General features: G+C 35.5%; 2 long non-coding RNA genes across 2 annotated transcripts; one reads left to right on the top strand and one right to left on the bottom strand.

The window, feature by feature from the left end:
• Positions 1-4,689: 4,689 nt before the first annotated feature.
• Positions 4,690-40,964, top strand: LOC107521307. Its single transcript, XR_004953906.1, has 4 exons — positions 4,690-7,809; positions 31,577-31,753; positions 34,857-34,916; positions 37,783-40,964. It is a non-coding gene; the product is annotated as an uncharacterized LOC107521307 (long non-coding RNA).
• Positions 40,965-46,927: 5,963 nt separating this feature from the next.
• Positions 46,928-88,583, bottom strand: LOC118610704. Its single transcript, XR_004953907.1, has 3 exons — positions 88,451-88,583; positions 83,551-83,709; positions 46,928-47,007 (listed from the first exon to the last, which is right to left on the bottom strand). It is a non-coding gene; the product is annotated as an uncharacterized LOC118610704 (long non-coding RNA).
• Positions 88,584-107,990: the final 19,407 nt, after the last annotated feature.

The raw sequence follows: 107,990 nt of genomic DNA, 5'->3' as shown, positions 1-107,990 counted from the left end.
TCGATCTGTAAAGTAGATAATAAAGTAGAGACGCCAGGGCATGAGGTAACTTCTTATTTCACGTAGCTAATCCTAGAAACTCACATTTCAAACAAAGTGCTACAATCAGGAATAATTAGATTAAATTATTTGAGGAAAATCTACAAAACATAATTTAGGTAACTGAAGTCATTATTGATAGAGATATCCCACAAATGGAATTTTAAAAGTCTTCATATGTGGATGAGTTTTCACACATGAAAAAAAAATTACATCTCTTGGAAAATTTTGCGATCTAATTTTTAACACTCTGGTTTGGCCCTATACATAAGAACTCTATGATTCTACCATCTACTACTTGGTGTATATTTTTAATTATTTATTTTATTTATGACTGAATCTCAGTTTATTCTTTGTCTCCAGATACTTTCACACTGGTATGTGTATGAAAGATTGGGTAAGAAAAGATGCAATTAATTTTAGTCCAACTGATTATTTACTAATGCTTTAAAAAAAAAAAGACAGCTGGTTATATAATTTATCAGCCTATGCAATCTATGTACTTATTGAAATATGAATTGATTTATGTTCTCTGTCTAAACTTTGCTTTTGTTTTAATGGATTAATTATAATATGAGTTTTGGTCAATTTGATGTAATCCAAAATAGAAAAACAAACAAACTAATGATGCCTAATTTCGTTAAGGCATTCACTGGAGTATAAAATTTCCTTTCCACCTATGGGGTCTAGAAGAATGTATCTGTTAGCACAGCTGTATATATGATACCTTATAATACCACAGCTAGATTAAAAATGAAGGAAATATATTCAGCATTCCTGAAAAAAAAAAGAATCTTCAATTAATTATATTTCTCAGTTAATAAAGTTATTATGTAGATAGAATACATAATAAAGTAGTGCTATTATGTAATATCCACCTTATAGGATTAAAGGTTAACTTTATTTTAATAAAGTTTGTTTTAGTTAGTATTAAGGACTAAATTAGATCTCCTCCAAAATTCATTTGTTGAAGCCCTAACCCCCTATTATGATTTTCACCTTTACAAATAACCCTTAACTTTAATTTTATTATGAATGTTCATTAGAACATTTTTAGAAAACATAGGACAAGAATAAAAAGTAAAACATTTTTTATTCTACCATGTAAAAATAATTACTGAGAATATTTTGATATATGTCTATCAATATAGCCTGTAATAAAAAGTTGGAAGGATTAACTATATACACTAGTTTGTTTCTTAGATTTTAAATTTTAATATGTGGATATTTCTGAGTCCTTAAGTAGATGTTATATGCACGTGTGTGCATGCGCACACACACACACCCCCCAAAATTTTCAAAAACTCTAGCATCAAATCCTACTGCCTGAACTAGCATAATTAATTCAACCAATCTACTATTATTGAATAGATTTTCAAATGTCCTCTGTGATAAATTGACAGCTATTTAAAAAAATTAACATATGAGTCTTCTCGCTTCTTGTAAAGCCTTCTGCTACCTTCTTCAGAGAAAGATACTTCACTGTTTAGGTGAGTTCCAAGCTTGGCTTTTGGTTGTGCTGATCCAGGAAAGGACATGGATGAAGTAGAGGACTGTGTAAGTCTAACAGGCTACATTAATTCATATGAGGAAGAGACACACAAGAAAAAAAAAAAAAACTGAGCTGAAAAGATGAGTAAACAGGCAAGAGAGAAGAAATGGCCATAGCTCAATTTTAGAAAAAAATTTTGGAGAATTTTAAAGCAGAATTAAATATTGGAAGTGGCTGGCATCCTGTAATGAGTGAAATTTTAGAGAAGATAAATGGGAGAAGAGGGTTTTTGGAAATTTTACTGTTGTAAGGATAGAATTACCCATTCAAAAGTCTTTTGAAGAAATAGTAAAACTTTGATTTTTAAACATTTTTTGAATATCGAATACTGTTTTCTTTAAAATTAAAAGTGATAAAAACTATCATTTCATCTGTAAACAATAGAAGATATGCATATTTGCGGCTCGATCATTGAATACACCTATAATTTATTACTAAAATGCTTGATGAAAAGGATATGCAAAATTTAAAGGGTATATTTTCAGACTGCTGTCTAAGAATGATTTCTTTATATTCCTTCTCACACTTTAGAAGTGCTATGTCCTTGTTTTCTTACCATCTCTTCAACTTTGTCAATATGATAAACAATGATATAAAATTATTATTTTACTTGCATTTTTATGAAATGTTTTTACATTATATATGTATCTCTAGTTCACTCTCTATTAAATATTAGATAATATTTCATAAAATTTATATTTTCCAAGTATAAGATTTATAGTACAGTGTTTTTACTTTTAAGTGAAATGCAAAGCTGATGTGTTGCATGAAAAAATCTGTTTCAGGTAATGGTTCAAATGTAACTTTTCAAAACTACAAAAACTTGTAGTTAGAACTCCCGGGAAATACTTTTTTTAGTTATTATTCTTTCTTAGAATAGAGATTATTTCTCTCAACAGGGTCAAGGTTCAGATTCAATCTTAAGTGTAATCTTTAAAATTTTTTTCATTAGATAGACATTGTCTGGCAGGTTCTAAGACCATTTTCATAGAAAACTGATGATAAGACAAACTCATTTATATTTTTACTTTTTCTTATCTCCTCTGTAGTTTCAGTGTTTGAAATCCCCTACCTTCAACTTAAGCCTTAAGCTTCTGCCTAACCTCTTGATCCCATTATTTTTTTGGCTCTCTCCTGTATCTTTGTATTTTCTACTCAATAGTTCCTTCTGTTCAGTGTATAAGAATAATAAAATCCTTCCTATATAAATGAAACTTCTTTTGCCTACACATCTGCCTCTCATTAAACTATTTTTTCTTATTTTTTCTTCTTGTTCAAACTTCTTGAATCCATTTTTTAACAGTTCTCAACTCATAGACATTTATACATAATTGTAACTTATTTGCATTTACTTAAATTGCTCCTGCTGTGGTCACAATTAATTGCCTATTTACAAATTTAACGGGTTATTTTCCATCTTTATCTTACCTGACCAAGCTACTACTTTAACTCTTGACTTCTTTAATTTCTGTATCTGCTTGTCATTTAGAACACTTTTTCTCATCTCCTTTAATGTGTCTAATGCTATCTTTGTAGGCCCTTTATGGCAGCTTTTCCTTTGCTGCTTTGTTTCAAGGTTGCTGTTAAATTCTTCTTGACAATTTGATCACTTTGCCTACTTTCCTAATAGAATTTTATAATCTTCCTTTTGTTCTCCTTTTTCTTCTTTTGCTAATAGTTTAAGGATGTTTTCTCACCATCCTTTGGGCTCCATTATTTCTGATGAGAAGTCAGAATTAGTTTACACAATTCAATCATTGTTTCTTTGTATGCAATGTCTTATTTTTCTCTATTGACTTTCAAGATTTTCTCTGTAGATTTGATTTTTAAAAAGTTTATGATGTGCCTTCTTTGTATTGTTTCTGCTTGGGCTTTGCTGAAATATCTGAATCTGTAAATTTAAGTCTTTCATCAAATTTGGATAAATTGTAGACACGTTTTCTCCAAATATTTAAGCTCCTTTTCTATTTCTTTCTGGATTGCAATTACACACAGTTGTACCTTTTTCTATGGCCTCATGGGTCCTTGAGACTGTTTATGTTTTAAATCTATTTTTCTCTCTATTATTCAGGTTGGATTATTTCTTTGAATTTATCTTCAAGTCTACTGACTCTTCTGGCATCTCCAATCTATTGTTAAATATATCTAGTGGGTTTTTAAAAAAATTTTGTTATAATTTCTATTTGGTTATTTCTTATGTTTTCTATTTATTTCCTGAGATTCCTCGCTTTTTCAATCATTACAGGCATATTTTCCTTTATAATTTTAGCATTGTAATAGTTAATAGCTGCTTTGTTTGCTAATAATTCTTGTTTACTAATTATAACATCTAGATCTCTTGGGGGCCCATCAGTATTGATTGTATTTTCTTAAGTGCAAGTCAAATGAATCATAGTTCTTTTTTTTTTCTTTTTTTTTTTGTAGATTTAGTAATTTTAGAGTTTTTCTGGAATTATGAAATTAATTTGTAATGATTCTGGATTCAGTTATGCTCCTCTGAAGGAATTTGTTATTGTTTTTTAGGGTGGTAGGTGATTTTGCTGAATATCAACTGTAAGCTATTTCGCAGGGGTGATAAAGAGGTGAAATCTCAACTCAGTATTATTTATTTTAGCTCAACCACATGGAATCTGTTCTTTGCATATGTGGTTCAGAGGTCAGCCAGATATTTTAATACAGTTGGTTTCAAAATTTGGGTCATCTTTTTTTTTTTTCTTTCAGGTACCTTCCCTCCATATTCGAGTTGCTGTGGTTACCCTGAACTCTATCCTCTTCAAACCAGTAAAACTAAATTTTCTATACATGCTTCAGCCACCTAATATGGCACTGACTGTAGCCTGCCTTATGCTATAAATTATTAACTGGGAAACTTATCAAGTGCAGTTTTCTGTATGTAATTGTTGATCCCCTCTAGTACATGCCTGCTTTTAGCCACTGTCCACTGCCTCCTATAATTAAAAAAAATACATAATATATATGTATACATACATACATATATAATACAATATAAATAACATATAGCATATATAATAATTATATATAATATAAATAACATATTTCTAAATTTATAGGCATTTGCAGGTGGTTTGGAGTGAGAAGAAATATTTGGCTACTGTTGAATTCTGGAAGCCATCACAATATTATCTTACCTACTCTTACACTTTTACATCCCCCACCCTGCCACCCCCATGGACACCACCTGCCTAACATTCAAAACAGATCATTATTTCCCTGACAAACTTGTCCCTTTGTCTGTTTGTCATCTCAAGTTATAAAATCTATCAAGTAACCAATCAGGCAAAACATAGCTTTTCCTCTATCTTCCCCACACAAAATCCTATTATTTCCTGACTATATTCAATATGTTTATTTTTTGTTCACAGTAAATAGTGCTTTGTATAGGCCCTTATTATTTAATCGTGATATTCTTTATCATAAAAATTAATGTATTTTCATCATCTAATAAATTTTGAACTCTGTACTGTTTTGTAAAGCCTTCCTTGATCAATCTCAGCTTGCTTTTCCAGTTATTCTTCTGTCTCTCCATCCCTTTTTGTACCAAGTTACTTTTATTCTCTTAAAATCCAACATATTTTATATCTCTGTTCTTATCAGAAAGTGTTTCCTTGGAAGTAAAGTCTATTTCATTCCTTTGTCCTTAATTTTCTTAATTTTGCCTTGTTTTAAGAGTTAGTTTACCCTCATCTTGAGGTATTATCTAGAATGGGCTATGTGCTCATTTTGTGTATTTTTAAATGATATTTTTCTTTTCTCTGACAATCTATCTATACTGTGATTAAGCCCTCGGCTCATTTTCTATTTCGCCAGTGATTGGAAGTAACTTTTGTGTATGAAACTTTGTCTTATTTATTTTTGTATTCACAACATCTCACATAGCAACTTATTATATATATATAATATAATATATAATTTTGGTATTAAGAAAGTGATTTTTGAACTGAACCGAATGCCATATCTTTATTTCTCATCTACTATAAGAAATATAAGAACTGGGCTGCTCTAATTTTTTTTTAAAAACTTTAAACATCAATAAGAATTTTTACCATTCTTTCTTATTACATTAAAAGAGGGGGAAATCTCTAATTCTTAGCTCTAGGTTTATATATTTGGTGTAAAGGGATATATCTTATAGGTCTCCTTGGTCAAATACAAACTCACATTCAAATAAGAAAGTTCTTTTTATTTTGGTTTGCATCTTTGTTAACTTTATAAAAAAAACCCTATTTAATGAACCATGAACTGACTTCAAATAGCATAGCATTAACCAATGCAGAAGAGGAATAAGAAGAAAGAGTTAAACTGTGGCGAGAAAAATAGGAGCCTCAAAAAGACAAAGATGGACAAAAGTAGGCTTTAGAATCCACTGTTCTTGATCAAATATGCAATAAGTTTACTGATTCCATGTCACAGAGCAGAGTTGTACTCCATGCCTGGGTTCCACACAGCCCTGATAGTGCTTTATCTTGTAAATGGAGGAGACCCTCGGAAAAATATCGTAAAGTAAAACAACATGGTATAAGATTATGAGAATTTAATGAAGGTTCCTTTGACAATTCTAGCCCACAAACTCTTCTATACATAAAACGCATGTCTATTTTTCCGCATCAATTATTATACACATAAACTGTAATTCATTGTAAATTATTTATTATAATTTTGTTTTTCTTGATTGAATTGTAAATGCTCTTAAGACAGAGTGTATAACTTGCACTATTTGTTTAACTCCATGTGTCTAATACATTGGTTATGCTCCAAATATATACCTGATAATTTTAAAATTTTGCCTCAATGAACATTCCCGAGAAGTCAATGAGCCATCAGTGCATATGTACCATACCCATCTCAGGAGTCCTCACCTACCTCACCAAGTTGGGGAAATAGCTACACAGGGCTAATGGCACTTTTTTTCTTATTGCGTAATTTATGGCACTGCAGGACTGAGAGACAAAATGTATTTTCTCTCTTATATTTAGATCATATGCCTCTAAACCCTAGATTCTTTGTATGCAGAGACTGTGACTCTTTAATATTTTACCCCCAGTGCTTGGCACATAGTAGGTGCTTAAGACATGTTTGAATGAAATAACCAGAAAGAAAAATCTAGGTCACTGACCGTTAAGGAAAATCTCGACAATGTTACGAAAAGAACAGACTCTGTGGTAGGAATTCAAATCAGTCAACACAGGCAGGTACAGACCAAATTTTAGATAAGTTAAAACCAGGAACAATTCCCCTTTTGTGGGAATTTAATTTTAGTTAGGTCTAAGGAGTTTCAGATCACACCTGTTAATTGATGTTGGAACTTGACAAAGTGAAAAAGGAGTGGATTTCAATGATACAACAATGAAAAGGATCCCTCTAGCTTATCTTTTTGGTATGAGTCATTCCTTTCCTTGTCTTCTTTCTGTTTTTAAATATTTCCAGGTAGCAAGAAGAAGCACAGTCAGCACAATTTCTCAATGTTGTAACTGGACCATTATAACACCAACCACAGTCACTTATAGAGTACACTTTCAGGGCACTCTGTGAGATGAACCAGACCTGGCAGCTTTGGCTGTTATAAATGGCTGTGGTATGATATATTTGCAAATATATAACCATTGAGGTAAGCCTTCTGTCTGGGAGAAACTGAGATAAGAGTCTGGTGTTTAAATTATAGCACATTGTGAATAAATAGCCAATGCAGATATTAGTATTGTGACAAAATCAGGGATTTGTTCGAGTTATTGAATATGACATTCATTTTCTTACTGCTAGGTGAAGGCGGCAGAAAAGAATGTTTTTGCTAAATTGGGTCTATCACTTTAAAATTTACCCTAATCAGCCAATGCATAAAGAGAGGAATATTGGATTTTTACAAAAGAGATCCCTTAAAATAAAAGGATTGTAGGTTGTAACGTTCAGAAGCCAGAGAATTCAACTACTCTCATTTGTTCTTCAGGTTTTCCTTAAATTGGCTTACAGATTTATCTACAATTCATTGCACATGGATATTTTTGTCACTGCATATTTTACAACAGCTGTGATCCTGATGGGGATTTAGTCAACCAAAGGCCCCTCTGCATGCAAGCGGTCACCAGGCAGCTAATAGTTTGAGGGCTGAACGACAGTAAAGTGAGCAGAACCATGCAGCTGCAGACCAAATGTAGGATAATAACTAGCAGTTGGCCATTATGGGGTTAACTGCTGGTGTTCTGGTAAGTGTAAAAAAATGTTGAGGTCCTGCTCAAAAATCCAGCCAAAATTTGAACATTTCCATTGGGCCAAAGTAAAAAGTGCCTCTGCTTCTTTTTAAAGCTGGTGATTATTTTTAGGACACCAATCTTGTTACAGTGTCTAACACATATATTATTTATAATTTTTTTTTTTATAATTATGTTGTACTTTTCCAACATGCTTTTAATTTAAATAAGAGATCCTTGCAGAATATCAGCTTCTTAGTCTCTGGGGCTTCAGCCACTAGTGCTTGTGCCTTTATAATTTCCAGACTTGTTACATTTACTCTGGGAAGAATTTTTACCTACATTTGTTGAGTTAAAGAGTCATCCATTCTGTTGTTTTAAACAAATGAAATTGTATCACTGCAATGTCAGTCCAAACATGTGTAATTAACATGGAAAATATGTCTGAGCCATATTGGTCAAGATAGATGACTTCCTCGCATGACTTATAAACAGTTAGAGGCATAAAGCCAGGATGTCAAAACCAAGTTGTGTACCACAAAGGTTTATCTGGGAGGACTTTCAAATTACAAAGGAAAAAGAAAGGCAAAAATCAGCCTGCCATATTTTTTTAACAAGGAGCGCAGCTTTCTGCTATCTGTATAAAAATAAGCCTTCTGTCCTCCTTTTTGACATGTGTTACTCACACTGCAGAGGTCGAAACGGACACCTCATTCTTCTGGACATGTTCATCAAACAATATAATGATGCGTGTCAGAGCTTTCAAGTTATTCTGGCTGGAAATAGGTCTCTAATCTCCTTTTAAATTTTAATGGTGACTGTGTGCAGAATTCTCTGGAATTCTTTGATTAGTGGCCTAGACGCTAAAAAAAAAAAAAAAAGAGTTCCAACTCTATCCTCTATGTTTTCTGAGTCTGCTGAAAGCCCCCAGGCTCTGACTTTTTCTACTGTTGTTTTCCCAGGCAGTTATCCAATAATGCTACCAGCAAGGTAGTAGACCTGTAGCCCATAGGAACAAAGTGGACTTACCTGCAAATGCTTGGTTCCTGTGCTGGGTAAAATGAGCTAAACCTGAGTCTACCTGAAGATGCGTTGTGTCTTTAAGTATTTTCCAATCCTGGTTTTATGTTATCAGTGGCACCAATTAAAAATTTGATGTGCCAAGAACCTCTCAGGAAAGCCTACCTGCAACTGAATGACAGCCAAGGAGGTCTGGCTACTGAGGCACCATAACTTAGGTTAAAGAAAACTCAGTTTCACTATAGCCAGACCTCCCATTTCAGTAAGTGTAATGAACTGTAGAAGTTAGCAGACTTTAAAATTAATGACATTGGAAATTCCTTCTCTGAGAAATCCCTTGGTTCCATTCTGGTTTTACGCTAAAAAAAGATCTTGATCACTTGGTTTATGAAAGCTTGCTGTTAATGAAGTAAACTCATGTATCTTCTAATAGTAAAGGTCTTAAGATATGTGACTCATTTTTTAATTATCAAGCAGCTTAGGCTCTGCATGATTTTTGCATACAAGAGTGAAAATAAGAACAAGCGAGAGAGAGAGAGACAGAGAGACAGAAAGAGAGAGAGAGAGAGAGAGAGAGAGAGAGAGACAGAGACAGAGAGAAAGAGAGAGAGAGCGAGCACGCAGAGATAGATCTAGGAATATTTTGTTATACTATTTTAAAGGGAAAATTAATTGTTCTATCTCCTGAGGTTACCTGAAGCACGGTGCTCATTAAATAAAACTGCTGCCGAGGTCAGTTTCACTGTGGCATACAGGAAAGTTTTAGATGAACTTTTGATACCTGTCAGGGGAGGGGGGACTAACGTTCTGCCAACTACACACACTCACAGGCAGAGAAGGTAAATGTCCTACAACACATGGGCTCCCCAGGAGTTGAACAGAACTGGGAAGGCTTCACTTGTTCTTGGGAACATGGTAAAGCAATGAAAGCAGAAACGTATCTCTACTGTTCCATCTTTCTTGGCGTTGGTCGTCAGCATTCTAGAAATCCTTCTCTACCCTTCTTCCAGACCTTCATTCCACACCTCTGATAAGATCTGATAAGTCAGGCAGGACAGACTTGAATTTGAATGAATCATGGAAAAGGGACAGATTCTTTTCTGTTTTTACCCTGCTGGGTACCTCACAGGGATTCAAGGATGGACACCTCTATAACAGGATGGCTTCTGCAGTTACATCTAAGGGAAAGCCTATCTTTAGATGTCAGTTGCTGTCCTTTATGTGAAAATGGGCTAGTGTCCCCAGAGTCTTAGAGTCCACTGGCCAGACCCAAGCAGCTGGGTAGTTCTGCCCTGGATATTTAAGCTTAGCTGAACTTTGAATACTGTGGCTTAGCAGTTCTTTTTATGTGGATTGAAGGTCTAATAGAAGAGTATAAAATGTATTGGGTATCTTTAGAAAGGGAGGTAAGGAACATATCAAAACAGGAAGAAGGGTTCTATCTTATAGCCATAAACCTCATTTTTTTTTAAAGTACATGGCCTGATGCTATCATTAATGTAAGCAATGGCAAACAAATCAGAAAGTATAGTCCAGGAGATTCATTTTTGATCTTACAAAGTTGAAGACATAAGGTAGCAATTTACTGTAAAATACATTATCAGCCAAAGCTAACCTGGAAATGTTTTATACTCATGGTGTATACCTGTGGGCATATGGTTACATATGCATACAACAAGGGGTGAATCTGTCACCCTGAATATATTCAATATCTTGTGAAATGCTGGGCACTGGAAGTAGGTACCTGCAGCAACCACAGTATATGCTATAAGCATTTCGACTATCAAAATATTTGACACTTGGCAGGTACATTTAAGAATGACAACTCTTGGCAAGTTCATCTTATCCTTGCTCATGAATAATAAAGAGAAAAGAATATTTTCAGTCTGAGAGAAATAAGCAACAGGTGCTGAAGGCCCTGTGATGAAATTTAACAGGAGGGAGTATATTAAATAATGTGAAATAAGCAAACATAATTATAACGTGTTTATAATGAAAATGATAGCTCCTAATTCATTCTGGTCTAGACTGGTTCATATATCCCGGGGCCAACACACTAGGAGAGATTACGCCCTTTAAAAATAACAAAATGAGTAAATTTTTTAACAGTGTACTCATTTTGGGGATTCTAAACTTTAAGGGCAATATTTTCAGACGTGGAGCTTAAAGGGTCATCTCATATGTTCAGGGCTGTGGAGCCTCCAGTATGTCCTTATCTAGGGTCTGTTTATCCTTTCTTTAGTCTGAGGAAAGGAATCCAGTAAATAGTACTTTATTCTCATCTTTTATACATTCTGGCTCTTGTGAGTGATTATTTAGTGCATCAAGCCTGGTTTTCACCATGCATTTAAGATCTCTAATGTCAAGAGCAGTTATTCCCAACTGAGTCCTGTACTAGAAGCGAACAGTGATGGTGGTATGCTCCAAAGTTCACACATAATTGTCTCACTATAGTATCTTGCATCTAGTTCTTTGTTTGCAATATAACTAAGAATACAAGAGAACAATCTTGATAACTGTAGTAACATTGACTAAAATATTTAGGCTCTGAAGTCAGATATGTCAGATGCAGAATTCTTTCTAAATCCTTCATGTGTGGCTTTGACCTGATTAATTAAATTTCTTAAGCCTGTTTCTCTGTAAAGTGAAGATAATAAAAGTATTTACTTCACAGGCTCTTTTGAGGGTTAACTTAAATAATTCATTTACCTTAGTAAAATGTCACATTGTGATTATTTGGAAAATGTAAGTCACTTTTATTTGTTTCTAGAGTGGATTCCATTGAAAATAAAAGAGTAGGGGGATGGGTTAGTGAGAAAGATCATTTGGTATCCAGACTTCCCTAGATAAAATTTCCAGGATACACCTTCCATCTTTTGTTATGATCCAAGGTTTTGCTACTCTTGAGTGTGGTTGGTGGCTCGACAGCATCAGCATGGTCTGATTCAGAATCTGTGTTTTAATGAGATCCCAGGTGATTTGTGTGCACTTTAAACTTTGAGAGGCCCTGAGCTGTGTGCTAAGGCCCTTACATTTTGTTTCAGGTTTTCCTGATCCTTCACTGAATAATGTCGATCATTATATGTCTTTATTTTTGTTAGCCCAAATATTTGTTTTTTAAATTTCTGGATCTCTGTACAAGTTCTTGAGAATAAGTGATACTTTACTGATCCACATTATTTTAATGTTTTCTAATACACACTAGACCAAAATAGCCAATTTGTACCATCTCCCTTGCTTTCTTTCATTTTGAAACACTTAGCTACTCTCATTATCTGATGCCTGGATATTGATTTGCCTGTTTCTAGAGAAACTACCAAGATAGGTTTTACATTTCCCTCTTCCAATTTTGAAGTTGAAATATTATCTATATTAGGTTTTATGGCAGAAATGTAAGAAAAGAGATATGAGTCATTGAACGATCCTATAAATTATTTTCTTTTGTCTTCATTAACTCATGAGAAATTTAATCCTGCCTTAAGGAAAAAGTTTAGTAAAAAAAAAAAAAATTCAAGACAAATTTTGATCATGTACAATATGAGACTGCATTCAGTAAATTGGAATTAATTAATTCAAATTAATCATTACAAGAACATTTAGGTAAATATTTGCCAAGAAAAAAAGGTGATTACAAGTTTTCCCTAAACTTAGTTTTTTTCTCTCTTTTAAATAACAATTTAGGGTTACATATTGTATTTTGCCTTTTTAACTTTAAGACTATTATGATTTCAATTAATAGGGGTATTTTTCATACTGATATTTTTCACTTGCAATATGAGTGCTATCTCATAACAAAGACAGCTCAAGAATGTGTGTTAACAAATTCAAACACTAAATGAATTTTACAGTCCTCTGCGCTGTTCATTCTCACCTCATGAATTCAGAAGTGCTTATGAATTTGAAAGATTGCTGCTGGTGGATGATCTCATCTTCCACACTTATATAGTCTCTGGTTACATTTTCTCTCCTATAAATGGCTCCCCCTATACTTGGAGCCGCAGTGCCAAACTTTCTTGACAGACATAAATTACTGCTACCTCTCCCTTTCTCTCTCTCACTCTCTCTTTTTTTTTTTTTCATTTATATTTTATACTGTATGACAAACTGAAACACTAAGTAATGGATGGTGTTAAGGGATGGTGACTATTGTGTTTTCTTCCTACTTGGGGCATTCTGTATATCTTAGCTACTGAATTGAATGATACTAGAGATCAATCAAACAAGAGGATTTTAATTGTGTGTGTGTGGGGGGGGGAAGGAAGCTTTGGTTTTATACAGGCAGCTGCAAATTAGACTTTAATTGCTAACTGATTAATGTCAGGCAGATATGTAGTCAGGCAAATACGTAGCCAGGCAAAATATGAAAAGTATAGAAAAGTTAAAGTAGTAATGTATATATTTTCTCTTATATAGAGCATAGAAGCATTCACTAAGCTGATATTCCTGTTATAAACTCACTCAACTTTCATGGAAAAATATATTTTTTCCACTTTGGCAAAAGAAAGATGACCATGTCATGCCAGCCATAATACCTAATCTGTTTTAATAGGGAAGACAACAAAGCAAATATCTCTCTTCTACTTGGTTCATTTTTAATTTACAGGTTTTAAAACTATTTACCAACAACCTTCCTCCCTCCCTCCCTCCCTCTCTCCCTCTCTCCCTCCCTCCCTCCCTCCCTCCCTCTCTCCCTCCCTCCCTCCCTCTCTCCCTTCCTTCCTTCCTTCCTTCCTGTTTTCCCCCAAATAACCTTAACATTTCTCTCAAGGGGAACATCAGTTTTCTCCTCACTGTTCATGTGGTATATACTTCCTGAAAGTTTTCTTTTTACCCGTAAAGATAGAGGCTGTCTTATGTTCTGAATCTGACTGGATGCCAGTTTAAATATATATATATTTCAAAAGCGCCAATAATGGTAAGACTCTATCATTTCTTTCCTAAAATTTTTCCCCAAAGTTGGCCCTACATATTGGAAGGAAATGAACATTTACTGAGTGTCTACAACGTGCCAGAAATTTTCTGTACACGATTTCTTTTAATCCTCATAATAACACTGTGTGAGGACTGTTATTTTCTCTAATTCACAGTTTAACAACTGAAATTCAGACATTCAGAAACTTGCCCAACATCACAGAGCTACTGAGTCTGTGTTATGCTGGAGTGTGAATAGAGCCTTCCCCACTTTGTTCCACACCAGTGCCCTCTTAATTTTGCAAATGAGACCCATGAGGTGCAAAATGGTATAAATTGGTGTCTGCGGTTGGATTGGATAATAGGTCCTCTGACTCAGTCCATCCTCCTGTGCCATTGGGAATACAAAGATGAGGAAAATAACCCATGAAATGGGCCCTAAAATTCATAAAAATTCATATTAAAAACAAAGCTGTAATAAAATGTATCATATTTATTTTTTGAGGAATGGAATCTACAAAAATATTTCGAGTCTTTACTGAAAAAAAAAATCTGTGATTACTTATGTTTCTGTCTCTTTAATGCTATGAGTTTATCAGACCTCAGAGATGATGACTGTTATTTGTAAGGAATTTAGGATATGGTTGTAGGCAAAACAGTTTTTCCTACCTCCATGGAACTGAAGCATAGGTCAGATTATGCTGGACCCAACTCCAAATCTATAGCATGGATTTTCTATTTTCTGATGCTTGAGGCAGACTGTCCTAATAAATTTGTGCAATCGTCCGAGTAAACCTTATTTTACTCATATTTCTCTCTCTCTCTTCTCCCTTCCGACTCCAGAACTGTGTCATAGTAGGGATTTGCATCACATGAATATTTTTGCATATTTAGGTTAGTCTTTTCTTCCTCCCTCCAGAGTTTACATAGAACAAGAACTCCAGAATAGTGATAGATGTTTTACATAGCTGTTACTATTCTTACGGATGAAAATACAAGATTTAGTAGGTGAGAGTTAGACTGGGGAAAAGGATTGAAAAAGAAATCATCCCAATATTGCGTTAAGATTTCTTGTACGTATTGCTTCTGGAGATTGTAAACAAACAAACGAAAAATCTGAAGATCTCTCAGCCCCTGTAAACCCGCCTTAGAAGTGTGCAGAAAAAGGTTTTTATATCCCATACACTCAGGCTAGCTTGAATTACTCAAATATACTTTGTGTATTCCCTTCTCTTAATCTTTTTGTAAAATGTTCCCTCTGAAATAACTGTTTTTGCCTCCTCTCCTTCTAACAGTCAAGCTTCCATCCATCTCTCAATATTGGGTTTAAATACTACCTACTTCATTCAGCTCTCATGAACTGAGTATCAGGAAGTCCCTTCTGTGAGTGACTATAGCAGTTGGATCATAGGTCTTTTGTAGCGCTTACCACTAAATGTACTAAATTTGCAATATTTTATTATCACCTTATTTATAAGGTACATAATTGTTCCTATCACAAAATGTAACCCTCCTGTTATTTCTTACACTTGGCTTCCAGGATGCCATGCTTTCTCAATTTTCTTCCTCTCTCAAAGGCCATTTCTTGGTCTCCTGGTGTTTTTTTGTTTTTTTGTTTTTTGTTTTTTTTTGTTTTTGGTTTTTGGCTCTTCAGTCTGGACTCTTGATTATGTAGTAAAGCTCAGTTTTTGGACTTGATTGATATATTCTCTCCCTAGGTGATCTTATAGAATTTTATGACTTTAAATATCATCTATATGCCGATGACTTCACTCCCAAATATACGTCCACCCTGCATCTCCACCCACAAATTCAGATGGTTATCTCCACCTGCATGCTTAATCTTTTTCACTTGCATCTTCACTTGGTATTTCAAATTAAACGTATCCACAACAGAAATCCCAATTTCCCCCATGAAATCTGCCTTATGTCCTATCTTCCCTTTTATAGTAAATGACAACCAATACCTTAGAATCACTGATTCATCTCTTCTTTTTAATATGTCCAATCTTTCAATAAATCTTGCTTCTACTATCTTCAAAAACATATTTGGAATCTGACCACTTCTCAACATTCCATATCTATGATCTCAGTCTAAACCATAATCACCTCTCATATGGAGTACTCAATCGCTTGCTAACTGGCTTCTCTGTTTCTACACTCACATCCTTCAGAGGTATATATATTCAACAGAGCAACCAGACTGATTTAGGTTTTAGGTTAAAACTTAAATCAGATGCTGTCTCCTCTTGTTCAACCCCTCCCCAAATTCCCATCTCATTCACGATAGAAACCAAAAAGTCCTTATAATGGCTGACAAAGACATGTATAATTTGACCCTCTGTTAACTATGAGCTCATTTCTTATTACTTCCTGCCTCAGGCATCCATTTTTGGCATTGTCGACCTTCTGTATTTTCTTCAAGAATGTCCAGTCTTCTTTCACCTCGAGGCTTTTGCTGCTCCGTGTTGAGAAAGGTCTTCCCCCAAAGGCCTACATTACTTGTACCTTCACGTCTTTCGGTCTTTCTTCAGATTTCCCCATTATTTCCCCAAATATACAGTTTCCTTGTCATCCTGTTTAAAAGTCAAATCATTCCTCCCTTCTCTGCTTGTTCTTGTTTTTGCTTCTGTTTTGCTTTGTTTCAATAGCCTATATTTCACAGCCTAGATTCTGCAAGAGAGCCTGACTCAGAATGAATGCTCAATAAATATTTTCAGATTTGTTGAATTTCTTGGTGCTTTCTTTGCACATAGTAGGTGCTCACTATTTTTAAAATTTATTCAACAATGTAAAGCTCCAAATTATACTTTATACCAGAATAGGGAACACAGATTTTTTCCATCGCATAATTTTTTCATAGTTAACAAGAATTGAAAGTGGTTGTTTATCAGAAACAGGTGTGTTTCATCTGTGTATAGTTAAACGCTAGGTTTCAAAGAATGGAAAATTTTGGTCGTCCACAGCAGAAGGGACTATTGAACCAACAATAAGGACACTGAGCCAATGGCCAAGTTTAAAGAGTTAGTGCCACATAACTAGGAAAATGCTTGTTCAAATGCTCTAAGTGCACCTTTGATCATGTTTAATTAAAGAAATTATAAAACGCACTTTTCACTTAAAGTCGTCTTACTCCAACCACAATTAGGCAATCTTTTTTTCAAGTATAGGAGCCAAGAAAGATAAGGCATGGTGGCTTTCTACTCTAAGCCCCGTAAATAATTCTCTACCCCTGAAATGAAGCAGTTAACAATAAGACTATTTTTTTTAATGAAAAGGAAAAAAAATTTAAGAGTCATTCATACCATAAAAGGTATTCTGTCTTGATTCAGCTTTATTCTTTATTATTTTACCTTTCATATTTACCCTTTCCTCTCATTGAGAACCCTATGGCATGAAATTTCATTTCAAAGATTTAAAATAGGATACAGATTCCTAGGTAGGCTTCAGAGCAATTGCACAGAGCAATCTATCATGGGTTCTGTGACTCTCTTATACACCGCGCATCATTTCCCTGGGATCCAGTTATGTTTGCCCTCAAACTGGCCCAGTGCCCCTGCACGATGCTCCTTACCAGTGCTCCTTACCCAGGAATAACAGTATAACTGAAATAGATACCTCTTAAATTAGAAGAGTCAGTCAATTCTAATCCAATAAAAATGATTGGCAATTCTCAGAGGTTGCTGACTTTAGGATCTCGAGATAGAAATTCTTATCTTCATTGTCAGATACTTTTCTGCAATAAGCTCCAGACACAATTTTGAACTGCCTGAACAACTTTCAGCACCTTCAATGTAAGCACATAGTGGATTTACTGACAAAAGCATGCCGTGCATGTTATTTTTTTTTAAAATCAGTAGATTGGCAAAAATATCCTGGATATTTAAGCATAGCCTCCTTTGTCTCTTCCCCTTAACCCTGCCAGACCTCCCTAAGATATATGCCAAAGAGAACCTCCCATCCTCCTGTGTCTGTGATGAATGATTTGGGAACAGTCCAAGCAGTAAGGGAGGGATTTAGCCCAGTTTCCTTGACTCTAGCCCCATTTATTTATGAGAAGGTTGTGAGAAGATTTTCAGGGAAAGTAAAATATTCCATCGTGTGGCTTTTCATTTAGACCTGTGCTTAGAAATAATCATTGCTGTCATTGCTTCAGTGTTCAGAGGGGAAAAAAGACTCCTGCAACTACATAGTTCAAAAAGAGAAGAAAAATGCAATAAAGGAAAAACCACGAGTTGTTTAGTTTGATACTTTCTTTCTAGCACCTTATTTTATTCTTAAATCCTGTGCTCAAAAAACTTAACTTTTAAAAAAATTCCATCAACCTTAATTTCTTCTTTTCTGTTCTTACCTCTCCGGGTGTAGGGGTGTGCGTGCGTGTGTGTGTGTGTGTGTGTGTGTGTGTGTGTGTGAGAGAGAGAGAGAGAGAGAGAGAGAGAGAGAGAGAGAGAGAGAGAGAAATTTGTAATACCCACTGTACTTAATAAATCCTCAGAATAACCCTCAAAGGTACCTGCCTGTAATTTGCCCATTTAGAAAATGATGAAACCAAGACTCAGATAGTTTAATAATGTTTATAGGGAAACAAAACTAATGGGGGGGGGAGGGGAGAGCCCAAATTCAACCTTAGATATCTCTGACTGCAAAGCTTTCTAGTGAATCACTGTGTCTCCCTGCCTCTATATATAGAGGAAGAATTTTTGCCATTTGCCATTGGCACAGTGTAGTTCTGTAACAGGCATCCCACATACCAGGTTCACCCCACATTCCGTGGCCAACACACTTTCTTCATAGGTTTCTATTCTCTTTATTGTGAGAAGAGTCCTTCTGGACAAGGAAATAATTTCTTTCCACGTTAAATAATCATGGCGCTACTGGTTTAAACAGAAGAGGAAGCAGGACATTAAAGACTTACTTAGATAGCTATCTTCAATAGTTCTCTTGCTTTTTTATTTTAATTTTTAGTTTTCAGGAATAACACAAATGAAAGAAAAGAGAAATCATTTACCTATTTTTTTCTAATATTATGACAATTTTCAAACATAAAGAAAGTTTGAAAGTTTTACACAGTGAATACCTGTATACTCAGCACCTAGATTCTATACTTTTCTGGCTTTTTTACCTGTCTATCCATTAACTTTTCTATCCATCCATCTCTCCTATTTTTTCTGATGCATTTTAAAGTTTATTTTAGATATCCATACTCTTCACCTCTAAACACTTATTATGTATCTCATCAAATAGAATAACATATTTATTGACTATTTTGTAAGGTAAATTTTATGTAAGGTGAAATGCACAAAACATATAATTTGATGATTTTTGATGAGTATATACATCTGTGGAACTAAACCTCTTTCAAGGTATAGAATACTACTATGTCAAGTCAAACATAATATTTTCCCTCCCACTGCCCACAGAGACAATTATCGTTCCAGTTTTTATGTCATAGCTTAATTTTACCCCCTTTAGACTTCATGGTCATTCAAATGGATCACATAGTATCCACTAATTTGTGTAAGACTTCTTTTACTTGGTTTAATGATTTTCAGATTTATCTCATGTTGTTGTAGTGATTTCATTATTTCTGAGCAATATCCCAGTGTATGAACATACTGCAGATTGTTTTTCCATTCTTCTGCTGATGAAAACATGGGTTAGTTTTCAGTTTTGGCTTTTAGCGATAAAGCTGCTGTGAATATTCGTGTACAAGTCTTTTTGGTGTGCACATTTTCATTTCCCTCAGGTAACTACTTAAGAGCAGAATTGCTGGATTACAGGGTAGGTGTTTCTTTGGTTTCATAAAAGAACTGCCACATTGCCAGATCTTTTCCCAAAGTGGTTGCACCATTTACATCCTCATCAACAAGGTATGAATATTCTGGTGGCTCCACAAGCTCTCCAATATTTGGTGTTTTCTGTCTTTTAAATTTTAGGTTTTCCAGTATACATCTCATTGTGGTTTTAATTTGTATTTTTCTGCTAATTCATGACATTAATCACTTTTTAATGTGTTTATCGACTATTTGATTATCTTCCTTTATAAACTGTTCAGTATTTTTGCCCATTTTAAAGAACTGAACTGTTTTTCTTTTTCCTTGCCTTATTTTGAAAACTGACAATATGGATCCAAGTGAAATCACTGTGATATTTAATTAGTTGTCTGGAAAACTCAGTCATATAAAATCATCCAAATTGTAGAAGCGATTATGGACAAGTCAGATAAAGGGCTATTAGGTGTGGTCTAAAATTTTAAAGAGGAAAATATGGTATGATTTTTATTGCAATTACTCCAGGGCCAATGAGAGCCTACCCTACCTGGAGCAGACCGTGACAGGACAAATTGGACCGCTCAGGCTATCTTCGATTTTCAGTTTAACTCTCGGAAATTGTAAGATAATCATCTGATTTGGTTAATGCTTTTCTAAACTTGTCCTTCAAACCTCCCACTCTTTCTCCACTATTCATGATTTCCTTGTGAAACTCAAGTGGCTATCTCACTCATTACCCTCCACATTAATAATTTTATAATATCTATGGCCAACTGCTAAACTTAACAATGGAGGATCAACTTGAGGAGCAGAGGGGTGATAAAAGCATTCCCCTTATTATCATAAAGTTGGAAAATTATGACCATATGCATGGACTGAGCCAGAAGGACAGAGAATTCCCTTTGTCTCCTTATTATTCACCCATTGTGCTGTTCTGAGTTCTTTTAGTGGTCAAAGGGTGACAGAAGCAATACATCAGGCTTTTGCTGTAAAATGTTATCTAAAGACAAAAAGTGGACCTGTAGGACAGATAGAATTCTACACTGAGCCATGGGATTTATGATAAAATTCTATAACCAAATAAAAAATGTCTGTGACTACATTTATGTGAAGCAACGGTGCCATTCTTTGGTTGGTTTAGGTAATCACAGGTGCACATTCTTAGTCGTACTAGAGATATATCCCAGTAGACATTTCAGGATCTGTTTTGAATTTAAAGTGGAAGTTCCAAGACGGATTTGGCAATTCTTTTCAAATTCTCTCTCTTTTTTTTTTTTTCAGAGGAAAATACACATTGTGGAAAAACACTGGAAAAATATAGAATGTGGTTCAAAAATAGTGCAGTACATATATATATACAAAAACATACTCTTTTGGTTTTGATATATTATTTTTTTGTGACACCTCTGGATATACATTGGCCCCCATGAAGGGAAACATTTCAATAAATAAATTCCATGAACATGAAGCAAGCTTAGCAATGAGTACAAATGGCAAATAAAGCAAGACTGAAGATCAGAGGGACCCAAATTCCAACTCAATATTAGATAAGTTACACTATGACAAAGCGGTTGCTATAATATTTTTAAATATGCAAGTTGAAATCAGCTAGTAGTGTTTGTAAGAGAAATATTAAGGTGTTTTAGTCAGAACTGAGAAATTATAATTTTTTCTCATCTCTTCAACTGCTTCTCCATTGCTGCCAATTTGATACCATCATCTAAAGCAGGCAATGAACTTGTGCTGTCTTTTATTGACTTTTCCACCTCTTCAGAGTAGGAAAGAAATAAAGTTTCTTGAACATTTCTGTGTTTTTCTCAAAAGTAGGATAGCACATGCTAAATTGTAAATATTAGCCAGAAATATATGCAAATGAGAAACTGAACAATCTTATGGGAAACCAGTTATTTATCCTTTCTCCTTGCTTTCACTCGTTTCCCCTTTCCCTCTGGCCCGTTGGGATGAGTGTATCAAGAGAACTTCAGCTTACACCTCTTTTGGAGCATGACTCGGCCAATGAGGTCTAAAGTCTGGTTGGCATGCATGTACTGAGGCAGCTTCCTGGTTCAGTGACTGTTTGGTAACAGAACTTTCCAGCATGTGGCCCTAGCAATGAGTTGCTGATTTACAAGATATTCTTTCAGCCCTGGAAGGTCCAGGTAGGGCCCAGGGTGGCTGACATTCTGGTTTAGTAGCCTCTCGCTATGAGCAACATTGAAATGCTCCACGGATGATGGCTCCAAAACAACTTGTCCGAAGGAAGGCCCACTGATAGCTGCAGCCCTCTGACAATCTAAACAGTTTTTCTCCATGGCTAAGGAATGTTCTGTATACTCCTGGACATCTATATAGTCATGGACATCTATCCAGGACTCAGGGTCAGATTGTGCTAGTTAAGTGACCCTACCACATTGTAGCCCAGTTCAGTCTCCAATATCCAAAGCCCGTGGCACACAGCCTGCAGGGATAGAGAAGTTCTGCATGGAGTCTCAATTGCCTACCCGAGAGTGGCAGACTCAATCTCTGTCTTTACATATGTGAGATACGTATATTAGCTTTTGACATTTGTGCTCTCTCGGTAACATTTAAGCTCGTTATGTGTTGTTTGCTCTAACAATTCTGAGTCCTAGTTTGAAATATCTTTATGAAAAAGTTCAATTGAATTAAAAATCAATTTACCCTCAGAAATGCCAACATTAATTACATTTGTCAGTGAAAGACATGGATGAGTTCTTCAAATGTAAATAGTTTAAACATGAAAGTTAACTCAAATTTCTCATTAGAAATTTGAAAAGATTCACTTGCAAGTATGATACAATTCAACATGTAATATTTTCCCTAATGCTTTGTCTTTGTAATGATATAATGTCAAGAAAATGCTTTTTTTCTTCTAAAAAGATATTTATAGACACTCTTAAATCTGTTCCAGTTTCTCCCAGTGAGCCATACAAATATCAAGGTTTTTTTTGTTTGTTTTTGTATGTCATGACAAAAAAAAGCATGGAGAAGCCCCACAGTGAGGTATATGGTTGCTAGTTTTCCTGTTACAGGTATCAGCTACTGATAACTTACAGACCAGGGCTGTTAATCTTTCTCCCATTACTAATCAACTAAAGTTTCCTCTTTCATGTGAAATTATAAAACACAAAGGAGTTGATATATACTGACTTGTACTCTATAATGAACAATATGAGGTTCAAAAAGTAATTACATATCAAGAGCAATTATAAGTGATATGCAGACCCTGTGTTCTAGTATCATCGAGCACCTGCTCCTCCCAGACGTGGCTGGGAGAACAGACATCTGCATTTCTCTGTTGCAGATAGGCCTCTGATTTGTCTTATCTGCTCTTCTGTTCCATACTCATGCCTTCCCTATTTGATCCGATACTGATTGCAGAAAGTCTTCAGACAGTCTTTTTGAATTCTTTAAATTTTTTAAAATAAACTTTCTTAATTTATACAAAACACAGAGCCATGCATGTATGCTAGTTGAAAAAATAATAATAAGCAAAAATGTGTAGAAGAGAACAGACTTCTAAATCCCTCCCCAATCTCGCACTTTTTGCTTCAGTAACCTCTCTCTCTACCATCTCAATATACAGAACTTCCAACTCAGCCATTCAAATTTCATCAATTATAAGTTTTTGGCCAATGGATATATAACCCTACCTTGTGCCACAAAGATTAGAAACCACTTTTAAAATAGAATTGTAGGAGCAATTCAAGTGTTTCACTGAGTTCTATACTTAGCTCATAAACTGATTTTTTAAAAAAAATTATACTTCACCAATTTCAAGGGAATACGGATGGGAGAAACAAAAATTTTGATGGAAGTTTGGGGGGAGGGGAGGTTAGAGTGTCATTTATCGGAATACCTTTACCAAAAGGTTGAGCTACTATATCATAGGGACTGGAAGGCTGACTGCCTGTCAGAATTTCTCTGGGACTTGATGGAGGTAGAGTCAAATCGCTTTCATTTCTATCCACCTCCACTGCCACCACTCTAATCCAAACCATTATCACCCCTCACTTGGACAACTCAGTGTTGACCTCACTGATCTTACTTCAGTTCTTTCTCAAGATCATCTGTTCTTCTCAAATAGCCAGTTAAAACATATTGTTGTTCTCCTTACTCTGACTCACAGCTTCATATCATTTGCTCTTCTCATTTACTATTCTCTTCCCTGCTCACTACGATCCAACCGAGCTTGTTTCTTGCTCTTCATCAACCACGCTTTCATATACTTCGGACTTTTATACTGGTTATTCTTCCCATCTATGATATCTTTTCCATCTATCCTGATCTTTATAAGTCTGACTTTTCCACACTGATCATATCCCAGCTCAAACATCACTCACCTGAGAGTGTTTCCTGACCATTCTACCTCGAGCGGCACCCCATTCAGAAACCCTCTCAGGCTTCTGTTGTATGCTTAATAGCACAATTGCACTTTGTATTTCTTTATTTTTCTCAATGTGCCTACTTATGTGCATTTCTCATAAAGATAGGGATGCTATCTCTCTTATTTCATCACTGTATTTTCAATATTAGAGCAAAGAATGACACTAATTGATGAATAAGTCTTACAAAATAAAAATAAAGTATTCTTACAAAAGAATTACAGTGGATTACATAAGAACCTAGACTTTCTTTCAATTTCAAGCACATCAGGTTATTATCAAGTATAAAAAATGCAAGTATAACCAAACATCTCTCTTGTGTAACTATCTACTTCATCTGCTTTTTCTTCTCTTCCACCTGCCAGGGACCAGGGGTATTTTTGCTTCAATGCAAATCTAGCTGGGCAGCACTTTAGCCAAATCTTTGTTATAAAATGTCGCAAAGTTCAAATATTTTTTGTTCTGGGACTACTTTGACTAGAATAAAAATGTCCATTTAATCAGCACCCCTGATATCCAGCAAAGGAGCAAGAGGAGAGCAATCTGATTAAAGTGACATGCGAATGACCCAGAGACTTCACCCTTCATGGGCATTTCACATTTTTCACAGGAAACTTATTGATACAGGTATTTTCCTTAACAGGAAAAAAAATCTTTGGAGGAGTAATTTTGAGTACCCCTGACTCCCACATTCTGAATCTTGGGCTAGAAGGATTTAGGAAAGATTGCCAACATCTTGCTTAAAGCATACCAACCTATATTAATCCCTAATGAAAGTATCATGCATGATTCACTTTCTTTTAAACTAGTCAGATCTGCCTCACCAACATGCCCTTTCCGTAAGTATTATATGGGTAGCTTTGGTTTGTAAAACACATATACCGTATTAAATAATCGGTCCACCAAAAGCAATAATGGATGTATATTAACATTTTGTTCACGTGCATTTTACTTGTGCAACCTTGGCGTGTTCGTATCAAAATTCCACTGGCAGTGTTTTGCTTTTGATCTGTGAGCTATTAGAAGCCCTGTTACTACAGATGAAAGGAGTTAGAAAGTTCTATATCATAATGCAGTGTGATCAGTAATTCACAGAGCAGGTAATTTGCAATGACTTGCCAAGCCTTTGATTGTACCGGGTTTATGGCTATTAGCAGTTTCCCCTTTCAAATTTGTATGGTTCCATACTTCCTTTTTGACCTCTTTTTCATCATTTATGGTCCAATTTGGTAGTGAAAAAACATAACTGCTTGCTTAGCGCACGGCTGTCATTCAAACCCCAGTGACTTACTGAGCACTTTGACATTTGCGATGATGAAAAAAACATTAAGCAGGTGTACAGAACACTAACCAGGTTCCTGCAACAATGCTTTATGGGATTCACAACGTACCTCTGGGCTATAAACCGATTCAGACTTGATTTTCTCTATCAGTTTAATCTCAGTGTTCAAGCTCCCATGCAAAGAAGGAGGCACAGTTTTCACTAAAATTGAAGTTAAATAAAATCCTTAATAATAATGTTAATGTAGGACCTCATAGGAACAATTGGAAGGGCAGAGACTGCTTGCCACTAAAATAATATGAAAGCAGGGCTCACACGTCTACTTTGAAGTCATGCAATTAGGAGTACTACTTGATACTGGACTATATAAAATTTAAGCCCTATAAAATGTCTTTAGCAATGAAAACTTACAGCTAAATGGCATGCTTTAGCCCCTTAGCTGTCTGAATTGTATGTACACCATGCGAAGGAAACATATTATTTTGTGGAGGATTTTCTTTGCATATTTAAAATTGGTCATCTGTTGTACAGGTGTGCAGCACATCTTGGTGTGGCTCATTCTGCCCTCATGTGCAGTTTGTCTGGGAGATGTGGAAACCTGCAAAACTCGACACAGACCAGGTCCCCAATTAGTGTGTTTGGGGAAGCATTCAAAGTCAGGACTGCTGAGCACGGGGAACAAGTGGTAATTCCCCAAACTCAGTACTGCTCAGACATCTCAGAACAATCATTCACGCCCAGAATCATTTTCAGTTTAATGTGGCAAAAATATCTGAAGCACATACAGACTCACACACACCTGACAACAAAAGGAAGAATGTTGTCAAGGTCATTCACTTACTGTCATCTTTGTGGTATGAAAAGAAAATACGTTTTTCAAAAATTCAGACCAGAAAGGCATTGCACTTTGACTTTCCGGATGTTTAATTTAAGAAATCATTTAAAAAAATTCTAAACCTAGCACAGAAAGTTTCTAATTGTTTTATATTTGTAAGTGGGGAATTCTGATAGAGAACATAAAAGCTGTGTCCATGTGCATATAATGCAGAAATACCTTATTGCCCTGGAAGCTCCTGTAAGAGTAATAATAGTCATAACTGGGAAAACATGACAGCAGCCACATGCTTACTTGTGGAGGAAGAAGACTATTCACGTAGAATAAACGCATTCAAACACCAACGATGATAAGAGCAATCCACTCATGAATAGTGACTCATGTATACAGAGCATTTTGCACAGATTATTGCATGTGTCATTTTAGCCACAGTTGGGCACGAAGAAGACAGAAACATGAGTTGCTCTTTCGAATCTAAAGTAGTTGGAGCGATAATGTTCCCAAGGATATTGACAGCTTCACTTGTCCTTACCATCTTGCTATTTTATTGTGACATTTTTATCTTCTCTCTATACATACCCATTTCCTAGTCAATACAATGGCCATGAGCACTTACCATATACCTTCTTCCTAGCCAAATGTGTTAGTCAAAGAACAGTGACGTGATTGGGCCTAAGACGGGAGGTTCAATTAAAAAACTAGGCAATGGTGATCCTTTATGAGTTTTACAGAGATGGTAGGAAATTTTATATCTGCTGTGTCCCTCAGGCTGGTTGTAATTTCAGTGTAGAGTGGAAATGTTCCTGAGAAATTATTGATCTTGACTTTTACCAGGCCTGCAGTAAAGCAAAGGTAACAAATAATGTCATGCTTGAAGTTGGTGAAAAAATATTTGCAGTCATGGTTGTAAGCTGGGGCCAAACTTGGGAGCACTGAACCCAAACCCAAAAGCGCCCTGACTTTTTTCAGTCTCACATCATATTTTTATTTGTTTAGTTTAATGATGAGATTTTTAGGTTAGTTAACTAGTACTTCCTGCTAACCTGTTTTGATATTTTATCAGGTCTTACCTAAAAACACATGCTTGTTTTGAGTACATGTGCTGACAACTACTTAAATGCATCCCTCTTTATTTATTGCAACCTTTGCCTGTGCTTTCATCTTTTCAAAGATTTTGCATGATCCTTTGGTGTAAGTTATTTTGGGGAGGAAAAATGAATAAATTGATGAGGTATAACCTTCCAGGGGGGAAAAATATATAAGCATTTCATAAAATAGTGCAAATATAAACCAAACAGAGAACAGGCAATTTACTTATGTGCAGAAAACTAGTGCATTGTATCTATTTTTTCTTTCAAAGTTCATTAAACTGTGGCCATAATTATATATTTGCATTATAATGTGAGATCTGAATGAATTCTTTCCTAACGTGGAAATATCAAGGAAAATCGTTTCACTTTATGAAATTACACTTAGCAGGTTTATTTGTTCTCTCTCAACTTGAAACCCACAAGTTTTTATTAAGGCTATGGTTCATATTTCAAATAACAAGAAATCTTCAGGTCCCTCCCTTTCTTCCCCCTCAAAATAAATCTACAAAGCACCTGGATTTAGAAGAACAGCATAGATATATTGCCCATTAACTCTGAAACCTAGCAAACACTTCCATAATAAAAATAAACAGTGTGCACTGTAATCGATGAGGAGGCAACATCTCACATTGTTTATTGATTCATAAGGTTAAGATTAAAGTAGGATTCTTGCCTGTGTTTATCAACAGGCCTTTTTTTTTTTTTTTTTTTTTTTTTTAAGCAGTAAGTGAACCTGGAATCCCACAAACCAATCAATAAAGTTTAAAAGCTTCAGTGAATCTAACCCATAACAGGTCCTTGTTTGGAGAACATGCTCAAGAAACACATGTGCCTTTAAGAGGTCTTGAAAGACTTTACACCCATGGACCATTACCATTTCCAAACACCCTGCAGCATTACCAGCCCAACATATGCTGACTGTATATCACCGTGACCCTCTCACTAAAGCTCTTTTGACTGGAGTGCTTTTAATACCCACTTTCTCAGCTGAGCTCAGGAGTGATTTGTTTTACATGCCACATTAATCCTTTCCACATTTTCTGGATGAGGCAACCACAATTCCACTTGTGAGGTGTTTCTAAAACACAGTTATAGGAATAAAGCAGCAGGATCCCAGACTTGACAACTTCCCTCTAGGCAGCTGACAAAGTAGGCTATCGTGCCTCGGTTTAACTCTTCAAATGAACATTTGTGCCCAGCCACTAGGGTGGGCCAGGCTTCTAGGCCAGTAGGAGGCCCCATTTATTGAAAGCAATTTACTCTCAATTAAAACGCTGTAGGAATCTTCATAGACGTAATGCCTTATTGATAGTAATGCGTATTAGTAAAAGTAAAATGAAGAATAAATGGAAAAGAGCAGTAGAACCAAAAATATATAAAACATACCTCAGTAAAACCAAAGTTTATACATCACACCTTCGTAATTATGAGAAAAGAGATTTTTTTAAAAAAATAAATGGGCAATTAGTGTTCAAAGCAAGGTTTTTACTATGTGGTAATTTTACAGTTTTAACTTTAAAGGTAACTTCCCTCCCCCAATATATTCCAAGACCAATGAACTTCTGTTGCATGTATTTATGAACTCTTCTACATTTTTAATGTTTATTGAATATAAGTAATGTAGGTTTTCAAAATTTCAGGTTGTCAACAAGGCTAACTGATTGGACTAACCAATTGTTAAAAAAAAAAATGTTTTTACATGTCAGCACTTGGCTGATTTTATTAACTTGTTAGTATTACACTCTCAATTTTATGTGTTAAAATCTAACTGTACGAGCAACTTGAGGCCTAAAATTATGCCTTTATCCAATCCTAATTTATTGTTCTTTCCTCATAAATTTTATTTGCAGCTTCATTGGTCTGAAAAAGGCAATAAATCAAAGTGAAGTGAGTTTTACATAGTTTAGATTGAGTCCCTTATTTTCACTTGAAATTAATTCAATCTATTTCTTCCGGTGTCATTGTCGTGTGGCTCAAAGTATGCCTCAAAGCAAGAGATCACTTGAGTCAAATTTTTTTTTTTCTAATGTACAGGAAGGATATCAGTTACACATACTCAGGTGATAAATTATTTACATAAATTATGGAAAGATTGCTGTATATTTTATAAAATATTTAGAGTTCAGTAAATAAAAAAATACTCTCCTATTTATTTCTTGTCCTAGGTTATCTTTCTAAGATAATAAGAAACATGATTCTTATCATTTTTCTAAAGAAGCATTCTGGAGCAATGACATACAGAGGTTTTAGTGCCACCATTGAAACCCTACTTGCTAAACTGCCCCTTGCATAACATAGATGCTCGTTAAATATTCATAAAATAGATGATGGATTCAAGCACACCCCTTCACATTCTAAACAACAATCTACTAAATAATAATAATAAAAATAATCATAATACCCAACATTTATTTTAGCACTGGAATGCCCACCTACCAAAAATAGTTAGATATTTTCTAGTGTTCTTTAAAATAAAAAAATCTAATTGAGTGAGGAAAAAGATAATGATGATAATCTCACTCTGTCTTTTTTTCAGTACACACACATTCACATAGACACATACATACATGATACTTAGCAGAAACCCTAGTTTTAAAAAGTTATTATATACTCAAAGTAGAATTAATACTTAGGTCATTTGCAGAAGTTAGGCAATATTGTCTGTATATTGAAGATAAATTGTTTTAAATTTATAAATTGTTTTAAATTGTTTTAAATGTAAATTTTTAGAACTTTCAAAATTGAGTTTAAGTCAACTAGTCAGTTGATAGAGAAATGTAAGTCATTTAATCTATGATTTAAAGTTGATTTTTAAAAATGACTTTTAGCTTTCAGAACTCTTGTATCAATATCCAGAATTATCTCAAAATGACAGGATGCTTTCAATAAAAAAAAACTTGAGTATAAAGTTGACTGTCCTAGAATTTATTTCAAACAATCTGTTTTCAGTATCTTTAAAGAAAACCTTCTAGGTTACTTTCTCTAAATTTTTGTTTCTTTAACAGAATCTAGAATTCTTTGGCTAGCTTAGAATCATAAAAACTTTGTTTTTTACTCCGCTTGCTCATTTAAGTTTGGGTTCATATTTAGTTATATCCACTAAAATTGCCCATTCTTCTTTTGCCATTGGGCGTTTTTTCAATCTTAACAAAGCCAAGTCCATATTATAGGCCTGCTGGCCAACATTCCAGGTAAATGAATGGTTTTAAAGAAAAATGGTGCTATTTTTCAAAAGCCTGACATTTAAAAAATACAAGTCCAGAATTGAAGCCTTCAATAATTTTTCCATGCCTATATGCTACAAGAAGCAAATGGTTACACAAATGAATACATCTGGGATTATTTTCAAGCTGTTATTCCCCACCAGGGAAAATATTTAGAAATAAGACTATGTCTTTGTGCTAGAACTACAAAGAGGCCAGCCATCTTGATGCTTTTCCAGATTGTTTAATGATTTTCCTCATATTGTGTGGTGGCTTTACTGCCCTGTTTAGTATGCCTTCCCATTCACTGTTGGTAACCATTTATGTTGGGTATGTTCCAATTTCCAAATCTGTTTTGTGGCATTTATAGCTTGCAGCTAATAAGGCCATTTAGTATTTTTTAATATAAAGTATTAAAAAATAGACTTTGTCATGGAAAGCTAGAGGAAATGATTCAAAATTTTTTTAAAAAGAGCCTTATTAAAGGATGAAGTAACCTTGCCTTTAAACTGTTAAGTGAAGGTGACTATGATTGAGAGGTGGCATTCTGCTTCTAGAGTCTAGGAGATGAAGCATAAGACACATGCACACATGTGTGTATGTGTTTGTATGTTATATGTATATATATGTATTATATATGTACATATATAACACAGTAAACATGTTTATACACACACACACATATATATATAAAATAAATGCAAAAGGAATGGTAATCCATATATCTTACTTTGCAACCTCAAACTTTATAACCTAGAGCCTCCAAAAAATATATATCTATCCTGGTGTTATTTTCATTATTAGCTTGGGTTTCAGAGTTTTAAAGCTTTTAGAATTTTACTTTCCTGAGATTTCATATGAACAAATATTATTTAGAGTTTGAAAAATTCATAAATATATGTCTAGAAAACTAAAATCTCCAGAATTAACTCCAAATTAAACTATAAAAAATGAATATTATCATGAAGGTAGTCTTTTACTCAGCATATTAAGGAGTTTATGTTAATTATGCTTTTATTGCCTCTTTTCAATTCAGTCTAAATTAGGTATTTAAATATATTTCCTAATTTCAAATGCATTATATTCAGTTCATAAATTACTTTGATTTCTTATGTTTAAAATGTACCTTACCAAACTAAGACTTTTCATGTTTTTTTCTTTAACTCACAAATTAAAAGTGGTTAGAGAATGTAATTATCACCAAATTCTAAAATAAGATAATATCTTCTGAAACTATAATTAATTCTTTTTTTTTTTTTAACATAGCTTCAAGAATTTCAGTTTCAATGCCAGCCAGAATATTTTATGGAAATAAAGTTTTTGCAAGAAAATATAAGCTCTAATTATTTATGAGTGTACAAATAATAAGGCGGAGGATGGCTTGGATAATAATGATGGAGCTCATCCATTTCCACATTTGGGGTTCCGTGGAAGAGAAAAGAGGTAAGAATGAAAGACCTTGTCATTGATAACTATTTTTTATGTTATTGTGTAAGAAAAAACTATCAGTTTGAGGATATGGGCACTGATGAAAGTGTTGATAGAACATAGGTCTACAGAAAGATAAATTAATTTTTGTGAACATAATTTGGAAGTGTTCGTACCCTTTAATATCACCTGAATGAGTTGTAGGATGCATACAAATAGGCAATATTTAAGCTTTTTGATATTTATATTCTAGCAAAAATGACATCAAATAATAGGTATTTACATGCATTATATTAACTTTGATTTTTTACAAAAAACATATTTAATGTCACCAAGTTGTGCTTCATGTTAATAATTTGCATGAACATCTAAAAACATAAATGGTTTTGAACTATTAATAATATATACTTATTTTTCTGATTTTAAGAGTAGTTCATATCATTATTAGGCAAATATGATTATTATTAATTTACGAATACTGTATAGAATTTTAGGTCCTGTCCATAACTTCTTACTTTTGCTTAATAATTCATGAACTGCTTCCTATGCCAATACATAAAGATTTGTTCTGATATTTTAAATATTGCATTGTATTCCCATAATAAATAAATCATCATTTATTTAACCAATTCCCTATTGATAAAATATTTAGACTGCTTCTATATTTTAACTGTTAAAAACAATTCTTCAATGACCATTCTCTCACAAACAGTTTTATGTGCTTGGGCTTAAATAGTTATTGTGTAATTTAAAAAATATTATTATTGACTCAATGTGTATGCACATTGTTCAATTTATTGATGCTACCAAATGCTTTCCAAAAAACCTGTAATAATTTACATTGCCAACACAATTGTCAGAGAATTCCTGTTTTATAACTCCTACATGAACATAAGTATTATGATTTTTTTCTTTTTAAAAATAATACAAATAATACATGCTAATGTTAAAAACTTCTAGCAAAACAGAACTGTATAAATAAAATTAAAAGGCAATTTTTACTGTCCTGCTCTCCAATACTCTTTCACTGTCATCCTCCCGACTCTCACCCACCAGTCCTACTCCCCTCCCCACTATTATTACTTCTGTGCAATGTTTAGCTTATTTTCAGGTTTTCCCTATTACAAAAGTTACTCCATATTAACTTTAAATCTTTACCACTTGTGATTTATGAAGAATAGATACTTAGAATTGAAATTATGGACTCAAAGACTATGTATAATTGGAATTTTGATAAATACTGCCAAATTGCATTTAAAAATATTTACCAACCATCTGGTGATAATATTTCATTGTCTGTATTCACAATTTTTTTGAATTGTTGAGATGAAGAAGCTAATCATATATTTTTAGGTCAGTGAATATATTTGACTCTGAAATGTAAGTTTCAGTAAATTTGCTGAATTTTCTTTTGTGTTTTTCTTTGTTTACATTACAATTTATAGGATTTTTTTCAACTGTAATTATTACACATTTGGCTATATTTTTGTCTCTCCATACTGTTAAAGCTTTTCCTTTTTTCCTTATATATTTTAATTTTTATGTTTTAAAATTTATTAAGTGTTCTTCCTGTGGTTTTTGAATACAGCAGCATACTTAGAAAATCTCCACTTTAAAAATTAAAGATATTTACAAATGATTTATATATATATTTATTTCAATGTTTAATACTCTGAAGACCATTTGGGATTTATTTTGGTGAGAGTGAAGTAATTGTCTAGGTTATTTTCTAAGTTTTATTATTTTTTTCCAAATGATAAGCCAGTTGGCCAAATACTACTTGAATAATGTAGACTACGTAGAAACGCCAACTTATTATTTTCCCATATATATTTGCATATATTTTTAGATTCTCTATGTTGTGCCATTGATATGTTTGTTTCTGCATGAATATCAAATGTTTCTAATCACTTTAACTTTATAATAAAATCCAGTGCTATTCAGGACTAGGTCATACTCATTGGTTATATTTCAAAGAATTTTCTTAGCTTTACTCATGTTTAATTTGAAACCAAACAGAAACAAATGTCTGCTTTCATTTGGAATATATTAAATGTTCACATTAATTTAGGAAGGATTGATATTTTTAAATATTTAAAAATCTTCAGTAATACAATATATATCCAATTAAAGAATTAAAGAACTTTTTAATGTCTCTTAGGAGTTTTATCACTATATTCATGTAGTTATTAATTATTTCTTTTAAAGTTTACTTATAGGTGTGTTATATTTTTATTGATTTTATTTGTGACACTGTTGGTAGAGAAAAAGAATTTATTTTGCAAGTAGCTACCTTATTGAAATTTGCTACAATTTCTACTAATTTATGCAATAGTTACTTTGCTTTTCTAAAGAAACTATATAATCTACAAATAATGTTTTGTCTCATGCTTTTGTTTTGTAAATATATTTACTTATTCATTGACAACTTATAGAATAATTAAATAAAAGTGGTGCTAACAAATACCCTTATCTTAATCTTAACCCTGATGGTTAATTATGTGTGTCAGCTTTGATAAGCGATGCCCACATAGTTGGTAAAGTGTTATTTCTAGGTGCGTCTGTGAGTTTTTCTAGAAGAGAAAAACATTTTAATCAGTAGACTGAGTAAGGATCAGTCCTCATCAATAAGGGCAGACATTATCTAATCCACTGAAGGTCCAAATAGAATAAAAAGGCTGAATTGTGAATTCACTCTCTTCCTGAGCTGGGATGTCCAGTTTCTCCTGTACTTGGACATCAGAGCTTCTGGGCCTTAGGTCTTCGGACTCATGAGCCTAAACTACTGGCTCTCTTGGTTCTCAGGCCTGCAAACTCACTGAATTATGCTACCAGCTTTCCTGGTTCTCCAGCTTGCAGACAGAAGATTGTAGAACTTCTCAGTCTCCATAACTTCACGAGCCAATTCCTAGAATAAATCTTTTCATATATATCTATATATATTTCATTATTTCTGTTTCTCTAGAGAACCCTGACTAATATAATAGCTTCAATGCTAATTAAACATATTTTATTCTAAAGTATATTCTTATTAGTTTACAATAGAAAAAATATTTTAACGTTGTTAAAGAACTATTCATGTATTTCTGATTTAGTAGTGGATGTTGGATTTTTTCAGATGATTCTCCATTTATATTGAAATGGATGTGCCATCTGCATTGTTTAATCTACTAACATAGTAAGTTTTATTAATGATTTTCTAATATAAATACACTTACTTTCCATGACAGAGGCTTTTAAGATATTTTAAAATCAACATTACTGTTGGAATTTTATATGTATAATACATATTTTATTTTTATATGTCTTATTATACCAAAGGCCACAAAGAAAACAAGTGAGTTGGCATAGTGGTAGGGGCGATTGGCATCAATCTTTAAGGAATGGTAGGGCTTCTGCTACAAGAGGATCAGAAAATGTTAGCTTTATTCTGGGGTTATTCGGTGGGTCATCGTTTGGAGAGTAATTAATGCTCATTCTCTCCTCCACCCCTGTTTTAGATGCCCCTCACGCTGACTAGTTGCTCTCTTGGTGCAGGGTTGCTTTCTTTGTGAGGTGATCGAGACACTTATCCCTGTGGGATTTGAGGGTAGGAAATGTTATTCTGTGGTTTATGAGGTAGATCATTTGCAGAGAGTGAATCGTGTAGGCTTGAGAAGATATGAACGCCTACAACAAACTACTGAAATGGGAATCAGTATAAAGATTGCTCTAGCCAATGTCATGTTTGTATTGGGATTTATTAATTGAGTTAGGCCATTTCCTTTTTCCTGGTAATCATTGGTAGCTAAGGAAAAGTAACGAAGAACGTATCCGGTTGGAAAAAACCAGAGACGGACATTGACAATCTAAAAATTACAATTAAAAAGTACAACATAAAGTAATTCAAGGGGCAGGGAATTTGATGATGGTATTAGGACAAATCATGGAGTCAAGTTTTGGTAAGTAAGAATATGTATATGGATTGGCAATGAACGTGTAAGAGAAGAGATCAAGGAACTAAAAATCTAAGAAGTAGGTTGAGTTACATAAGGGATTGAGACTAATAAGAGAATAAAAAGTTGTCAGAAAATATATTTAAAAAAGGCAAAATAGAATATTTGCACAGCAGATAATGAACAACAGTGATGACAGAAAAATGACCTTAGCATTCTTAATAAAATATGTAATGTGACTTATCTATGTTGGCCCTCAATGATAAGGCAAGGAAAAGGTAAATTGCTTTGTTTTATAGATATTAGAAGTAATTTGGTTTAACTACTCGCGCGTGCATGTGTGTAAGTCTAAGTGAAGTAAATGGATTGGGAAAATAATGCATTTTTGTTTTGGTCTTCCATACATTTTTTAAAATTATTATTCAGATAAGGTGGGAAGGTCTTAATAATTAAGCATGCATCAGAGCTTCACTGACCAAGATAAATTTGTTTAACTATGGCAACAGCATTTCTCTTGCTAGAATACTTCAAATTTAGTTTCCTTAATCTGAAATAAACTCTTTGCTTTGGTCAAGGGAGATCAGTTACTTTCTTTAAAGTTTGTCTCCACATATGCTAGAAATGGTTACTGAAATAATTTGCATAATGTTCCTCAAAACTGTCAAATGACAGCTTAAAAAAGAATTGTTCATTACAAATTTCTAAGTAACCATGAGATAAAATGATGCAATCATTATATCAGGTCAATGTCATAAATTAAATGAGGTTATTGTGGAGAGTACCCTAAGGAAGTGTTTGGTCTCTCTTCCAGGTTACAAGTAAGCATTGTGGTTGTATACACTGATTTGTGTTCCCCCTATATAGACTCTCTTTTTTAAATTCAGGTATAATTGACATAGAACATTACATTAGTTTTAGGTGTACTACATAATGATTCAGTATTTGTATGTATTGTGAAATGATCATCACAATGTCTAGTTAACATCTGTTACCATACTAGTTAAAAATTTTTTTTTCATGCTATGAGAACTTTTAAGATTTACTCTCTTAGCAATTTTCAAATATGCAATACAGTATTAGTAACTATACTTGCTTTACATCACATTCCCATGACTTATTTTATAATTGTATGTTTGTACGTTATGACTCTTTATTCATCTCACCCACCCTTCCAACCCCCTACCTCTGGCAACAAGCAGTTTGCTCTCTGTATCTATGGTGGTCTCTGCTTTGACAGATTTTTAGCAAGCAGTATCTATCTACCTGTGATGACATTTCATCTGACGACATTATTTCTTAATTGTATCAATCTGAGTACGTCCTTATCACCAGAGAAATGTAATAGGCCAGTCTACGCACCCCCTTTGTATATATTCTCAAGAATACGTTCCAGGCTTTGAGGTTTTTGCTTTCTATTCTTAAATACATTGGCACTAAAGGCTGCTTAAACAAGTATCAACAAAGGTGCCTGCCTTCTTTGAAGTTATTTTCTGCGGAAATCACAGCCATTGACCAAATGATTTGGAAAGATTAAATTGTGCTTATTTTATGGCATTCTAAAACAGCAGGGTTAAATACTGGGCCAGCTGCCAGCCGCTCAGCACCCACACTTTCATGTTTGGCTGCCAGATACATCCACACGAATTATTCTGGAGCAGAAATGTGCAATGGCGCCGTTCTGGAGAGCAGAAATGACTTTTTGAGTTTTAATGCTTTGATGAATGGATAATTCAAATATTATCCATTTTTACATGCATACAAAATGCTTTTTTTGGTTAGATTGGATTTTGGTCACTGGAGGAAGTTTTTTCCTTTCTTTTGGAGGAAAGCCACCAGTTAAATTTCCTTTTTCTCTGTTCCAGAGGAATGTGAGATCCCTTTCTCTAACTCTATCAAAAATCAGAATGTGTACTTAGCCATTTTATTTCTAATAGAAGTGCTATGTGTGTGTGTGTGTGTGTGTGTGTGTGTGTGTATGTAAATATACACACACATACATTTAAAACTTATGTAACGTAATGTTCATATAGGAATGAAATGACTATATTTACGAACCTGTTTTCTTCTATGTTAATTCGCACAAAAAACATTTTCTTCTCTAAACTCCAGCATAGTCACCAGCCTGAGTCTTGGCAGTACATTCATTTCAGACATTGACGTCAGGGTGACGATTTTGCAGGCTGTGCAGATCGCCATGTGTGGGCCTGCAGAGAAGAACCAGAGCCTCGCACTCAAAGCCCACAGTCTACAGACACACAGGTAAAACTTCATTAATAATACGAAAGATTCAAAAATACAAAGAGCAACAAGAAGTCTAAAACAACTATCCGCTCTGGAAATAATTAACAGTTATAGGAAAGCAAAGCCAGGAGATTTTAGACAAGAGAAGCCACTGTCTCTAAAAAAGGCCGTGCGTGACTGGACTTAAGAGAATACTGGGGATTTTCTTAGACGTAGAAGGAGAGCAATATCACATCCTAGAGAAGCACTTGCCATAAATCTATAACTTGCATAGAGCACACCATGAGGGGTTGACTAGGTTGATTAATTTTTTTAAGAGATGTAAGAAGAAATCAGGTGAGAAAAGAAAGTTGGGTCTATAATTTGTAGATTAGAAATGCCACATTGAATAACACGTAATTAATGTTATCGATAATAGGGAAAGTATGAACACTATTGGGCAGGACCACACCAAGCTAAAACAGAAGATTCATGTGATGTCATACGGGATGAAATGAAGGGAAATCTGCATGTAGGCAGGAAGATTCCTCAAGAAAAGTGCTGGATGAAGTGCTGTGAGGTAACCAGGGCAACATAAATGCCAATGCGAAGAAATTAGTAGTCAACAGTAGGACCTGGTAACTGAGTCTATAGGGAGCAAAGCATCACCAGTTGACTGCCAGTGACAGAATTCAGCTTGCATCAAGAAATACTTCAGAAACATTGAGAATCAATAAATATAAGATGTACCACTACTCAGGACTTACATTGCCAGTGCAATTACCAATGCAGATAAGATGAGAGAGGATGCATTATTGGATTGGAGAGAGGCTGCAGAGGGGTCTTATGAGTGATGGAGTCAATTTTAGTTTGAGTTCAAAGGAAACTGAACAAAAATGGCTGGGGGAAAAATCATATCATGTGCTTCATTTCTTAGAATGGGTTGCATTGAAGGGACAAAACAAAATATTGTCCACATTTTGGTTCAGTTAGTATTAAAATTAAAAAAAAAATTCTGGCAAGCTATCATTTAAATTATTTTGTGGTAATTTTTTTTCTACATTAAATAACATTTATGCTCCCTACAAATCTCCCTGTCTCTTCATTCTAGGCAGATAGCTGATCTTTGTCATCCCTTTTCTTGAAGGTTTTTGTGGGGCAGAAAATAGAAGCTGCCTGTCGTAGGCTCCTCCTAAAATCAGTGAAGGTACAATGTTGTGGTTCTATGGGAGCATGGAAAAGGGTGTGCCTTAGAGAAGCACAAAAATACATTTTCTTTTTTTCTTTTTTTTCCTGTGACACAAGAGAGGGACAGAGATCAATAAGTCACACAAGCCTCTGGAACTCCACTGAGAACTAGGCTCCCAGATTCTCAGCTTTTTCAAAGATACCGAAAAAGGAGTATCAGGGCTCCTGAGAGCAACAAGACACCAGGCTGCCCAGTGGCAGCCAGGGACAACTGTCGACATGTGACCAGAGAGATTTCCCACTGAAACCTTTATACTATTCTGCATATGGGTGCCCCAGAAAAGCTGAGGCTGAATCTTCCACTAGCCTTGTAGGATGGGAACTCAGTCTTGAAATTAGTTCGATTAAATAAAAAATAGAAATGCAATATTTCTTATATTATGATTTCAAAGGATTTATTAATGAAAATTGGTAAGTTAAAGAATTAAAGATCCCAAATTGCAGATTTTTTTTTAGTTTTTTTCTTCTACCAATTCACAGATATAGTACATGTCTCCAAATATTCTTCAGTCGTGGAATTCATGCTACAGTACTCACTACATTAACTGGATGGTGGCATAGCTCTAAAGTATTTATCAGTGGTACCAACATTTTTTGATGTGTCAGTTCCCATTATCCTTTCACACTGTGAATGAGGTAGTTGAATTATGCAGAACAATTTCCTATAAGAAATTCTTGCTCAAGTTCCGAGGAGCACGGTCTTGCAGAAGAGATAAACGCATTTGGTATTGTATCTGAAGTCACATGAGATGCCAGCAACAGCAGTTCTCTTTCTGAGCAGAAAACGCTTGGTGAGGTAACATCCTTATCTTTAGGCCAAAGTATTTGAGATTCTTCCCTCCCAAATGGATGCCAATCATATACATTTAAAAACATTTTTGATGAACATGTGTTATATTTGGGCTAGACCATCTCAAATCATTTTTAAAGATCTCTGAAATATACGTTATTCTTTCAACCCTAACAAAACCATGGAAGATGATATTTTTCTTTTGTATAAAAATATTTTATTAATTTTTCTCTTCTTAAATTTAAGTAGACCTCATGGAATTGATTTCCCTGTTTTATAAATCATTCAGTGCCTCTTTCAATTATTCTACAGTATGACTAATAAAGTTTGTATTGCATTATAATTAAAATCTTAAACTGCACGGAGAAAATGTGAATGTGTCATGTGTGAAGTGATGTTGAAATTTTGCCATAAATGGTCTCGGTCAAGCCTGAAAAATTGTTATTATTATTTCTTTTTATTCATGTCTAAGTAATCCACATTTTTGATAACTTCAGTAAGCCTCGGGACTGTCAACATTTACCATTTACTTTTACTTTCCTCCAAATTATTTTTGACATTTTGGTTTCTATTTAACAAGTAAGTAAGCAAGCTTCCATTCTTGGAGATGTTATTTAATAGATACCATATGTACAAAGCCATAAGTAAACACCATTTACTGCAAAACAGGTTAATAACACAGTGCGAATATTGTTTCTATAATCCTATGTTATGCAAATAAGAGCAAACTATTCTTGTAGCAATTTATTTGAATTTACCAAAAACCAACAGAGGCTATTACACCTCAGGTGGGGATTAACACAAAGTTAAATTTGTACTAATCTCCCTTTGAGAAAGAAAGCATTAACAAGCGCTCTGCGGAGGCTTCTCATTTTACTATACGGCCAAATGCCACCAACAGGAGGGAATGCTTAGGAGACCATTTGAATTAACACGTTTGGAAAATTAGCGGAAATATTAACACATATGATGTTTAAAAAAAAGGGAAGGAAGGAAGGAAGGAAGGAAGGAAGGAAGGAAGGAAGGAAGGAAGGAAGGAAGGAAAAGAGGGAGGGAGGTTGGAGGGAAGAAAAAAGAAAGAAAGAACCATACATACAATTCTTACTTGAAGCCACACTTTTTTTTTTTCGGATTTTTTTTTTTTTTTTTTTTGGATTTTTCCACGATAGCTCCATTTCTGTAAATTCTATCCAGGCCCATAATCTAGATGTCGTTCTCTGCAATGACAGTGTGTTGGTATATCAATCAAAACATCTTCTGAGATTTGCGTGTTGCAGGTTTATAACCAAGTGCAATCACTTTCATTCAGAGAAGTTGAAATATACCTGTTGGGACTGATACAAAATAGGAGTGACATCTCTTTGGGGCTATTAACGCAAAAGGCGGCAAAGAAGGAAGCTGTTGCATGCCCCCGTTTAGTATGAAAAGATCCAGGATTTGGACAAGGAAGGGAGATTGTAAAGAGAACAAAGGAAAGGGTTTAATTATAGTTGTAAGAAGTAACAAGTACTAATTTGTGTTAAGAAGATATAGTTTTATCAGACCAAGAGGCCCGTGTTTCTTATAGTAACATTAAAAACTGGGAAAATTGTTACATGATAATAAGCCCCTGAAGAGAAATATTTTTTGTTGTTGTAGCCTCATTTCTTTATTATGTGATTTCAGACCACTGGTTTGTTCCCAGGAAGCTTTATAATTTGTTTGATTTATATCGTATACAACAGACATTAAGCACTGGTATATGGCAAGCACTACACTAGGCACTACGAATACTCATGCAGCTCCTGCCTTCAAGGATTTTATATCTGATACTTGATAGTGATTTAAATTTGACGAATCCCTTCACTTACACTTAACTGATGTAATATTCTATTTTTTTTTTTATGTACTCTTTGGGCAACATGACCTTCATTCATATTCATGGCAATGATTTTTTTTTAAAGGGGAGTGATTTATTACATACAAGGAATTATATTACAAATAACATAACAATGCCTATCTCAGTCAACTTGGGCTGCCAAACCAAAATACCATAAACTGGGGGGCTAACAGAAGTTTATTTTCTCATATTACTGGAGGTCGAAAGTCTGAGGATGGGGCACCTGAAGGGTAGGGTTCTTGTGAAAATTCTTTTCCTGGCCAGCAGATGACCACCTTATGACCATGTTCTAAGAGTGAGCAAGTTCTATGGTGTCTCTTCTTAAAAGGGCACCAATCCAATCACAGGATCCCCACCCTCACGTTCTCTTCTAGACATAACTGCCTCCAAAAGGCTCCATCTGCAAATACCACCACCATTGGGTTAAGGATCTCAACCCATGAATTTCAGGAGGACACAAGGCAATCCATACCATTGACTCATATGCCCCATTTGATAAATGTAGTGTTTTGCCATGTTTGTTTCAGAACTTTTTTAAAATAACCTTATCTTTTCATTTTGTTTACCTTTTCTGTTCAGATTTTAATTCTTTGCAACTTATTTATATATCTATAAATAATATTTACTATTGTAGTGTGCTTTTATGTGTTGTAAAATGGCACCATAGTTCATAACTCATTCTTTAATATGTTTTAACTCTTAGTGTTTTCGAGATTTCCTGATACATGTATGTGTATACGTATGTGTGTATAATATATATACACATATATAATATGATATGGTATACTGTTATATGACATAATATAGCAAGGAATCTTGAAAATCAGTGTGCAACATATAGTGCTGTTTCTCCTATATCCAGGCTTTAAGGGTCCAGGAATCTAGGGGTGAAAGATGAAGTGGCACCGCTCGCTATTACCCCTACTGACTGACTAGAAAAAGTTTTCCTTCCTGTCCTCATCATTTTATGTTTTGCTCATCTGGAGGCCTTAATTTCAAGGGGAGGGATGCTTCCATCAGGAGGTACAATATGATTTTATTGAACTGGAAGTGAAGACTGCCACCTGCCCATGTTGCGGTGCTCAGGCTTCTAAACCAACACACAAAGAAGGAAGCTGCTATACTGGCAGGGGTGCTATATCCTGACAACCAAGGAGAAATTGTACTGCTACTGCAAAATGGAGGTAAGAGAGAATATGTCTGGGATACAAAGCTCTGTTATGGCTTTGTATTCCAGACATCTCTTAGTACTACCATGGCCTGTGATTAAAGTCTTTAGCAAACTACAACAACCCAAAATCACTGTTTGTTTGTTTGTTTTTCCCCAGAGGGAAGCAAAGGATAAATGCCAGTAAATAAAGAACCCTGGCCCATGAAGGTATAACTAAAATAACCCATGATCAAAATGGTATCGTCTAGAAATTTGTTTTATCTGAAAAATCCATATGATTTTCCTTACAGTATATCTGTTTGGTTTAACATTTAAAAACTGTTAGGTAACTATTAAGAAAAAAATTAAAATACAAAAATTAACAACTGCCCTTAGTTATCTGATGCAATGCTATATCGTTGGCTCAGTCAATATCTGAAAATTGAGATGAATGCAAAGAGATTTGATCCCACTTTTTGAGATCACCACCTGCATGGTTCTACTTTTGTCTCATTATCACAGTATTTAAAAGAGTTACATTAACTGAAGTAGGTGTTTATAAATGTGTATATTTTATTCACTTTTTTTTTTAAGCTGCCAGAGAAATCAGGATACACTACCAGAAATATGCTGGCTTTGACAGAGAGAAAAGTTGTATAATTCGGAATTGGGAAGGCTTCAGTCTCAATCGCTTCCTATCTAAGTAGTCAATCACATCACCTGGCACAGCCTGGGCACTCAGAAAATGGATATTGTTGTGGTGGTGGTTTTTGTTTTGATTATCTTTAGTTTTGAACTGTGCATACCTTAATGATGCCTAATATCTTAGACCCAGAAGGAATGTGATACAACTTTGAAGCTAATGTCATTAGAAAAGCTGATATCTAACCTAAGATGTAAGTTGCCTGTATTTTCTAGGTATTTGCCCTTCCAAAATCACAGTTAAGAAAATTAAAGAGAAAAATAACAACCTGGTAGAGACTATTTATAACATGTCCATCAGACAAAGATTTGTATCAAGCATGTGTAGAGTTCTTACAAGTCAATTACAAAAAATAATAATAATAATAATAATAATAATATAAAAAAAATCAAAGACTAAACAAATAAACAGACACCACAAGAATAATGTAGATGATGAATAAACATATGAAAACATGTCCAATATTAGAGAAATTAAACTTAAATCCACAATGAGATACTATTACACACCTATTACAGTGGCTGAAATTAAATAGACTGGCTATAGCAAGTGTAATGAAAATATGGAACAGTTGGAACACTCATGCAGTGCTCAAAGGAATGCAGAATTGTATAATCACTTGGGAAAGCAGCTTGGCAATTCTTAAAAAGTTAAAAACACACTTTCCTATGATGTAATCATTTAATTCCTAGGTCTATGCCCAAGAGAAGAGAAAGCATATGTCCATACAGACACTTGTAATTAAATGTTCAAAACACCTTTATTTGTAATACAAAAAACTGGAAACTGAAATGTTCCTAAAAAGATGAACCGATAAACAATTGTAGTTATCATATGGTATAATACTATTCAGAAATAAACAGTAATTAACTATTGAGACACAGTGAGAAAAAAGTCTAAAAAGATGAGGAGGGTTTAAGGGCCCTCTGGGACAACATTAAGCATACCAACAATTGCATCATAGGGGTATCAGAAAGAGAAGAGAGAGAGAAGGGAATTGAAACCTATTTGAAGAGGTAATGACAGAAAACCTCCTTAACATAACAAAGGATATACACATATAAGCGCAGGAAGTGAGGTGTCCCAAACAAGATGAACCCTAAGAGGTCTTCACCAAGACACATTGCAATTAAAATGCCAAAGGTTAAAGACAAAGAAAGAATCTTAAAGGCAGCAGGAGAAAAGCAATTAATTACCTACAAGGGAGCTCTCATAAGACTGTCAGCTAATTTCTCAACAGAAACTTTTCAGACCTGAAGGGAGTGGCATGAAATATTCAAAGTGATGAAAATCAAGGACTTACAACCAAGATTATTCTACCCAGCAAAGCTATCATTTAGAATTGAAGGACAGATAAAAAGCTTCCCAGACAAGAGAAAGCTAAAGGAGTTCATCACCACCAAACAAGTATTACAAAAAATGTTAAAGAGATTTCTTTAAGAAGAAGAAAAAAAAAAGATAAAAAATATGAAAAATAAAATGGCAATAACTACATATCTATTATCAATTAGTTTAAATATAAATGGATTAAATGATCCAATCATAAGATATGGTAGGTGAATGGACAAGAAGAGATCCTTACACATGTTGTGTACATGGGACTCACTTCAGATTGAAAGTCACACACAGACTGAAAATAAAGGGATGGAAAAAGACATTTTATGAAAATGGAAACAAAACAAACAAAAAGGCTGGAGTAGCAATAATGAAACCAGCCTTTAAAAAAAAATGGCTATAACAAGAGGCAAAAAAAGGACCCACCACTTCCACTTCCAGGTATCTATTTGAAGAAACCCAAAACACTAATTCAAAAAGACATGTGCATCCATATGCTCACAGCAGCATTATTTACAATAGTCAAGAAATGGAAGCATCCTGAGCATCCATCAATCAATGAATGGATAAAGAAGTAGTACATGTATATAATGGAATATTATTCAGCCACAAAAAAGAATGAAATCTTGCCACCTGCAACAACATGGATGGACCTATTATACTAAGTGAAATAAATCAGAAAGAGAAAGACAAATACCACATGATTTCACCTATATGTAGACTCTAGAAAACAAAATAAACAAAACACAAACAAATTCACAGATTCAAAGCCATTCTGATGGTTACCAGATGGGAGGAGAGTTGGAGAGAAAGGTGAGAGGCAAGGTGAGAGGGAAGGGATTAAGAAGTACAAGTTGGTAGTTACAAAATACTCATGAGGTTGTAAATTATACCACAGTATAGTCAATAATATTGTAATAACTATACATGGTGTCAGATGGTTACTAGATTTATTAGGGTGATCTCTGTAAGTTTTATAATCACTATGTTGTTCACCTGAAACTAATATAATATTGTATGTCGACTGTAATTGAAAAATAAAATAAATATTTAAAAAAAGAAATAGTTGGGTAATCTAGCATTCATGGTTAGAGAGAGTGGCTATCAAGAAAAGTGCAATTAATTATGAAAATGTTGACATCTCTAAGAATGAAGCAGACAAACTCAAATGTGGTTACCACTTATAGTACTCAAAGAAAAATTGATATTCCAGCAAGTAACTCTTCATATTAGTGAATCCTGAGGATACGTATAATAAACTTATCTAAGCAAACTTAGAAACTTTCACACATCAACCTTAGTTTCAAATTTCGGCAATTTCTTTGATGTTAAGCAAATAATGAATGACTTGGCTTTGTTATTTGTAGTATTACACAAATGCGTTATAACGTTTTTTGATGATAATCATCTCACATACAATACTGATTGTTTTGTATGATTTTTAAAGCATGTTATATTTATATTTAAAAGAACACACTAATTACAACAATACAGTTTTAAGCAAAACTGGTGTGAGCAAATTTGCATATTGTTCTCCCTCTTATTTTTTCCTTTTAACACCTGCTCTTTGCTTTCAGATAAACAGGGTCCTCTTCAGATTTCCATCCTATGAAACCCCTCAACTCAATGAGTCTTACTCTACTTCCCCTCTGCTCACTCAGCACTTCTCAGAATTTATGGAGCAAGAAGAGAAAGGCTATTTCCAAGTTCAGAACTCTTTCTTTGAGTTAACTATTAACATTCAGTGTTTTTGCCAAATGCTTTCAGGTTTCCATAACTTCAAGTACATATTAGATGCATTTGTTGGCCCGTTTCTGGTTGTGGGGCCATGTGACTAGTGCTGGTCAGTGAGTTGTGAGAAGTGATGTGTGTCACTCTGGGGATCTGAACACACCTACCTGCGACTGCAAAGCCCTTTTAGGAATCCCCTTTTTTTTCAGAAATAATGACGAGAAAAGTCCTCGAATGACTTGAATAGCAGCCCTTTGCTCCAGTGATGGCATGCCAACCTAAGCAAGGAAAAAATTTTTATTAGTTTAAGCTTGCCTCTCCTGAGTGGTATAGTATCATATATTTTACATGATATCATAATGTCGCAATGGCATGCTAGTGGCCTTGTTATATAATCTTTGGTTTGGAATCAATATGAGTGACTCTAATGGTAGAATTTCTGCCACGAGAAAGGGAGCAAGAGATCCTATGCTTAGGAACAACTGGAGCAAATAAAACCCATACATGCACCTGAAAGCGTGTGATAATAAAAGCAGCTACAGATTCAGCCAACCTGCACAGTTAGTGATGGTTTAACTGAGGGATATTCTTGTGATTTTGTTTTTTGATTGAGAATGAAAATATAGGGTGTCGGCTAAAGATTATATCTGCCCCAAATCCTCTTTTATCCCATAGTATTTTCTTAATATTTTGATCATCACACATTACCTAAAAACAAAGAAAGTTGGTGGAAGCCATTGACTGCAGAATCCACTATTTAAAGCACAACATTGTGGGTTAGGGGGAGCTTTTCCTTCTCTCTATTTGATGAATGTAAAATGAAGAAGTCAGAGGTAGCTACTTTGTAATTATCAAAGGGCTTACAAATAAACCCCTAGCACTTATGTTGATATACCCACGCCTCCCTGAAAAAGCTTTCTAAAGCTTAAGTAAGAAAATGCATTGTAAGAGCGATGACAGCAGCCCACCAATAATTCTGTAAAATATGAGTAATAGTATTGGAACAAGAATAAAGATTTTAGATTTGGGGGGGGGGGGAGGGGAAGGAACACACACAAACACGACGACTGGTCTTTGGTTACAGACAAATCAGATCTAACTTTTTAATATGAAACTCGGTTACCTGCCAGAAGCTCAAAAACTTTATGAATAATTTTTCAAAGAGTCAAGTCTTTCCCTCAATGAAGCGAGATGTCAAATCGGCAGAGAATTAAAATATATTTATTAAAAAAAAAAACACAGAAGGGCATCTGATGTTTTACAGACATTCCAACACCTTTAAGAAATTTGAACTCACACCAAAGGGTCTGATAATCATTTGAGTCTCCATCTGTCCTGGAACACATGTGCACACACAATGCACATTGAATCACTCCAGTGGAAAAAAGAAAAACAAACCCTGGTCTTAAATTATAGAAGCCTTCTACCATTCTTTTTAACCACAGGTCTTTGGCAGTTTGAAACAGTGACTTAGGGTGATCTGGTCATAAAGCTTCCTTTGGAGCTGGAAGCCACAATGCTGAACGACAAGCAACTGCTGCTCCAGGGACACACTGATTATAAACGAAATAGCCCAGAAGAAATCTAAGACTGAGGGACAGTTCTGGAAGCAAACTAAGAAGGAGGCTTTGCCTGTTCTGATTTGTTTCAGATAGCTGCTTCTCGGTTTTAGAGTTTAATTATTTGCATCACGTTGTCAGCCCCTTGCCAGTATTTGGATGTGCTAAAATTTATATTCATATTTCTTTCTTGTAACTAGAAATAGTCATTGTTTTCAAATCCTCAATCTAAATAATACAATCTTCGAATATATATTCTGGCAGTAAAATAAGTGGAAATTTCAGATTTCGTTGGAGGGTAAATTCACTATTAGATCGTTTGGGGACCATGTCTGTTAAAAATATTAAATTCACTGCTACCATTTATTATAATTGTATCGGCCTTGGTATGTGCTTCCTGGTATGCATAATCTCATTTAATCTTTTTTGTTAACCTACTATTATTTATTATCACCCCCATTCTATAGATGAGAAAACTGAGTCTTAACAACATTGCTACTTGTCCAGGATCACACAGCTTGGAAACAGGCAGAAGATCAGATCCAAACTCAGTCCTAACTCTCAAAGACAGTTCTGTGTTGCTGTTTTAGATTTTTTTCTACATTCATAGCAATTTTAATTTCTCTTGAAAGGAGCATCTTCATATCTTTGCAAATGAAAATTAGCGCTCACATCAGGGTTTCCTTTAGAAGGAGATGCAGATGGCGGAGTGCTCGAGAGCTCGGGGCCTGGGGCCAGGACACCGTCTCAGCTGCGGCACCACGAGTGACTTGCATGCATCCTGCGCTTTTGTTTCTGTGCCATGCGGCCTCGTTGTAGAAATTAATTTTATGTTTATAAAGCCTTAGCTGTGTTCAGCAGATAGAATGCAAATGTAGATGTTATTATGAGGATGATTCCATATGTCTATGAATATTATATTCACATACTTGAATAAATAACCCACGGATAAGCTATCCCAGCTCAGCCACCCAAAGGACACAGAGAGTCCTTTACAGAGATTAAATAGCCTTACTGTGACTCAAAGAAGTCCCAGTCCAAAGCAGGTCGCAGTGAAAAAGCGATGGTGTGCCACCCTGACTCATAAACTTTTAACTCAAATGTTGCCTTCCCCCGAACCTCCAAAAAATCATGACACAGTTATCCCGTTCTAAACTTCATCTTTCATTTCAACAGCTCTTTGAGCCATCTCAGTTGATACAGTTCAAATTTCCTGCTGGCCAGGTAGCACTAATATCTGCATTTCCCTTTTATTCCCTCCACATCATCTCTGGGCTTTCTTCGCTGAGGAGGCACTTCCAGATTTGGGGTGAAAACTGAAACTGTAGCGCAGCAGTGGGGGCAGCAAAGCCAGGAGCAGGGCAGGACTCATTAATCAGGATCCAGAACTGCCACCGATGAGAACTCTGGGAAGTGGGGCGCATTCTTCCCCCAGGGCGAATGTGGAAGTGCTTGCCTCCTTTCTTCTTTTCTCTTTTCCTGTGGTGCCTCAAAAAATGTGCAAGCTCTGGCTCCTGGCCAATGGGGTGATTGCTTTGCTTAAGGAAAAGTGTAAAGTATTTTCACACTAAATGAAGAACTTCAGACATCTCCAGAATCTGTCCTCTGAGGGCTTGTTAGAGGACCTCTTCTTCTTTTGCAACACCACGCTTTTTGTCTCAGTGGCTCCTTTCAGAAGAATTATGGCCAGATGCATTTAAACAACTTTTTAAAAACTCTCAGGTCTCTCTTGTTTTTATTTAATTTCGTCTGTGTTCTAAATATTCAGAAACGTGTATATGTGTGTGTATATATATAACAAATATAATATACACATGATTTTGACTTGATTTTAACCGCCTCATCTACTTGTTAGGGATGACTGAAACATTAGCTTTGATTTTTGAACTCACAAAAATCACAAGATATTTACTGAGAAACTAGTTTTCTCTGAGTTTGTGATTTCTCATTCCAAGTTTTGTAAGACTCTTATGTATCTTCAGTCTTCACAAGGGATGTCAAGAAATCAGTTTAGGAGGAAATATCCAAATAAAAGTTAACTCTATCCCTGATATTAATCTAGGTACATATATGAATCTCGCCCTTTCATGTGGGGAATAAAAAATATTCTCTATAAGACTGAAGAAGATCCTAAGTTATAGGATGATAAGAGTTCCATTCACCGCTGTCTGCCCACTGACCAGCAGAACACCTCACACATGTGACGCTCGAAACATGCTGTCCAAAGGAATAAATGAACAAATCAAAAAGATAAAATACTCAGTCTTAAAACCAGTTTGAATTGGCTCTTTTGTCTCTTATTATTAGCACTTGAACTTGTTCTCTAGCATCATTTGTCATTTAACTCACCATCAACTGTGTACCATAACACCTTGTAGTAAAGAATAAAATGCAGCATTTCTCACTAATGTGGGAGACCAACATCGCATTTCTAGGTCTTTTTAGGCATAGTTAGTGCCTCTAAGAATGGCGCAGCATGGCCATTTAGTTCTACATGGCTCCCTGGCCTACCTGCAACCGTATCGGCAGCCATCTCAGAAATGTACCCAGTGACACGCTCAATTCCATACCTTCCATGTAACACAGGAAGAAGGATTGGTCTTATTATTGTTGGAAACCCCCACTTAATACTAAAAGAATGTTTGAGATTATTTCTTGCCTAATTACGTTGATTAATTCTTCTGGGATAATGTAAACTGATCATGTGCATTACTATGGACACTTTTCTCACTACAGAATAGAGGATGTAAGTAATGTCGTTCATATAAGTTAATTGACTGAGAGAGATTACTTGTTTTAGTCATATGGCAGGCCTTCTATGAGAATTTTGAGGGAAAACTTTAAACAGTGAAATTCAAAAATATTTATGTAAAACCCTATCTATCCTATCGATCGATCTATTTACCATCTCTCTAATCTATTTATGAGATGAGCAGCCAACGTTGAGAACTAGTGCTGTAACTGAAATCAATAGGTTCTTCCTTGAGGACACTAGTTCCCCAGGAGTCCTCATATTAGTGGCTCATTTTCCGTCTCATTCTCCTATCCCTGGGTCTGGTGATGCAGCAGGTGCTCTTGTTCCTCTTTGCCACTTCTAGGCAACCCTTTTCTCTTCCTTCTTCAATCCATTTACCTTTAAAGCTCGTACTGTGAGAGCTCATATTCCTCTTCCTTTTTGCACTCCTTACCTGACTTCCAGGTTGCTCTCCCTTTTTCCTTCAAGAGTTTAGTCCTTAGATAAACGTCACTCTCTCTTAAACTGCTCCTGTCTTTATTTTTGATGATTCCAAAATCCATATAGATGCTTCTTCATTTTAGCTTCTCAGTGCCTTAACCTCCTCTCCTCTAAAATGATCACCTTTGATCTACATAAGACAATCAGCACTAAGGTTATATTATGTAGTTTCTTTTTGCTAACAACTCTTAACTCCCCAAAATTTCAATTTTAGCACTTTGTCTCCATGGTCATTACCTTTGTCTTTCCAGTCCACATGTATTTATAACCCACGGGAGCCAAAATCAATCAATCATATACTTTTTCACTGTCCCCCTCATGAACTCCCTTCCTTATACACCCACCTTACATTCCATGACCTATCATTACAATTATTCTCCTCTCTCCTCTCCTCTCCCCTCCCCTCCGCTCCCCGATCCTCCCCTCCCCTCCTCTCCCCTCCCCTCCCCTCCTCTCCCTTCTCCTCTCCTCTTCTCTCTCTCTCTTTCCCCTTTAATTGCATCTGTCTTACAGAATTTCATTCATGGTTACATCTTTCTCTCTGTGTACCCTACATCTGTTCTATACAGTTGAATATGGCTAGAGAAAAACACAACCATAATGATTATCCTCCTTTAGATTTATGACCTCTAGTCTCGAGTGGGCTCTTAATGCTGCCTGGCAATCATATTATGTTTCCCTAGTCCATTCATTCTCCCACTCTCTCTGAAAAATATTTCCTAACTTTTCTTCTCTCCTCAAACTTCTAATACTTCCTCTCAAATCCTAACTCCCAGATGATGACCTTGCTTCCAGAGAAAACAGAAACAAACAAAAGAGAGCTTCCAAAGCCTCCTACCATAATAACTAAACACCTACTCGCATCTCTTCCTTTGACAACAGATGATTTAACAGTGTTTCTGGCTAAAGACAATTCCTCTACTTGTCAGGAGACTGCTTTCTTTCTCTCCTATTTCTAAACACTGTTCTCCCTCCTGTACCATCTTCCTCCACATTCTACTATTTATATCAACGGACAAACATGATCTTATTTCTCTCATCTGAAAAAAAAAAAAAAGATTTTATTAACCCTATCCTCAGTCAGCTACCTCTGAATTTCTCATTCTTTTTTACATAGAAACTTTAAAAATGTCTCAAACAGTGCCAAATCCTCCTCTCGCCATTTTTTCTTAAGCCCTTTCCAACTTTTGAACTCACTACTCTAATGAAATTGCTCTTATTGACTCCCCAATGACCTCCATATTGCTAAATCCAAGTCGGTTCTTGTTCAGCATCTCACCTGACCCATCATCAGATCTGACACAGTTGATCACTCTTTCCTCCTTGAAAGTTTCCTCATGTGGACTCCAGGACACTACATTGTTCAAGTTTTCTTTCTTCTCGCTGGCTGCTCTGTCTAGGTCCCTTTTGAGGATTTCTCTTAATCTCCCTTACCGTACATCACTGGAATGCCTCTGGGCTCAGTCTGCAGACTTTCCTCTTCTCTCCTTACACTCACTATTTTGTCAGTCTCAACTTTTTCATAATTTCAAAAATCATTTCTCCATTAAAAACTCCCAAATGAGTATCTCCACTTTGACCTCTTTTCTCAACTCAAAAATCTCTCCACTTAGGTATCTGGTCAACTTCTCAAATTTAGCAAGTCCAAAATCACACTCTCAACCTTCCCTCCAAATATACCCCTCATCATCAAGGCTTCTCCATATTAATAAATGACAACTCCACACTTCCATTTGCCCGGGCCCAAATCTCTGGAGTCAGTTTCTCTCATTTGCTTATTACCTGCTTTCAATCTGCCACCAACCAAGGCTCACTCTACATTTAAAATATATTTACAATCCAAACATTTTGCAGTCCATTAATTTCTATCAATGTTGTCCAAGTCGTCATCATTTTTTGAATGAATAATAAGAAACTTGTAGCTATTACCCCTATTTCTGCCATTATCAACCCAACGATTTATTATCAATATAGCTGACTTATAAAGCATACATTCAAAAGTGCCACGCTTCTCCAAAGACACTCCAATGACTTCTCGTATCATGCAGAGTAAAAGCCCAAGTCCTTGCACTGGTCTACATATCTGGTTCTGGTTACATGGCTGTGGTTCTCTTTGCTGGTTGCTCCATTCTGGTCATTTTGGCCAGTTTGCTCTTCTTCTCACGCTCTATGCATAATCTGCCTGCAAAGCTTTTGCACTATTTCCTCTACAGAACAATTTTTCTACCATAAATGCACATGGCTGGATTCCTATCTTTCTTGAAGTATAAATAGCCATACCAGTGAAGCATTTCCTGGCCACCATATTTAAAATTCCATTCCCTATTCCTCTTACTTCCTTTGTTTTTCTCTATACTACCTGTCAATACCTCGCTTGGTATATATTTTACTTGTTTTTTTTTTTATCAATTGCTGATCCCCTTTGGTAGAGTATGGGCTTCATTCTATTATATTAATGACTATAGTTCTAGGCATGCGATAAATATTCGTTGGATGAATAACTGAATAAATGAGCAAATGAACGAATGAATATAACAATGCTTTTAATTACCAGATGGCTAAAGACATTACTGAGATCTCAGGGAAAAAATGACTGCAAGAGCATAAAAGAAAAAAAAAATGTTTTAAATGTTTAAAAAAGATTCTGGTGAATAGAAACTTTTTATCTGAGAATTGTTAGTATATTCAAAGACCTAAAACATGAGTACAAATTGTGTAGGATTTTTCCTATATTTACAGCTACATGGCTTAACATGAGAATCATTTATTGTTAAGAACATTTGTTCTTCATAAGAGTATGATGGGATGTTGAAACAAAGCTCAATGCATCTTTAAATATTTAATAACTAAAAGCAATTTATATAGAACAGAAAACCTGCAAGACTCTGCTGGCAGTAACAGAAATAGAATAAGATAATCTAGAATGTTTTATTTAATGGGATTTTTCCTTTATCGGCTAAAATAGATAGCCTAACATTTAAGGCTAAAATGAAGTACCATATGGGTTATGGAAATCCGTTGCTCATGATGTAGATTTTTCACTTAGATTTTACATAGAATACTGGACAATTTCATTAGCCCTTACGAGAGTCCTTTTTACTATATAATCGGTTATTCGCACTTTATATGCTTGTAGGGTTTTTGTACCACATTGTTAATCAGTCTCCTGCCAGTAACTCTAGAGTTACTTTTGAAGATCTGATCTTCTTTCGTTCAGTGAGTGAAAAGCGCCGAGAGACAGCTTGAAGAATTCCAAACGCCGTCCAAAAAACAGACTGAATTAGCTGAGGGAGGAGAAGGGAAGTGGAAAAGAGCAGTCACATGAGTTCATGGGCCTGGCTTTTTATCATGCCTACTCTTGGGGCTGCATCAGTGGCCTTGCTTTCGTGCCAGGAGCAGTGCAAGTCATAATTAGAATATGGAATATTGCAAAGAAAGGGAGAAAGGCCCCATCTGTGCAGCTACTTTAACTACAAGCCCAGAACCTGTTTTACAGCTGAGACACAAAGACTGTATTAATACATGTGGTTAGTTCCTTCTCTGTACATACTGTAGATTCATTGTGTCTGCTTTTTCTAGGTGGAGCAAACACAGACATAAAATATTTTGTTCTCTTTTTGCTGTTACACTTCCTTTCTCACCAGATGCAGCAAAACCTTTCCTAAGCCGTTCTGTCTATACTGCTCTGCATGTTGACACCAATCAGCTTACAAGTGAGCGGGGCTGTCAGCACTGGATATTTTCTCCTCCATTGTCACTGGTCTAATGACATCCTCTGGTTTATGGGCTTTTCTCTCCAACACCACCATAAGCTAGAATAACTCACTCAGTCTGGGTGTTAGGGACCTCTCCTATAATTCATGCCAAGTAAAGGAAATCCCCAGACTTATGGACAAACAGTGTAGCATATGCACAGAGTACTGTGCAGTCTCCATGTGTAAACTTTGCATTTAATATAATGGAGTAAAGCATTTCGGTGTTCATGGCGCTTTTTTTTTTTTTTTTTTTTTTTGCAGATAAAGAAGTAATTAGGGATGAGAGATCCCAGTACAAAAGACCATTATTCCAAAAATCACTGTGAAAGTGAGAGTTTTATATATTTAGATGGATTTCAGAAGCAAGAATAGTAGGAGAGCTTAACAGACGATTGTTAATTATCATTTAAGCACAAGTGCTGACTGAGTCATAATAGTAATGAATGCCTTTGGGAATATTTTTTAAATAGTGATAATTTAACCAGACTTGGTATCAGGATTTGATAAAACGTATCAACATGAAAATGCTATATACATTTTTGTATTTTCAAAAGCCAGTGGGGCCTAGCGCATATTAGGTGTTCTAAAATGTGTTTTAAACATTTGAACTGAACTTCCAGGATTTTTATAACCATTTTGGGTTTTGTTTTGGCAACTAAAGCCAATTGAGAGCTGGATTCTGGTTGCTCTAAAGATAAATGCTTAGAACCAATGTTTTAGGCTTTGGTTCAGCGGTGCTTGCTTGTCTTTGAAACTTACCCCTCTATAGAATGTTTCTTTCTTAGAATGAGTGAGGCCATTAGAATCTGAGAATACTAAGCCTCAAGGCATATTGCTAGGGATGAAATGTCTCTAACATATTTGTTTTCATTTTTATCTTTTAAACTTAGATATTTGTTTAAACTCAGATATTTTAAGACTGGTACCATTCTCTTGGTACTGGTTAGTGAAGGGTTAAATGCAATGGAAACCTTGGGCCATGGCCTACCCTCACAATAATCACATAACAGTAGTTCTGCATGATCAATGTGGAAATCATCCTCTAAGAGTAGCATAATTAAATGAAAATAAAGCCAACTAACAACAAATGAGAACAAAAGCTGGGATAAAACATAATTAATGTTAAAACAAGTTTTGTTGAAAAATTTCTACACAGTCGTAAGCAGAAAGATCTGAGAAAAGGATCACTTAAATTATTATGTCCGCTGTGAATGCGAATTTTAAAAATTGCTTTCTTTACTTAATTTGGATTAGAAGTTTGGTTGATTTGAGCCTGAAGGTTGATCTTATATTTCTAGACTCTCTACCTGATTATTTATCTCTTCCAGTTCTTTTACAGTCATTTTACTATTTTAAGAGAATTTCTTCAAAGCTTAACTGTGTCATGCATGGAAATTATTTTGTGCTTGCTAAGGAGTCACTTAAGTTTGGTTCCTTAGGTAACATAAGTATCAAAATAAATAGTTATGAGGAGCTTATTATGTACAGGCATCATGCTAAGCGAGGTTCTTCATTTATACTAATAAATATATAATTTTAAATAAGTGATATCAATATTTTTCCTAAGGCTAATATGTCAAATACAAAAATAAGAAACTATTCTGCAAGCTGGCAGAATAGGAGTTCCCCTGCTCTTGCCCGCAGCAAGACTAATTTGGCAGCCGCCCACACACAAAAGTGGCTTTGTGGGAACTTTGGGATCCAGGTAGGAGACTGTGAAACAATAGTCACATGCAAGACTGAGAAGGGGCATTTTGAGAAGGCAAGCCCAGGCGCATGGGGCTGAGTGACCAACCATAGTCCTAAGAGCCAGAAATAGCCCTGACTTGAATATGGCCCCATTTGGACTTGGTCCCGACACAAGCACCATTCAGCAGGGAGTCAGCAGAAGTCACACCTACTTGTCTGCCTTAGGTAACAGGCCTGCTGACATTGGTGCTGAGTGTGGGCCTGTGACCTGACTTTAGTCCCTTTAAGCTACAGCCTGGAAGCAGTCCTGCCCACCCAGGGACCAGGAAGGAGACATACCCACCTGCCCACCCCAATGCAGGCCCACCAACCGCAGTCTCTAAGCAGACCCTGAAATGACCTCGTAATTCAGCCCCAGCCCCTCCCAGCTGTGGTCTGGGAGCAGTCCTGCCTGGCCAGGGACCTGGTGGGGGAAAAAAGCCTGTCTGTACCCCTGGAGGCAAGTCCTCTGTCCTTGATCCAACAGCAAATCTTGAAGCAGCTCTATAGTCCAGCTACAACCCCTCTCGGGCATGGTTTGAGATTGGCCCTGCCTGTCCGGATACCCAGAGGGTGGCATGCTCATTCACGACCCTGCAGGCAGGCCTGCCAACCTCAATCCAATTGCAGAGCCTGAAGCAGCTCTGTGGTACAGGCATAAAAACAGACATATAGACCAATGGAACAGAAAAGGGAGCCCAGAAATAAACCCATTCATGTGTGGTGCATCTTCGACAAGGGCACCAAGAACACACAATGGGGAAAGGATAATCTCTTCAATAAAGGGTATTTGGAAAACTCAATATCCACATGCAAAAGTATGAAATTGAACTCTTACACCAGACACATACAAGAAAAAATAAATTCAACTTGCAGCAAAAATATAAATGTTAAGACTTGAAACTAAACTCCTAAAAGAAAATATAGGGGAAAAGCTTTTGACATTGATCTCAACAGTGATTATTTTGATATTACACCAAAAGCATAGGCAATGAATGCAAAAATAAACAAGTGAGACGACATCAAACTGAAAAGTTTCTACACAGCATAGTAAACAATAAACAAAATGAAAATGTAACATATGCAATCAGAAATACCTTCACTCATATATCTGATAAAGTGTTAATATCCAAAACATGTAAGAAACTCATACAATTCTATAACAAAAAATAATTTTTAAAAAAATGAGCAAAAGACCTAAATAAACATTTTTCCAAAGAAATCATACCAATGGCCAGCAAGTATATGAAAAGGTGCTCACATCATTAATCATTAAGGAACTGCAAACCCAAACCACGATGTGCTACTACCTCACACTCGTTAGGACGGCTATCATTAAAAGGACAAGAGAAAAGTGTTGGTGAAGGTTTGGAGAAAAGAGAAATCTTTTACATTGTTGGTGGGAATGTAAATGTTATAGCTATTATGGAAAACAGCATGGAAGTTACTCAAAAAATTAAAAACAGAACTACCATATGAATTATCTGAAATAATCTCACTTCTCAGTAAGTATCTAAAAGAAATGAAATCAGTTCCTTGAAGAGATATCAGCCCTCTCGTGTTCATTGCAGCATTATTCACAATAGCCAAGATACGACAACAACATATATGTCCATCGAGAGATAAATGGATAAGGAAAGTTTAGTATATATTTACAATGAAATATTATTCAGCCACAAAACAGAAGGAAATCCATTTCCTTCTGTTTTGTGACAATGTAGATAAATCTGATAAGGTAGACACAGAAATATAAATACTGCATGATCTCATTTTTATGTGGAATCTAAAAAAGTTGAACATGTACAACCAGAGAGAAGAAAAGCAGTTACCAAGGGCTGGAGGATGGGGAGAGTGGGAGAGTTGGTAAAGGGTACAAATATTCAGTTATAAAATAAATAAGTTTGGGGATCTGATATTCAACACGGTGATTGTAGTTAATAATATTGTATTGTATACTTGAAAGAGAATAGAAATGTGAGGTGATGAATGTGTTAATATATTTGTGTTTCACAATGTTAAGTTTAATAATAAATCATCCTGCTGTATATCTTAAAAATATACATTTTTTTACTTATCCATTATGCCACAATAAAGCAGAAAAAACCTGAAACATCAAAAATCATTTATGAGTTAAACAAAAATAAAATTAAATATAATAAATAAAATAAAATAAATTAAATAATGAAATAAAATAACATATTACTTAACCTTATTGGGTTTAAGTTGATTTTTCATGCTTTAAAAAATTACCGTTGATCTGAATTTTTATGCATAAGCTTTTATTAAAAATAACAGTATAGTACTTAGCTGACACAACACACACACCTTCATTTATTATTTGATCAATAAATATCAAAGTCAGTGTCTGGAAAGATAATGAGCCAACGATCAATCATAAATTTCATTATAACCAAGTCGTTGTAGGGTACTTATATGACACAACCTAGAATCACATGAGCGACTTCAACCCACGTGCTTGCTACAAAATTTCTTTTTCAAGAGTACACTGGAAGCCGATATTTTCTAGCTTCCCTTAAGTTCGGTTGCAACCTGAAGTGGTTACTGTTGTTGCCCTGCCCATCCCTTCAGATCTCTTTAGCTGATCTGTGTGCCCATGCTTCAGCCTTGACATAACTCGCTGCTTAATGGCTGGCACTTTGATCTCCAGATATTTGCTTTGGGTTCTGGTGCTGTCTCATCTTCAAGATATGGAAATATCCAGGACTTATACAGTTCTTTTCATATCACCATATCTAATGGCACAGTCTGTCACTAATAACTGAAATTGCCTCCATTCCTGGCTTTGTTATCTTGTTTCTCTCATCCATTACTGATTTCTCCTGGGATTGCTTCCTAAATAAATCTTTGGCTTAGGGTCTGCTTCTCAGAGAAATCAACCTAAAGCCAGTTACTGAGTTCTGACAAATGAAACTATAAAAGGAAATGCATCACTTCTGATCTCAAATATTTAAGTCAATAGGTCCTTTCCATCTTGTTTATCCTTTGTCAGCAAATTTGTAGGCCATGTTTTGAAAGCATCCTGTATTGTTGAGTCACCCTTTGGTGGACCTTTGCTTTAGAGAACTTTTTACTCCTTTTAGACTTTGATGACTGATAAATAAACCTTTATTATATGAAGTCACTGATATACTAAGGCATTTTTTTTAATTACTGCAACATAGGCTAGCTATGATGACTAATCAAATATTGATATTTGATTCCCTCCAATGATTTGAAGAAGAGTGCTTGTGACTTGTACATCCTTATAAACTCTTAATCGCGTCAGCATAATTAATGCCCTGTATATATAGAACAGTAAGTGAAAGGCTGAGTGGTTGAATACTCAAATAAATAAATAATGAATGAATGAATGAATGAATGAAATCGAGTCATATACATATTTAAAGTAGCAGAAGTATTCCCACAATCCTGATAGAATGGCTTTATTTCCAATGTTAGAAATAACAGTTCACATAACTTAGCAAAGTCTGTTACTATATTAAAAAAAAAAACCCATAAAGTCTTGTATTTTAGAATAGTACCAATACCCAGGTTCTTAGAAATACACTGCCAATTTGAAATATTTGAGTTAAAAAGTCTTATGAGAAGCTGATTTGTATTTTGGATATTATGCTATTTTTTTGGCCTCTGATCTTGGGGAAGTGTTGGCATATGGCTCTAGTTCCTGCTCTTCAGATTTGCTTCCTGAATGGAGAAACCCTGGGCACTGATTTCCTTTGTTCAGGTGGTTAATTATGTTTCAGGGTGGTACTCACGGGGCAGAACACTTTTATAGCTAGTTGCTTCAATCTGGCCTGCTCTGCCAATCCTTGTTTCACTTGTGGTCAGTGAACCCAAACTCTGGAGAGGTTAGTTTCCCACCCAAACTGCCCACCCAAGCTGGGAACTTGAATTTAGCATTGGCTTTCCCTGTCAATTTCATCTTTTTCCATTTGCTTTTACCCTCCTCTGGTTCTCATCGCGTTGAACCCAGCATGGTTTTCCCTTAGTTAACTGCTGTGTTGTTCTAGGCATTAATATCATTGTCAGCACAGTTGTGTGAACAAGTTTTATTGGTTATTTTGGGCTTCTTTTGCCTGTAAGAAGACTAAGTCTATAACAGCAATCAAATGCCTTGGAGAATCGTTCATTTCATATTTGTCACTTGCCAGTTCCACTGAAGAGAATCTCAATTTCTTATTTATAATGTTTATCGCTTCTGAATTTAAAAATTACTAGAACATGAAGAAAGTATAGAAAATAAAGTACATTTCACCTATACCCCCATCACTCCAATATAAACACAGTTAAAATTTTTTATATATTTTTCAGACTTTTTTATTCCTTAGCATTTATGGATAGTTATATATACATAAACACATATGCACACATACCCAAAAACTATTTTTCAAAACCAGGATTGCAACACATAAGTAATTTTTAATTTAATATCACCTTTTAAAAATATCTGAAGTCTTTAATTATTGTTACATAATATGATTTCTCATGACAGAAATAACTTCTTCTGTGAATGAATCAACTTACACGTGAGCCATTTATTTTTTGATCCACGTATGGAATTTTCTCACTTGCTGCTATCATGGCTACTTCCAGATGAACTGTCCTCATATATCAATTTGTTCACATATTATTATTTACTTATGATTATTTTCTAAAATTGGGGTATCTGGGAAAAAATATATGAAAGCTTTTATGTCTCTTTTTTATCAATTTTATTTAATAACAAAACCAGTCCCCTTCAAATAGTATTTGGAAAATTTCCCTCAGCTACATGTTCTTCCTCACAGATCTGCCTGAGAGACTCTGCTGGTCCCACCGCAGGAAACAGTCCTGATAAGAAAGAATAACAAATGGTCCTTGGCAAAGTTGATGTTGCTGTTCTTCCTTTTTAACTTCATTTGGGAGGGTTGGCAGGTACTGTTTGGGTGAGGAATAGAACCTAAAAGTTTGCTGTAGAAAATCTTATGTATTGCTGCTTCTGCTCTAATCGAATATCCCAAAGTCATCACCATTCTTACAAAATTCACTGTTCTCTATCTCCAAGTATCAGGGATATTGTGACCAATCAGAGTATTGACTTTTATTTTTATATTTTATTTAGAGTTGACATTCAATATTATTTTCTATTAGTTTCAGATGTAAAGCATAGTGGTTAGACAGTTATATAATTTATGAAGTGACTGTCTGATTAGTCTAGTACCCACCTGGCACTATACATAATTATTACTATATCACAGACTATATTCCTTATGCAAAAAGTCCATATAAACCTCCCATTTATACTTGTGGGCAAAGAAAAGGGGGGGGGGTTCTATGGAAAGTAATCTCACAGGGTGATCTGATCATAAATTCTTAGCTGGGCAGATCATGGTGCGCCCCGGGCCTATAACTTCTTTAGTAAGAGGTTTATCTTGGCCTTAAGGAAGCCTTATCCACTGTTTTTGTGCATCTAGATTAACACACCCACTGAAATAAGCATAACCACCCTCAAGAGAGCACATAATCTTAAAAGCCAGTAATCCAATCCTCACCTTGCTTTCTCCCACCTTCCTGTAATCTTCCTTATGTTCCCTCCTTAATCTCAAATGCATAAAATAAAATGCAAAACTCATTCTGGGGAGCATCTGAGATCTTGCTTCCTGGCAACTCTCATCAGTTTTGGCAAAAATAAACATATAAAATCCTCTACAGGTTTGGATGTTTTTACCTTGACACACTTTTCATATTAGTAGAGGAGGGAGGAATAATTATGATAAAAATAAAACATCGCATTCTAAGTAAAATTTGTTCAAATTGGTTTAAAAACAGAATTTATTTAAAAAGCAAGAAGAGCAACTGAAAAATATGTTGAACTCAAGAATAACACAAATGAGGCCCTTCCTTCTTTGACACTACCAAATTTCCAACAATGTGCGTGAGTTCCACGCAATGGCATGGTACTCACACCTTGCATTTTGGATAATTTTCATCCATTAAGTCAACTCTTTCTACCCAAAAGGAGATCATAGTCTATATACTTTGAAAGATCACTGCCATGTTGTTTTTATATAATTTTAAAATTATATATATGTTAGAAGAAAAATACCTAGCCAAACATAACTCTGTTTCAATCAGAATAACTAGAATCTATGACAATTTACATATTGGAATTTAGTAAAAGATTTAAATAAATAAACATAAATTAATAATAAAAAGAGCATAGAATGTTATACTTATGCATTTTAATATCATGACATGTAGAAAATCATTATCTTTAATCTACACATATGTTCTCTGGAAGTGATGATGGTCTGTATTTTCTGTATTTTATTTATCGGTAATAACAAACATGAAAGCACAAAGTTTAAATTAATGTTTTCAAGTTTTAGTAATTAACTTAAACTTGCTAGATGAACATAACTTTTTTTTTGATTCAGTTTTGATGCTTAAAATGGCTACGTACAATAATTTAAACTGCTACAAATTTTAAACGGCTATAAAGTTGATTTAAATTCTGTTATCTCTTGCGACCATATCTGTAACCCTTTTATAGCCTACTAATTAGCCATGGCACATTGGTTGTAAAATGGTGTATTACTCCATGTTCCCTGGCTCAAACTGGTGTTCTCTTAGAATACTCTCTGCCTTCTAACATTTTGCAATTTAATAAAGATAATATGGAAAGCAGGCCGTAGAGGGTCTTAAAGGGAATTTACAAGTCTGTTACAACCCTTAATATAGTACTTCAGTCCCTTGTATGGCTTTTTTCCATTTACACCAGATTTTTACTTCAATTCAGAATTTTAAAAAAAAAAATTACAAACATTTATTGAGCATTTAGTATGTGCTAAAAAATTCATCTTTGTGCTTTGTTTATATACTAATTACTACAAACCCATATAAGATAGGTGGTATTATTATTCCACTTACACTGCAAGGAAACTAAAGACCAAGGTTGCAGAGCCAGGCAGTGTGGCTCAGCATTATTTATTCCCTGAACCACAGACTTTCACAATGCTGCCCTCCCGCTTGAAGCCTTCCACAAGATGAGAAACTAGCTCTCCCTGTGGATACGCATTCTTTTTTCATATGTCTCTTCTGTTTACACTTATTTTCCTTCATATTGAGCTAATATGTGATTCCTAATAATTACCCAAATCTGGCTTTCCCTATTAGTAATGGAAAATCATGCCTCATTGAAGAATGCTCCAGGGCTGTCCATGAGATAGTTGGAAGACAACTCATCAAACTGTAGTTGCTCTTCTTCAATTTTAGTATGCTTTCTGGAAATCTCTGAGTTCCTTCAACTCTCCAATGGTTCTACAGGTGTGAATCGTCTTCTTAAAGTATGAGACCATCATTTTAGCATAAAGTTTCTGGCATCCTTTGACTATCATAAAGCAAGAAGAAATATGTGCCCCTCCATTCAGATACCTAAATTTTTATTGATTAGCATTTTGGGGAGCCTCGTTACAATGTTGACACCAATTTTAGGTGGATAGGAAGGAAGGACCAGAATACGTAGGATCTCGTGATGTATAGGGATGATGTTTATTTTATCACTCCAGAGCAAGGAAATATTAGGAACTGCAAAGTTCCTCTTTTAAAGTTCTGTCCTTTAACCATTCTCCCTACGAATGAACCTACCCTTTCAAGTACTCTCTTTCAAACAGCAGCGACATACGGCATCAACTGTGCAAGTGAGAGAAATAGTGTGGCCTCGGTAGGAGGCAATCAGCCAAAACAAATTGGGGGAGAGATGAGAGATTGGGAGACTGAAGGCTCTTGTTTGAACTTGGAGTTGAATGAGACCTGCCTCGGACAAAACCAGCACATGAGACGAATTAAGGAAATAAAATATTTGGATATGCACTCTTGGAATAATAGAAGACTTCGAGGTCTGGCTTTTAACCAAGGCCTGGAATTGGTGGTTCTTTGGTCTAAATGAAACATTCAGTCATTACAAATTGAACGAATATGGTTAAGTCATGTTCAGAAGGAGAATTTGACTCATTCTTAAACTCCTAATTCACTGAAAAGAGTATACAATTTTCTAACAATGTGATTTTAATAACATTAGTGTGAGATTTTATTTTTTAACTTCCAAACCATTCTTAAGAATTAAACAGAATATTCATAAACAACCCACAAGGAAAATGCCCATGTTGGATCAGAAAATCTAGAATTGTATCCCTTCACTATTAAATATTTGATCTCTCTGCTTTAATTTCTTCCTATGTAAATTAATATTTTCACAGAATTAAAAGTAATTTTTCACAGGAAAATCATTTGTAACATTCAAGTATCAGTTATTATCATTAGTATTTATGACACTTCATATTTCTTAAAGATTCTTTTCTATGTATGAAGTTCTTCAATATTATACACAATTGTTAAATTGGGACTCTCCTGAAAATGTTCTTTATTCTTTTATTAGACATTGGTAGCTAACCACCAAACTCTTCCTGCTCTTCTTCCATAAGCAATAGAATTATAGTTGGTACAGTTCCCAGACCTCCTTACAGTTAGATGTGGCCAGATGTCTCAGTTTATGGGAGTGAAAGTCACACGTGCCACTTCTAGAACAATTTTTTAAGACCAGGCAGTGCTTCCTGAGTTTTTATTTCTACTGCCCATCAGTTCTAATTTGGACATGGTGATAACATATGAGGAGGCCACCTTAGAGGATGGAGAAAAAAATACAGATGAAACCTTGGTCTCTGCGTCACCTTGTGGAACAAAGCTGCTTGATACATTGGAAACTCCATCCTGCACTGTTTTGGGTAAAGAGATAAACTAGTTTTAAGACACTAAATCCTGGTGCCTGTTTGATACAATGGCTTAGTCGATCTTACTAGTAAGCAATAATGTCCATGATGTTTCAAGATATTTTCATGTTTCCTCTATGATTACAGAACACATATAGGGGAAAATAGGAAATGTCCTAAAAATAAAAGCTCTCAAATTGGCAGCATGGAATGAAATGCACTGGTAGCCTACTACTAGTTAAATGATCATGAAGTTTAATTTTTAATATTGAGATTTTGTACTTATAAAATAACTGCAAGAATAGTATACACAGTTCTGTAATCCTTCACCAACCTTTCTCTTATGTTAACATCTCACATAGCTGGAAAATATTAATTTATTTATTAACTTTGGTACAATAGTATTAACTAAAATACAGGCCTTATTCAAATTTTACCAGTTCTTTCATTAATATCCTTTTTTGTTGTTGTTCTAGATCTAATTTAGGGTCCCAAATTGCATTTAATTGTTAGACCTACTTAGGCTCCTCCAATCTGTGACAGTCTTCAGACTTTTCTTGTCTTTTACAACCTTGACACAGTTGAAGACTACTAATCAGTTATTTTGTAGAGGTTCCTTGACTTGGGTTTGACTAATGTTTTCTCATGATTACATTAGACTGAGTCTCTGAATTAATGAGAAGACTATCACAAAAATGATGTGGCCTTCTCAGTGTATTATATCTGGGAGTATATGAAGTTGATACATATGACCAGTGATATTAACCTTAATCACTTGGCTACGGTGGGATCTGCTAAGATTTTCTACTCTAACTTAGTATTTATGCTCTCTGTTTTAATTACTAAGTACTATGAAGAAATACTATGCAAATATCCTGTTTCAGCTTAAACTTTTGCCTACTCTTTTTAGCATCTATCTGTGGATCTTGCCTGTGGGAATTTATACTGTGATGTTCTAATGCTGGTTTTCTATTTTGTCTTAGTACTTTAAAATTTTTTAATTAAAATTCTTCTGTAAAAAAAGAGTCATCAATTTCTCCCCATTTATTTATGTATTAATTTATATTAGTATATACTTATAGATTTTTATTTTCAGGTTTTAATTCAAATACCACAGTAATTTATTTTGTTGTTCAAGCCATTCAAAATTTGTCCAGTAGGAGATCCTTCAGTTCATCTTCTATGCCCTTTTAATATGCTTACATCTTTGGTTATCTTTTTTTCTTTTTCCTACTCCTTTATTTCTGGCACTACCTAATGTTCCAAGCTCATCTTATATTTTCCTTCCTCAACACTGAAAATGATCATTTCTCCCAGGAGTCTTGGTAGCTTTTATGGGAACGTAGCATTTAGAAACCAGTATCTGGGCACAAGATGTGTTAATTTGCTAACAGGGTGTCACTGACGCTAGCCCTATTCAGTGGATAACGTTAAGAAATATATGTATATGTGCAAACTCATACATGCATATATATATACATAGCTATCTTTCTATTTACCTGCATATGTGTGTGTGTGTGTGTGCGCGTGCACGCGTATGCATGCATGCATGTATGTATGTATGTATGTATGTATAAAAGTAAGTCAATACTAATGTCATCCACACCAATCTAGCGCTGCAGGATTCATTCTAACCTTCCCCCTTTCCTTACTACAACTTCTTTCTTTGCTAGCCTGAGATCTGGCTCTTATTATCTACAAACTATTTACTTATTTGTTCAATATTAGTACACAAATAGTTTTAGAATTCTAATCCATAACCCTGAGAGAAATTTCTAGAACAGACTAGAACACATTGTTTCAGCTTCTTTGGTCCCCATCCTTTTTTATGTGATTAAGAGATTTATATAGAATGCCATTTCTCCGCCCTCCCTCCACCCCCACTCCCTGGCTAATTCATTGACTTTTTAAATTTAGACTTAGTAAAATTTACTTTTTATTACATGAGATTCTATGGCTCTCAACAAATGCATATTCATTCATTGCCCACCACAAGTCCATATATAACAGTTCTATCCTTAAAATTCCCTCCTACCGAGACCTTTATATCTTTGTCTCCTATTCCCCAACTTCTTTTTCACCACATAGGTTTTGTCTTTACATTGACATATAAATGAAATCATACAATATGGCCTTTTGGGTCTGTTGTCTTTCACTAAGCAAAATATATTTAAGATTCATCCATGTTGTCTAAATCTGTGGTTTGCTCATTTTTATTGCTAATACTCCATTGCAGGTATACGCTGCAGTTCCTTTCTACCTTAGACAGCTGAAGGACATACAAGTTGTTTCCAGTTCTAACGATTAGGAACAAAGCTGATATAAATACTCATGTTTTTGTGTTAATATAAATTTTCATTTATTCTAGGAAGATATCTAGGAGTGAGATTGCTTGGTCATATCATAGGTATATAACTTTTTTATAGGAAACTGCCAAACTCTTTCCCACTTTGGAAATGGTTAAGGCATTTTTTTAACGCTATCGAAAAGTATAAGAGTTTCAACTGCTCGGCATTACCGCCACTATTTGGCATTGCTAGTTGTTTTGATTTGAGATATTTCAATGGATCTATAATGATGCCTCATTGTGGTTTTAATTTGCATTTTCATAATGATTAATGAACTTGAACATCTTTTTATATGCTTATTTACCCTTCTTACACTTTGTTTTTTGAAATATTTGTTTGAATCTATTGCCTACTTAAAAATCTTTGGTTATTAGGTTTTTTTTTATTGTTGACTTTTAAGAGTTTTTTATGTATTTTGAAAATAATAGCTTCATCATATATATACTCTGCACACATTTTTCCCTATTTTTTTGCCTTTTAATTCTCTTAACTAGACATTTTTGCAGAGAGAAATTTTAATTTTAATAAAGTTTAATTTATCAATCTTTCCTTCTATACATTGTGCTTTGGTGTCCGATTCGTGAAACTTGAGTTACAATCCTTTTTGCCTGACCCAAGTTCACACATATTTCATTCTATGCTTTCTTTTAGAAGTTTTACAGATTTGCATTTAGTTGCATGATCCATTTTCAGAGGATTTGGTATAAAATGTGAGGTTTAGGTCAGATTTCATTATTCTGCATATAGGTGAAGGAATTTAAAGTTACCTTTAAATTCCAACAACGAAAGGTAAAACTAGCTATTAAGATGCTTTCAGTTTCAAGTGACAATTTGCTCCTTTATTAACTTCTGACTACTACCGTCCCACCCCCCCACCCCCATCCCCATAAAAAAAACTGCTTAAGGAAACAGGGTTTTTGTTGGCTTATGTAATCATAAATTGCAGAGATTTGTGGTTTTGGTGTAGCTGGATTCATGGCTCAGATAATGTCATAACTGTCTTTATATCTCAGTTTATCAATTATTTATCCTTCCATAGTATCCTCTTTCCCAAGAAGGAATCTTACACCTTATGGTGCCCAAAATTTTCATGGCACTTTCAAATCCAGTAAAGTTATTTTCTCTTTTCTAATAGTTCCAAGTGAAGTTCTGGAATTGAGTTTTACTAATCTGGCTTGGGTGACATGATTATCCTTGAACAAATCTCTGGTTAATGAGGCATAAATGACTTGATAAACTTGGATCACACACCCAATCTTGTATCTAGGAGCAGTGTCAGACACAGCTAACTGCATGGTTGGGGCTTGAGAAGGGGCAGCTCCCCAAGAAAAAGCATGACACTTATATTAGAAGAAGGAGGAGTGGAAGCTGGGCTGGTAAAAACAATCTGCGTTCAGTACAAAGGTCCCCAGCACAGTGAATCTGAGCCAGCACCTGAAATGGAAATAAGGGAGACTTGGATTGCTTCAGCTTTATCACCAAGGGGCTGTGAGAAGCAATCACTTGTCTCTTCCGTATAAGAAATGCGACAGATAGTGAAATAATCAGAGTTCTTTAACAGTATGTCCTTATGTAAATTATTGTAATTATAAACCTCTGAAATCTAGCATATGTAAATTAAAAAAATTAAAAAACTGTTATCCCAATTTTCACTGAAAACAAAGCTAATGGAATATTTAGATCAATGTTATTGATAAGTGGAAGATTAGAAGAGAAAGAGTAGCATGGCTTCGTGAGTCTAGGGCAGAGGGGATGCTAGTTGAAAAGTCTAAATGAAAGAGAAAATTGGAAATAATTATTGAATCAGAATTTTTAACTACTATAACCCCAAAAATTTTTCCTTGAGTTATCATAGGACTTAAAAAAATTATATCCTGCAGAATCTCACCTGATGAAGACATCACAAAGAGAGTGTTAAACTAAATTTGAAGTAAATTTTACTCTACATGGAAAGAAATGTCAAAAACAGGCCTAGGGAAGATGCTAGAACCCTCTGGGTTTTACATTCCTGAGTGAGGTTAGGAAGCTCCTAAAAAATTTCATCTAGGTTTCTTCATTGTTAGTACAGAAACAACCCATCAATATAAGCAAACTTGGTATGTACTGTGGGCAAAATGGTCATAGAATGATAGAATAAAGAACCTGAAAGAGATCTGGACACCTAACCATCTCCTTCATTTAATAACAGGCTTGTGATCATCTAAACTATAACAAAAAGTTTCTTGCCTAGCTCTCTGGGGTGTGTGATTTTTTTCCTCTCATTTTTTTACATAGCTTTTATCTCCATATTTGGTGTTTCCCAGACACAGTCTAAGCAATTCTTAAGCTTTATCACCTGGAAGGGTAAATGGATACTGAGAAGTCCTTGAAGCTTTTCTTAGCTAAGGGGATGATGTAGGGAGCCAGGGGAGAGCCCGGGGTCCTTTAGTTTACTCAGAGAATGCCACTCAGCAGGGGAGACCATAAACAGCTTTCATTCATTCATCTGGTAAATATTTATCAAACATCTGTGTCAGCTTCTGAGCTAAATGACCATATAAATAAAATAAAAGTATTTTCCTATACCTAGTGACCTTTATATTTAATTCATTTAAGAATATACTGTAGGGGGAAAAACAGAGATGTTTCTTTACAGGAATGTGTTAGTGTTTCTCAACACAGATATATACTCATGGCTAGAATGTGTTTTGATTAACACATACAACTATGATGTGTGTGTGTGTGTGTGTGTGTGTGTGTGTGTGTGTGTATGTGTGTTTAAGGAAAGAGAGAGATAATAATCACTTCTGATCTTTGCTTCCTGAATGAAGAGATGCAAATATTTTCAGAAAATTTTTGAAAACTTCCTATTGTAAGGCAGTTCTTAGAGATTTGGGAGAGTTATTTGCTTACATCAGTTTTTAGGAAGTAATTCATGCAAGAACAATTCAATTGCAAAGCCTAATATTGTTCCTCAGGCTACACCCTCTCTCCCTTCTTGTGAAAAACACTGCCCAGACTTCCTATTAAATACAACCTTTTCCTAAAAGAAGGCAAGTGGCATCAATTTTGAAATAATGGAATGCCATCTGGAATGATAATTTATAGAAGAGAAACCAGCTAAGAACATAAGCGTTATCATAAAGGAGACCATACATTTAGAAAATGAAGAGCATTTTATTAGATTCTGACAAATAAACGGATTATATTATTCAAAACACAGAATCTTATTCAAAAGGTTTTGAATCAAAAGTGAAGGCAGAAAGGAGTACACAAAGAAATATTCTCCAAAGTATGTATATATATGTGTACATAGCACACATATATACTTATATAATATAAAAAATAAGATATATTTATAAAATGTTTCCAAATGTTTAACATGATTTTATAAATATAACATTAGAAATTTAGAAACAAAGAGGAAAATAATTTCAAACACTTGAAAATAATTCAACACTAATTTTCAGAATATTATCAAATTGCTATGTTTTGTGAACTATTAAGAAGAAATAGCAAATAGTTCCCAACTAGTTGACAATATTTTCTGGTCATTATTTTGAGTTCTCATGAATTACACTTATGGCATTTCCTTCAAGGTTATATTTTAAATCATAAAGGTATTTTAAAATTACATATGGAAAATAATCTCCTAGAGATCTATTAACTGAAAGAGATAGCAGATTTGATTCTCATGTACACTGCTAACAACTACATGGTCATACACATTCAGAGACATTGGCAGTCATCTTTATACGCACTTGGATAATTATACTCATCTTTTCTGTTTCACCATGATTGTGACAGTAATATCAGCCACCCTGACCTCTGACCATCACCAGAAATTAGAAAGATGATATGCTGACTTGTGATGGATTAAATTCCACAGCACACTTTCTCATGATGAGAAATCATGATCCCCACTAGACGTAATGAGTGAGAGGGTTTTGTATTGGGAAGTGTCAGGAAAGAGGGACAACTACCTCTTGGTCATGCAGGTTTGAAAGAAAATGTGTTTATAAAACAAGATAGAAGAGTAGAGATGGGAGTAAAATAAATATAGAAACAGAACCCATGTTAACTGGCACCCACTGTAGAATGCGCTTCACAGATACACTCTCACATAGTCAGTTTTGGATCTCTATGGAAACTTCAACTAAAATTATCCAGTGAAAAGCTGAAGATTTTAGACCAGAGATAAGAGTATAAATGTGACTGAGATTCCATAAAAACATGTTGCTAAGAAATTTACTGGTATCGACCTCTTCCTACTATGTTCTTAAAGAATGCTTTTGATTTCATATTACTTATTACTCATGTACATTTTCTAAAAAATGCTTTCTCCTTAAATACATATATGTAATTTAACAATCACTATAATTACTGGCTTTTACTTTTAATTATTTTTATCAAACCCAGTAAATAATTATTGAATTTCAAAAATATTTTTTCAAGAGGGGTAATATATTGCTGAGTTCTATAAGCTATAAGAATTTTTGTGCACTACCATATAAAAATTATCACTTAGGAATTCTTTTATGGATTTTGCATATATTAATTTATGAAATTTTGGCATATTCCCAAAATACTTCCTGTTGCACTCGCTACCTGATCATTTTATTTTGTGACTGGAAGACTATACTGTCCATTACCAGAAAGGATAAAAATATGCCCAATAATTATTTTCTCCTACATTACCTTAAACAATTCGTTCTCGAGAACTGATATTTTAGTGTTCAAATTTTACTCGTCAGAATAAAGATTAACCTTCACATGTGATTAATATTCACTCCATATTTTATTTCATAATTATTATTGATGAGACTTTGTTTTTTTGCTTAGACATTTACTACTGAGAAAAGTAGCTGTGCCAATTTTGGAGATTTTTATACATGTATAAATCCTACTTTAAATAGTGATTAGAAAAGAATCAAGGTAATCTGAATTATATCATCCTTATTCCTTTGCTTTCTTGACTATAGGGAAGAAAATTCTAGATTTGGTGCCTGAATGTGGGTATGACCTTATGACCTTGCAGTGTCAAGCATGAGAACATAAACTTCTATGGAACCAATGTGGGGAAAAACTGTAGTTTAAGTATATTAAGCAATCTTGAAGATTATAGAGTTCCTCTAAAATATCTATCTTTTAACTAAATGTTTTTTGTCAAATGTGGTTCTATGAACAATCACTAAATCACCTTGATTTATTCTATATATATGATGCTTTTTAAAGGTAATAAAAGGCGTATCTTCTTTTTTCACATTAATTTCTTTACTAATTGTTTTCTCTGCCCTGACACCAACTTCTGCAACTGCTAATCTCATTTAAACATTTTTTTTAATGCTGCTAAGGCTCTAAAGGGACACTATCAGATGCTAGAATCAAGCTCTAGAAAGAGACTGGAAAGAACTAGCAACTAGATCTGCCTACTCAAGGTATGACAGAGGCATCTGGGTCAGGTCCCATTTTGGTTGTGAGGGATGCAGTAATATAAAGTACTCTCTAGCTTTGAAGATTTTATACACAAGGGACAAAATGAGAGACTCTACTCCCACATCACCTTGATAATTCCTAAAATCAGTGATTCTCAACCTTTCTTTAATGGGAAAATGTGCTAGCGAATATTCAAATGCATTGCACTGCTATAAAAACATACAGGGTTTTAAATATTTCTATTCCACTAGGTACTAGTTGTAATTCTAAAGTGATAGCTGTTATTGCAAAGCCTACAATAGATTGATAACTGAATGTCATTGAGGTCATCAATAAAATATCAGGACCCAGTAGCAAGAGTCAGGACTGGATTCTGTTCTCTGGAGAAATATGGTTAAAGGGACAGGACCAAATATTCTCAGAGGAACTGATGTATCAGGTCAGTATTGAGAGTGGAGGATTCAGGCACAGCCAAACGAACCATACACCCACCGACTCAAACTGATGTAGAGGTCAAGGTCTTGGTCCTAAACCTCAGACAGAATTCTTGAATTTAGAACTATAGTTTATGATAAGAAAAGATCTAATGAACCCCATCACTTGAAAATACGTCATGGCTTAGACTTCTTCTTAACTAAAGGCAAGGCTGGTTGAGGACCACAAGAACAATTGAGACTGCTAGATGAGAAAAGATGCCTAAAAGCACTAGCTCATAGCCTGGCACTGGTCAATATAGCTACTTGTCTCTTTTTTATATGTCACCCAGGAATTGCTAAGATCATCCACAACCATTTCAGGATAGGTTTGTAAAGGAGCAATTTATACTATTCTCTCCAAAACCGGGACACGTTTAACTTAGAGAAAATTACAAAAATACAATCTATATCACACTTTATCCTCCACTAGAGCAATAGTTAGCAATCGTATCAGCCCCTTCTGAAAATGAATTGTTTTCTTATTCACAGATAGATTAATGGAGAAAGATACTTTAATTAAATGTTACAAAACTAAGGAATTGGTTTAAATAATATTAATTCTAGGTGGCACTTAAAATATTTGATTTGAAAAGTTTTCTCCATCTCATTCCTTCTATAGAACTAAAAGCCATGGGAAATAAGGAAGCAAGGATATCGTCAACTGAAAGCTCTACAAGGGGAGCCATTGTATCACGAAACTAAGCCATGGTGCAAAGAGGCAGTCTACACACCCCCTTTCCACACTGAATTTCAAATGTTTGGCACAAAGCAAGGCCTGACTCCCTACGAACTGTCTGTTAGATAAAGCTAAAACGTTTTCTGCCACAGATTTTTTTTTTCTCCCAGAAAGTGACCATTTAAACTTCATGTCTCATGATTTACATTCAATATGTAAGCATTTGAATATCACTCTTGTTTTATGTGTATATTTGAATAACTCCTTATATTGACGTACTTTCAAGAAAAATCTTCTTTAGAAATTTAAACAAGATGTTCGAGAATGCAAAACTGGCTTTTAGTAAACTGAGTTGAACTTAAAAGTGATGCTGTGAGGAAAAGAGCAACAAAATGTTTCCTAGTGGTTATGTACGATTGTTTTATTAGGTTTGATAAGACTAAACAGTCCAAAGATTTGACAGTTCTGACACCTGGCATATAAAAGATGGAATTCCTGAATGGAAATTATTCTTATTGAACTTCTCTGAAGAGTTTTGGCTGGAAAGAAGTATCTTTTCCAAAGCCAGTACATTCTCGGCACCCCTTCAACTGGCTGAAAAATGAGGTACTGAATTCTTTGCTTAATGGGAAATCTACTGTTGTTTTAATACATATTTTTGGAAACTTTTTTAAAAAAAATTTCTGTCATCACTTTTCTTTTGTGGAAATAAATATGACACCATATGGGAAAAAAATGTTATAACTCCATATGTATAGAATAATATTCTGAATTTAAAGATGAACTAAATCTAACCTCCATTTAATAATTCAAAAAACTGAAAACGAATATCCATACAAGTTTATATGTTTCAAGGTTGCTATGCAAAAAAACAAGGTAATGTGGCTACTGTGTACTTGGCTGTATTTAGGTAAAATCAAAGGTATTTATAATATAAATAATAAGATATTTTTATGTGGCTACATTATTTATCTTACTGACTCTACTGTGTGATGCACAACAGACCTGCTATTGTACTTCAGTTCAGATATTTATATACAATATAGTTCAAAGAACTGATTCCTATTCTTCCACCTACTGCTTAAAAAATGTAAGACAGAAAACCAAATAAAAAGAGGTCATAAATCGAAATAGTACAGATGTTGAAAAGTGAAAGTGGTTTTTTTTTGGCCTGTCAATGTATCACATAAATTTTTTAAGTTATGAAATCTATAAAGAATAGTTTCATGTTTGAAAACAAAAAAAGGAGAGTATAGATTAATTGAACAAAGAAATAGAGGATTCTACAGAATTGATTTAAAGACTAGTAGAGGAAGCTATCCATTTTGAAAGGTCTAAAATGCAAAGTATTTTCTAATTCTGTATTATCTTCTCTACTGAGCTCAACGCTCAGCCAGTAGGAGTCAATATGGGTCCCTACTTAGGATAGGCAGCCAAGAGGTATCCTGATACATTTGCCTCTTTAAGCCATTTGAATATGTTCCATACGAGCCTAATGTGGTAATAGGTGATGTACCAGGATTCGTGAACCCAAAGGAGCCAAGTGAAATTCTATCCTAGACATGATTAACAGCTTATCAAAACGTTTCAGATGATAGAGAACTCACTTTCTCTTGAGATATTTTATCTTCGATCCAAACATGATCTCCCTCTAGCTTTTACTTATTTTTCTCTGGCACATAGAGAAACATTTATTTCATGTTCTAGATGGTAGTTTCAAACATGTGAAGATGGGACTCATGTTCTTCAGCTTACATGTCCAATCGAATACTGTATTCGCCAGAGAAAGCATTCACAGCTCTTTCTGTCATTTTTAAAGTGTCATGTTTGTTTCTCATCTTAATTCCACATCTTTAAATGAGTTATTGTTTGTCCCAATATAGTTTGAAATGTGTCATTAAGCACACCTCAAACATATTCCAATTTTGTAGAAGATAGGGACACTATCACCTCCTTAGTTACTTGTGATCAGAAAATAAAATACATCCACATTTACAAGGAACCACTCTTCCTCCACATCGCCAAACGTGATCCATTCACAGAATTATCTCCTTACCACTGATAAAGTCTCTCTCTCTATCTCTAACGTATATATACACATATATACATATACATACATATGTAAATTCAATGAATTAGGTATTAAATCAATTAGGTATTAAAGAATTTTTGAATTGAACTAGATGTTTATCATATCAGAGGGGAGTAAGTGCCATTGTTATTCACTTTGCAGCTGAAATATTTTTCTTTTCCTTGAAATAATTTATGTATAAGACGACAAAGCAATATATCTATAACAGTTTCTTTTCTACATGAATTTTTATGCTTTCTAGGTTTTCAACTTTATTTTATCTAAAGTCAAATAATTGACAGCATAGCTGTTTTTATATACGCCTCTGTGCCAATTCTTGGTTCAATTTCAGACTTCTGTTGAGAGTAGGTATTAAACTTTAGCTCTGAGACTCCAGGCAAGTGTTTCATAATGGTCCTTGCCTTCTCTTTTGGAACCTGAAAAATACTAACAGTTTTGAGGAGACTCCTCTTTTGTGACTCTTAATTACATTATTTATACTTCTGCACACAAATAGGATTCAGATGCAATCACCTGATAACAGAGATTAGGGAAAGGAGGAGGAAAAAGTCCTAAAGATAAATGATTTGGCTCTCACCTGTCAGACTATCTCTTGGAATAGCCACAGGTTGGTATTTGTGAATATTAGTTTTGTTCTATTTAACCTGAATAAAAGTTGTAAAATTTCCTTCTGAGTGCATATGATATGTCCAAGGAATGTTTCAATGGTACTAAGGATTTATCATTCATTAAAAATGTGGTCAGAGCTTTCATATGCATTGGATATTTGGATAGTGAAAAATTTAAACTCCCAGTCTCCTGGCGCCTTTTGCAGGCTCCAGCCTAAAACTGATCTAAACTAGAGAAGAGATTTATGTCTAGAAAATTGAGAGTTCTAATTAAAATCTCGTTCTGGACATGCTAATAGCTGAAATAAGAGTGTTTGTGATGAAGTGACCAATTACAGAAAGAATGAAGAGAAAATCAAGGGGCCTATTTAAGTTTTCATCCAAGAATGGGGAAGAATTCTCCCATGCAGTAAGATTTAAAGGGACTAAAGCAAGTAAAAGTAAATTTGAATTTTGATCAGTTCCAATCCATGATTCTCACTAATTTGGAGGTGGCTGCAGGGCCCCAGAAGGTAATGGCTTCAAGGTACTTTTAGGAAGACCAGATCATGGGTACTGAAGATGCAAGTTTGGGCAAAATGCCCTCTCCCACACCTGGTGGGGGACCAGGGATGCCTCCCACACTCAGGAGACCATTACCACTTGATCAATGAGTATTGACAAATGAAAAATGAAATCCCAAAAACCAGGTAGCTCTCTTCAAATGTTCTGGATTATATATAATCCTTGAGACCTGGGGATCTGCAATATGAGAGATCAAATTTCTCGCTGTGACTTCGGTTGACTTATTTTGATCTATAAATATATGTTTTGATATCTAAATGTATGATTTTATTAAAAAATGTACTTGTTTAATTAAAAAAAAATTGTGGAATAGAAGGAAATGCATGCCTGTAGTCGATTCAGGATATGCACTGAGTGAAAAGGCCATTGGATGGGCAAGTAGTGGGTGAGTATTGAGTCAGTAATGTCTAAAGATAATTCATAAACAGCTTGGAGTTTCTGTGCATCTCTCTATCTCTCCTCCCCTTAGGATGTATTTCCCTGTCAGCAGTGTAGTTGTACACAGCACACACGCTGTAGGGCATTTTAGAAGATTACTAATCTTGCTTCACTTTCCTTCCTGGCAAATTCTCTATGAGTGGTTATTTTTATTTTTTTTTCATCCTTAATAGATAGGGATTTTATGCCTCTAGAAACATACTGCAATTTTATGGCTCTTCCTGATGAGTGAATTTTTCAGCAACCATATGGTGTGGCTGGCTCTGACTCTATCAAACTCTAATAACCTTCAGAGTCTGTGGAGCAGCTTGTTCATTCTGATCTTTCCTAAGCCTTCCTATATTGATTGTAGTCTTTGATAAGTCAAGTTGCTGAGTTTTCAGTCCCTGCCAGAAGGTTTGAATAAGAAAGTTTAAAAGTCATCTTCGATTGAGCTTTATTTTGCAAAACTTTCTTTCTCCTATGCCATAGGCACAGTAAATTTATGGCATAACTTTTCATATTTTTTGAATATTTTAGAAAAGATTTGTTTCTCAAACCTCTACATGTGAAGTGCTTGAGTCTCCTGGGATAGACTTACTATCTCTTCTTATTTTATATGTATCAAAATATTTTTCTTCTACCATAATCTCAGAGTTTGTACTAACTGAATTTTTTTGAAATGTGTTTATTATCTTTGTAATTATTTCAAGTTTAAAGTAGTAAAATATTAGGTAGTGTCATGAGTTTGTTGTATAATGTGAAGCTCTTCTATTTTTATCTTTACAATAATCATTTAATATCTACTATATGGTTAGCATAGCATCTTCCCTGAAGAAATTAATATTTTGAAGGAGGCATTACTACTACTATTAGTAATTATTATAATAATATTAATATACATAAATTTTGTTGAATGGTTCCCACTTGTCAGGCACTGCTGTAGAATTCCACATGTCAGATGCCACTTAATTCTCATATACACACACAAAGGGATACTATTATTACTTTTTTTAAACATTAAAGGAAAATAAGACATGGACAAATTTATTCTCTTGCTCAATGTAGATAATAAATGTCACACAGATAGTACACAATGAATTCAAACTTATGCTCAATTCTTCTGAATTATTCAGAGTTTCTAGACAAGACAGAAAAGGCTGATTAAAATAAAACATTCCTGGTGAGAGAGGAGTTCAGCTTATCAAAGGCCTAGTGATTCTTGCAAACAAAATGAGGCTTTATCTTGGGAACAATGTAGATCATTGAGGAGATTTAAGTGAGGGGCTAATATAACTGGGTACAATTTCAGAAAGCTTTATGCAAGAGTTGTATGGTAAGTTGGAGGCAGGAAATGTGAGAAATAGCCAAGTATTATTCCTAAGCTTCTGATTTGTGTTACTGGGTGAATGGAATATTTATATGACAGTGGAGGAGAAGTGAGCACAGTTTTGAACTCAGGTAATGAACTCAGGTTTGAACTCAGGCGATGAACTCAGGTTTGAAAATGTAGGGTTGCACTGTGAAGAGTCGTGTTTGGAGGAGAATATGAGACTCAAATAGAGATTCACACAAGAAGTTTGGATGGAGCAAATGAATCCAAATAACTGAATGTGATTATCCTTCGAGCATTATAATATATTCAGAGAAGAGAGCCAAGGACTCTGGAAAACCCCAACAGTACGGGAGTACCAGAAGAAAGGGAGTTGACAAAGTTGCCTGACAAAAATTCTGAACAGTGATGGGATGAATACAAGACTAACAGGTATCATGAAAGCCAAGAAAGAGGGCATTTCAGGAGACAGGACAACTATTATACATTCTTAAGAAAGGCTTTGTAATCTGATAATTGAAAGCATGCTGTTGGATTTATTTCCAATAAGACCGTTGGCAGTCTTGGTATGAATAATTTCAATGGAATTATGAATTTCACCAAGCAAGATGAAGATGATTGGAGAAAGAACTGAAAGGTGAAGAAGCAGAAACAGTGAATGTAACAACTCTTTAAGAAGTTCACCTGTGAAGGGCAGGAGCAAAAATGGGTGCTGGCCAGAGAGACATGTAAAAATAGTACCAATAAGCTTAGATAAGAAGTATTCCTAATCGATTTTGGCACTATGAAAGTAGGATAGATTAAGCAACGGTGTATATATTTTGGAAATGAGTACATGTCAAGAAGCTGAAGTCCTCTGCAATGATATGTTGGGTTAGAGAGAATGGGGGTGCTTATGAAGCTTAGAGAAGGCTGGCTTAGCTATTTGTGGAAAAGGGAAAGCAGCTGATCCAAGAGTGTAAAAGGATCAGTAAACAGTTGAAGAACAAGCTGAGGCTACCAAGCATGATGTATCTGGGAATTGGTACTATTTTCTCCAGAAGAATTCGGGATCTCGGAGAAGGCAGACAACTATATCCATTCAAGCTTGAAGTTTTTCTATATTGGTGACTAAAGAACTCATCAGAGAGGAACGTGGGTGTATTACTAAGAGAGGAGTTGAAAAAATAAACCAAGTTATCTAGTTTGAGTAGTGGCAGAAAGAAAAGCTAGTACTATTTAATGATATAATGTACCACATGTAAGGGGACATAGGTACAAAAAAATAGCAATAGCTCCTGCTTTCACTCATGTTAGTAACTGAGCTAGAAATAAATACTTGTACATATGTATAATTACCAATAAAATTAATTACTCTCAAAGAAAATTAAAACATGTGGTGAGAGGCTAATGAACACAAAGGGTAAACTATTTTAAATTGCATACCCTGGAAACAGACTGAGAATGAAAGCTTCCCAAAGGTTTATGGTGGAGCTATCTCAGGTAACTAGTGAATACATGAGGGCGTGGCCTTGGGTTGAAGGAGAAATTGACTCCAATGTGGTTGCACCTGAAGTCTCAGCTGACCCTATGGGAAGTCTGTTGTTGGGATGGCCCTTCAAGCAAGCTGTCCGAAACTGAGGCAAAAGAACAGAACTTTATATCTTCACATCACGCAATCATTGGCCACAGGTTGCCCACCTTCTCCACCCCTAGAAGAATTTATAATTATAGGCAAGGTATGCTCCCTGCGCTTGAGAGAATTTACAGTGAAGAATGTAGCAGTGAGCTCTCAGCATCCCATATTCCCAATACCTGGGGGTACCAGATGTACCAGCCCTAAAGAGGGTGTATGAGTGAAGCACCAGTAAGTGATACAGATCCACTAAGCACCTTCTAGTAGGTTTTTTTTCTGTCTGTAAATAGCTCCTCCAGGATTCCTGTTGATCAGTGCCAGGGTGACCTATGACAGTGACTGGATGACTTTAAGTCTTAGTCCCTCTCTCTACTCTGTTATTTAGTTCCTCTTCTGAGGTTCATGCCCTCTAGTGGCATTAACAGGCAAAACAAACATCCTCACACCATGCCCCCTCCCGTAAGTCCATCCACATGCTTCTTCTCTCAACCAGTTTTCATTGTATAATTAAGAAATACCTCTTGGATGCCTATTTATCTTGTCGATGGTAATACTGTCTTTTCTTAACCCTCTCCGTACCTCCCTGTGGGTGGAGCTGCCCTGGCTACAAGTCTCAGTGTGAAAACCACATCCATATTGTTTCTAACAGTTAAGTGTTACCATCTGGCCTCCTATCATTCTATTATCCCATCCTCCTGTTGCTATCATAAAGCCCAGACCTCTAAGAGAATCTCCCAACATCAGCCATCTCCTACGGAAGACATCCTCCACCAAACTTCTCAACAACAATGTTGCTTCTCTCACTAGGCATTTCTTGTTTATTTGGTGAATGGAATATGCTCCATGCTCTGCCATGGAATGTATTCAACTGGTAGGTTCTCCAGTGCTGGGCAGTACATCTACTCTAGCATTTTCACCTGAGATTTTTTTAACTACCCCCACCCCCCACCACACACACACCTGTATAGCAGTATGGCATTTATATTTCACTTAGGACAGACCATCAATTTTTGCAAGTTTCCAAGAGGCATCTTACCCATGCATTAGTACTGTTTCCTAGGGTCCTTGCTAGAGTTTTAAACCTTATTCCACAGAAAAATATCTCATATCAATAAACTCTTCTTATCAGCTTAACGTCAGCTTCCCTGAGTGCATCTCAGAACCCAGTTTCATATACCCTCCCCCTGCTCCTCCTGGTATACATCGGCCAGATCCTGGAGCTCCTTCAGTATGGAGTCCCTCTTTCATTTCTGTTCTGCCTATGCTGGGATTTGACATTTTTTAAAATGGATATTATTATTGAAATGGTTGCCAAGATTATGGATGGGAGTGGATGGTTGGAGATATAAGCATTGTCTTGTAAGACACCTACCTTACTTGAGGTCTTCAAGCGTATGTAGTCTTCAAGCAAGGGTAGTCAGCCATTAAGTTCCAATAAAGAGACCACAGGGTCAATTTTGCAGGTGCAACAGTTTCGGAATCATTTGGTAATTCAAAGTTCTCAACAGCATTTATTTAGAAATCCTCTTTCTATATTTCAGGGTTCCCTTCTTTTCCTATTTAGGCTCTGATCTTGGCAGAGAAGACCTGCTGGGCTGAGATTGCAGCATTATCTGAAGCTCTGTTATTCTTAGGATAAAGTCATATATCTAATTCTCTGCTCTGCCTCTCCTCTACTACATGATATTAGGGTTTCTTTAGCCGCAGCTGATGAGGCCCTATAACTTTTACACTTTGTGTTAAATTGGGGATTAGTTACTCTGCCTGACATTGTCTCTGTGCACTGAATCAAGAGAACTCATCAAGAGCTGCCTATTTCCACAGGTGTTATAGCTACTAAGTCTCTTATCCCTCCCCTGTGCCAGAAATAGTGTAATCAATATTGCACCCTCCCCTGGTATCCATCCCAGTTCATCGCCAGTGAAATTTTAAACCAGAGCATGCCAGAAGCTACCCTTGCTCCTTCCAACAGCAGTGATAGTGTTCTTACTGCTACCCAGACACTGAGCAGTTCAGCTCTAAGGTTTCACTCCACAACTGGTTTTCTAGGACCACTCTTGATACCATCTTAGTTTGGGTTCCCTGGAAACAAATTCTGTGAAAAAAAATGTGTTCTACAAGTTTTGGGGAAGAGTTCTAAGGAGATATGTTTATACAGAAGTGGGAAAGACAGGGTTGGACAGAGAGAGAGATGTTGACCCTATATACAACTGAGACTTCAATCAGTCCTACCTGGACATCGGCAGTTCAGTGTTCTCAAATTGAGGCAAGAGACCAGACATTTTTATCTCCACCTCGGTCATGGTGTAGCCTTCTGCAGGCGAGCATTTCTGGTGAAAGGTGCAACTCTGAACAGTTGATAGCTGATATTCTCAGCAGTTTACATCATCTCTGAAAAAAAAGAATCTGGGTGAAGTAATATTTATTGCAAGAGAATCAAGTTTAGATTTTTTGTTTTCTGAAGAAATATATAGATTAAGATCATAAAATGGAAATGTGAGGCAAATGATGGGAGAAGAGCGTCAGAGGCAGAAGGAAGACCATTCGTGAAGGACTTCCAAAGGATTTAAGGAAGTCCACTGTGAAGTAGAGGTGGCAAAGGAGAGAGTGGCTCAAGACATGTCTAGAGAAACAGGCAGCAGCAGCTAGATCAGGTAGAATCTGTTAAGACTTGTTAAGGATTTTGAATTTTAACATGACTTAATAGGAAGCCTTTGAAGAATCAAGGGTCAAGAAGTTTAAGAAATCAAAAGTAACATCATCAGCTCTGACTTAAAAAAAATGATCTCTTTAGCAGGTAATACTGAAACTGGTTTGGGAAAGGGCAGATTATGATCAGAGAGGCTTCTTAGTGACTGTGAAGATAAAGACCAGTGAAAAAAGATACAATATTTAGAAGAGTCAAAATCAACAGGGCTTTATAGTGGATTAGTTATGAACACTGAAGGAGACACATATGTCAAGAAAGACAAACAAAAAGAGTATATTGTGGCTTAACAACAGGTGGGCGGTGCTGTGATCTGGGGGCACTGCAGGTGGAGACTGAAGATCTGAGTCAAGACCTATGATACGCCGAGTGGTGATATCAAGGCAGTTGAATATAGGGGTCTGGAACTCCAGTGAGAATATGAGGGCAGAAAAATATTTTAGGAGTTACAGACTAGACTTAAAACCAAGGGGAAGAAGGAGCTCAAATGTGAAGAGGCTGTAGAGTAGGAACATCAAAGATCCCGTTTAAGAGACTTAAAAACTATTGTCAAATTTGGTAGAGTACCCAACTTCTAAATATTCAAACAAGCAGTCTCATCTTCCCTGTTCCTGAATTCCCCTTGGTCTCTCTCCACCCCAAACCCCTGCATCTGCACTTGTCAAACACCAAATATTATCAATATGTGATACTTGGCTACAGACTTTTGCAAGAATGGTACCAGAAACCCTTGTCATTCAACTTGAGTGGATTCTAGAAAACCTTGTATTTAAATCTAAATGTTGCTCCCAGTCAAAAATGTTTCAGAAAGTTCCTTTTGTTTTCAAAGCTGTCTACGTTACAGTTTTTTTAAATCTTTTTTTTTTTTTTTTTAGTTATGCTTATATCAGGAAAAGATGCTATTACTCTCATTTTACTTGTCTTTAACACCAGTCTATCTTCCTTTTGAATAAGGATGTGCCTCAGGATACGTGAGCCACTTGAATGCAGGGACCATGCCTTATTCGCCTCATGGCTGCAATGTTTAACTTAGTGTATGGGAAATAAGCAGTGTTCACCAAATACGTATTGAATAAATAAATAAATGAAAACTGAATAAATGACTTGGAAAGTGGTATGGAACGAGAACATTATTAAAATGTGCCCATGCAAGCACACGCACACCCACCCACACACACACACAAATACACAAAGTCAATAACTTATAATCCAAGTCATTAGAAGGTCATTGTACCATGACAGTCTTTCATGTATCCTGCTCTGAGTCCTGAGACAGGTAATAGATTCAGAAATGTTGTTAGGTATTCTATATAGATTAAAGTATTAATTAAATATTTTTAAATAGGCATGTTTCCTAACACTGTAAAAGTTTACATGCTAGGATTATGATGGGAATTTTTTAACAGCTGTGTGATAAATGAGGCACCAGTAAGAATGCCTGAGGTTACACACACACACAAAAGGCAGAGAAGAAATGAATCACTTGACATAAGATGACTAAGAAAAGAAGCAAACATTTTTCTATTAGTCAAATGTCAAAGTATGTAACAAATATCAAAGCTTAAAAACAAGAAAAACCAAAACAACATTGCTATTATCAGAAAGATGTATCAGCCAAGGAAGTAAAGGTTATTCCGAAACACAGATTTTAGCTCTTTTCTATGTTCACTAGCAAGCGTGTAGCAATTTACTTTTAACAATTTACTTCACCAGAGGTGATAAATGTGCCAGCAATGTTTATCATAAACAAGGAAGTAGGAGAAGACTGTAAAAGCAGAAGACCACAGTTAGAGGTGTTGGGAAGGGGCTCCCTATAGCCTTATGGGGAACCAAGGTGCTATGTTTGAGCAATTTATATTTTTGAAAACCAGTGGATGGGATTTTTCCTTTTGCACTTTTCCCAAATGAATTGTTTTATATGAGTACAAATAAATTTATTAATGTTGTTACTAAAAAGTAATATTAGCTTGATCAAAGCAAGTTTATGTTGTAGGATTTCATAACTGAAAACCATTTGACATTGAATACAAAATATTAGGGTATTTTTTCCTGTTCAATATTTTTAGGGCATTTTGAAGGGAACTTTTTCATTATTCAAATAGGAAATGATTAGTCTGCTTCTATCCATTGCCAGATGGTAATATGAATTTGTAGTTTATTTAAGGACGGTCTTAAATGTGGTGAGAGGGAAATCCTTCCTAGTTGTGGTATATCAGTAATTGGGTCGAACATAAATTACTATGAAATTGAATGATAGATGTGTTTCCTATGTCTTCCCTGAGGCCACCACAAATAAACTGCACCAAAAATCATATGATACGCTGACAACTTTATGAGGCTATTTAAATAGCCTTTCTTGAAACTATTTTTAATACTGAAGAAATTTTATCTATTTGGATTTTTCGGCCTTGAATGACACCCAAAATATTTCCATTTGATTATGTGCTATCTGCTACTAATAAATAGTGACTCGTTTTATTTAAAAAAATTATTCTGGCATTATTTTCTAGTATTTTTTATAAATATGATTCAAATATTTACTTTGAAAAGAGTCAGCAGTTTGGAATATCTATTTTTCTAAATATATATTAAATTATAGATAATTAAAGACACATGCCCACTCTATAAAGACTAAAAAGGTAAAATAAAAATCTTCAATCTCTTACATCCAGACAACAGAATATTACTCAGTAATAGAAAGAAACGTGCCATCAAGCCATCAAGCCATGGAAAGACGGGAAGGAAACTTAAATGCATATTGCTAAGTGACAAAAGCCAATCTGAAAAGGCTACATACTATATGATTCCAACTAGAAGACAATCTAGAAAAGGCAGATGGAGACAAAAAAAGATCAATGGTTATCAGGGTTTAGGAGGGAGGAGAGATGACGATTAGGTGGAGCAACAGAGCTTTTTAGAGCAGTGAAACCATTCTGCATGATACTAGAATGGTGGATACATGTCATTATGCACGTCAAAACTCACAGAATGTACAACACAAAGAGTGAACCCTAAGGTAAACTATGGACTTTAATCAAAAATCATGTACCAGCGTTGGCTCATTAATTCTAACAAATCTATACCACTGATGTCATGTTAATAACAGGGAAACCGGAGGTGAGGGGGTATACGGAGCACTCTGTACTTGCCACTCAATTTTTCTGTGAACCTACAACTGCTCAGAAAATGAAGATTTGGGGGCAGATACATAAATAACCATCCTTACTAGTTTCTTAGGTGTGCTGCAACAAATTACCACAAATTTGGTGGCTATAAACAACAGATATTTATTTTCTCACAGTTCTGGAGTCCAAAAGTCTGAATTCAAGGCGTCGACAGGGTCATGCTCCCTGGAGGGGAGAACCTTCCTAGCTTTTGATGGCTTCAGGAGTTCCTTGGCTTGTAGTCAATCCAATTTCTGACTCCTTTTCTCCCTGTGTGTTTCTCCTCTGTGTTTTTTAAGGGCACTTTCACTGGATTTAAAACCCACTAGTATAATCCAGGGTAATCTCATTTTAAGATTAATTTTATCTGCAAAAAGCCTTATTCCAAACAAAGTCACATTCAGAAGTTCTGAGGGTTATGGTGTGGATATGTACCATTCAACTCATTATACTACCCATAACATGGGCATTATAATAGAGTATGAACAGTACTGAGAGGAAGGTGTGAAAGGGTCACAGAGAACACAATTTGTAGATGAATACTAAAGGTTTGATAGACTGGGCAGGAGTGCAGTGATGTGAGAGGTAGGGGATGCCATCTCTGGGGAGATAGTACAGGAGACAACAAGGCATATTTAGAGAATGCTAAGAAGGTCAGTGTCCCTCAAAGGGAGGGAGAGGATGAAGGCTAAAGGAAGTGAGTCTCAGATGTCGGGCTGTGGTCAGGTTATAAAAGGAGCTGACAATCCCAAGAGAGAAGCATGTATTCTTCTAGTCACAAAGTTCTGAAAGAGGAGATCATATTTGTACTTTAGAAACAGGACAAGAGAGTTATGACTTAAGGAAGCAGAAGCGAATGGCAGGGAGATGAATAGGCTAGATTCAATGGGATCTCACTCTAAGGCCTCCATAGTGGGGAGAAAACAGAGATGAAAAATTAGAGCAATTCTGGAGGCAGAAGAGACAGCATGTGATGAACAACTGGATTTAGTGAACAGAGAATGATGTGTGGGCGAATTTTCAGTTTACAGCTTTGAAACTTAGTTTGATGCCGTTATCCAAAGCAGAAACTTTTGGAGTAAGGGAGTGGTTTTCTGTGGGGTATAGAAAGTAATGAGCTAAATTTTAGATATAGTTAATGTTGATTTATCTTGTACCCAAGTTCCAAATTTAGTGTATCAAATTGTTTTACTTCTAAGCAGTAAAAGATTTAGGAAAAAAAAAAAAAACCTTGAGCTTTTATGGAAATCTTCAAAATTACCTTCAGAATTTCCCTCATGGGTCCCTCCCAGTTAATTCCTGTCATAGATGATGAGCTCCAACAGACCACATGGCTCTGGAAACAAAAAAAAAAAATGTGGGAATCGCCAAGTATTAAGAAGCTTTACTGGTTCATAAAGGCGAGAAAATATGTTCCCCTTTTGAGGAGAGAGAAAAAATTACTGCTACAAAATAGCAGCCCCATCCTGTTATAAATAGATCGTACAAAGAATTAGAGCAAAGCTTCTCGGGGGAGGAGGTCTTCAAACCTGCAGAATGTTGCTTTAGTATCGTTATTTTATCTTTCCAAAGCTGGTGCAGTGAAAGAAGAAATCTATGTTCCAACATAAAAAATAAACATAATATCACTGTGACAGGGACTGATTCAGTATGGAAACACTGACTGTAGAGGCATTCTGGCTTACTTCAAAAGACTTTCAATAACTGCCAAAAGAGTTTATTTGGATAGTTTCAGTTTCATGTGTTTAATCAACTAAAAACTCAATCCAGAGTTGAGAGTGTGACACAGCATGTGTTCTGAAGAGGGTGTACATGTGTTCGTATTTTGGGGGGCATGAGTGCGTTTGCATGTGTGGATGTTTGAGCTTGAGCAAAGGTGTGTGTGTGTGTGTGTGTGTGTGTGTGTGTGTGTGCACCATAAAATTTTATTGTTTTATACCATTCTTTTCTTTAATAGGGCCCACACTCATAATCTCCACAGTCATGATCATATGAGGCCTAAATTTCCATAATTTCTACAACACTTCATCATGCTCTATATCTTACAGTAGTATGTTGCAAAGGGGATTCAGTAACTACGGATAAGACTAGAAAGCAGAATAGTAAAACTGGTTTCTCTCTGGTTAACAGACTTCCTTCAGCTTGATGTCAGAGGCCTTTCTTTTTAGGGACTACTATGTTCTATCAGTTGGTTTCAAAGTACTAATATGTACACGTGGACATTTAGTTATACTGTAAAAGCAAAATAATGTGTCCTTAAAGAAATTAACCTCTTAGATTTTTCTGTTACTGCAAGAGGCAAATCTCTCACTGTAGCCATTCTTAGACAAATATGTTAAAACACTGTGATGACTACTGCCGCCCATACTGTTGACTTTTAAGTTGGGGGCAGGGAAGTCAAAAAAACACCTAACCCAGTGTTTCTCTAATTTTTCTTATCATAGTTATTTGGAGTATTTGATAAAATCATGGCTTCAAAGGCCCCATCACTGCTCAATAGCAATGTTCAGGAAACTATAATTTTAGACCTTCATGAATTTATTAAAATTCAATAAGATTGGAAAACAACAAACTGTCTGATATGAAGACTGAGGCCAAGGAAAAATATCAACACTTTGAAGGAAGACTCATTTAGGTCTAGAATACATGTCCCATTCTCCTAAACCACTGAGCTGGTCTAACTATCTCTTAGGCACGCAATACACAAAAAAATTTTGATGTGGGTTTCTCAACATAAGTGAATTTAAAATAATTCTAGTATGCCACAGTGAATTGGGTCCCATTAATCAGTTCAAATATACACATCGGCATGCAGCTTAGTGGTGTATAGAATACACAGTTGTGATATTTATCCCTTTAATGTCATATATAAAATCAAAAACAAACTAGTATTCTGCATATCCTGAATCTGACCATGTTTCTAGCCAGGTGTCTTGCAAATGTTTGCTGCTTATCAAAAAGGGGGTCAGATGACTCAACACCGACATCCACATAACTCTTGAGTACGTATATTGATAGTCACACACACTGGGGAAAATTATCCTCTCTGAGACAATATCCCCTGGGAAATTTAAATAAACTTTAACCTATATTATCAGATAGTTGGAAGGATCAAATGAGATTAACACAAGTAAGGTAGACTCTGGCACATATAAAATCTGTTCAATCATTCCCCAAATGTTAGAGATGAGGTTGAAGGTAGGGAGGAGGGGACAAATGCATTGATTAATGGCATACTAATACCACTGGCTAACCATTCTTCGGTACCAGCATTTCTGCAGATGAAGAACTTCTTTTTTTAAACCAGTGTCATTTAATATTAACTAGTCTTAGAAGAAGGATGGGAGTGGCTCCTGTACCTCAAGAACTTAAAATGTGGGCAGGGAATCAAAGACTGGCCCAGAAACAAGAGATTACAGGCCAGGCTGCGTCTACAGACTGGTCCTTTCAAATGAGGGCTTTGACACTAGTTTACCTCTCCATCTTCATTCCATATAAGTATGATAAGTTATGTCAATGGATTGAGAAAATATAGTGGATAATTTATTGACATTGACAGTCACTTTTATATTATAGTAGCATCGCCCCTCTAGATGACATGCATTTTCCCTGAAAGAAACAACTCAGTAAATACACAAGTAGTTAATTATCTCTGCTCTCCTGTCCAGTTCCTCTAAAACCATGAGCAAGGAATTAGATATTATATTTTCCTTTTGAAAATAATATAACCAAGACTTGTGTCTTCTTAGAAATTTTGTAAATTTATATAAACTACTCACATTTTTTACATTTCGATTTTCTCAGTCATTAATTGTGTTCAAGAAGAACTGGTTTGAAAGATGTGGTCTCACTCGGGGCACTGTAAGCTATTCATCTGATAGTCATTAAACTATCCGGTATTAATAATGTAGGAAGTCATCGACGAAGAGGTGTTCACCATTCTCTAGCTTGTCACTCTCTTTGGGCAACTCAGAATGCCCACTTCCTGTCTGAGCTTACTAGTGTTGACAACTGAGGCAACTGACTTGCTATGAGAGATGAGAAGAATAAATCCATACTAAATTTTATCAACCCATCCAGCTGTCAGAAAATTAGCCAGCGATATTAGTATGCCATTAATCAGTGCATTTGTTCCCTACTCCCTACCTTCAACCTCATCACTAACACTTGGGGAATGATCGAACAAATTTTAATATGTGCCAGAGACTAAGATAATACTTGCGTTAATCTCATTTGATCCTCCCAACTATCCGATAAGATAGGTTAAAGTTTATTTAAATTTCCCAAGGGATATTGTCTCAGAGAGGATCATTTTCCCAAGCGTGTGTAACTAGTGAGTATAAAATCTGGTATTTAAACACCTTTGATATGATTCCAGAGCTAAAGCTTTTAACCACTTGACTATACTTCCTTCCAAAGAAGAGCTATGAAAATAGAAGCAACTAGAAGAAACAATCCTAATGAGGCACAGGGCATGTCTCAGAGACATAAAGTAAGAGTTCAGTGTTTGGTAACTTGCTCTACTCTTTCTCATCATTCTTCTTCTGAATTGTTGTTTGGAGGATAAACTAAGGAAATTACAAAGGAACATATAAGTTTGAGTAATTTGTAGAGAATGGGTCACTAACTACTTAGGAACGGGAAGGAAACTAGTACCCATCGAATACCAGGCACAAGTATTTCACCTATGTTATGACATGTACCTGCTGCTATGTGGCAATAGACCATTTTTTCAGATAAGGCATTTAAGTTCTTTAGATTTACCCAGTTGCCTCATTTCTGATATTTGAGACACACAGATATTATTCTTGCCTTTCACATGCCCTTTGCCTACCGGGTAGTCAGACATGAATATATTAATTATAAGAGAGAGAAATAAATGTGATTAAAGGGATTATGCTGTAGAATATATTTATTGACACTTTTAATTCACTCATTCAAAACCTACAAGTAAAGATAATAAAGATATTTCTATGAGATTCTAGTGAGTTCTAGACTTCTCATTTGGAGAATAAACCATTGAAGTCTAGGCTGGAATTCAACTCATGTTAAAGTATCTACAAGTCATTTGTAAGTTAAGGCTTATTTAACTACTCTAAAGATACCATTGAAATTATAAAATTTTTTGTGGTCCTAGATAACTTTCTCCACAAAACTTCCAGAGATGATACTGAAAACACGACCATCTGCTGGGTTCACTAGGTAAAACTTGAATGGTTTTCTGTAGTCAGAGGCAGTAAAATCAAAGCTATGACATTTTTATCCCATGGGGCTGTTCCAGATACAAGTTCTACCTTTTGACAGTATGCCAAGGAGTTGACCATTAAAGTAACGTATCTGGCACAGCAATATCTGGCTTTTTAAATACTCTTTCAATAAAACATAACAACATCGAACTTGAGTTTAGTTTTCAATTGCTTTTCTTTTTGATTGTCTCTGAACAGACACATATTTGATTCACAGGATGCACTTAAGTTTAATGTTCCCAAAACCAAAGACAAAATTTTGTGCTATTTTAAATATGTATTTTAATAGGAAGCATGGACGATAGTAAGAAACACAGTAAAATCTAGTGACTTCCCAATACATCCATAAACTGTCAGCTGTTTTAGGAAAATGTGAAAACAATGCACAAAGAGAACCTACCCTCGAAATCAAATCCTAAATATTCCTGAATGAAATATAATTAGAGGGAACAGTTGTAACTAAGAAAACAAATTTTATATGAACAAAGAAATATTAAAGCCATTCCCAAATATTAAACCCAATCTATATGTTAATGAAACCCAAATCTATGGATATAAACACTGTCATTTTGAAATGACATTATCAATATCATAGAGCAGTATAAATAGTAATCTAATTGACAACTGTAAGGAAGATTTCAAAGTATTATGAAACTAAATGCCTGTATGCATCCTCTGAAGCAGGAAATGAATGCAACAGAATGCTAATTCTATTCATAAATCACATTATAAATTTAATTTGTATTATAAAGCAATGTTTTATTATATTTACTGTCTTATAAAGATGTTATATTTTTTATCCTTAGTTTCCATAGAGTTAAAAATCATATATGCTCTCTCTTGCTTACAAAGCAAGAAAAGCATTCTTTTCATTGGCATTACAATTCACTATTTTCTCCCCAATATATCACCTCTTTTACTATATCCACATCGAGGGTATCGAAAATGTAAACCAGTCCTCCTGTCTTAGAAACATACATAAGAAGCCTTTCTTTTAAAAAATAATAAAAAAAATAAGTAAACTTTTTTTCATATCGGGATCTAGGGCACTGTAAGAAAGGTATTCCATTTGATGGCAGAAAGCCATGATGGGGAAACAAACTGCATATAAGCATGGGGACACAGCCTTTGTAGCTCTGAAATAACTTACACAAAGAACTCATATATAAATTTGGCTCACCTCAGCAACACTTTTTCTTTAAATTACACAGAAATCTGAAATGCATTGGGTGTATGTAAGGGCAAACTGTGGCCCTGAGTAAAAATGTGTATTTAAAAGGGGAAATGTGGAAGTAATTATTACCTTGATGTATTTACCAGAATGCACAGAATGTATTCAGCATGTCTTGCCGGAGTATTGAGGGTTTTGCAGAATACCTATGACTCTAGAAATCCAGTATTTGGCATCTCATGATCTAGGAGTTAATGATAAACCACCTTTACCCAGGCGTTCTTGCCTTGGAAAGCCCCAACAAGCCAGGCTGCTGAAATGGACTGAAAAAAATTATTTCAAATGAATGAGTTGCACTCTTGCTGGCTTTTAACTATGCTCTGGTTCAAAATGAACAAATCAGTGTTGCAGGCAGGCACTTTAGAGAAATAAACAGGAACTTTTGTTTCCTTCCATTTAGAGGCTAAAAAGGCAAGACAAAGGAAGGAGTGCTAAGTAGCTGTTAAAAAAAAATCTAGTTGGGTTTCATGATTACAGTCGGGACTTAAAATTGTGCTCATGACTATGCCAACATCCATATTTCCTGCTAACCAGACTTAAAAGGAGGCTTTAGTCAGTATTAAGAAGTATCCATATGCCTAGGAGTGGGAAGTATGTGTAAGGAGAGGGTTCCAATGGGCTGGCCACAAAGTAACCTGAAGCGGGGAGAGTGTGCAGTGGGAACCCAAGCCAGAGACCTTGAGGAAATGTTCAAGGTAAGAAGCTGATGAAAACACAGGAAAATCCCTAATTTAGAGTTGCAGAAACAGAGCTACAAATTGGGCCCTGGGCAGAAGCTATAATGAAGAAAGCAAGTCGTACACAACACGGAGTGTCCCCTATGATTTCAGCACATACCAGTGCATATTTAGGGCTTAATTATGGGACCTCAACTGTGTAATCCATGGATATGTTGAGTCAGCCAAATAGTACAATATAAAGAGAGCTAAATTTTTGCCTTCGCTTCAGCTTCCAAAACAATGAATAATAACCATTGTCTCTTAACAGCAAAGTTTTAGGATATATTTCTACTACTTCTTGTTCCTCTATGATCACATCTCACAGATTTTCTAAGTCAATTTAAGAATAATGGATACATTAATAATAATGGATGTATTTCTGTAGTGGAAGGATTTGGGGTTTCCAGGTTACGTAGAACTTCGAAAGACCAAATCTACTAGAAGAAAGCAAGGCTTGATTGAGTCTAGAAAAGCACTTGGCAGTTTTCTGCTGAGAATAAATATTCTAAAGGCCATTCCAGGTAAAGGAGAAAAAGCATATGCACCAATTAGTGTGCCCAAGGAACTGGAGTAACTTTTTATAGATGAACCACAGATTATTTGTGGGGTAATGGCAGAAGGCCAGGTTAGAAATGTTCGGGCTAAGGCCAAATCACAAAGTAGCTAGGTAACTAACCCATGCTATGGAATTTGAACTTTATCTTTTAGGCAATAGTGAGCAATTGAAGCTACTAATGTAGAAGGGTGGAGGGTCACAAGTTTAAACAGATGCTTCAGAAATCTCACTCTGGCAACAACATGAAGTATAGTTTGGAAGTGAGAAAAACTGAAGATAGGGGAAATCAGTTATAAACAATAACCTAACCTAATCAGTTAGGTTATTGTCAACAGTTCAGAAAAATAATTGGGATTATGGGAAAAGCAGAGGGGAAGATGGATTCAAGAATATTCAGTGGAGAGGACTTCCGGTCAAGATGGTGAGTCGGTAGGTAGATGCTGCGCTCGCCTCCTCTCACAATCACATTAAAATTACAACTAAACTATGGAACAACCACCATCAGAAGTCTCCTGAGGTCTGGCTGAACAGAAGTTCTACCCTGAGACTGGTAGGAGGTGCAAAGATGTGAAATGGGCGGGTTCTACAACTGCGTGTGGCAGTTTAGAATTGAGAGGGAACTTAGGTGCAGAATTCCCCTCAGAGGAGTGAGGGGTCCTGGCCCTACACTGGGCTCCCCAGCCCAGAGTTCTAGTACCAGTAAGAGAAGGCCCCACAACCTCTGGCTGTGAAAGCCAGCAGATTGTGGCTGAGTGAGACAGAGAGCTGTGGGAGTTACAGACATTCCTCTTAAAGGGCCTGCCCGCTGACTTACTTGATGACAGACTCACTCACTCTGAGCTCTAGAGCTGGGGCAGCTGCTTGAGGAGCACCCAGGACAGATGGGAAGGAACTGGCTTCAGGGTGAGGGTTGGAGAGGCAGCTTTCTCTCAGTCAGAAGTGCTGGTTGAATCCACTGTTCCTTTGTTGAGTCCTCCACCCTCCCAACATACAGACACAGGCAACTGCCATTTCTGAGCTCTCTCAACCTGGCTAACACTGGTCATCCTGCCCTGGTGATTCCCTGAGACCCTCCCCCTCTGAAATTGCAAGCCCACCCAAGCCACTTCCTGTGTTTCTTTTCCTTACAAATGGCCTGTCTTAGTTCATTCTGTGGACTTTCCTAAAATCTCTAAAAGGTTCACAAAAACCAAATAAGCAGGATCTGGCTTGGTGTACTCCCTACCTCTTGCTGAGCAGCCCCAAGCCCAGCACTAGTGGCAGCTAGCCTCTCTTCCTGGCTCAGCCTCTTGAGGCACCTCTAAGCCCAGCACATGTAGAAGCCATCTGTGGATTGCCTGAGGGTCAAGCCCTCCCATCAATATGCAAACAGCAACCAAGGCTGAACTACAACAGGAAGACTCACACAGCCCATATGAGGGACACATTTGGAGCACTCAGCTTAGGTAGCCATGGAAAACTGAGCCACTGGGCCCCAGAGGACACTTACCACATAAAGACACTCTACTAAGGCCAGAGATTTAGGAGCACAGAGAGGCAGCCAAAATGGGGAGATAAAGAAACATGTCCCAAATGAAAGAAGAGAACAAATTTCCAGAAAAAGAACTAAACAAAATATGGACAAGCAATCTATCAGATGCAGAGTTCAAAATACTGGTTACAAGGATACTCAATGAACTTAGGGGAAGAGTAGATTAACTCAGTGAATACTTTAACAAAGTGATAGAAATGTAAAAAAGGAGATAGAAAATATAAGAAAGAATGAGTCAGAAATGAAAAATATAATAACTAAAAGGAAGACTACCTTAGGCGGAATCAACACTAGATTAGATGAAGCAGATGACTGAATTACTGATTTAGAAGATAAGATAGCAGAAAACACCTAATCAGAATAGCATCAAGAAAAACAAATTAGATGATGATAGTTTAAAGGTACTCTGGGACAACATCAAGCATACCAACATTTGCATTTTCGGGGTACCAAAAAGAGAAGAGAGCAAGAAATTGAAAACCTATTTCAAAAATAATGGAAAACTTCCCTAACTTGACAAAGAAGATAGACATTCAACCCCAGGAAGCTCAGAGAGTCCCAAATAATATAAACCAAAAGGGGCCCACACTAAGACATATCATAATTAAAATGCCAAAACTTAGAGACAAAGAGAGAATCTTAAAAACAGCAAGAGAAAAGCAGTTAGTTAGTTACCTGTGGGAGAGCTCCCATGAGACTATCAGCTGATTTCTCAACAGGAATTTTGCAGAGGGACTGGCAGGAAATATTCAAAGTGATGAAAAGCAAGGACCTACAACCAAAACTACTCCGCCCAGCAAAGCTATCATTTAGAATCAAAGGACAGATAAAGAGCTTCTCAGACAAGAAGAAGCTAAAGGAGTTCATCACCACCAAGCCAGTATTATAGGAAATGTTGGAGGGACTTCTTTAAGAAGGAAAAAAGAAAGAAAGAAAATATATATATATATATACATATATAATTTTATATATTTAACTTTTTATATGCACATTAAAATATGAATAATAAAATGGCAAAAACTGCATATCTATCAACGATTACTTCAAATGACATAGGATTAAATGCCTCAATCAAAAGATAGGGGACCGAGTGGATAAGAAAACAAGAACTTAACATATGCTGCCTACAAGAGACTCACTTCAGATCAAAAGACGTGCACAGACTAAAAGTAAAGGGATAGGGAAAAAGGATATTTCATGAAAGTGGAAATGAAAAAAAAATGTGGGGTAGCCATACTTATACCAGACAAAACAGACTTTAAAACAAAGAGTATAACAAGAGACAAAGAAGGACCCAGTAATCCTACTTCTAGGTATTTATCCATGAAACCCAAAATACTACTTTGAAGGAAAACATTTATCCGCATGTTCATTGCAGCATTATTTACAATAGCCAAGATATGGAGGCAGTGTGGGTATCCATCAATGGATTAAAGGATAAAGAAGAGGTGGTACATATATACTATGGAATATTACTTAGCCATAAAAACAAAATAAATGAAAAAGATTGAAATCTTGCCACCTGCAACAACATGGATGGACCTAGAGGGTATTGTGTTGAGTGGTATAAGTCAGAGAAAGACAAATGTCATATGATTTCACTTACATGTGCAATCTAAGGAACAAAATAAACAAAACAAAAACAAACTCATAGATACAGAGAACATTTTGAGGATTGCCAAATAGGATGGGTAAAAGAGGGGAAGGAATTAAGAAGGACAAATTGGTAGTTACAAAATAGTCGTGGGGATGTAAAGTATAGCATAAGGAATACAGTCAATAATATTGCAACAACTACGTATGGTATCACATGCGTACTAGATTTACTGGGGCAATCACTTTGTAAATTATATAAATCTCTAGTATGTTGTACACTAATCAATATGTTGAAACTAATATAATATTGTATGCCAACTATAACTGAAAAATAAAAAAAAAATTTAAAAAAAGAATATTCAAAGGAAAGTATGGCAGTACTTATACTGGCAAGTGGTGTTTTTTTCACTGATGGTATGGAAGAAAAGCAGATTTGCCATGGGGGTGGGGAGAAGAGCTTTTAAAATGCTGTGCCTGTGGGACAGCTGGGCAGATTTGCCTGAGATCAGATGGAATTGTTACTTACAGAATTCAATTCTATTATTCGGTTCACTTCTTGTTGTAAGTTACACAAACCCAATTCGAATTAGTTTAAACCAAATCAAAGAATTTATGGGCCTTTTCAAGTGGACACAGCTGGATTCAGAGATCTAAACATTGTCTTTAGGACATTATCTCTCAAATCTTCCTTCTGTTTGGGTTCCATTTAGGAAGCTCTTCCCATGAGGCAACAAGATGATTACAGACAGCCCTAATCCTACATGCTCTTGATTCCCGAGGAAGAGCGCATGCTCTTGATTCCCAAAGAAGAGCGCATGCTCTTCCCAGATCTCTGTCAGAACTGGTAGACTCTGATTAGCTTGGTTCGACATGCATCAATCATGTTACCAGGGCATGAAGTACTCAGATTTTCCAACCCTGGGTCATATTCTCAATCAGGGGACCATGTCCAAGGTAAGGCCCTGACTGATCATACACAGAGAACTACATGGATGGAGAGGGGTGAATCTCTACTGGAAGCAGGGTTCTGAGTGGCAAATTTTGTTTTTACTGAGGCTTAATCTAACTTTAAGAAGGTAATAAGATACTGCCTTTTAAGATTTGAATGGCTTGATATCAAATATTGTATCATAAGAAACAACACAACTCTAATGAAATGGCAATTAGGTGACTACAAGTTTCTCTTCCTGGTGTAGCTGAATTGCCAGACAATGAAGATGAATCCCTTCTAAGTCCTGCTTTCAAACGCCCTGGAGCTGGGCCCCCTACAATGTTCGGAAAACCAGCACACATCTCAGACACCAAAATACAGAGACTTTATTTCTTTTTGACCTTTTAAGGAAGGTTTTGAAAGTTCAGTAACCAATCGAAAGAACAAACAGAATTACTTGGGAGGAATGTTTTGAACCAACGTGCCCCACCCCTACCTCCATGCAAGGCTGAGAAACCTTTGTGTGCATTTAGGGGCCCAGGGTGGGGGGAGCAAGGGAGGAGAAAGCCAGGGAAAGGAGGTGCTTTTGTTTAAACGACTGCTTCAAATTATCCCAAGAATACGTTTAGTCAGATTGGATTCCCCAAATAACTGAATTCCATCCTTTCCCCTGCTGGCACCTTTGGAAGTGATTAGAACTGCTTGGAAATCCTGAGTTGGAAAGGTAAGGTGAGTGGGAGGAGGTCCTGCCTGTCCTGGTTCCCTGAGGACTCTGATGGGCTCAGCCCCATTCTGAGCTGGGCAATTCCAGTAACTGCCCCACCATCCTAAGAGCCAGACGAGCCTCCGCCTTGCCCTGTGCCAGCAGATCCAGGTGGCTGCTTGGGTTTACAGGCTGAAATGCCACTCGGGGAAGGCAATAGCCCTTGAACCTCAGCCGCAGGGTGAATGCAGGAGCAGTCTTCAAGGGCCCTAGTGAGAACCAGGCAGGGCTATGACTATCACTTGATTTATAACTTTAAAATATTCAGACATGCAGTAGGTGGGCCTCAGGCTTTGCACATGTTGGGAGCAAACTCGTCTCTAGCATTTACCAATTCAAAGGCTTAAAGTATAATAAATAACAAATTTAAAATAAATCTAATTTTAATCCGAAGAGAAATGTTTGCCAAAAGAAGGTGTACTGATACTGAAAGAATACACACTTTCAACTTCACTGGATTTGCCTTTTAAATAGATTTGCAATTTCTACTCATGAAGGATGATCCACCATAAGGGACATTTACAAACTGCCTTTCATATTCTTTTTGGTTTGACTTACTTGATGAGTATTTTAAAACCTTATATTTGTGTTTTATTTTTAAGATCTTTTTTTTCCTATTATGATGTGAAATGGATTTTCAAAAATTTAGGTGAAATTTGCAATATTTCACTTATAAGGAAAAAACTGATTGACATATGAGTGATCATCGATCAGACAAATTAGGTTTTTGTTAGGGATCACTTTCCAGTAACCTTTCATAGTCACTGGTCACAGTGCTTTTTGTACGTGATAACTTGCCTGTGCTTCCCATTAGCCAATTTGTGGCCCAGCCATAGAGCAGCCAGAACTTTGCCACCTCAGAAACCGATTTCCTGACACTTCCCCTCTGTTGCAGGACCCTGTACCCTCGTTAAAGCCCTTTGCCTTGGTTTTTGTCAAAGCTTGAAAATGTGAAGGGACAAGAAATATGCAATCTACTTAAATTTACAATGTTTGTTTAACATTGTAAAAAGTGTCTGCAGGTACAGCAAATATACCTGGTGTTAGACTAATGGATAATAGTATAATTATACAAATATATGGAAGGAGAATACGTTGCTTTAAAATAATGTGTTTTGACTGGTGTTAGTTTCCAATGTGGGAGATTGTGTTAACGTTTTCAGAGCTATTTGAAGTCTGCAGAGGCCTTCAGTTTTCATAACCTCAAAAACAGATGGCTTAAAAGTCTTATTGTGCTTTTCTGAAATGGTGTATAGGAAGAGTGTTTGCAGAGCACAGATTACCTCAGCCCTATCCTGTGCATCTCTGTCTTCAGTTGTGTTCTTTATGGTCTGTGGTACATAAACTTTTTATAGACAGTGGGAGGGGACAGTAGCTGAAGTGAAATTAAGTGTCGTACCACAAGAGAACATTTTATTACAGCTTCCTCTGTGACTGAGCGGAATCCCAAAGGAATAGAAAATCTTTAGCTACAGAATGCTCCTGAGGCATTTCTGACCAATAAAAATGCTTAATTTTGATGACCATTGGGTTAAAGAATCCTGTCTGGTAACTAGTCCACACATCTAAGTGCTGTCAAAATTATGTAAAATTTAGGTTCAGATCAAATGGTCATCCTTGCTACCTATGTATTCTCAAAGGAATTAATCTCATCTACTGATTAGGGAGAAACCTAATAGGAATATTCTGAGGAAGAAGTAAAGTAAATACAATGCAGAATCTGGAATATAATAGATGATGAACAATAGATATGTATGTCTGACCATGATATTCACTTTGATGGTTCAACATTAATAAGTTAATACTATTGCAATCAATAGTACATGACATCTGATCCATGTGCCCACTTTTAAAAAGCAGCAGATCATTTGAAGCATTACAAGGTGAAAACATGATTAATGCAATCCAATTTTATATCATATATTTGGTTATATTTTAACAAATATATTTGCTGGAAGAAATTACTATAAATACAGTATCTTTCCATTTCATTAAAATTTTCTTTGCTTACCACTGTTTTAATAGAAATATACATATTTATATGTTAAAATCTTGACAGTTTTATTCCAATTATTTTGGAATTAAGATATTGTTGTTCCCCCCAATTACTTTATTATGTATCATTAATCTTTCTCATTTGACCATCTAAATTTACTTCCTTGGTTCCCATTTAGTAAATCAAATCTAACATGTTCTAAAATGAATTTCAAATTCATTACCCTTCCTTGCATCTTAACTACCCCAAACAGCTTTTCCTTTTGATTTTGCTATTTCCATTGATGGTACCATTTTTTTCCAGGCCACCTACGCTTGAATTCCCTTCTTTTCCCTTTCTTTTCAAAATTACTGCTATGTTATTAAAATATTAATATGAAACCACTGCACTATAGACTTTTTACACATTATATATATATGTGAACACATATATTTATTTACATATATATGTGAACATACGTGTCTACGTACATACATATATAGAGTTAATGTGTGCATATATTTAAAAGCTCACATATACTCACATACACTAGATCTCTATGTACTAGCCATCATATATATACATATACATATACATATATAAATAGCTATTTGTTGAGTGATTTCTATTTGACATACATAGAACATGTATTCTACATTACAAGAGTAATGTTTTATTTATTCTAATCTTTCGATTGCCCTACAAAATAGGTACTATAATTATTTTCATTTTTTAGATTAGGAAAGAGTTTCTGGAACTTATTTAAGCTCAAATAGAATAAAAAGAGCTGGGTTTCAAATCCAGATCTTTCTGACTCCAGAACCTAAATGTTTCACCACTTATTTCTTCTCATATCTATTCTATCCCTCTTAATCAAAATATTCCTTCTATTCTTGAACTGTTATTATCCTCTATTGCATTTCCTTCCTTAATGGGCTTCTTTGTAAAATCTTTTGCCCCTCAGTGCAATTTACACTTCATCATGTGATTCACCCTCCTAAAACATGGCTCTGATCTTGACTTTCTTCTATTTACTTAAAAATTGCTAATGGTTTCTTGCTGCAAATTCCCTCTGTTCCTTTACTGCCACTAATGTATTAGTCAATGTTCTCCAGACAAACTGAACCAATAGGATGTGTACATATAGAGATTTATTTTAAGGAACTAGCTCTTGCAATTGTGGAGTCTGACAAGTCTAATATTTGCAGAGTGGGCCTGCAACTGGACACCCCCGGATGAGACAACTTTACAGTTTAAATTAAAAACTTATCAGACTGAAGACCCAAGAAAGAACAAATGTTGCAGATCAAGTCAAAAGTCAGTCTGCTGCAGAATTCCCTCTTGCTCAGGAAGGTCAGCCTTTTGTTTAATTTAGGCCTTTAACTGATTTAATGAGGCCTACTCACATTATGGAGGACAATCTGCTTTACCCAAAATCAACCAATTTAAATGTAAATATCATCCAGAATATCTTCCCAAATATCTGGCCATGCTGGCCATGTCAACTTGCTACATAATATTAAATATCATAATTATTATTCAACAAGTTCCTAATAATTTAGAAAAGCTGGACACCTGTGGTCCCCAAAACTACCCTATTAATGCCCATCTTCTTCCTTCTATGGTGCAAGTTCCTTTGCTTGAATAGCTCACTCCTATCTCTCACCTTATCATTCAACAAAAGACATGTCGAATGAATAAAAAGGTAAGTATAAGAAAATTAAATAAAACTATACTCTCAATATCTATTGCCTGAAGTTATAATTAAATAAGATTTTTAATAAATGTTAATCCAGTCAGTCCTGAATGGTGTTAGCAGCTCTCTCACCAACAGTGAATGTAGCCTGAAGTCATTTGCTGCTTCTGTGCCTGATGATTTTTAGATGAATATAGCCTATATGGCAATGGTACACCAAGTATGGTCTCTAGATCAGCAGCAATGAGTATCTCTTGGAGAAAACTTGTTCAAAATCCACCTTTTCAGCTCCATCCCAAACCTACTGAATCAGATTCTCTAGAGGTGGGGACGAGCAGTCTACACATAAGTCTGAGAACCACTGCTCTGGGAACAGTACTCTTCAAGTTGCCCCGAGAGACAAAATGAACAAAAAAGAAACACATTAAAGGGGAAATGCAATCGAGGTCATAAGGGCTCAGAAACTGATGGGGAATTGTTATTAGAAGGAATGAAATAGATGAGAGAAGCAGTAGGTAGTTAAGTGCCTGTGTCCTGGACTCAGTCTGATCTGGCTTAGAAAGCCCAACTCTTGCTTTCCTAAATGTGTGGGCTTAGATAAGTTCCAGAAACTCTTTCCTTATCTTAAGCTTCATTGTGTGGGGTCAGGAAAAGAGGAGAGAACTCCAATGTGGCCTTTTCCTTTGTAGGGGCAGTTTTCCAAAAACAAAGAAACAAACAAACAAACAAAATCGTTTCCCTGGGAAGAGTTTGGAGGATACATCTCTGGAGAAATTAGCCCAAGGAAAAGGCCTGCAAACATTACACTTGGTGGTTCTCCCGTGAAACAGCCTTGCCAGAGTGATCCAAATGTAGCCAACCAATACATAGGCTGTGCCTTCTTGATCCGTTTTTCATGGCAGACCTTTAAGTTAAGACAACTGCCAAGAGTTGAAGCACAGTTTAAAAAAATCCTTACTAGAAAAGAAAACAACTAAAACAAAGAAAAGGAATAAGAACTTGGACAAGACAGAGCAATGTGGAAAATAAATTTTTAAAAATCTGAAACTTCCGAAGGACAATGGTATAAATTTGTGTTTGTCTAACCTCTCTCATGAGATAACTCTGATGATGGAAAAGGAGCGGCTGGGATGGTTAAGATTCTATATCTTAAATGTTATAATCAACCTAATTCACAGAATCTAGCAAAGATAATTTACTCTGGTTTATATTCTAAAAATGATAAATGTACCACATATACTGAGCACATTCACAAAATGTTATATCCATCAGGGTTCTTTAACTACAACACCGATTTTACACATGTGAAAATTAAGGGACTTACATGATTTGTGATCATTTGTGAGCCATGAGACCCAGGTTACCTGACATTCAAGTTGCTGCATGGTTTGGTATACTGAATAAGCTCTCACATAATAACAGCAGTGTGCTTTATTTTTCCTTCCCGTGAATCAGAATTTGACTAGCTGTTTTCCTATATCAGGAAAACACTGTGAAAAAAGTTGTTAACTAAAGCATTCTGAATTTTTCCTGTTAACCTAAGATAACTTACAATGTAGCAATGCCAGTATTATTGCAAAGACAGCTGTAATTACAGTAGGGAAGAAAGCAGCCAAGTGATTCTGAGTTAACATGAAATATTTATAGAGACAAATCTTTTTAGTTTCAATCAAAATGTCCTGATCTATGTGTTTGCAATTGTTCACATGAAGTTTTAGGCACAAATGAAAAAGTGTAGATTTAAGTGTACAATCTATATATGGTTAATTATATGGCAGTATCAGTGAAGAAATAACCTTCAAATACTGTGAGAATTAATGTTTAAAACACTTTGGAAATTATTTTCCTTTTTACAACATATATTGGTAGTTTCCATTTTAAATTTTATCATTTATTTATTTGTTTGTTTATTTATTTATTTTTGGCTTTTTTTTTTAATGGTGACATTGGTTAACAAAATCCAGTAGGTTTCAAGTATACGATTCAACAATAAGTCATATATATTCTGCATTGTATGTTCACCACCCATATCTAGATTCAAATATGTGGTGACATAAATTTTATTATTTAAATATAACTAAATGGATCATTTTACTTCATCACAAAAATGGGCATTTAAAAAACATTCCTTATTAAATGGTCGTCACTTAAAATTAGGAGGTAAATTCTTACAGACATTTTCATTTAGGAAAAATAAATTACTGATCAGAGTTTCACAGCATTTTTGAAGGGCGTGTCCCAGATTATGAAGCAGTTTGATACGAAACATGTTATCTGGGCAGATGAGTTCTACCTTTCCCATCAACCTTCGAGTTTACGATTAAGATTCTGAAACAAAATGTATTATTGCTCCCTCACTTTGGCATGTCGTAAACAAGAATAAATTTTCTGCAGTTCTTATAATTGTTTATTACCATCATTCCTCAGTATCTGCAAAGGATTGGTTCCAGGACCCTCTGAGGATGCCAAAATCTGCGGATCCTCAAGACCCTTATATCAAATGGCATAGTATTGACATATAACCCATGCACAGACTCCTGTATAATTCCTGTATACTTTACCCATACCTCCTGTATACTTTAAATCACCTCTACATTACTTGTAATACCTAATACAATATAAATACTATGTAAGTAGTTGTTATACAGTATTTTTTTGAGAATGATGAAAGGAAGAAAGGCCTGTACATGTTCACATGCAACCATCATGTAACCATGTAGGCCTAACAACATAGTACACTTCAGCAACAATGTAACTTTAAAAATATACATATTTTTGATCCATGGTTGGTTGAATTCATGAAAGTGAATCTTGTGGATATGGGGTGCTAATTGTATTTTTTTTCTTACTGATAAACTTAGTAAAAAAAAGAAAAGTAAAAAAAAATAAAAATAAAAAATAAGTAAAACTTATTATATGACAGTGTGGTGTGAGGACAAGAGGGATGGATGAGAAAGCACACCTGAATTATTTGTTACACTCTCTGGAATTCTGCTTCTTCATCTGAAATGAAAAGTTGTGAAGAACAGAGCATCACTGTTCCATAAAACTTTCTGCGATGATGAAAATACTCTACAGTCTGTGCTGTCCAATATGGTAGCCACCAGCAAGATGTGGCTATCATACACTTGAAATGTGGCTACTTTTGCTAAGGAATGAATTTTTTCATTTTATTTAATTTTAGAACATGTGGATAGTGACTAATATGAGCAGTGCATTATTCAACGATCTCTAGCAGGTCTCCTAACGTTTCTTTTTTGTTTCTGTGTAACAATGTTTAATTCTTTATTGAAACTAGATAGGTTGAAAAAAAAAATATATATATATATATATATATATATATATACAGAATTCCTGTTAAAGTCAAATTACAGGACTGATAATGGAATTTTCTAGAAAACATCTAAATTTATGTTTGTTATAAGATATCATTATGTGACAAAATTATTTGATAATTAGTAATGTGAAGAAATACACGCGATTTGCTTTTACAATGTTATGGCAGGGAATGAATTTCTCTGTTGGACAAAGGTAGAGCCAGAAATTATATCTGTGGCTGTATGACTGTGCGTATGTCATTTTACCTGTATATACCTTCAATTCTACATCAGCAAAATAGAGCTAAAAATAAATATTTTCTCAGTGTAATTATGAGCACTGAATGGGATAATGTGTTAAATACTTAGCATGTTCTATAACAGATCCTCAAGATAGTGTCATCTTCCCTCCATAATTATTTTAAAGCTAATTTGAAAAATACTTTCTACACAATCTTTATTATAATCTGGAGGTAATCATTTATTTTTATTGACTATTGAATTTTATTTTGTTTCTTAAAAACACACACACACACAACAATAAAACACACACACACACACACACATACACACACAGTAAAGTCTAAACCCAAATCAAAACATGGCAGAGTTCAAATATTGAACAAAAATATTCTTCACCTGAAGGCCCTTTTTTCCCAAACCAGCTAGTTAAAGGATTTCTCCATCCACTGTTGGTGCTGGCAAGGAAACCACAACCTATTTGTTCTCCCTCTCATCCTGCTTTGCTCCAAGTGTTCATTTCTCAGCCCCTCCGTGGGGGATGTTAGCTCCCATCCTTCCAAAGAGACCCTATCACTTAGGAAAGGATTTGGGGTGACCAGGTTGCCTGTGGCTCCATGCCCAGTAGGACTGTCGAATATGTGGAAGCCACTTCCTACTTAAACAGCACAGATAACTTTTCATCAATATGCATAGACATTTTAAAGCATGGTTATAAGGAGGGTTTAGGGGAAGTAAAACTCACCCACTAATATTCATACACAACATCACCACACTTAGTGAAACCAGACCCATATTGACAGGGCATTCTCATTCAAAGTGATATTCCACAGAGATACTTATTTTAAAAAAGCCATAAAGTTTCCTGTAATTGTGTTTGCTTTCTTTTCCTCAATCACTAGTTCTAAAATGCTACTGGTGATTCCCTATTTGCAGAGGGACTTTCTCCTCAGACTTTCTAGTCTTTTCAAGGTTTGTGAAAAATAAATCTATGTGAAAT

The sequence above is a fragment of the Rousettus aegyptiacus genome, unplaced genomic scaffold, assembly GCF_014176215.1.
Source record: "Rousettus aegyptiacus isolate mRouAeg1 unplaced genomic scaffold, mRouAeg1.p scaffold_m13_p_13, whole genome shotgun sequence".
NCBI lineage: Eukaryota > Metazoa > Chordata > Mammalia > Chiroptera > Pteropodidae > Rousettus > Rousettus aegyptiacus.
The sequence above is the reverse complement of the archived record's forward strand: the minus strand, read 5'-3'. Positions and strand labels throughout refer to the sequence as shown.